This window comes from Bos javanicus, chromosome 9 (genome assembly GCF_032452875.1).
Source record: "Bos javanicus breed banteng chromosome 9, ARS-OSU_banteng_1.0, whole genome shotgun sequence".
Taxonomy (NCBI): Eukaryota; Metazoa; Chordata; class Mammalia; order Artiodactyla; family Bovidae; genus Bos; species Bos javanicus.
Genome location: NC_083876.1, coordinates 82,877,943 through 83,022,121, shown reverse-complemented (window position 1 = coordinate 83,022,121; position 144,179 = coordinate 82,877,943). Strand labels below are relative to the sequence as shown.

Here is a 144,179-nt window from a genome sequence, read left to right as displayed (position 1 = left end):
TCCATGGGGTTGGACATAGAGGTAGACATAACTGAGCATGCACATATACTAAAGAGCAGTGAATTTTGCACCTAAAAAGGGTAATTTTGTGGCATAAGCTCTATCTCAATTTAAAATATCCACACACAGGATTTATTATCATTAACCTACATAGGGTATTGAAATTTTCACCTGTGCTTTATTTTGTCTGCTGTTAATTTGATCATCAAAATTGTTGTTACAAACAGAAATGTTCAGAGCATTAATCTCATTTGTGTGCTGCAAAGTAGATCTAACACTCATAATTTCCTCATTTATCTTTGCTTCCTTCTGCATTAAAAATTTATCCATGTGTAAAATTAAAAGTACAAAAAACTGATTACAACATCACAACTGATAGGCACTTTGAATAGTTGATAATCTAGCAACAGTAAAAGGTTCAACAGTGATAGTCACCCATTAATGAGTGCATCACAGAAAGGGACTTCAGTTATTTACCATTCTCTTCATGTTGACTCTAATATCCTCTCCTTTTTTTGCTACTCAACCAAACACTTCTGGAAAGCCAGTGAGTGGAAATGATGTTTACCTAGTGATGAACTTTAAACTGCACCATTGTCAAACTTTGGATCTTTGATACTAATAGCAAGTGAGTATGAGACACTGGAGTTGAGAACTTGAGGACAAACCCTAGTGCAAACCCTAGGCTACTGAAATATTTACCTCTTAAAATAACCTCCTAAAAATAGTTAATTCTTTATTGTACTACTGCATTCACATTGCTGCTCTCTACCATTATTCAGCTCCTTTTTCAACTCTGATCAATACTTTCTTAAGGAGGTTACTGTGAACCCTAGAAAATCCTGATATCAAAGGGTATGTGGAAACTTTTAGTTCAGTGTTCTCGTTGAGGGTCAATGTCAAGAAAGTATTTTCTAAACAAAACACCAAAAGGCATGCAGAGCTACTCAGCCACTCTGCATTCCCTCAGGGTCTGGAACATCTCCATTCCTTCACTCTCAGTGGGGAAACTTGCTTGTAACATAACAGGAAACAGAAGACTCAATCAGACAGCCCAGCATGTTCCTCCCCATATTTATTCTAAATTGTTTTTTTGCACGTGTATTTATCTTTCTCTCCCCCTACCAACCTTTGTTCGTTAAAATACTCCTCCTAAGTGGTTTAAAAGGTTAATCTCTTATATTAGTGCTCTGGATCTCATCTTTCTCTCCATCCAGGGAAATACGCTCCATGCATTAGCATTTATTGTCCTGTACATTCAAATTCCATCTCCATATTAAATGTTCTCTCAGTTTGTAAATACAATTGCGTTCTTCATCTTAAGCAGAAACCTCCATGTGTGTTTCACTGCCCTCCTCCCTTTCCTCCATCCCATCATATCTCGTGGTTTATCAAGCCCCTTGAAAGAGTAGTTTACCCTCACTGTGTATTTATTAGTTCATGTCTCATTCACTAGCCACCTTAAGCAATTTGCTTTCCCCTGCAGCAATGGCAAAGAAACCATTTTTAGTAAAGACTTTTTAATTGCCAATTCCACGAGAGTATTTTTCTGTCTTTATCTTATTTAAACACTGTGACACTTGAAACTCTTGCTTCCCTTGTCTTCTCTTAACTACTTCCTCCTATTTTCCTTTAATTTATTTTGGCTGCTCATAACTGGTCTTCTAAAGGGCATGGACTATGTCTTCTTTGTCTTTCCATTACCAAGCTCCTGCCAGGTAGAGCAGACACACAAGTAATTGTCAAATGAATGAGTAAGTGCTCCTTCTCTGTGTCAGGGCTCTTTGACACTGGGGCACACCAGAACTTCACCCTTGGCCCTTTATCCACTCATTGTAGCCAATTAACTGGGTAATTACCTTCACTTTTCACATTCTGGCACTCCAGATTTGATACTTCCAAACAGACATGACTGAGGGACTGAACAACAGCAAAATCCAAACCTCCTTTAAACTCTATAGTGTTGACCTATCTGTCTTTCAGGTAACATCTCCTACATGGCCTGCAAGTACCACAGTTCAACATGGACAAAGCTTTCCTCATCTTCCTTTCCAAATCACTTCTTTAGATCTACATGAGCAAGCTCCGGGAAATAGTGAGGGACAGGGAAGCCTGGCGCGCTGCAGCCCACGGGGTCTTAAAGAGTCGGACACGACTAAGCAACTGAACAACAACAGATGTCTACATGAGTGGCTGTTAACAGCATGGATGCTGTGAGCAGACTGCTTCTGTTCTCAATTAGCTGATTTCTGAGTGGAGAGAGCTTTGATTCCTTTAGTTTTTCGAAAAGAAATATTCCTGAGACAGACAGTTTTCTTACTAATAGACTGTTTTTATAGCCCTCCAGTACTCTTGCCTGGAGAATCCCATGGATGGAGGAACCTGGTAGGCTGCAGTCCATGGGCTCGCTAAGAGTCAGACACGACTGAGCGACTTCACTTTCACTTTTCACTTTCATGCATTCGAGAAGGAAATGGCAACCCACTCCAGTGTTCTTGCCTGGAGAATCCCAGGGACGGGGGAGCCTCGTGGGCTGCCATCTGTGGGGTCGCACAGAGTCGGACACGACTGAAGTGACTTAGTAGCAGCAGCAGCAACATAGCATAACCTATATGGGTCTTGGGCTTCCCTTGTGGCTCAGCTGGTAAAGAATCTGCCTGCAATGTGGGAGACGTGGGTTCAATCCCTGGGTTGGGAAGATCCCCTGGAGAAGGGAAAGGCTACCAACTCCAGTATTCTGGCCTGGAGAATTCCATGGACTGTATAGCTCATGGACTCGCAAAGAGTTGGACACAACTGAGCAACTTGCACTTTCATATGGGTCTCTGAATCTTTTCTATGCTTTGCCAAAGTCTAAAACTTCATTTTGGATTATTCTGTTTGGGGATGGACCAGAGCCTGAAGATATCACTGGGAAAAGTGTGTGTGTGTGCGTGTGCACACACGTGCAAATGTGTGTGTACACCATTAGTGAAAAAAATTGAGAAAAAAAATTCCATTTTGCCACATATATAATAAAATGTAAAAGTAAGTATCTTTTAAAATATTTTTCTATTTATCTAGAGATACAGATAGATATTGAGCATTAAAAATTTTGACCTTATCAAGCACAAATGTAATGCTTATTCCAATCACATTGCTAGCTCCAGACAACTTGCTATGTAATTTCATCTTTTGAGTATATTTAACTACATGTCATCAGCCCATCTGCTTGTCTACAGTTTCCTCAGATACTGATTATAAATAATAACCACTTGTTTAATACTAATAACTCTAAAGATTTTACCACTTATGTAAGTAAAAAGCTAATTTGTTCATAATTTGTAGATTAAATATCCTCCTGTTATTTTTTCCCGAGGTGAACTCCTACTATCCCACTGTTCTTTTTTTAATATTATACTTCATTTTATTTTATTTATTTGGCTACACCAGGTCTTAGTTATGGCATGTGGATCTCTTTTTATGTCACGTGAACTGTTCATTGTTGCATGTAGGATCTAGTTCCCTGATGAGGGATTTAACCTGGGCCCCTTGCATTGGGAGTGCAGAGTCTTAGCCACTGGACCATCAGGGAAGTCCTATAGCTACTGTTCTTATCCATGTCCTTGTGATTTGGAGCTGCTCACGTCTCCTTCTTACCACAGCTAGGATGATCATTATTCTCCATCCCCAAGCCTATTAGTGCTCTTAAATACATACCCAGCCCACCCTCCCCCAACAGAGCCAAACTACACTGAAAGGTCATTATTTTTCTACCTCACTACTCTTATATTACCTCTGTTGGGCTTCCCTGGTGGCTCAGAGGTTAAAGCGTCTGCCTACAATGCGGGAGACGCGGGTTCAATCCCTTGGTACCCTGGAGAAGGAAATGGTAACCCACTCCAGTATTCTTGCCTGGAGAATCCCATGGACAGAGAAGCCTGGTAGGCTACAGTCCACGGGGTTGCAAAGAGTCGGACATGACTGAGCGACTTCACTTGCTCACTCACTCTTATATTGCTTTCCTTTTCTTCTACTGTTGTTAGTCAGCACACACACGCACACATCCTAAATCTCTTAGGATTCGTGTTTAGGATTTTAGGATTGTGTTTTTGCCGTTTTATTAAAAAAGACTCACAAATTCTCTTTGGGATTTGTGAATCCCAAACCTCATGTATGATATTGTAGTTTAACGAAATCTTTTATTCAAAATCAAATCTTAAGTGGTCAGGGATTTAAATGATATTCCTTTTGCAGAATCAGACAATTAAATTTATTTCTTTATAGTGTGCAGAAATTGAGAAAAATGCTACCTAACATCACTTTTTAAAATCATATAAGTTTCTCAGAAATCTATCATTCTTGATTTTGAGACACTAAGTTAGTAATACTGTCCAGAGTTAGTTTCATGTGTTATCTTTAGCTTAGCTAGCAATAAAAGAATCATATCTAGAAAGCTCACAAAAAAGTTACCTTGACATTTCTAATATTTTCTACTGAAGATGTGGCATGTATTACATTTGTGAACTTATATGTAATTTTACTGTTGAAAACTTTTCCCCTTAACCATAATAATTTAGTAAGGCCAAAGTTTAAAATAAACATGGTTTTTTATGACCTTTTTTTCTAATAAAGGATCACTTTACTGTGAAGAAAGAAAGAGAATGTGGTTCAGACATTTCAAAAGAAGTTGCTAGAAGTTACAAAGTAAGATCAATAAAATAAAAAAACATGAGTCAGAGGGCAATAGGATTAGAAAAAATAGTGATTTGACTCATGGAAATTAAGTGGAAATTAGATGGAAAGAATAAAATGGGAGAGAAAAAAAAATGTATGCATAATAGGCAATGAGGAGAAGAACAATGAAAAAATATAATTTTCAAAGCTTCTATTTCAATTCATCTCGAAAAAGGTTTTACAGGGGCATTATTCCAATGATTTCAAGTTTTCTGCTTTAGAATAATTGATATTATTTTGATGTTATTGCCCATCATGCATAATAATTTTTTTCTTTTTCATTTTATTCTTTCCATCTAATTTCCATAAGTTAATCACCACTTTTCTCTAATCTTCTTACCTTCTGGCCTACCTTCTTTTATTTATCTTAGCTTTAAAGTAAATTAAAATACAAAAATACAAGTGAGCTAAACATTTATCCACCAAAATGAATTTTTGTCATAACAAAAATTGGATAGACTTGAGAGGTAACCAGAAAACATATCTTACCTCTGTTAATTCGGGTATTAAATTCCTCCTACTTGATTATTTACATTATTCTGCTAATTAACACCTGTTTTCCCTAAATGACATTGTTTGACTTCCCAAGAAAGAATATGAAATTCAGTATTTATTTTAAAATAGAATTCTTTTATATTTCGTAGATTACATCAACCTCTTTAATGTATAAGTATTAAATAGTTGATTTTTTTTAATTTAGAAACATGTTTTCAAGGAAAGTATAGATTGCTTTTTAAAGTAGTCCTCCCAAATCTCTACTTACCTCAAGTCTCAGTAATATGTTTGATGTCTCTATTAACTTAGTGTCATTTGACTGTAGCATTTATGTGGTAGCAAATAAAAGCAAAGCCTTACAAATATCTTATTAAAGAGGCCATGGGAGTCAAACAGTTTTGGGTTCAAATATTGGGTCAACTCTTTCTAACTTGTAACAGAAGAATAATTTACTTAACTACTTGAGCTTCATTATCTTAGTCAACAAAATGGAATCATAATTTCTAGTTAAGAAAATTAAGGAGATTTTATTTTGTGATAAATAAAATTGTGAAAAGCAAAGGAGAAAAGGAAAGATATACCTATTTGAATGCAGAGTTCCAGAGAATAACAAGGAGAGATAAGAAAGCCTTCCTCAGCGATCAATGTAAAGAAATAGAGGAAAACTATGGAATGGGAAAGACTAGAGATCTCTTCAAGAAAATTAGAGATACCAAGGGAACATTTCATGCAAAGATGGGCTCAATAAAGGACAGAAATGGTATGGACCTAAGAGAAGCAGAAGATATTAAGAAGAGGTGGCAAGAATACACAGAAGAACTGTACAAAAAAGATCTTCATGACCCAGATAATCACGATGGTGTGATCACTCACCTAGAGCCAGACATCCTGGAATGTGAAGTCAGGTGGGCCTTAGGAAGCATCTCTATGAACAAAGCTAGTGGAGGTAATGGAATTCCAGTTAAGCTATTTCAAATCCTGAAAGATGATGCTGTGAAAGTGCTGCACTCAATATGCCAGCAAATTTGGAAAACTCAGCAGTGGCCACAGGACTGGAAAAGGTCAGTTTTCACTCCAATCCCAAAGAAAGGCAATGCCAAAGAATGCTCAGACTACCGCACAATTGCCCTCATCTCACACACTAGGAAAGTAATGCTCAAAATTCTCCAAGCCAGGCTTCAACAGTACGTGAACCATGAACTTCCAGATGTTCAAGCTGGTTTTAGAAAAGGCAGAGGAACCAGAGATCAAATTGCCAACATCCGCTGGATCATGGAACAAGCAAGAGAGTTCCAAAAAAGCATCTATTTCTGCTTTATTGACTATGCCAAAGCCTTTGACTGTGTGGATCACAATAAACTGTGGAAAATTCTGAAAGAGATGGGAATACCAGACCACCTGACTTTCCTCTTGAGAAACCTGTATGCAGGTCAGGAAGCAAGAGATAGAACTGGACATGGAACAACAGACTGGTTCCAAATAGGAAAAGGAGTACGTCAAGGCTGTATCTTGTCACACTGCTTATTTAACTTATATGCAGAGTACATCATGAGAAACGCTGGACTGGAGAAAGCACAAGCTGGAATCAAGATTTCCGGGAGAAATATCAATAACCTTAGATAGGCAGATGATACCACCCTTATGGCAGAAAGTGAAGAAGAACTAAAGACCCTCCTGATAAAAGTGAAAGAGGAGAGTGAAAAAGTTGGCTTTAAAGCTGAACATTCAGAAAACAAAGATCATGGCCTCTGGTCCCATCACTTCATGGGAAATAGATGGGGAAACAGTGGAAACAGTGGCTGACTTTATTTTTCTGGGCTCCAAAATCACTGCGGATGGTGGTTGCAGCCATGAAATTAAAAGACGCCTGCTCCTTGGAAGGAAAGTTATGACAAACCTAGATAGCATATTCAAAAGCATAGACATTACTTTGCCAACAAAGGTCTGTCTAGTCAAGGCTATGGTTTCTCCAGTAGTCATGTATGGATGTGAAAGTTGCACTATAAAGAAAGCTGAGTGCTGAAGAATTGATGCTTTTAAACTGTGGTGTTGGAGAAGACTCTTGAGAGTCCCTTGGACTGCAAGAAGATCCAACCAGTCCATCCTAAAGGAGGTCAGTCCTGGGTGTTCTTTGGAAGGACTGATGTTGAAGCTGAAACTCCAATACTTTACCCACCTGATGCGGAGAGCTGACTCATTTGAAAACACCCTTTTGCTGGGAAAGATTGAGGGCAGGAGGAGAAGGGGACGACAGAGGATGAGATGGTTGGATGGCATCACTGACACAATGGACATTGGTTTGCGTGGACTCCAGGAGCTGGTGATGGACAGGGAGGCCTGGCGTACTGTGGTTCATGGGGTCGCAAACAGTCAGACATGACTGAGCGACTGAACTGAACTGAACTAAACTATTTTGTGATATAACTCAAGTTGCAGCTCAGTGACCACGACAAGGCAGCGCCTATTAAACGGCCACTTCTATTATTATTACCAAATTATTTGAGGAAATCCAAGTATTTGTGAAGGAATTTGACTTTTTCCCAAACATTTTACTTCTTTATTTGGCTATTTCACTATCTAAACAATGAGATGCATTATAGACTCTTCTATATAAACAAATATTAACCCTGTGAAATTTCTTTGTGCCTAAAATAGTTTTGTGTTGCGTATTTCTTCTTGCAAAAAAATGTCACACTTTCAATTTTTCAAGTAGAAATTGTCAAATGGATCCTATCCATAAAAGAACTGTTTTTTGAAGCCAGTAAATACAAGGGAAGTTAGCAAAATTCCCCCCATTTCACCTCCTTTCCTATCGTTACTCAGCAACCAGCTAATATTTTTGAAAAATCTCCTTTGAATACTAAATTACCATGAGATTTGTGTCTGTTGCCAAAAGGAAAATCAAATATGCAAACACAATTTCCCTAAAGGACACAGTTGAAATCTAGTTAGTATATTCTCGTTGCCTTTAAGAGACTGATGTTCTGCTCTTTCTGTTTAGGAATACCATTATGTGCTGTTACTTAAGCATATAACTTCATAATAACATCCCTGAGACTGGGGTTGTAAATGGGAACATGTCATGGAGCCAACCCCTCCTCTTTAATACTTAATACGAGCCAGTCCTCCAGAAGCATTCCTTATTTGGTTTGAGAACACGCCACATAAAGTGTGATATGAATAAAGTACATTCTGGTTTGCCTAAGATGGATCTTGTTTAGATCTGTTCTAAGTCAGTTAGCACAGTTCATTATTTTAATACTTCTTTCCATCCTCAAAATTGACGTGCTTTGGACAATAAATTTCATAGTCATCCTAGATTTGAAAAATCGGGGGGTGGCCCAGAAGAGTCATGAAAATAATCAGAGCCATAGGAAATAAATTCTATGAAGAAATAACTAAAGGAATTCAGTTTATTTATTTGTTGAAGAAAAGAGAAAACAGGGAGATTACACTCTTCAAGGAGAAAACACAGAAGCAGTTACTCTAAGAAGAATCAGAAATCTGTTTCTTCTTTCCCACCCAGGGCTGCATAGAATTAAAATTCTCTCACTGGAGATATGCCATGTAGAAAGCAGAGGTTAGGAAGATGCTGCACACACTGAGTTGAATCCTAGTGAAGGTTACTTTTTCCTATTTTGGGTATTCTTTAAAGAACAAATAGAATATGAACATACTTTATGGTTTAGCAATTCGACTTTTAGTTACCTACTCCAGAGAAACTTTTGCATGTACACCAGGATGTAGATACCAGGCTGTAAACAGCTCCACTGTTTATAATAGGACCATACTAAAAATAATTTGCCTATCTATTGACAACAAAATTTATAAAATATGAAATATTCAAGCAATAAAATATACTGTACATAGACAAAAATTTATTTTCCATGACCCAATATGAATGTATCTCAAAAACACAATGTTGAACAAAAAGCTTAAGTTATAAAAGAATACATGTGGTATGGTTTCATTTACACAAAACTGAAAAAATAGGTGAAACAATTTTTTAGTATATGTGTCTTCAGAATCCTAAATCAAGGACTCAGCTCAAAAGTTAATTTGAAACTTATGAAACTACTGATATCTAATAACTTATGACTTGCAAAAATGACAAATATGGTTCAATCCTATAGTTTATTTTGGGAAATAAAAATATTAGTAGCAGCGGGGAAATAGACAAGAAGTGGAAGCCGACAACATATGGTACTTTTCAAACCAGCTATTACCGTGGATGACTAGAGCTTAGCCCCATCAGGGAACTCAGGGGAGCCAGAATTAACTTATTTTAGGGGCAAAGAAGTTAAGATATTTATACACCATTTCTTGTTAATTTTTATTGGAGAGCTGCTCCGGAGTTTGCAGAGATGCCAGACAGCACTGCTGACTACCTCCAACATCTCTAGTTTGATGGGAGCAGCTGAGACATATGCTACTAAAGGCATTGCCACTTGTACCGTACACTGGAATTGCTGCAGAGACCTTTTTCTTCTGGGCTCGACCACAACTGGTAGTCTTCCAAGGGACCCAATGAACGGGTTGAGGGGATATTCTCCTGAGGTATATATTCTCCAAAATCCAAAGAGGCATAACAAAGTCTGTGTCTTTTTCTTAGTTGTAGGAATTGCAAGGTGGCAGTTCCTTACTTCCAAGGGAGTATGCTGGCACATCTCAGACTACTGACTCTCAAAACACTCTATTGGCTCCCCAAGAAGCAAGGTCAGTTGATGGCTTCACTTACCCTGTATTCTAAATAAAATCTAGCCTGCTCACCCCATTGTCTTTTTATCCCTTCCTTAATACTCCGCCTCGGCTTCCCTGGTGGCTCAGTCAGTAAAGAGTCTGCCTGCAACGTGGGAGAACTGGGTTTGATCCCTGGGTCGGGAAGATCCCCTGGAGAAGGAAATGGCCACCCACTCCAGTATTCTTGCCTGGAGAATTCCATAGACAGAGGAATCTGGTGGGCTACAGTCCATGGGGTCACAAAGAGTCGGACATGACTGAGTGACTAAATTTCTTAATACTCTGCCAAGGCAATTTCAACATTCACATCATGCACTATGCACTATCTTCCCCCCTTCCTACTCCCCACCACCCCAGATTTGAAGGAGCCATTCCTAGAATGTATTAGGACTGACTTCAGGAGTCCTTGCTAAAGATGATATATACTGAAGTACAGGAGAGGGCCTTCAAATAAATAACCCAATATCTTATCCAGCTTATATTCCACTCCCTCATTTTCAGATATAGCCTGTCAATTTCTGCCTGTATGTTTTAGCCAGGCCCTGTAGCACATTTGATAAATGGTTTCCTCTCAGAGAAGAATAGTTCATTTCCTATCAGACTACATTGAGACTTAACCCTAGTAATTGCTAGGGAATATTAGTGGGATACTAGTAACCTCTGCCATACTATATGATGGTTATATATGTAGGAAATAAAACTATAAAGAGAAATGAGGAAATTATTATCACAAAATGAAAGTTTTCAATGTTCTTCAGTAGATATGAATGATTTAACTAGTTCTAAGAATGGTCTGGATTTGCACAGGTAGTTTTTACCTTGGCATCTCAAACTGCTGAAGCATTAGTATTATTAAAGACTAATTGAGACACATTACTGAATATCCAATTTACTAATGAACATATGCCAGCTAGGTGATCTGTGTAACCTAGCTAAGAAATAAAGCAAAATGACTTTTAAGCCCTTGCGTTTTAAACATAGACTTCACTGCTTATTCTTAAAGTCAGGACTTATTCTTAAGGTTTAATTTAGCACATATTCCTGAATTCTGAAAATATCAGTCTTAAAATCCATATTGTTGACAGTTCTTTCCTTCCATTACTCTCATAACCTTTATTACAAAGGGAAAAATTAATGAGTTATTTTTACCCAGGAGGTTTGCCTGTGTGAACTAATTGTTCTTTCTTTTAATGAAAATGTAACATTCCAGATGTATATTATGTTCTTGCAAGCAACCAAATTCTTAACAATAGTGATGATGAGAATGATGGCAATAATATTTGCATAGTGTTTATTATCTGCCCAGCATTGTTCCAAGCACTTTCCCATATATGATATCTCATTTGATTTCTTCATCAACCCAGTGAAGCAGGTTCATTTTTCTTCTCCTTTTACAAGTGAAGAAAGTGAGACAGAGTTTGAGAGCTTAAACAAGATTACATAGTTGAGGATAATGAACACAAGAAACACAAGTTGAATCAGCTGACACCAAAAAAAAAAGAGCAAAAAGGTACATAAAACCTAAGCACAGAAAGGCGGGAGAAGTGCTGACCTGAGAAAAAGGACTCATAGCCTTGAATAATGAGATGATTCTGTCTCTTGTCTTTGCTTCTCTTAGTGTGTCAGCTCTCTTCTCAGACTGTCCCCTTGAGGCTAGAACCTTTGATGCAGGTAGCTCTCAGCTTTAGTCTTAGAACTAGTATTCAAAGAGTTTTCCTTCTCCGGTTGGGAAAGAAATCTTAATGGACCAGCTTAGATCACGTGCCATTCCTTCAACAAGGGTCAATAAACTGTATCCTGTACCTAGTTTTCTGCTGTTGCTAAGTCACTTCAGTTGTGTCCGACTCTGTGTGACCCCATAGATGGCAGCCCACCAGGCTCCCCGTCCCTGGGATTCTCCAGGCAAGAACACTGGAGTGGGTTGCCATTTCCTTCTCCAATGCATGAAAGTGAAAAGTGAAAATGAAAAGTGAAAGTGAAGTCGCTCAGTGTGTCCGACTCTTAGCAACCCCATGGACTGCAGCCTACTAGGCACCTCCATCCATGGGATTTTCCAGGCAAGAGTACTGGAGTGGGGTGCCATTGTCTTCTCCAACCTAGTTTTCTAATAAAGCTTTATTGGAACCCAACCACACTCATTATCTTACACATTGCCCATGGTGTATCTGTGTCGCAAGTTTAGTGTTGGAACAGAAACCGGGTAGTCCACAAAGCCTAAAATATTTGCTATCTGGCCCTTTACAGAAAGTTTGCTGACCTCTGCCTTGAGGCAATCACTGTGGCTGCTTGATCGTAGGTCTTTATATTGTTGTCACTTCATTTCAACCATGTGTCTGGTTGTGACTACTTGTGACTGGTTTGCCCTCCAAAGTATCTTCAAAAAGTTTACAATATGATCCAGTCTAGAATCTGAAAACTTCATGTATACCAGAAAGGCAAGGAATCAGCAAAATATAAGTTTTATGCAATTGAAGAAAGAACTTATCATTAGTGAAAAGATCACAATTCCCTCTGTGCTCAGTTGCCTCAGTCGTGTCCGACTCTTTGAGACCCCATAGACTGTAGCCAGCCAGGCTCCTCTGTCCATGGGATTCTCTGGGCAAGAATACTGGAGTGGGTTGCCATTTCCTCCTTCAGGGGATCTTCCCAATCCAGAGATCGAACCCCCTTCTCCTATGTCTCCTGCACTGCAGGTAGATTCTTTACTGACTGAGCCACCTGGGAAACCCACTAAAAACTTCTAAATTTGTTTTATTCATATCTGGGTCAAAATTCTAGATGTCTATAAGGAGATTTTAATGTTAAACTTTTTCCTATTTTCATGCAAAGCAATATCCAAAAGTGCTTTTTGGGACCTGACAGAGATTGCCACAAGTAGATGAAGCAGAGTTGTTTTGTTACTAAGATACATGCAAAAGTCTTGTTTATCACATGCCAAGTGATGCAACTAAAGGCAAGAGAGGTGCCATACCCCTTAGTATAATGGCACAATATATAAAACTGTGACAGGCTCACGTGAACAACTGCCATCAAGGTATCAAACTTCAAATTTCAGAAGCTACTGCTTTAAACCAAAGGCGCCATGTGATTCTTTTGATAGAAAACAATGCAACCATAAGTTTAGTAAAAAGAAAAGTACCAGTATCAAAGCTTGTAGATTTGATTATCAGTGGCTTGTAAAGACATCTGAGAGACAACAGTAGAGACTTTAAGGCAATTCCATTTGTATGAAATCTCCAGAATAGGCCAATCCATAGCGATGCAAAGTTGAATGGGGATTACTAGAATATGAAGGAAGAGGGAAATTGAGACTGTTTAAGAATATGTAAAGAACCCACCTGCCAATGTAGAAGATGCAAGACATACAGGTTCAATCCCTGGGTCGGGAAAATCCCCTTGAGAAGAAAATGGCAACCCACTCTAGTATTCTTGCCCAGAGAATCCCATGGACAGAGGAGACTTGTGGGCTACAGTCCATGATGTTGCAAAGAGGTGGACATGACTGAGCATGCACTTGCACACACATGAGTATGTATGGGATCTTTTTTGGATCGATAAAAAGTTCTGGAATTAAGATTTTGGTGATAATTACACAACACAGTGAAAACATTATTATTCATCATGGATTGGGAATGTTCTGGTGAGTGTATCAGTGACATGAGGTTACCAAATAGTCAGCCCTTCAGGAAAGGGAGTGAGAATAAGGAGGATAGAAATAAGAGGAAGTATGTCTCTAATAATCCTTCATGTTTTAGGAACCTAGATGTATAGGCAAAAACAAATGAATGGAAACTTAAAAAATGGTTTTATAAGCGCCTTAGTTTGCTTGTGTGTCACACAAAGAGGCTGGAATACGCAGGACCAGGAGGATCTTGAAAATCTGCAGTTCTAAATACAGTAGCTTGAATTTTTAAATTCAGGGCAATATGGTAAGCTAACTATATTTAACTAATTAAATATTAAAGGCATTAATCTGGTGAAACAAATGATTTTTTCTTTTATTCTATGGATGAATTTCTAAATTGAATTATAGGATCAATTGCTACTCCACCTGGAACATACAGATGTAGTTAAACCACAGATTCTTTTTTTTTTTTTTCTGCTGAATTTAGTGGCCCTGCAGTGACTATGTCAGAGCTGGACATTTATTGAAAATTAAAGACTCTGGAAAATCAATCCTTACCTCAAAGTGGTAATAAATCACACTTTCTAAAAAGAGTGTTGCTGCATCCCAAAGAGATTTACTTAAGAACGCACTATCAGTACCTAACCTAATACTTCAAAAAGTTGGATACCTAAATGAAATTATTAAATGTATATTAGCCTTTCCATGATTAATATTATTTGCCTGAGAGGCTTGAAGGTGATGCACTCACATATTCACTACGGAAGGTAATGAGCAAATAGAGTATCGAAATTTACCATGTGCTCATTTCTGCTGTTATACAGCAGAAAATAGCATAAATGAACTCATGTCTTTATATTGAACTAAGGTGTGTGAAATGCTTCACCTCTTGATTTCAATAAGTTTCTTATTCTCTCGTTAGACATTAAACACCCAGGACATTTTCTTTTCTTTTTCATTTTCCACTTCTTTGCAATAGAATTTCCGTAACATACTTGTCTCTTTCAGAGAAGGCAATGGCAACCCACTCCAGTACTCTTGCCTGGAGAATCCCATGGATGGAGGAGCCTGGTAGGCTGCAGTCCATGAGGTTGCTAAGACTTGGACACGACTGAGCGACTTCACTTTCACTTTTCACCTTCATGCATTGGAGAAGGAAATGGCAACTCACTCCAGTGTTCTTGCTTGGAGAATCCCAGGGACAGAGGAGCCTGTTGGACTGCCGTCTATGGGGTCGCACAGAGTCGGACACGACTCATGCGACTTAGCAGCAGCAGCAGCAGCTTGTCTCTTTAACCATTGTTTTTTTATTACAAATTGTGATATGTGGGGGCTTCCCTGGTGATCCAGTGGTTGAGACTTCACCTTCCAGCGCAGGGGGTACAGGTTCCATCCCTGGTCTACATGCCTTGTGACTAAAAAAGCAAAACAAAAAACAGAAGCAACATTGTCACACATTCAATAAAGACAGAAAAAAACCAAATTGTGGTATTTGAAACATGTGAAATAAAGTGCATGACTACTCTAAAATGTAACTGAGTGAGGCAAAATCCATGTCTGTTATATAATTATTTTAGAAAACCAACTTCCGGAATCCTTATCCTTTGCTCCTTTAAAATGCCTTTACCTTAAACATGCTTTGAGGTTTTCTGCGTCCGCTTTTGTGGGTGCAGTCCCCTGACTTGGGATATCTGTGTCCCCTTATCTCCATCTCTTGTTTGCTGTCTCTCCCAGGCTCTGCTTCCAAGTTGTTGGTGACCTGATTGTCAGACCCAACTGTCCGGGTCCTTGGTTTTTCAGTCCTGTTCGGACCTTTTTGATTTCTGTTTCTAGTTGTCAGTCATTGCTCGGTTATAAGTAATTTAGTATCCTTATATTAAAAATAATATCTGTGCTGTAAATCTATTTTTCACATGTGTTTGTCTCCAACGACTACACCATAAACTCCTTGAGGGCAAGGATCATATATTTATGAAGTCCAAGTTGCCTAATCCAGTGCTGTCGACTTCAACAGTATTTGTATATTGATTTTCTGATATGAATTGGGGGAGGGATTTGAAAAAAATGAAACGGTTATTTTTCCTATCTACCACTGTAAAGTACAAATTAGAACTTTAGTGTATGGTGAAGCGAACAAAGTCTCTTCTAGATTTTTAGAAACCAAGTTTATGTCTGTTTTCCTTTAAAAAGCAGAGTTCACAATTCACATGACTTAAAGGGGCAATACAACAGTTCACTTGCTGTTTTTTGGGTATATCCTGCAAGCTCTTTTTTTTTGCGTGTGGTGGCATAGAGAGAATAGCACCTCACTCCATCTGGTTCATATTTATATTGATAAGTTGAAGTGGAAACGGCTAAGTCAGGTTCAGAAAACTCTTTCCCTCATCACAGCCTCTTCTGGCCTCCTTTTAAGGAAGGAAGCAGTAGAATTTTTGTTTCTTGCTTCATTCATCTCTTGGAGTTCCTGGAGCTACAGAATGACTGTGAAGCCTCTAGTTCTCTAAGTCTTAGCAGAGGGTGCAGACTCCTCCACTTGGTAGACCTCCAAAGGCAAATAATCTCATCATAGAGAATGTATATAACATCTGGACTACTGTTCTACATCTAGTTAGATACATTTTTTTTTTCCAGGCTGATATATATAATCTGCTTAGAGCTGTAATTTTTGCAAAGGATCTGTCCTAATGAGTGAAAATATTGATATTTACCAAACTGTGTCTAAACAGTTATCTTTTTTTTTTCCACTTTTAAAAAAATAATGCTTTTTCTTCTTCCCTCTCTGCCCTCCTTCCTTCTTACACAAGCTCTGCACTGTGATACTGTGTCTATGAACATATTATGTGGCAGACTGCTGCCTTTGTTTTAATTCATTTACTTTAAAAAATTGATGTACAATATTATGTTATAGATGTATAATACAGTGATTCACAATTTTAAAAGGTTATGCTCCATCTATAGTTATCATAAAAGATTGGCTATATTCCCCATGTTTTACAATAAATATATCCTTGTAGTCTCTTTTACATCTAATAGTTTGTCCATCTTAAACCTCTATCCCTGTATTACTTCTCCGTCTTTCTCCACCAGTGACTACTAGTGTGTCCTCTCTGTGAGTCTGCTTCTGTTTTGTAATATTCATTAGTTTGTTGTGGTCTTTAGATTCTACATGTAAGTGATACCATACAGAATTTGTATTTCTGGCTTATTTCACTGAGCCTAATGTCCTTTAAGTCCATCCATGTTGCTACAGTTTTTTATGGCTGAGTAGTATTTCGTTGTATTTATACGTCACATCTTCTTTATCCATTCATCAGTTGTTGGATACTTAGGTTGCCCCCATATCTTAGCCATTGTAAATAATGCTGCCATGAAAACTGGAGGGCATGTTTCTTTTCAAATTAGTGCTTTTGTGTTTTTCGACTAGATACCCAGGAGTGGAATTGCTGGGTCATATGGTAGCTCTATTTTTAGTTTTTTGAGAATCCTCTGTACTATTTTCCACAGTGGCTACACAAATTTACATTCACACAGACGGTGTATGAGGGTTCCCTTTTCTCCACAACCTCGCCAATCTTTGATATTTGCGCTCTTTTTGATGACAGCTGTTTGGACAGGTGTGAGGTGACACCTTGTTGTGATCTTGGTTTACAGTTGCCTGATTATTAGCCATGTTGAGCGTCTTTTCATGTGCCTGTTGATGATCTGCATTTCCTCTTTGGGAAAATGCCTATTTAGTCCTGCCCATTTTTTAATTGGCTTGTTTTCTTACTTTGGAATCAGGGCTTTAGCTTACATATATACCTTTGTAAGAACCGGGAATATTTTCCTCTGGGAGAAGGAAATAGTGATGTGTGTCACCCTAGTACTCCCAGCCCCCATGGCTTTCTGTGGATTTACTCTGTGGTACTAGGCTTACCAAGGAGCAGGTGTTTTATGGGAAGAAAAAAGGACACAGATTAAAAGGGTTTGCAAGTGCAGCATGGGCTATGTTTCAGCTCCACTGATGCCTCCAGCTCAGTGCTTCTGTGCAACATGTGAGCCGCACAACCATATGCTGGAGAAGACGTTCCTGAGTACAGTCCCTGGCTCTGTCATTTATCAGCTGTACGGCCTGAGGCAAATCAGTTAATGTTTCAGAAACTTTCATCCTTCTGTATAATGGAGATCATAATTATGTTGTGGAGGTGTGGAGAAGGTTAAGTAAGATGAGGTATGGTAGACACCCAGCACGGTACCTACCTCATAGTAGCTCAGAGCTCAATAAATGAGAAATTATTATTATTGTATATTGTTAGGAAAAAGTATCCAAAACTTAGAAGTAAGATGCAAGTTGACTGCATGTTGGGCAGACGGGAACAGTGTCCATCAGATGCATTCAAGAATTATTTTTCCTGCCTTGATTTATGTTACTGTTTGTCATTGATTAAGACCCTACCCTTAAAGTTATATATTAAATTTTGTAAATGTTTGGTGGTTAAAGATGCAATTGATTTCTGTGTGGTGGAACAGAGAAATCTAAAGGTCACAGTTTTATTGTTCAGTGGGAAATTAATCAATTTTGTATCTAACCTAGTGATCTAGCAATTTTTTAGTGTCTATAGACTTTGTTTCTTGAATTGTTTTTCAACCTTCTTTACCGTCCTGCTGGTTCCCTTATTAATTTGCAGCAGATTCATTCTGGAAAATTATACTTTGGCAATGTCCATAGTGCCTGCTTGGACAAGTATATTTCTTTAAAAAGTGGCTGGTTCCATTAATTAAAATATGAAGACGTGCCCTCCTTCTAACCTATTTCTGCATTTCCAGGGAGCCCTGAAAAGAATTAGAGATTTGGGGAAGGCCTACGGCATTTACTCAGATCCTGCTTTATCCTTTCTTTCCTCTTGAAGGCTAGTGGGGTTCCCCTCAGGTTTCTCCCTATGGTTCCCACCAATGCCTACCTTCTCTCTAGGATCCTGGCCTTTGTCCAGCTGGTGGTGGAGTAAAGGACTGTTGTCACACCAACTTTCTGCCTGCCGTTTTCTTCCCACCTCAGAAATAGGCACCCTAAACCGTTTCATGTTTAAAGTATTTATACTTAATATAGGGCTTTTTTAATAGGACTTCCCTGGTGGCTCAGACGGTAAAATTGTCTGCCTACAATGCAGGAGACCCGGGTTCGATCTCTGGGCCAGAAAGATCCCTCTGGAGAAGGAAATAACAACCCACTCCAGTACTCTTGCCTGGAAAATCCCATGGATGGACAGAGGAGCCTGGTAGGCTACAGTCCACAGGGTGGCAAAGAGTTGGACATGACTGAGCAACTTCACTTTCACTTTCGCTGGTGGCTCAGATGGTAAAGAATCTGCCTGCAATTTAGGAGGCCTGGGTTTGATCCCTGGGTTGGGAAGATTCTCTGGAGAAGGAGATGGCAACCCACTCCAGTATTCCGGCTTGGAGAATTCCATGAATAGACGAGCCTGGTGGGCTACAGTCCATGGGGTTGCAAAGAGTCAGACATAACTGAGCAATTAACACACATACTTAATATAAACACATATAATACAGTGTTTAGGAAAAATATGCAAAGGGTAGATTACAGTGCATTCAAATTCTTAAAAAGTGCTGTCAGGTTTGCCTCCTGGCCTCCCCCAACCCCCAACAACTGTCCTTCTCTCCCACCTCAATCTCCATTCTCCATTTAAGGATAAACGAGCCAGCTCTGCTTTCAGCTAACCTCTTTTCTTTTTCGCAAACGCTTTGAAAGTTCCCTTGGGAGTTTTAAATCATCCCTTCTACCTACTGCTGTTTTATTCCCAAGTGTTGCGTTATCAGGCTCTCTACCCTCCTGGAGAAAGGTGTTAATTAGCTTGCCATGCAAGTTATCCAGGCCCTAGGAGGATCTTTTTACCACTGAAGGAACTCTAAGCTGGTGTCTCTAACCTCAAGGTCTGGCCACCTAGCTTGGCTCTCTCCTTTCCATAGGAAAAGTCAGCTGAGGTCATTGCCTAACAGAAACCAGGCTGACCTGCTGAATAGAAGCTCTCAATTGAGAAATTCCAGGAAGACATGTGGATTTCACAACTCAGAGAGTGGGAAGGAATGTGTGAGGGAAGGGGCAAAGTTAATGCCTTTGGAAAAGGTATGCGTTTCATTGTCATCTTATACTTGGAGCATTTTAAAAATTAACCCTTTTGATTTTATACATTACAGAGAAATAAGCATGACAAAACTAGCTGTTGTTGACGATGCATTGAAAATGCAGTACTTCCCTATGACTGTGCGGGGGTGGGAAATGGAATTATTGGAATCTCCTGGAGATAGAAGATTTTTTACATATATCAAAAAGGAACATGGATTTTTTAAATAGTTGAGTAATGTTGTGGGATTTTTGAACAAAGCCTTGGTAGAGTTCAAATCCTTCTACTGCTCCAGATACTCAAAGAGATTTCAAGTAGCTTAACCTACAGTTTTCCAAGCCGGAAGAGAAGCTGCAATATGCAAATATTTTTAAGCTGTATTCAAATTCTCGCTGGAAGGTTTTTTTGTTTGTTTTTCCTTTTGTTATTTGTTTTTTAAGCTACACAATTGGCAGTAGTATGTGACACATTTAATTCAGTATATTCTGACAAGTAATAAACTAATCCTTATAATGGTTTCTAAACTACTTGGTTGAGATATGTTACATCAGTGAGTGTGTGAATACATACACAATATTATAAGAAAAGATTTACGATAACTCAATGACTAGTGAAAGATTGCTTCAGAAAACAGAAATCACCAGATCCCAGTAATAGCTTTCCCTGAGGGAGCTTTGAAAGAGTTTACATTTGAATTGGATCCTCAAACTCTAAATTTGAACTTATCACCCATCTGTGAAGATATATTGTAGTTATATAGAAGATGACACTACAGAAATGAAATTAAATGACAACAAATTAGTTTTGTCTTTTAAAAATTATTATCAGAATTATGTTACTCTGCTGAGCTAATTCTTGTTCTAATTCTTGCCCTAATTCAGCTGGTCATTATAGCATCAAGAATCTGATCCCAAATGGGTTTCATAAATAATCTCTTCTAATAAGTATCCTCAGTTATTGAAATGTAAAAAGAAATCTCACATAGACAACAAGGAAAAGGAGATGGAAATAACACAGCTTAATGATTGGTAAATTTTTTCATACTGCCTTCTTAAATCTATTTCCACTGCCAACAAGATAGGCATATTAAGGCATTAAAAGTTACCATTTTTCTATCACCTGAGGGCAAATTCACATTAAATACCAAGATATTTATGTTTTTTACAGACTCATTGATCAGTTAAGACTGCCACTTATGATTCATCTGTTCCAATTATTCCTAAGCATGAATTTTGTTACAGGAAATCATTACATAAAGTTCATTTTTTAAGAACTAATGGGGAATAACCTATTTAAATATGCTGGGATTTCAAATTCTGTAAATGATTTAATTATCAGAAAACAAATATTATATTAAATTGTCTTTAACTATGAGCTCAATGGATGTCTTTTAGCACGTGGTTCTGCCCTTTCCTTGCTGTGTTGACTAGACCTCTCTAGTCTGGTTCCTCACATATAAAAATGAGGACAACAACTGCAGTCATCTCATAAGAGTGGTGAGAGAACTAAATGAGATAATATGAATATGAAAACCCTGTGTTTGGCCCATAAGAAAGGGCTCCATAGATATTCTAATTATCACTGTTAAAAAGTTTAAATGATTGACAAAGTATGGATGAGACTTTAAAATATGTCTTTTAATCCATATCTGTCTCTCTTCCCAATTGCATTTTACCAAGGGTACAATGTAGCTAGCACTTTTATACTATATTTAAATTCATGCCAAAAATGCTGCTGCTGCTGCTAAGTCGCTTCAGTCGTGTCCGACTCTGTGCGACCCCATAGATGGTAGCCCACCAGGCTGCTCCACACCTGGGATTCTCCAGGCAAGAACACTGGAGTGGGTCGCCATTTCCTCCTCCAATGCATGAAAGTGAAAAGAGAAAGTGAAGTCGCTCAGTCGTGTCCGACTCTTTGCAACCCCATGGACTGCAGCCTACTAGGCTCTTCCATCCACGGGATTTTCCAGGCAAGAGTACTGGAGTGGGGTGCCATTGCCAAAAATAAGCCGTTACAAATTTTGTTTAGGGCCTTAAAAACGGTGCTTCCAACTGTTACTCAACTTCTTTATGAGGAGAGAGGAGAAAAGGAAATAATGTCTATTGAACAAATACATTGTTTTCGTTTCTTGCTAATGTTTCATCTCCAGAATGGGTAGTATTCCCTCTGGAAGAGCCAGTGGGAATAATGCCATCTGGAACCCACACAGCACGGGCAGCATGCAGAACTCAAGAAAGGTCTAGACTGCCAGCTTTCAGGGTCTTTGCATGCCCAAAGCACTCTCATTTTCCCGAAATTACCCTGAGAATATTGTGTAACAGCAATTTGAATACACTGACTCACTTCCACTGTGATTTAATGTCTACTTTGCTACCAAATTAGCCATATTTGGCCAGCTCTTCTGTCTTCACAATTTTCTTTGTGTTTATCCTTATGCTTAGCAACTAACCAAACACTGACTGGAATATCAATATTTAAAATGAAATGTATTAATAGCTTACTAATTGTTCCACTGAGAGACTGAGTTTGTAGGTTACATATTTGTACTTCTTTGTTTTACTTATGATATTCTGAAGGTGTGAAATGTTGACTTTCTCTCCAACTATTCGCAAGCTTTAAGCAAGTGAGTGCGTGTTCAGTAGTGTCTGAATCTTTGCGACCCTATGGACTGTAGCCCACAAGCTTTTCAACACTAGTAAAAAGGTATCCTTTAGTGTCTTTAGTTCACAGAAGATTGATATCTTAAGTGCTGGTGAATACAGACATGCTAAGACCACGAGGAAAATTTTAATGAAGAATCAAAAAGTCACAAATATGTAAACAGGACAACTGGTTTTCTTAAGGCAGTGACCAAAATTAAAGCCCCTGTCCTCTGCACCCCATCCCCAACAGTTTTCTTTTGAACAAACAGCCTGTGTTTCTGGGCCCAAAATGATGTTTTAAGTTGAAAAAATATTACTGACTTTTACTGGAAGCAAATTTAAAGCAAAAGGTTTTATTTTATGCCATTTAAAAATTATCAAAGCCATAAATTTATAGTCATAGAATTACCATTTTTTATTTTTGGTTTGTTTTACCTTGGAAAAGCTTGAAAATGTTTACTGTAAACTCATTTTACACATACTAAAAGTATTATAACATTCTTCCAAAAAAAAAAGGGATCGTGTGTCATTTCAGACATCACATTGGTCTAGACAAGGGAAAAGTATGAAATGTTTTTGCATGAGATCATGGCTCTGAGTAGTGCCTCTTGCACTAACCAGAGAACTTTTAGAGCTGGAAGGGGCTTTACAGGTCATTATTTTATTTCCTCAATTCACAGGTAAGAACCTGAGGCCCAGAGAGTAAATGACCTATGGAAGGTCTGGAGTTCATGTTCCAAGGTGTCTAATAGTAAGAGTTGTTCTGATGGTCTTTTGCAGACTGTTTAGAAAGGGCAGTTTCTATTATTCTTAACACAAGACCTCTAATACATGGAATTATACAACATCCTACTAGGGCCATCCTCCAAATACAATGATTAGGGAGGTCAGGAGAGCAAATGGGAATACATTTGGGATGTACTTGGATGTACAAATGGAAATACAATCAGGATGGAGAAAGGATTATCTATCCCTGAATTTTCAGCCAACACATTAGCCAAGGTAGTAAGACTTTGCAGGGCTCTTGTTGTTGTGCCATAAGGGGCGGCATGGTTGGGTATGAAAGTACAACATTGACCTCCTATCATGACACATACGGGCTTCCTTGGTGGCTCAGTGGTAAAGAATCTGCCTCCAAGGCATGAGACCCATGAGACGCTGGTTTGATCCCTGGATCGGGAAGATCTTCTGGAGAAGAAAATGGCAACCCACTCTAGTATTGTTGCCTGGAGAATCCCATGGACAGAGGATCCGGGCAGGTTACAGTCTATAGGGTCACAAAGAGTCAGACATGATGGAAGCGACTGAGCATGCACACATGCATAACACATACTCCCTACTTTACTGCCAGGATCATGTCTAAGGCCAGTGTGTCTCCCAGGTCATCTTACTGGTTGAGTCTAATTGTTTTCTATTCCCTTGATAGTGTATCTAGTATAGTTGACAAACCTCTGCTGGTTATAATAAATATAGTTTATCCAATCCACATTTTTATTGATGGTGGACCATCAGAATAATACCGGTTCTAATTCCTTTGCTATCTGGTTTCTAGCTTTGCTCTAGGGTTTGGTATAAATCCTTCACCTCTACCACGGTGACCTTAGTAGGGTCATTAGGAACTGAGGGTCAAGTTTGTTCAGAGTTCTGGGTCTATGTCACTAATGAGGAGGTAAAATTTTTAACAAGCTGAATAGGTAACGTTCCCAGTGGATATCTCCTAGTAGGTCTGCCCCTAGTCCATACCAATGCTCAAGAGACGGATGCTTATCTCTGGTTTGACTGTTAACAACAGTGGGTTACATTGTAGATTCCCATAATCATCTCAGGGTACCCTCCTTGCCAGGGATAATCTTTTAGTTCCACTAGGGTGGGAGCTGCTTTATATGGCTCAGCCGTGTAACCAATCCTGGGTAGTCCACCATACTTTGGCCAAACTATAGCAGGGGAGTTGGCATGGATCATTTCCTGACATGCCCGATATGGTTCAGGACAAAGGTACTTATGTTCTTCAGATAGCTGTTTTTGGCTGTGTAGGTCACCATAAGGCAAGACCTGGAAAGCATCAAATTTCAAAGTTAGGGGATCCATGCTCATGGTCACATTAATAATTAAGTTGACCTGATAAGGGCTGTCCCCAACAATCAGCATCTTGGTATATAGAATGACCAAGAAGGATATTAAGGTCTTTTCAAAGACAGCTTTGTAGGATTGGGTGCTGGACCATAGCCCATTGTTCTTTTTTGTTAGGGGATGGAGTCCCTTTGATTCTCCTGTAATGAGTCCAGCCTTTCTCTGCAGTGCGGGCAGCTGTTTCCTTCGTGAGCAGTACCTTATCAGGTCCTTCTCAGGCCAGTTTGAGTTTGTCTTCCTTCCAGGTTTTTCTCAGAACACGATCACCAGAATGATGAGGATGCATGGGAAATCCAAGGATGGAGCCTGAGCCAACCAACAGGCCCTGCAACTTAAGAGAAATCAGAGTAGAGGAGAGGCCAAGTATATGTTTCTCAGAAACTGGTCTTTAGTTTCCATGCTTGGCAGGTCAGCAATTTGACCCAAATATGGTAACCCGTACAGCATCTCATATGGGGATAATTCAGTATTCTTACGAGGGGCAGTTCTGATTCTGAGAAGAGTAATTGGGAGGCACTTGGTCCAAGGAAATTTGGTTTCTAACATTAATTATTTATTTATTTTTCTTCATCCCTACCTACATATACCTTCTGGCTTCTCTTAATTTTTCTAAACTTCTATATTTCCAATTGTCTAATTTCTGTAATTTCTTAGAAATATCTGGCCAAATATTAGTTACAAAATGGAATTTTAACATATTTTGGCCAAGAGGATCATCTAAATTCAATCCAGAGTATTTTCTTATTTGGTCTTTTTTAACCTACTCAGAAATTCAACCAGCCCTTCATCTTTTCCTTGCTGGATGTCAAAGGCCTTAGTAATATTTTGGGATTGGGGAACTGACTCTCTGATCCCTTTTATAATTAGGTCCCTGAGATCTCTCATATTACCCCTATGTTTAGGATTGTTATTATCTCATTGTGGCTTCTTGGTTAGGGAATTTCACTTCAGCTACTAAGGCATTTGAGCCAGCTGGGTATTCCCTTTTCCAATCGGCCGGCCATCACTGCCAGAAAACACAACACCTAAGATAGACATAAGCTCGGCCCATGTGAAAATTTGGGGGCCTAGAAGTTGATCTAGCTGGTCTGCAACCCCAGGTGGATCCTCTAATAGGGGCTTCAGTTCTTTCTTCAGTTCTTGAAACTTGGAGCTGGTAAGGGGGATGTCCACAAATCCAGTTCCCTTTCCTCCTAGGGGAACTTCTCGGAGGAAGTAGAGGGCCTGAGGTTTCTCTCTTTTTGGGGGGAAGGGTAAAATTTGAATGTCCATTTTACATTGTTTTATCTCCTTCCTCAATGGAGGAAGGGAGGGGAACAGTGCTGGAGATGGTGCTGAGGCCATGGTGGCCATCTCGGTTTCCCTCTCTTCTGTTCTTGTTTCCTCTTCTATCTGAGGCAGTTCAGGCTGTTCCTGGGCAGTTCAGGCTGTAGGCCTCCTGGGTTATAAGGATGAGGCAAACCCCACCAGGCTCCCCTGTCCCTGGGATTCTCCAGGCAAGAACACTGGAGTGGGTTGCCATTTCCTTCTCCAATGCATGAGAGTGAAAAAATAAAGTTCCATCTTTAAGGGGAATAGAACCATTGGCCCCTTTCTCCAACAAAGAACATAATCTATTTCTTCCTGGGCAACCAGACTCTTGTCATTAACAAATTCTATAGGCAATTGGAAGATCCAATCTTCATCTGACCCAAACTTAGGCCAAAATACTGATGGTTTCAACATAGGTTCTTGAGTCCAAATGAAACAGAAATACTTTACCATCTGTTGTTTCCCTTTCGTCCTAGGATTATCTCCCCTATGTTGGAGCATGTGTCCTAGGGGACCGTCTAGGGGAATCTCGTTGTTGGCCTTTTTCCCCTTGGAATCCTTCTTGCCTAAAGAAGAATTCTTACTACCCATCCCTATCATCTGATTCTTGGAGGAGGGTATGGCAACCCACTCCAGTATTCTTGCCTGGAGAATTCCACAGACAGAAGAGCCTGGTGGGCTACAGTCCATAGGTTGCAAAATCAGACACGACTGAAGCGAGTTAGCACGCACACATCTTCTCTGATTGTGTGCACTTGACTGGAGGCTCATCACCATCCCCACTCGCTCCCCCCCACCCTTCTTTCTTCAGAGGTTTCTTGCACTCTTTTCCAGTAGCTTCAATTCTGTCTCCAGCCGTTTCCCTTTCCCTCGTGGGAGAAATATCCCCAGAAGAGGTACTTCTTAGCTACTGGTAGGTGTGGGTAGTTCATTCGACCTCTCCAGGTGATGTGGATCCCCGAGGAGCTCCCCAATTGTTGGAAATCTAATCCCACTCATGCTGGGGAGAATGAGAAAAATACTCGACAACAGTCTGGCGGGCAATCACACTGAGCGGGAAGTCTGCTCCCCTCCGTGTTTATCCCTGACATGTTGCACCCTACTCTGGGAGATGGTGAGGGACCGGGAGTCCTGGCGTGCTGCAGTCCTTGGGACCCTGAAGACTCGCACAGGACTGGGGAACTGAACAACAACAACTTGGATTGATGGGAGCATGGCAGCACAATCCAGAGCGATTGGCTAATTCAAGTGAAGCAGCTGCCAAGTGAGGTGGCTGGGAACAAATGAAGCATCTGGGTGGGGGAGGGGCTTCCCTGGTGGCTCAGTTGGTAAAGAATCCGCTTGCAACGGGGGAACCTATCAACATGTGCAGCTTGGCTACAGGAACTTTCCTAATTGTTGTTCAGTCGCCCAGTCCTGTCCGACTCTCTGCAACCCCATGGATTGCAGCACACCAGGCATTTCGGTCCCTCACTATCTCTGGACATTTGCCCAAGGTCATGTCCATTGCATCGGTCATGCCTCCTCCTTTGATGCCCTCTTCTCCTTCTGCCCTCAATCCTTCCCAGGATCGGGGACTTTTCCAATGAGTTGTCTGTTCGCTTCAGATGACCAAAATACCAGAGTTTCAGCTTCAGCATCAGTCCTTCCAGTGACTATTCAGGGTTGATCTCCCTTAAGATTGACTGGTTTGATCTTTTTGCTGTCCAAGAGACTTTCAGTAGTCTGGTCCAGCACCACAGTTTGAAGGCATTCTGCCTTTAGGTTCTGCCTTCCTTATGGTCCAGGTCCAGCTCTCACAACCGAAAGTGACCACTGGGAAGACCACAGCCTTGACTAAATCGGACTTTGTGGGCAGGGTAATGTCTCTGCTTTTCCACACACTAAGTTTGTCATAGCTTTCCTGGCAAGAAGCAGTCCTATTCCGATTTCATGGCTACAGTCACAGTCTGCAGTGAGTCTGGAGCCCAAGAAGAGGCAATCTGTCACTATTTCCACCCTTTTCCCTTCTATTTGCCATGCAGTACAGGAACTTAAGACTACAAAATGGAGTGGGTTTCCTAGGAAGGAAGTTGATTATATTCTTTGATAGAAAAGACCACATGATTCCTATACTCACAGAAATAATTTCGAGTCTTTTGGAAAGGTCACTGGAAAATCTCCGAGTTTATGGGGAGTTTGCTTTCCTAACCTTTTTTTTTTTTTTTTCCGCTTTCCCCGGGTCCCCAGCCAACCGCGGAGCCGCTAGAAGAGGCAGCCTCCTTCTCCCGGCGCGACGGGTCGTGGCCGCAGCGAACCACCTCCCGCGGCCAGAGGCCCCGGCCTGGATCAGGCTCGGGCTCCTGGGCCGCGTGATGCAGCCCAAAAAAGGTGCAGCCTCGCACGTGTCCCCGCCGGCGCCCGGGACCCAATCGCCGCGTCCGCCTAGCGCTCGGGCCGCGTCCGCCGGTCGCAGGGACAGGGGGGACCCGGAGTCGCGCCGCCCGCCGCCGCCATGCGGTTCCGCTTCGGGGTGGTGGTGTCGCCCGCCGTGGCCGGGGCCGGGCCGGAACTGCTGGTCGTGGGGTCCCGGCCCGAGCTGGGGCGCTGGGAGCCGAGCGGGGCCGTGCGTCTGAGGCCGGCGGGCACGGCGGCGGGCGCGGGCGCGCTGGCGCTGCAGGAGCCGGGCCTGTGGCTCGGGGAGGTGGAGCTGGCGGCCGAGGAGGCGGCGCAGGACGGGGCGGAGCCGGGCCGCGTGGACACGTTCTGGTACAAGTTCCTGAAGCGCGAGCCGGGAGGAGAGCTCTCCTGGGAAGGTACGGGGGCTGCGGTGCCGCCCTTCCCCCGGGGGCCCCGGCCTCGGCCTGGGGCGGGTTCCACTGTCTCCGCCGCGGCTCCCCGGGCGCTCGGCCTGGGTCTCGGGCTTTGCCCGCCGCCCGGACTGCCCGGGCGCCCCGGGCTGACCTTGGTCTGGCCGCCCAGCTGTCGCCACCAGCCGGGCGTCCCGCTCCCGACCAGTTCTCCTGGTGGAGGCTGTGTTCCCGGTCTGCCGTCCGTTCGGTCTCTGCCCCTCCGGCCTCTTTCCCACACACCTGGGACCTGGTGTCTTGCCCCCGCTACCCCGGCGCTCGAGCCTCCGCCCGCCTGGCCCCCCGCGTCCTCTCTGAGGGCGTCCCCGGGCTCCCTGGGCCCCGCCGCTCCTGGGTTTTGCTCCTCAACTCCGCCGTGACTGTTTTTGTGCCCTCATTTTCCTGCCCCAATTCACTAAAATATGACCCACCCAGTAAAGCTAGCCTTTTCGCTAATCCTAAACGGCACCATGCTGCTTAGTGTATTTTGTTTCTCTTCTTTTCCATTTGAGACTGAACAAATGGCAAGATGTTGAGCGTTTTCTCTTTTCGAATTTTTTTTCAAAGCACGGAAATTGTGGCTTCCCTGATGTCCCAGAAGGTAAAGAATCCGCTTGCAGTGCGGGAGAACTGGATTCGATCCCTGGATCGGGAAGATCCCGTGGAGGCTGCTGCTGCTGCTGCTAAGTCGCTTCAGTCATATGTCCGACTCTGTGCGGCCCCATAGACGGCAGCCCACCAGGCTCCCCCGTCCCTGGGATTCTCCAGGCAAGATCACCAGAGTGGGTTGCCATTTCCTTCTCCAATGCATGAAAGTGAAAAGTGAAAGTGAAGTCGCTCAGTCATGTCCGACTCTCAGCGACCCCATGGACATGGGATTTTCCAGGCAAGAGTACTAGAGTTGGGTGCCATTGCCTTCTCCGTCCCCTGGAGGAGGGCATGGCAACCCACTCCAGTATTCGTGCCTGGAGAATCCCATGGACAGAGGAGCCTGGCGGGCTACAGCCCATGGGGTCACAAAGAGTTGGACACGACTGAGCGACTAAGCACAGCATAATTTGGCAGTGGAGATATGCTCCGATTTCTTAAAATACAAAACCAATACATGGTGGCTGGAAAAAAAAAAAAGGCAAAAACATGTAAAAAAATAAAAACTTGTTTGCTCCACTCACCCTAAGCCCATGTATTCCAATACATGACGTGTCTGTTTATCTCACACACAAGTTGTATATTATTCACCTTCTTGCCTCTTCTTGCTCTGCAACATGTTGTAAAATACTTTTCAGTGTTACTCCATGTAGATGTATTTCATTTTCTGTGTGGTAACGAAATATTCTGTATCTACCAGTGTGCATTTAGATTGCTTTCCATCTTTTTCTGTTATAAACACTAACAGCTTAATTGAAAGTCCTTGTATAAAGTTCTCTTTGAGCATTTGGGAATGTCCTTGTAGGGTAGATTCTGAGAAGTGAAACTGTTAGGTCAAAGAGTAGCCGTGTTTTACATTTCAGTAGTAGTAGTAGTGTTCGTTGCTCAGCTGTGCCCAACTCTTTGCAACCCCATAGACTGTAGCCTGCCAGGCTCCTCTGTCCGTGGAATTTTTCAGGCAAGAATACTGGAGTGGGTTGTCATTCTCTTCTCCAGGCCATCTGCCCCACCCAGGAACCCAACCCAGGTCTCCTGCATTGCAGGCAGATTCTTTACCATCTTTACCACCAGGGAATAAGGGCTGCCAAATTATTCCCTGAAAAAGTGATGCCACATGTAGACTCCCGCCCGTGTGTGAATGTAGACAGCCCTTTCTTTAAATGAAACGTACAGAGTAGGGGACTGGAGTGTGTGTGGTTCAGTGGTTGTCTAAAGCGGATGAAAGGTCCCTGGGGAAGTTTATATGAAAAAGTGGGCCATTTAGCCCATGCTGCTGCTGCTAAGTCACTTCAGTCGTGTCTGACTCTGTGCGACCCCATAGACGGCAGCCAACTAGGCTCCTCTGACCCTGGGATTCTCCAGGCAAGAACACTGGAGTGGGTTGCCATTTCCTTCTCCAATGCATGAAAGTGAAAAGTGAAAGTGAAGTCGCTCAGTTGTGTCCGACTCAGCGACCCCATGGGCTGCAGCCTACCAGGCTCCTCCGTCCATGGGATTTTCCAGGCAAGAGTACTGGAGTGCCCATAGTGATGTGGAAACAAAGAATCAGCAAAGAGCATGAGTGTTCTGTAATATGTTTATATGTTGTCCTTGTTCCTCTTTTTGCACCCTACTGAGTTTCATAGTCTGGTACCATTTATTGTCCTTTTCTGTTACCATGCCAGAATTGAAAGGTGCTCTCATTGATTACGCCCTTATTTATAGGATATTCTATTATTAATAGTATTGCATATTTTCATAATGAAGTAATATCTGATAATTTTAATAAAAATTAAGATGGTTAAAAACAAAGATCTTCCCTTTCCCCAGTCCTCCTCCTTTTCTATTTTTAGTTTTTCTGAATTCTCCTAAATTCAGATATTCTTCTGAATTTCTTAATGTATCCACTTGAATTTTTCTGTGTTTAGGTTTTCTGAGAGTTGCCACATGAATTATATGTTACACTTTAAAATTAGACAATGTCTACTGACAACAGCTACTATATACGTATAAAATTAATCATCTTACTTGCTGTGAAATATGAGAAGTTTAGCTCAGGTTCATTATCTCTCCCCTCCCTGCTGATTTTTATATTATTATTTTACATTATACTCATGTAGTTTACTGTTGATTTTCTATTATATAGAAATTTCTGTATTATGCTTCTTTTATATAGAAAGTTGCATGTGTGCATGCTAAGTCACTTCAGTCATGTCTGATACTTTTCAGCCCTATAAACTGTGGCCCCCTCCCCAGGCTCCTCTGTCCATGGGATTCTGCAGGCAAGAATACTGGAGGAGGTTGCCATGCCTTCCTCCAGGAGATCTTCCCAATCCAGGAATAGAACTTGTGTCTCTTATGTCTCTTGAATTGGCAGGCAGGTTCTTTACCACCAGCGCCACCTGGGGAGCCCATGTATATATAAAAGGTTGAGAAAAATAACACTTGCACATTCCTTTCCTTTTCTTTACTTTGGTTAATCATTGTTTCTATGTTAAGTCCTATAAAATTTGTATTTTGTTTTATAATTGTTACTATGCCATTTTGTTTTAGGCTGATAGGTTGATTGGAAGAATTGTAACTTAACAGACAGCATAATGAGAAGCAGCATAGCCAACATTTAAGAGCAGGGATTCTGGAGCCAGAATGTCTAGCTTCACCAACCAGTGTGTGACCTTGGGCAAGTCACGTCACTTTACTGTGCTATTGTTGAAAGGACCAAACTGGCTAATAAATCTAATAAAGCTTAGGATAGGACATATATTAAGTGTTAAATAAGTGTTACTTGTTGTTATTTTTACTATTATGATTGGGAAATAATTATTTCAGAACCAAGTAGTGTAATTATACTAATTAAAAAGTTTAGAAATACAATTCTGTGACATGAAACCTGTGTACTAGGAGGAAAAGTTCTCTTACACTATAAATCATGCTCAGATTTTATTTAAAATGATATCAGAGTTCATTTTACTTTATATTTGAGTGGCAATGTTCTTTTACACCTTGTTTAAACTTTCTAGTTACTTATTAAAAACAGGAACAGCACATTGATCCTCAAAATTTCCTAGTTTAAATGAACTATCTGATGAATGCAAATTCCTCATTTTTTGAAAACATTCTGTTCCTTGAGGATTTGGGGGTTTTGTTCTAATTTTCACTGCTGCTGCTGCTGCTAAGTCGCTTCAGTCATGTCCGACTCTGTGCAACCCCATAGACGGCAGCCCACCAGGCTCCCCTGTCCCTGGGATTCTCCAGGCAAGAACACTGGAGTGGGTTTCCTTCTCCAATGCATGAAAGTGAAAAGTGAAAGTGAAGTCACTCAGTTGTGTCCTACTCTTCGCCACCCCATGGACTGCAGCCTATCAGGCTCCTCCGTCCATGGGATTTTCCAATATTGATATATGTCTTTCTGAACATAGCTATCTGGGATTTATATTATTGTTGTTGCTTTTACTTGGACTCCTGTGTTAGTTGCATTGTTTAGGATTCCACATTTTCCACTTTCTTGAATATCTTAGTCCTTTCATTCAATCGCATCCTCAAATAATTTAAAGAAACAGTAACTGAGAGATAAACTACCTGAGTTCTTAGATGCCTGAAAAGGTCTTTATCTTGCTTTCACATGTGGTTAGTCATCTGGTAGAGTATTCTAGTCTCAAAATAATGTTTGCTTTGAAGGCACTGCCTCAGTACCTTCTAACACCAGATGTTAATAATTTTCATGTCAAAGTAAGCTCATTTCTTTGTTGGTACTTTTTTTTTTTTTTTTGCTCTTTGAAGCTTAAAAACTTTTCCTTACATTATTTTATCAGGTTGTATCTCGGTCTTTTGTTGTTGTTGTTCTTATGACTTGACAATTGGTTGCCTTTTTCAATTCCAGGAATTATTTTTTTTACTAATGGAAACTTTCTATTGTTTCTTTATTTCCCCCTCTCTGTTTTCTCTGTTCTTTCCTCTGACATGTATTACTCATATACTGTACCTTCTGCTTTTATGTGAGTATCTCTTAGCATTTCTTTTGTGTTTTCCATCTTTTGTTTGGATAGATTTCCCCGACTGTGTTTCCAGATCACTGTTTTGTTTTTAATACTACCCATCCCATTATTTACTTCTTATACTAGACTTAATATTTTTTTTTGACAATCATTTTTAGTCTCCCACATTTTTCTGTTAGTCTCTAATTTCTTTTTTTTCCAGAGCTGGTTTTTCTTCCGGTATGGATAATATTTAAATCTTTCTGAGGACATTAAATAGAATTGATTGAATTTGTTTTTGTCTTGCATTAACTTTTTGTCCCTTTCCTCATAGCAATATTTTTTTAATGCTAAAAGTTTTCCTCAAGTGTCCAGTAATCTTTAGGTGACCATTTATTTTTATGAATAAAGGTTATGTTGATTTGTAGAAGCAACTGTGCTGGATTCCTGCTGAAGTTGCTTATGTTTATCCAAAATCGCCTCTAAATGGAAGTATACTCATGGGATATCGTGTAATTTGGCAGATCTTGTGGAGGGGAAGGTTTCTTCACTTAGGGTTAATGGGTGAGAATCCAGAGGACTCCTGGTCCTTATCATTAACAAAGTAAAACAAAACAAAGCAAACAAAAATGTGACTGTAGGTAGAAATATTTCAGTCTATTCTATTCCTGAATGGTGCTCCCTTTTTCTTTTACCTTCTAGTCAGTTGGTGAGTGAGTGAGTGAAGTCGCTCAGTCGTGTCTGACTCTTTGCGACCCCATAGACTATAGCCTACCAGGCTCCTCCGTCCATGGGATTTTCCAGGCAAGAGTACTGGAGTGGGTTGCCATTTCCTTCTTCAAGTCAGTTGGTGAGTACATAGTTATCTCAAGATCTGTTCTGTTCAGATCTCTAGACCCTACACCTCTTCTCAGGTCCTTTCCAGGAAAACCATTCTGTCCTCTATTGAGAGCATAGTTATTTCATGTTAGGGATAAAGTAGGGTGGAAGGAGGCAGGTGGGAGACCATTCCTTCAACTTTCCCACGTTGGCATCTATTTGTTAAGTCTCTTCTTACAAGTCTTCTTTTTAAAAAATATTTATTTATTTATTGATGCCATTCCCCATGGCATATAGGATCATAGTTCTCTGACCAAGGATCAAACCCATGCCCCTGCAGTGGAAATCGAGGATTCTTAACCACTGAACCACCAGGGAAGTCCCACATGTCTTTCTTAACTACTTTTTTGTTCTTTCTTTTGACACCTGTTCCTTTCCTTATACATCTTTTATAGTTTAAAATTACATTAGTTATAGTGACTTGGACTCTGATTGTAAGCAGTAGAAGCAGTATGAACAGTAGGGAGGAAGATCTCCCCCCTCCAAAAAATGTGGACTGTTTGAGAAACAGTTTGGAATGCAATAGACTGCAGGTTGGGTTTCCCTGGTAGCTCAGCTGGTAAAGAATCAGCCTGCAGTGAAGGAGACCTGGGTTTGATTCCTTCGTTGGGAAGATCCCTTGGAGAATGGATAAGCTATCCACTCCAGTGTTCTTGGAGACTGGTGGCTCAGACAGTAGAGTCCACCTGCAATGTGGGAGACCTGGGTTCGATGCCTGGGTTGGGAAGATCCCCTGGAGGAAGGCATGGCAACAGGCTGCAAGTAACAGAAAACACAACAAGCAATTGCTGAGACAAATAAGGGTTAGTTTTTGTGCTATAAAAAGTTCATAGGTAGGTATGGTGATAATGGTTCATAGCTTGTGGATATCAGGTAAGGTGCCATTGTATTTTCTTAGCTTTTCCCTCAAGGCTATAGCTGCTATTCTAATCATCGCATCTGCATTCAGTAGAATATAAGGAAGGAGAGGGAAGAGTGGAAATGTCAGCCATAGGCATCCCCTTTCATCTAGAAAGCATTAACTTTGCTGGCATTCTCCCTACCCTTCAACACACATACAGGTATACCTTGCTTTATTCCACTTCACTTTATTGAGCTTTGCAGATGTTACATTTTTTTTTTTTTCTTACATTGAGGATTTGTGGCAACTTTGTGTTGAACAAGTCTATTGGTGCCATTTATAAACAACATTTGCTCACTTAATGTCTCTGTGTCACATTTTGGTAATTCTTGGAATACTTCAAACTTTTTCATTATTATTATTATATTTTTTATCCTTCTGGGAAAGATTCACCATCCTAGATGCCATTCAGAACATTTGTGATTCATGGAAAGAGGTCAAAATATCAATATTAATAGAAGTTTGGGAGAAGTTGATTCCAGCCTTCATGGATGACTTTGAGGGGTTCAAGACTTGGAAGAAGTATTAGCAGATGTGGTGGAAATAGCAAGAGGACTCAAATTAGAAGTGGAGCCTGAAGATGTGACTCAGTTGCTTCAATCTCGTGGTAAGGCTTTCCGCATGAGGAGTTGTTTCTTATGCATAAACAAAGAATGTGGTTTCTTGAAATAGAATCTACTCCTGGGAAGATGTCATGAAGACTGCTGAAATGACAAGAGGATATTTAGAATATTACATAAACTTAATTGATAAAGCAGGAGCAGAGCTTGAGAAGATTAGCTCCAGTTTTGAAAGAAGTCCTGTCATTGGTCAAAGGCTATCAAATAGCATTGTGTGCTTCAGAAATACTGTTCGTGAAAGGAAGAGTCAATATGACGTGGCAAAATTTTACTGTTGTCTTTTTAAAAAGAAATTGCTACAGCCACTCCAGCCTTTACCAGCCACCATCCTAACAGGTCAGTAGTCATCAGCATTGAGGCAAGACCCTCCATCAGCAACCAAAATTATGACTTGGTGAAGGTACAGATGATGGTCAGCATTTTTAGCAATAGAGTATGTTTAAACTAAGGTATTTAAATTAGTTTTTAAATTTGCCTTATTTTGATATTTGCTTTATTTTGATAGCCTGGAACTGAATTGGCAATGTCATTAAGGTATTCCTATAGTTCTTTTTCATATTTATAATTGAACAGAACTATTGTACTGGGCTACAACTACTGCAGAAGCCCTAACGAAAAAATCAGTCATTTCTCCAAAGAGCTCTGGTTTGTTTTATTGTAGAATGATATTAAAAACCACCCCTTCGTGGATCACAGCTTTATCATTGTGAAGGAGCTATGAGCCATTCCATGCAGGGCCATCCAAGATGGACGGGTCATAGCAAAGAATTCTGACAAAATGTGGGCCACTGGAGAAAGAAATGGTAACTCACTCCAGTATTCTTGCCTGAAGAACCCCATGTACAGTCTGAAAAGGCAAAAATATAAGACACTAGAGCCCCCCCCAGGTCAGAAGGTGTTCAATATGCTATTGGGGGAGGACAATTACTAATAGCTCCACTAAGAATGGAAGCGGCTGGGCCAAAGCAGGAATGATGTTCAGCTGTAGACGTGTCTGGTGGTGAAAGTAAAGTCCAATGTTGTAAAGAACAATATTGCATAGGAACCTGGAATGTTAGGTCCATGAATCAAGGAAAACTGGATGTGGTCAAGTAGGAGATGGCAAAAGTGAACATCAACATCTTAGGAATCAGTGAACTAAAATGGATGGGAATGGTGATTTTAATTCAAATGATCTACTACTGTGGCCAAGAATCCCTCAGAAGAAATGGAGTAGTCCTCACAGTCAAAAAAAGAGTAAGAAATACAGTGTGTGCTATGTGCTAAGTCATTTCAGTCATGTCCAACATTTTGCAACCCTATGGACTATAGCCTGCCAGGCTCTTCTGTCCTTGGGATTCTCCAGGCAATAATCCTGGTATTGGTTGCCATTTCCTCCTCCAGGGAACCTTCCTGACCAAGGATCAGAACCTGTGTCTCTTATGTATCCTGCATTGGCAAATGCGTTCTTTACTGCTAGTGCCACCTGGGAAGCCCAAGAAATGCAGTACTTGAGTGTACTCTCCAAAAATGACAGAATGATCTCAGTTCTTTTCCAAGGAAAACCATTCAACATCACCAGTAATCCAACTCTATACTCCAAGCACTTATGCTGAAGAGCTGAAGTTGACCTGTTCTATGAAGACCTACAGCACCTTCTAGAACTAACACCAGAAAAAGATGTCATTTCATCATAGGGGATTGGAATGCAAAAGAAGAAAGTCAAGGGATACCTGGAGTAACAGGCAAGTTTGGCCTTGGAATACAAAATGAAGCAGGGCAAAGGCTAATAGAGTTTTGTCAAGAGAACACACTGGTCATAGCAAACACCATTTTCTAATAACACAAGAGTCTACTCTACACATGGGCATGACCGGATGGTCAATATTGAAATCAGATTGATTACGTTCTTTGCAGCCAAAGATAGAAAAGCTCTATGCAGTCAACAAAAACAAGATCTGAAGCTGACTGTGGCACTCTGTCTACCAGATGTAATCCCTTGAATCTGTTTGTCACCTCCACTATATAATCATGAGGGATTTGATTTAGGTCATACCTGAATGGCCTAGTGGTATTCCCTACTTTCTTCAATTTAAGACTGAATTTTGCAATAAAGATTTCCAGTTGTTTCCATGTCCTGGCTATTATAAACAGTGCTGCAATGAACATGGGGGTACATGTGTCTCTTTCAATTATGGTTTCCTTGGTGTGTATGCCCAGCAGTGGGATTGCTGGGTCATATGGCAGTTCTATTTCCAGTTTTTTAAGGAATCTCCACACTTTTCTCCATAGTGGCTGCACTAGTTTGCATTCCCACCAACAGTGTAAGAAGGTTCCTTTTTCTCCACACCCTCTCCAACATTGTTTGTAGATTTTTGGATAGCAGCCATTCTGACTGACGTGAGATGGTACCTTATTGTGGTTTTGATTTGCATTTCTCTGATAATGAGTGATGTTGAACATCTTTTCATGTGTTTGTTAGCCATCTGTATGCCTTCTTTGGAGAAATGTCTGTTTAATTCTTTGGCCCATTTTTTGATTGGGTCATTTATTTTTCTGGAGTTGAGCTGCAGGAGTTGCTTGTATATTTTTGAGATTAATTCTTTGTCAGTTGCTTCATTTGCTATTATTTTCTCCCATTCTGAAACCTGTCTTTTCACTTTGCTTATAGTTTCCTTCACTGTGCAAAAGCTTTTAAGTTTAATTAGGTCCCATTTGTTTATTTTTTCTTTTATTTCCATTACTCTGGGAGGTGGGTCATAGAGGATCCTGCTGTGATTTATGTCGGAGAGTGTTTTGCCTATGTTCTTCTCTAGGAGTTTTATAGTTTCTGGTCTTATGTTTAGATCTTTAATCCATTTTGAGTTTATTTTTGTGTATGGTGTTAGAAAGTGTTCTAGTTTCATTCTTTCACAAGTGGTTGGCCAGTTTTCCCAGCACCACTTGTTAAAGAGATTGTCTTTATCCATCGTATATTCTTGCCTCCTTTGTCAAAGATAAGGTGTCCATAGGTGCATGGATGTATCTCTGGGCTTTCTGTTTTGTTCCGTTGATCTATATTTCTGTCTTTGTGCCAGTACCGTACTTTCTTGATGACTGTGGCTTTATAGTAGAGCATGAAGTCAGGCAGGTTGATTCCTCCAGTTCCATTCTTCTTTCTCAAGATTACTTTGGCTATTCAAGGTTTTTTGTGTTTCCATACAAATTTTGAAATTACTTGTTCTAGTTCTCTGAAAAATACTGTTGGTAGCTTGGTAGGGATTGCATTGAATCTATGGATTGCTTTGGGTAGTATACTCATTTTCACTATATTGATTCTTCCAGTCCATGAGCATGGTATATTTCTCCATCTATTTGTGTCCTCTTTGATTTCTTTCATCAGTGTTTTATAGTTTTGTATATATAGGTCTTTTGTTTCTTTACGTAGATATATTCCTAAGTATTTTATTCTTTTTGTCACAATGGTGAATGGAATTGTTTCCTTAATTTCTCTTTCTGTATTCTCATTGGTGGTGTATAGGAATGCAAGGAATTTCTGTGTGTTAATTTTATATCCTGCAACTTTACTATATTCATTGATTAGCTCTAGTAATTTTCTGGTGGAGTTTTAGGGTTTTCTGTGTAGAGGATCCTGTCATCTGCAAACAGTCAGAGTTTTACTTCTTCTTTTCCAATCTGGATTCCTTTTATTTCTTTTTCTGCTCTGATTACTGTGGCCAAAACTTCCAAAACTATGTTGAATAGTAGTGGTGAGAGTGGGCACCCTTGCCTTGTTCCTGACTTTAGTAGAAATGCTTTCAATTTTTCACCATTGAGGATAATGTTTGCTGTGGGTTTGTCATATATAGCTTTTATTGTTTTGAGGTATGTTCCTTCTATTCCTGCTTTCTGGGGGTTTTTTTTTTTATCATATATGTATGTTGAATTTTGTCAAAGGCTTTCTCTATATCGAGATAATCATATGGTTTTTATCTTTCAATTTGTTAATGGTGTATTACATTGATTGATTTGTGGATATTAAAGTATCCTTACATTCCTGGGATAAAGCCCACTTGGTCATGATGTATGATCTTTGTAATATGATGTTGGATTCTGTTAGCCTCCAATTAAAATAAATAAATTTAAAAACCCACAACATTGTAAATCAACTATGCTTGAGTAAAATGAATTAAAAAGAAAGAAAAAAAAGAGCTCCAGTCTCTTCTGCAGTAGATGTAGCCCAGTACAACAGTTCTGGTTTTGTTCACTTTTTTTTAACCATTCTAATAGGTGTGTCATGGTATCTCACTGTTTTAATTTGCAATGCTCTAAAAATAAATTATGTTGAGTATTTTTGTAAATACTTATTTGCCATCTGTATAACATCTTTAATTGCAAGTCTGCTCAGTTCTTTTCTCTGTTTTTTAGTTGGTTGTTTCCTTGTTAGTGATTTTTAAGAATTCTTTGTGTATTTCATATACAAATTCTTAAGAGATATGTTATCTGCAAACATTTCCTCCCTGTCTATAATTTGTCTTTTTATTCTCTTTGTAGTGTCTTTTACCATGAAAAATTTTAATTTTAATTCAGTCCAGTTTACCATTTTTTCCTTTCATGGGTTGTGCTTGTGGTTTTTGAATTAAAAAACTCTTCCCCAAATCCAAGGTTATCTAGATTTTCTCATACATTATCTTCTGGAAGTTTTATAATTTTGCACTTTATTTGCAGGTCTATAATCCATTTTGTGTTAATTTTTATGTATGGTATAAAGTCTGTATGTAGGTTTTTTTTTTTTTTCTTTCTTCTCTATATGAAAGTGAAAGTGAAGGTGTTCAGTCATGTCCGACTCTTTGCAACCCGGTGGACTGCAAATGAGTGTCTAGCTTTTCTAGCACCATTTGTTGAAAATACTATCCTGTCTTGTTTGAATTGCCTTAATCAAAAATAGGTTGACTGTATTTGTACAGATCTAGTTCTGGGCTCTTTATTTAGTTCCACTAATCTGTGTCTATTGTTGTACCATATCACACTGTGTGGATCACTGTAGCTTTATAGTAATCTTTAAATAGTGTAGCATGAGTCCCCCAAGTTTGTTCTTCAGTATTGTGTTGGCTTTTCTTGGTCTTTTGCCCTTTTATATGTATTTTAGAATCAATTTGTTGAATCTACAAAATGGCTTGCTGTAATTTTGTTAGGATTGCGTTGAATCTATAGATCAAGTTCAGAAGAATTGACATATTAACACTATTAAGTCTTTCAATCTGTGAACATGGAATACATTTCCATTTAATTAGGTCTTTGTGCAGACTTTCCTGGTAGTTCAGTGGTTAAAACTCCATGGTCCCAATGCAGGGGGCGTGGTTTTGATCCCTGGTTGGGGAACTAGATCCCGCACATGGCAACAAAGATCCCAAGTGCTGCAACTAAGACCAAGTGCAGCCAAATAAATAAATTAAAAACATGTAATTAGGTCTTTAATTTCTTTTACCAATGTTTTATAGTTTCCAAATACAGATCTTATACATGTTTCATTAGATTTATACTTTTTTTTAAAATGGGTGGTGATATTTTTAATGGTGTATTTTAAAACTTTTCAATTTTAAGTTTCAATTGTTCATTGATAGTATATAGAAAAAAATGACATTTGTATCTATTGATTTTTGTTTGGATGGTAGACATTGTAATTTTACATTGTTTTCAAGAAAGTTTGGAATTTTTCTTTGTAGCAGTTCTTTATTGATTAGCTTGTCCCTTTTGAGGTTTATCTTGAAGGTTTATAGGAGCATGGCACAGTAACTTTTACTGTAGAGCTAGTTTAGCCCCACTACTAAGCAATGATCCCTCTACATTTTCTCCTGGTTGCTTCATGTATTAAATAAGATCTTCTCACTCTATCTGATGGAAATGCAAATGTTTCCCAGCTCTCTGTGAGCTGTGCTAATTCTTTGGCTTACAATTTTTAGAAATTTTTTTTCTTATCATTTGTTATATGACTCTGTCAAATTCCAACTTATAGGCAGATAGGCATGAAACCAAAGAATCTAAGAGACCTTTATGAATATTTATGGACCTCTCCATATATCTTTCTCCTCTCTAGAATTAAGCCCTGCAAATTTTAGTCAGTTTAATCTCCTTATATTCGTATTTCTAATTCCTCAATCAGTGACACTGTTGGATGCTATTTGGGATTCCATCCCTGGGTCATGGTTCAGAAATTCTCTACAAGCAGAAATCCATGGCATTCATATTGTTCCCCTTGTCTTTTTTCCTTTTCTCAGAGATATCTGTCCTGTACTACCTTTTGTTCAACATCCAAAAAACGTTGTTCATATATTTTGCCATTTTTTAAGTTGTTGCTCTTAGAGGAAGAAGTCTCTGTAACTTGCCTGTAACAAGTCAAAGGTTGTTGCTGAGCCGTGAAAGACGCTGGGATTCTTGGCCTCCAGAGGAGAAGAATTCAATCCAGGGCCAGAGACGAGGCTTGATTGCTCAGAGTTTTTGTGTAGTAAAGTTTTATTAAAGTATAAAAGAGACAGACAGAGCTTCTGACATAGACATCAGAAGGGGGCAGAAAGAGTGCCCCTTCTGCTAGTCTTTAGCCATATGTCTGTTGCTGCTGCTACTGCTGCTAAGTCACTTCAGTCATGTCCGACTCTGTGCGACCCCATAGACGGCAGCCCGCCAGGCTTCCCCGTCCCTGGGATTCTCCAGGCAAGAACACTGGAGTGGGTTGCCATTTCCTTCTCCAATGCATGAAAGTGAAAAGTGAAAGTGATGTCACTCAGTCATGTCCAACTCTTAGCGACCCCATGGACTGCAGCCTATCAGGCTCCTCCATCCATGGGATTTTCCAGGCAAGAGTGCTGGAGTGGGGTGCCATTGCCTTATGTCTGTTAGAAAACTATTAATCAGATAAAAGAGACACCTCAAGGCTGAGGGAGTTTCACCAGGCCCCTCTCTCACAACATGCATTTTTGAGATAGGATGGCACAGGTGTGTCATCCCCCAGCCATGAAGCAATTGGTATGAATACTGGTTGTTGAGCTATTATCAGCTCAAGGTTTGAGAAAAGAAAAAAAGTTAGTCTTAGGAGGAATCATTTTGAAGAAAGACAAATTCCAAAGCAAATACATAATTTTGTTAACATTGCTTAAGAAAAACATTTCCATAAGAAAAACGCATTGGTTAGCTCAAGGTTGGAGAAAAGTTAAGTTCAGGTAGAACCAGGTGTCATCATGGCAACACAGAATTTTAAGAGAAACCTGCTTTTAATTTTTTATGGAGAAGGAAAAAAAATCTGGCACTTGTAGTTTGTTTCCTCCTGCTGCTTAAGGGAGAGAGAAAAATATCTGACACTTGCAGCCTATTTCCTCCGACTGGAGACCCCTGGCCTTCTTGCCTGTTACCCTCTCACACATCTCATTCCATTTTTAAAAGTTTGCTGTTAAAATTTTTTACAGCATATTATTAAAAATTTTGCAAAATGACAATTCCTTTTCTGTTTAATTTATTTCTAATATATTTGTGTATGGGTGTATATATGTATATATGTGTGTACACACACAGACACACACACACATTAGAATCTTCCCTATATCTTTCTTGTTAAAATAGGCTTTTTTATTTGGTACCATTTTCTTTCCTGCTGAAGATTCAGTTCAGTTCAGTTCAGTCAGTCAACCAGTCATGTCCGACTCTTTGCAACCCCATGAATTGCAGCACACCAGGCCTCCCTGTCCATCACCAACTCCCGGAGTTCACTCAGACTCACATCCATCGAGTCAGTGATGCTGTCCAGCCATCTCATCCTCTGTCATCCCCTTCTCCTCCTGCCCCGAATCCCTCCCAGCATCAGAGTCTTTTCCAATGAGTCAACTCTTCGCATCAGGTGGCCAAAATATTGCAGTTTCAGCTTCAACATCAGTCATTCCAATGAACACCCAGGACTGATCTCCTTTAGAATGGACTGGTTGGATCTCCTTGCAGTCCAAGGAACTCTCAAGAGTCTTCTCTAACACCACAGTTCAAAAGCATCAATTCTTCGGCACTCAGCTTTCCTCACAGTCCAGCTCTCACATCCATACATGACCACTGGAAAAACCATAGCCTTGACTAGATGGACCTTTTTTGGCAAAGTAATGTCTCTGCTTTTCAATATGCTATCTAGGTTGGTTGTAACTTTCCTTCCAAGGCATAAATGTCTTTTAATTTCATGGTTGCAATCACCATCTACAGTGATTCTGGAGCCTCCCAAAATAAAGTCTGACACTGTTTCCACTGTTTTCCCATCTATTTCCCATGAAGTGATGGGACCAGATGCCATGATCTTAGTTTTCTGAATGTTGAGCTTTAAGCCAACTTTTTCACTCTCTTCTTTCAACAAGAGGCTTTTGAGTTCCTCTTCACTTTCTGCCATAAGAATGGTGTCATCTGCATATCTGAGGTTATTGATATTTCTCCTGGCAATCTTGATTCTAGCTTGTGCTTCTTCCAGCTCAGCGTTTCTCATGATGTACTCTGCATATAAGTTAAATAAGCAGGGTGACAATATACAGCCTTGACGTACTCCTTTTCCTATTTGGAACCAGTCTGTTGTTCCATGTCCAGTTCTAACTGTTGCTTCCTGACCTGCATATAGGTTTCTCAAGAGGCAGGTCAGGAGGTCTGGTATGCCCATCTCTTTCAGAATTTTCCACAGTTTATTGTGATCCACACAGTGAAAGGCTTTGGCATAGTTAATAAAGCAGAAATACATGTTTTTCTGGAACTCTCTTGCTTTTTTGATGATCCAGCGGATGTTGGCAATTTGATCTCTGGCTCCTCTTCCTTTTCTAAGACCAGCTTGAGCATCTGGAAGTGCACAGTTCACGTATTGCTGAAGCCTGGATTGGAGAATTTTGAGCATTATTTTACTAGCATATGAGATGAGTGCAATTGTGCGGTAATTTGAGCATTCTTTGGTATTGTCTTTCTTTGGGATTGGGATGAAAACTGACCTTTTCCAGTGCTGTGGCCACTGCTGAGTTTTCCAAATTTGCTGGCATATTGAGTGCAGCACTTTCATAGCATCATCTTTCAGGATTTGAAATAGCTCAACTGGGATTCCATCACCTCCACTAGCTTTGTTCATAGTGATGCTTTCTAAGGCGCACTAGACTTCACATTCCAGGATGTCTGGCTCTAGGTGAGTGATCACACCATCGTGATTATCTGGGTCATGAAGATCTTTTTTGTACAGTTCTTCTGTGTATTCTTGCCACCTCTTCTTAATATCTTCTGCTTCTCTTAGGTCCATACCATTTCTGTCCTTTATCGAGCCCATCTTTGCATGAAATATTCCATTAGTATCTCTAATTTTCTTGAAGAGATCTCTAGTCTTTCCCATTCTGTTGTTTTCTTCTATTTCTTCGCATTAATCGCTGAGGAAGGCTTTCTTATCTCTCCTTGCTATTCTTTGGAACTCTGCATTCAGATGCTTATATCTTTCCTTTTCTCCTTTGCTTTTTGCTTCCCTTCTTTCCACAGCTATTTGTAAGGCCTCCTCAGACAGCCATTTTGCTTTTTTGCATTTCTTTTTCTTGGGGATGGTCTTGATCCCTGTCTCCTCTACAATGTCACGAACCTCATTCCATAGTTCATCAGGCACTCTATCTATCAGATCTAGGCCCTTAAATCTATTTCTCACTTCCACTGTATAATCATAAGGGATTTGATTTAGGTCATACCTGAATCGTCTAGTGGTGTTCCCTACTTTCTTCAGTTTAAGTCTGAATTTGGCAATAAGTAGTTCATGATCTGAGCCACAGTCAGCTCCCAGTCTTGTTTTTCCTGACTGTATAGAGCCTCTCCATCTTTGGCTGCAAAGAATATAATCAATCTGATTTTGGTGTTGCCCATCTGGTGATGTCCATTTGTAGAGTCTTCTCTTGTGTTGTTGGAAGAGGGTGTTTGCTCTGACCAGTGCGTTCTCTTGGCAAAACGCTATTAGCCTTTGCCCTGCTTCATTCCATACTCCAAGGCCAAATTTGCCTGTTACTCCACGTGTTTCTTGACTTCCTACTTTTGCATTCCAGTCCCCTATAATGAAAAGAACATCTTTTTTGGGTGTTAGTTCTAAAAGGTCTTGTAGGTCTTCATAGAACCATTCAATCTCAGCTTCTTCAGCATTACTGGTTGGGGCAAAGGCTTGGATTACCATGGTATTGAATGGTTTGCCTTGGAAACGAACAGATTACTAACTCTTTAATTATAAAATGGCATTTGTTTCCACTTAATTACTCTCTGGATTCGACATCCTAATCTTAGATTTTAATGATCATAAATTCAACATCAAGTTATCACTATTTTTTACTCCACTTTTATTGCTATGCAAAAACTAATTTGTCTTCATGTCATATTATTTTTTTTTTGGCCATAGCTGTGATTTGTTTAGAGTAGTATTGATATGTTAAAAGTTTTAATCCTTAAATAATTGATTATTATAATTTAGGAAGATTATACAAATAAACATGCAACTTTATGTTTTTACGATAATGTGTTTTTTTGCCAAGGCTGTCATAATAAACTCCTATTGACTGGATGGCATAAACTACAGAAATTTATCGTCTCACAGTTCTGGAGGCTAGAAGTCCAAAATTAAAGTGTGGGCAGGGTTTGTTTCTTCTGAGACTCATGAGGAAAGACTGTGTTCTAGGCCTCACCCGTTGACTTACAGATGGTTGTCTCCTCCCTGTGTCTTCACATCACCTTCTATGTGTCTCTCTGTCCAAATTTACCCTTTATGCAGATACCAGTCACACTGGAATAAAGTCCACCCCAGTGCCGTCATTCTAACTTTATTACCACTGCAAGGACTCCCCAAATAAGTTTACTCTAAAGAAATGGGCATTGAGTAAGGCTTTAGCAATAGAAATTTTGGGAGGCACAATTCAACCTATAACCAGTAGTAAGTCTTTTCCAATGTATATTTAATTTATCAAACTGTTCTCTACATTCTGTATTATTAAGGCAGGTTATCATTTGTCTTTGGGTAGAAAAAATCCTTCTCTATAGTTACTTCACTGTTATTGATATTCTAGATGAAAGCACCTATTTGGAAGGCAATAGGAAGGGAAATAATAGTACAGTAGGAAGAACAAATATTTGCAATAAGATAAACCCAGGTTAGACTGCAGATTCTGCCAGAATTATTGTATTACCTTACATGAATTACCTAATGCCAGGAGTTCATTTCTTCCCTTCTACAAAAGGGTAATTAACACACCAGGGCTATTGTGAGGACTAATTTATAAAGTATCTAGAAAAACATAGTAGCTTTAAGATAGTCAGCAGTTTCTAGCAACTGAATTATCTGTGCCTTTCCATTTTTACTAAGATGAAATTTCTTGATCTTAAAGACAGTTTGTGTTTATTGAGGCACCAGTTTTAAGTAATATTGGACTACTCCATACCCTGATCCCAAATGATACCTGTGTTGCCAGTGTATTCTAGACCATGCTGCAGCCTCTGAAAAATTACTTGCACCACCCATTTCTACTATGCTTCTGCTTTTACTGTGCTATGCCTTGGTGAGGACTGGGTTTGAGTGGAGGATAGATGGATACATACTGCATAAGAGGTATTATCCACATTCCTGTCCAATTTTGTGAATACAGTTCATTCACTCTTAATTGGATAAACTTTGAGTAGAAGAAAGTTCTCCTAAATATAACTTTGGTCCTTTGTTTCACCCATTAGGAGATGAGGGTCTTTCAAGAGCATAACTATGCTTACTGCACTCAAACTATCAAATAAATCATTAAAAAGGGAACATAAATTGAGGTACCTGGTAGAGCATTACATGAAATAGCTTAATGAGATAGTTATGAAAAACAAGTATAAATAAAACTTTGAAGAGTGACTCATGAAATGCTAAGAAACAAATATTCATTTCAGCAATAGTTTATTACTGTTGAATGAAAAATTCTACTCACTAAAAATTACAATAAATTTAAGTTTACTCTTTCTTAATCATCTGAAATCATCCTAGGAAACCTGAGTTTATGTTGAACCATAACATCACCAAATTAACTCTCCTCATTTTTTGATGGATAAAGTGGGACCTATAAAGTTTAAGTGGGTGACCTAAGCTCACACACTGCTAGCCTTGTGAGAAACACTAGGCTAGAACACAAGTGTCATGATTTAGCACTTTTCCTTCCTGACAGTATCACTTCTGCTAGGCAGGGCATGGAGATTTGATGAGTTAATTTTATTATTTTTGCATTTTTAAAATTGGAGTTTAGTTGCTTTACAATGTTGTGTTAGTTTCTGCTGTGCAACGTGAATCAGCTAGTTAGGTATACATATATGCCCTCTCTCTTGAGCCTCCCTCCCACCCGCACTGCCCCACCCCTCTAGATCACCACAGAGCACTGAGCTAATCTCTGTTACCTGTTTTACACATGGTAGTGTATACATGTCAGTGCTACTCTCTCAACTCGCCCCACTCTCTCCTTCCCGCACAAGTCTGTTCTCTACATCTCTGTCTCTATTCCTGACCTGAAAATAGTTTGATGAGTGAATTTTAATATCTTGCACATAAACTCTGAGCTCTGGGACTTCATAGGTGAGCAGGAGGTCATGCTGCCTGTGTAATACCCAGGCTATCTGCACGGTCACTAAGAAGGGATTTGATGGAGAAACAATGGAGAAGTCAGTTGGGACTTGATTTATTCCACATGGTTCTTTCTTTTGACACTCTCTTAATCTTCTTCCCACTTTCTTTTCCTTCAAAATATTTTTTTAATGTGTTGTTTCAGCTAAAATGACCCAAAGTTTTGAGAACAACAGAAATGATATTGAAATAAAAATAAACGGCATTTTTCTCCCTGTTCTTGGACCAAACCATGGTCTACCACATATCCACATATCCAAAATAAATTGTGCCAGACTAAAATAATCCAGGAATAGATGTTATTACACTTCCCTGATAGCTCAGTTGGTAAAGAATCTGCCTGCAATGCTGGAGACTCCTGTTTGATTTCCTGGGTTGGGAAGATCCACTGGAGAAGGGATAGGCTACCCACTCCAGTATTCTTGAGCTTCCCTTATGGCTCAGCTGGTAAAAAATCCACCTGCAATGTGGGACACCTGGGTTCAATCCCAGGGTTGGGAAGTTCCCCTGGAAAAGGGAAAGGCTACCCACTCCAGTATCCTGGCCTGGAGAATTCCATGGACTGTAGAGTCTGTGGGGGTCACAAAGAGTTGGACATACAGTTTCTCATTCCATCTCCCCCAGTACCTGACCCTCCATAATTTGCCAGAGAACTGAAATGAAAATGCTTGCTGTTTTTAGATGACTTATTCATGTCCTCTAGAAGCAGAATGGGGTTCTAATTTTAGTAAAAATTAAAGAAAATATCATTGCATCCTCACCCAGTGAGAAGGGAGAAATGCTCTGGAAATTTTTTTCCCTAAGAGGTGGCAGAACAACTAAAATCTGAAAGGTGCTCCTGTAGAAACAAAATGAGCTGGATAAAATATTAGTTTAAACCAGTATAACGTATTTTATGGTGGGGAATTTAGGGAAATGAAATGTATATGGTGGAGATTTTATACTCCAGTCAACATGTTTCTTTGTGTAAAGATAAAGCTCAGGAGTGTCTGGAAGATGAGAGTGAATGAGGAAAAGATTTATAAATTGTGATTTGTAGAAAGTCAGAGAATGGATAGCTTAATGAGATGAAAGAAGCCCAAGGAGATTTCAACTTTCTGTGAAAGAAACTGACTTGGCTGACAGGTCAAGTCTGAACAGCTGGGTGGGCCTCCGCTAGGCATGAGAGATAGCTGTGTCTTGGTTACCAGTGTTGGTGCCAGTGTTTCCATACCAGTTTTCACTTTCATGCATTGGAGAAGGAAATGGCAACCCACTCCAATGTTCTTGCCTGGAGAATCCCAGGGACGGGGGAGCCTGGTGGGCTGCCGTCTACGGGGTCGCACAGAGTGGGACATGACTGAAGCAACTTAGCAGCAGCAGCAGCAGCAAGCTAATGAAATTTTTCCATTATTCCAAGATGACCATCAATTTGAGTTTCTTTATTTTCTATTAAAAATTTTCTGTTTTCTGCTCTGATAGTGGGATCATGGGCCACGTGCAGCTGGCTGAGGTCGGTAGTACAGCCAGTATACAGTAGAGTGAGATACTTAACATTTTCAGTTTCATGACCTTCATTTTTTTAAATGTTAAATCATAATGTTACATTAACAAAGAGCTTTATCCAAAATTTTAGCTAATTAAAGAGAATCAGAGGAATGGTTACTTTGAAATCATTTCCTTTTTTCAGCTTACTTGTAAAAGGCTCTCTTCTATGAGAAATAATAGATTTGACCTGTTATTGACAAAATTTCTGTTGTAGTACAATCGACTTTCACTTAGCATAATGTTTTCAAAGGTTCATGCATATTGTAGCTTGTTCTAGATGTTATGTTTGTAGATTTATGCTTGTAATATAGCATTTACATTTATGTCTTTACTACATTTATGTCATATACTACTGTCTTTACTGACCACAATCGCTAAGAATCTATGAGTGTGAGAGTGTGGTGAGTGTGAGAGTCACTATCCAGAAAAAGAATAATTCAGAGTCCCATATGCATAAAATTATATTTGGGAGTTATACTGTTATTTCCGTGATCTTAGATTCAGAACTATTCTGTTGCTGCTGCTTAGTCACTTCAGTCATGCTGAGTCTGTGTGACACTATGGACTGTAGCCCGCCAGGCTCGTCTGTCCATGGGATTCTCCAGGCAAGAATACTGGAGTGGGTTGCCATGTCCTCCTCCATGGGATCTTCCCAACCCAGGGATTGAGCCCAGTTCTCCTGCATTGCAGGCAGGCTCTTTACCACCAAGCCATCAGGGAAGCCCTCAGAACTATACAGTATATCACTTATTAAATTCTGAGTTTGTGCAGATTCTGGGTGTTGTGCAGAACACATTGGTTTTAAGTGTTGCTTTAACACTTACTGATTCAGAATAATTATGAAGAAGAATTGAGTTAATATAGAGGAGCATTCTTTGTAAATTAAAGTGATAAATATTTTGTATTAAAAATATTAAGATTTTGTTATTGGCCTATTTATCTTTATTATTTTTTGGTTACATTTCCAATACTGTTTGTAATCAAGGAGTATCCCATAAAAATTTATTAAAAGTATTTTACCCCTGAGCTGTGTATGCTTTTTTTGCACAGACTTTTGTCTTTACTTAATTTGTTTAGAAATCTGAATCAGAAATTTTCACTTGATAATGTTATTTTTGATGGTGGTTGAAGAGGTTTTATTATTTCTCAGAGAGATGTACTTAGAATTCATTAGTGGATCAATCTAATTAGGTGTGAATAGAGAGACGTAATCCAAATCAAACTCAAAAAAGAAACTCTTCTAGGTAGTCTGCTATTGCAAAAGGGAAAGTGTCATGAAAATAAAAACGTATCAGTATCATTAAACCACCAATTTTATTATTATTTAAAACCTTACTTTGGTTTTAGCCTTTGAGAAAAAAATCTTTATTACTTTCCCTCCCTCAATTAGGCAAAAACTAAGAAATCAGAATCTGTATTGACTCGTTTATTCAATTCATTTAACAAAAAATTTTGAGGCTCAGTTATCCATCTGGAATTGCAATAGGTGCTGGGAAACATAGATGAAAAATTCACAGCCCTTGCGTTTGAGAGACATATTCTAGCTGAGAGAAAAAGACTTTTAATCAAGTAAGGACTGTGACAGAAATCTACAAATCTATATATGGTGTTATGGAGGAAGTTCATCCAGGTGGGAATTCAAGAAGGAGTTGGGAAAGTCTTTACAGAAGGGGTAGTATTTTGAACTTGGTATTTAAAGAATAATAAGTTCTTCCCTGCCCCCTTCTATCTGTAACTATGAAAATAAAAACTAGATCATTAAAAAAAAATTTGCCTGATGTGTATCCAATTGGAAATTGGTGTCCTGCCTTTATCCTCCTCAAGTGAGAGTCCTGGTTTTACTAAAGTGAGAAGGACAAAGCCCAAATCTGAGGGCTCAGAGGCATGTAAGCCATTCAACCTTTTGTAGAGGGGCTCCCTGTGTGTCCTGGGGTCAGGTGGGGTGAGCTGTAGGAAAGTAGGGTTTTGGTAAAGGAGGTGCTGCTGTAGGGGCAGCTGGTGAGGAGGGTGGTAATGGTGTCTGCAGGGGACCTGGGGGCATCTTCTGTGGGCTGATGAGGAGGGCCTTCTTTCTTGGGACTTAGAGGGCTTGGGTGGAAGCAGCCTTTCTTGCCGCATTGCTCATTTTGAACCTTCTCTGTTGGCATCTTTTTCTTCAAATATAACTCAAGTAACTCTCTGGCGAAGTTTCTAGATGCATCAGTGACCCCCACCCCAACCTTTTGGAGCATTGGAATCACCAGGGGAGCTGTTTAAAATACAGGTTTTGGGTCAAACACTGACTTAACAGAATCTCCAAAAATGATGCTTGGAAATCCATATGTTTTTAATTCAACCTTTTGGAGGATTGGAATCACCAGGGGAGCTGTTGGTTTTTCCAGTATTCATGTATGGATGTGAGAGCTGGGCTATAAAGAAAGCTGAACACTGAAGAACTGATGCTTTTGAACTGTGGTGTTGGAGAAGACTCTTGAGAGTCCCTTGGATTGCAAAGAGATCCAACCAGTCTATCCTAAAGGAAATCAGTCCTGAATATTCATTGGAAGGACTGATGCTGAAGCTGAAACTTCAATACTTTGGCCACCTGATGCAAAGAACTGACTCATTGGAAAAGACCCTGATGCTGGGAAAGATTGAATGCAAGAGGAGAAGAGGACAACAGAGGATGAGATGGTTGGATGGCATCACTGACTCAATGGACATGAGTTTGAGCAAGCTCCGGGAGTTGGTGATGGACAGGGAGGCCTGGCGTGCTGCATTCCATGGGGTTGCCAATAGTTGGACATGGCTGAGCAACTGAACTCACCTGAATAAATAAATATAATTTCTGAAAAAAAAAAATACAGATTTTGGGTCAATCACAGACTTAACAGAATCTCCAAAAATGATGCTTGGGAATCCATATTTTTAACAGTTTTGTTGAGATATAATTCACATATCATACAATTCACTCCTTTAAGTTGTATAATTCAGGGGTTTTCAATATATTCACAAAGTTGTGTAACCACCAACACCCATTCTCAAATATTTTCACTACTCCAAAAAGAAACCTTGTACTCATTATTAATCAGTTCCCATTCCACCCCACACCCCTGTCCTCTGGCAAACACTATTGTACTCTCAGTCTCTATGGATTTGCCTGTTCTGGGTATTGCATGTACATGGGACCATACAGTATGCAGCCCTGTGTAACCGACTTTCACTAAGCAAGATGTTTTCAAATGTTCCTGAATCCTGTAGCATGTCTCAGCTCATCTTGCTTTAATGACTGAATCATATTTCACTCTATGAATGTACGACATTTTGTTTATTCATTGCTCAACCCTTATGGACATATGGGTTATTCTAAGTTTTGAATAATGCTGCTATAAACATTTGTGTACAATTTTGTGGGGACCGATGTTTTTACTTCTTTTGGGTATATACCCAGAAGTTAGCTGCTGAATCATATGGGAACTCCATTGTTTAACTTCTGAGGAACTACCAAACTGTTTTCCAAAGTGACTGCAGCATTTTAAATTCCCACCAACAATGTTTCAGAGTTTCCGTTTCTCACTTGGTTGACAATGCTTGTTATTTTCTGTATTTTTTATTTTAGTCATCCCAGGGGTGTGAAGCGATGTTTCATTGTGGTTTTGATTTGCATTTCCCTAATGGCTGATGATGTTGAGTATCTTTTCCTATGCTTATTGGCCACGTGTCAATCAGAAGATACATGTGTGTTGTATATTCTTGGAGAAATTTCTATTCACATCTTTTCACTCATTTTTCATTGGGCTATTTGTCTTTCAGATGTTTAATCACTGAGAGTTTTTTTTTTTTTTAACCATCTCGGGTGACATTGATGTAGATATTTGGATGGAATAAAAACTATAGAATGGGCAGTGGGCATATTAAAGCATGAAATGCATGAACTGGTTTTGTATAGTGCTTCACTTTGTTGTAAACAAGTGGAGCAGTTTGGTTTAATGCTGATTTATTGGAATTATCTGTTAAATACATTTATCCTTTCTTGGCTAACCCTAATATTACCATATTCATCTTTCTGTGCACTACTGTTAGGTCTAAGTGCTCTTTGAGCTTCTTCCCTCAGATCACCTCTCATATTAAGTTACCTTCTTTCTTAGGAGGACCTCCTCCAATTCCATGATTATATAGCTCTAGCTCTAATCCCTCTTCTGGGTTTCAGGCTTATGTATTCCATTGTCTATGAGACTTTTTCATCTGGATGTCCTGCAAGTACTTTAAACTCAGGTTATTCAAACCTCAACTTATAATCAGCCTTTGCAAAGTTTCTTTTTCTGTTGTCATGGTTTGAAGACACTATAGCTTAGTCACTCGTGTGTAGAACATTCATACTTCTTAGACTGGAATGCCTGCATCATGAGTCTCTAGGGCATTTCCTAGGCCAAGATTTTGATTTAATAACTCTGAGATTGTCCAGGGAGTAAGAATTTTACAAGTGCTTTTGACAAGCTGCTGACTTGGAAGACCACTGTAAGAGATTCTTCAGGTGAAATATTTCAAACTGCACCTGCATCCTGTTTTATGTTCATCTTCCTGCCTCTGCAGTCAGTTTGGTTCCTTGGCATTTCAGTGACTTCTACAGGTCTAACTTCACTGCATCCTTTCTCTATTTATTCTTTCTTCCACGCTGCTGTCTTCCTAAAGCACAGATTCGATAATGTCCCATGTGTGACTGAGTATTCTTTGACGATTTCTTATTTCCTATAAAATGAGTCTAAACTTCTAGTATGACCTTTCAGTTTCCTCAAAATCTGGCAATTATTTATTTAAAAGAATTTACTTTGCCTGTACTTTCCTGCTATTTCCTAAGAACAATCTAACTTTCAGTCCACCTAGAGGCTTATTTTCTCGCAATATTTTATGCACCTCTTTATTAGTGCTGTATCCTTTTCTTGGATTTCTGTTAAAACTATAGCAGTCTCAGATCTGTAACAAACCATGCCACATTATTCCATTGGCTTTGGGGAAATAATATGAAAACCAGTTAGAGGTAACTTCTTTAAGGAAAAGGGAATGGCAAACCACTTCAGTATTCTTGCCTTGAGAATCCCAGGAACAGTATGAAAAGGCAAAAAGATGTGACACTGAAAGATGAACTCCTCAGGTCGGTAGGTGCCCAATATGCTACTGAAGAGCAGAAAAATAGCTCCAGAAGGAATGAAGAGGCTGAGCCAAAGCAAAAACAACACCCAATTGTGGATGTGTTTGGTGGTGAAAGTAAAGTCTGATGCTGTAAAGAACAATATTGCATAGGAACTGGGAATTTTAAGTCCATGAATCAAGGTAAATTGGGAGTGGTCAAACAGGAGATGGCAAGAGATATAAATATAGATTATTTAACCTCATTCAATAATTTATATTTTTTTATAAAATTATTAAGTACAACAAATGACTATATAATATAAAATTGTTAAATCTATCTAAAAAAGCCTTCTGATTCATGCATAACACACATACATGCATATACATACTTCTTTGGATTAGGAACGTAGGGGTTATCATCTTACTCCCTAAGGGGTGTCTGTCATGTTCCACTGATGGCATTTCTAGGCGAGCTATGAAAATAGCATGGTTTAGTGAACTCATATATCTTGGTCACCCTGCTTATTTAACGTATATGCAGAGTACATCATGTAAAATGCCAGGCTGGATAAATCACAAGCTGGAATCAAGATTGCCATGAAAAATAACAACCTCAAATATGCAGATGATACTATTTTAATGACAGGAAGTGAAGAGCCTCTTGATGAAGGTGAAAAGGAGAGTGAAAAAACTGCCTTAAAACTCAACATTCAAAAAACAAAGATCATGGCATCTAGTCCCATCACTTCATGGCAAATAGATGGGGAAAAAGTGGAAACAGTGGCAGATTTTATTTTCTTGGGCTCCAAAATCACTGCAGATGGTGACTGAAGCCATAAAATTAAAAAATGCTTGTTCCTTGAAGGAAAGCTATGGCAAACTTAGAGAGCATATTAAAAAGCAGAGATATCACTTTGTTGACAATGGTCTGTATAGTCAAAGCTGTAATTTTACCAGTAGTCATGTAAGGATATGAGAGTTGGACCATAAAGAAGGCTGAGCACTGAAGAATCAATGCTTTTGAACTGAGGTGCTAGAGAAGACTCTTGAGAGTCCCTTGGATAGCAAGGAGATCAAACTCATCAACCCTAAAGGAAATCAATCCTGAATATTCATTGGAAGATCTGATGCTGACACTGAAGCTCCAACACTTTGGCCACCTGATGTGAAGAGCTGACTCATTGGAAAAGTCCCTGATGCTGGGAAAGATTGAGGGCAAAAAGAGAAGAGGACAATAGAGGATAAGATGGTTGGATGGCATCACTTACTCAATGGACATGAGTTTGAGCAAACTCCATGAGCTAGTGAAAGACAGGGAAGCCTGGCATGCTGCCGTCCATGGGGTCGCAAAGAGTTGGACGTGACTTAGCAGCTGAACAACATGTTCATCATATATGCAATTAGTGCATATGCTGGTTCTGTTGCCCCTACTCAACTTGTAGGTTTAACATATGTGTAAGTAAGGCAGCAATGATGATTGATAATAGATACAATTTGCATTTATCTAGCTCTGGTAGCCCCACCCACATAGCTATAGTTTTGTGTATATGTAGATTAAGTAACCCTGCCATGTGATGAGGGAATAACCCTGCCATATCTGATGAGATATGGTATCCTTCCCTGAACACAGGCAGCTTCTATGAGTTTCTCTTGATAAAGTGCTGTATCCAGAACTAGGACTTAGAGTCATCACTCATACTTACAAACATTCCAAATACCTTTTCTTGGTCTACTTGTTTAATACATACTCATTTTTATTTCCCATTTATGAAACAAATATTTCAAGCCCTCTAGCCTTCTGTGAGGCAATGGCACCCCATTCCAGTACTTTTGCCTAGAAAATCCCATGGATGGAGGAGCCTGGTAGGCTGCAGTCCATGGGGTCACTAGAGTCGGACACGACTGAGCAACTTCACTTTCACTTTTCACTTTCATGCATTGGAGAAGGAAATGGCAACCCACTCCAGTGTTCTTGCCTGGAGAATCCCAGGGATGGGAAGTCTGGTGGGCTGCCATCTATGGGGTCGAACAGAGTCAGACACGACTGAAGCGACTTAGCAGCAGCAGCCTTCTGTGATAGATTTTCCTTTTATTTATTTAGCTGTGCTGGGTCTTAGTTGGGGCATGCAAACTCTTAGATGTGGCATATTGGGTTCTCTGACCAGGGATCAAACCCAGGTCCCCTGCATTGGGAGCGTTTTAGCCATGGGACCACCTGGGAAGTCCCTAACCTTTCTTTTTGATATTTAAGTAAAGTTGCTTGAATCCCCATCCCACATATTGAGGGATCTGACCTCTTTCCTCTGTATAACCGAGAACTACTTTTTCTCAGCATATTTGGAACAGTTGGGGGTATGGTAGTTGATTATTGTTTACCAATATCTACATCCTTTCCCTGTGGGAGATTGTTCTTTGCCCAAATGAAGATGTATACCTTTGTCATATGGCTTGCTTTAGTCAATGAAGTGTAAGAAGAAATGATGTATGTCATTTCCTGTTGCTTTGCCTTACTTTTTTCTCTCCGACAAGAGGTTACTATTGATATTCCAAACAATGGTTCCTCTTTCTGAAGGTCCCAGCACAGAGATGACGACAACATGAAGGAGAGTCCTTACTTAGCCAATCTATAATGAGCTCTAGCACAGGAGAGAAGTAAACCTTTGTTTTTCTATGCCACTGAAAACTTGGAGTTGTCAGTTATCACAGTGTGTGTAAGTGTGTGTGTGTGTGCTGTCAGTTCATTCATGTGTGACTGTTGCAACGCTATGGACTGTAGCCCACCAGGTTCCTCTATCCATAGGATTCTCCAAGCAAGAATACTGGAGTGTGTTGCCATGCCCTCCTCCTGGGGATCTTCCTGACCCAGGGATCAAACCTGAATCTCCTGCGGCTCCTGCATTGCAGGCAGATTCTTTACCCGGGAGCCACCAGGGAAACCCCAGTAGGGTTCTACTTTAATCTATATTTCTGAAATCCCTTGGAAATGTTTGAGAAGACCACATAATCTCTGAGTCTCACTTTTCTCCTCTGTGAAGTGCAGGTTTTGGACAAGGGTGGAGATAGAGGCTCTTTTTAGAAGGAACTGCGTGGTATCAGCAGCAGTGGAATGAGTGCCAGCAGCCCTGAGCCCTGGTGTTTGCTTTGCTGCTGGATAAATATAGGACTTTGTCAAGTCATGTAATCTGCTAGAACCTCAGACTCAGGAAAAGAGATACTCACATGTTTGTTGTCTGTCCCACTGGGTTTTTTTTTTTTTTTGAGAAATAATATATTTGAAAGTACTTTTAAAATTATTAAGCTCTATTGTTCTAGTTGAAAAGTGGTATGAAATTCTTGCATTCGAAGATTTTATTTCTATCTTAATTCCACTGGGTGGCAGTATTTCACTTGCACTCTACTATAATTTTACAGTTTGTATATTATCTCATAGAAAAGAATTTAATCACCATCTCATTTTCTCCCAATCTTATTTCCACCCTTCCCCATCCCATGCACTCCCTCCCAAAATAATTCTGAGAATCTGTTACCATTTGTTTAAAAGTGATTGACATAAATGTGAGGACAGTCACTAAAATTTAGCAATTTATCCAGAACTTTTGGAACCCTGGTTTGATCCCTGGGTTGAGAAGATCCCCTGGAGAAGGGGATGGCTACCCACTCCAGGATTCTCTCCTGGAGAATCTCATGGACAGAGGAGCCTGGCAAGCTACGGTCCATGGGGTTGAAAAGAGTTGGACACAACTGAAGGACAAACACTTTGCTTCTTTTGGGAAGAAGCCTTAGATAGCTTAACTTAGCTCTGCTACTGCTGCTGCTAGGTCGCTTCAGTCGTGTCCAACTCTGTTCGACCCCATAGATGGCAGCCCACCAGGCTCTCCCGTCCCTGGGATTCTCCAGGCAAGAATACTGGAGTGGGTTGCCATTTCCTTCTCCAATGCATGAAAGTGAAAAGTGAAAGGGAAGTTGCTCAGTCGTGGCCGACTCTTCGCGACCCCATGGACCGCAGCCTACCAGGCTCCTCCGTCCATGGGATTTTCCAGGCAAGAGTACTGGAGTGGGGTACCACTGCCTTCTCTGTAACTTAGCTCAGATGTAGTTAAATTACTTTGATGTCGGTAATTAAAATCAGTTAAAAATCACCTACAAATATCTTGCTGTTGGCTTCTTTTGTGAGTGCTTTAACAATTATTTTTTTCAGTAAAGTCATATAGACATTTTTGACTGATAATACCACTGATGCTAGTTTTATCCTATGTATCCTAAGATAATAAAGTTGTTATGCTGAATCCTTTGATGTCTATGACATATTTGTGAAACACAGTCAGGGTTCCGAATCAGTTTACCTTGTGTCAGAATTTCTTAGAAAATTAATTCTACAAGATCAGTTCAATAGGAAAAGTACAGTTGTAAAGCTTGATAAGTTATTCCTTGCTGACTTCTTTTGATATTAAGGCTTCCATATAAGGGATGGTTGGCTTCCCAGGTGGCTCAGTGATAAAAGAATCTGCCTGCCAGTGCTGGAGTCACAGGTTCCATCCCTGGGTCGGGAGATGCCCTGGAGAAGGGCATGGCTACCCACTCCAGTATTCTCACCTGGGAAATTCCATAGACAGAAGAGCCCTCCGGGTTACAGTCTGTGGGGTCGCAAAGGAGTCAGATATGACTTAGCAACTAAACAACAACAACAAAGTGATGGTTCAGGTCTACTTGAGTTGTCTTTCCATGTGGCATGAAAAAAAAAATCAAGATTCTTTAGTAACATAGTGGGTTGCTAGTTTCCACTTGGAAGGAGCCATCAGTGCAATTTCTAAACTGCCATTATTACTGCATTCTATATAAAAGAAAGTAACTCCTTTGAAAAGCTGTTTAAAAGTTGCTTGTAAAATGGTGTAAATAGAGAAATCTCTATTTTTAAATGGCTGACATTTGATAGAAAATTTAAATTTTAATTGTTTTATGTCAAATAAATTTTTCCTTTTTTAAGGAGGAAAAAAGTAATGATAGAAGGATAGATGTTTACAAATGAATTGATTTGTTAAAATGAATGTCGTTTCTTTCTCTTATGGTCATAATTATGAATCATATATCCTCTCTTCTTATGTACAGAATAGTGATAAGCTATTTGCACTGTGTGCATGAACACACACAATTTTTTTTTTTCCTGGAAGATGATCCATAGCTTTTTATTGATTCTCAAAAGAATTTATGACTCCAAAAAGTTAAAAATAAACTCTGGCATTTCATCATCATTACATATTTTAAAGTAGGTTTAAAAATTTTTTTAGAATTTTTACTTCATAAAATATCAATTCTCATGTATACAAATGGAAAAATGTAGGAACAGTGTATCTTAGTTTTGTGTATCAGTGACCAGTTTTGCAAACAGACCAGGAGTGGAAGAGACAGAAAGAAGAGTAATAGTTAAGTGTTCCTACTGAGTTGTTATTTTAGCTCAGATGGTAAAGAATCTGCCTGAAATGTAGGAGACCCGGGTTCGATTCCTGGGTCAGGAAAATCCCCTAGAGAAGGAAATGGCAACCCACTCTGGTATTCTTGCCTGGAGAATTCCATTGTCAGAGGAACCTGGTGTGCTACAGTCCATGGAGTCACAAAGACTCAGACATGACTGAGAGACCAACACTTTCACAGATTAGAAAGTGACTGAGTGGCTAATAGATTAGTTAGGTGGATTCACTGAAGTTGTACAACTGACCTAAAGTACTCTGATTGATAAACCAGTAGGAACATGAGGGTAAGTGCAACTGGCGTTTCACAAGTCACTTTATTCTAGGTCCTTTCCTGCTAAATCTCTTTATTAGTAATTTAGGAAGCATGCTTGTCACACTTGCTGATAAGAGAAAACTGGGAAAGAGTTGCTATTTCATTTGAGAGAAGCATTATTCAAAATTTTAAGTCCCTCAAATAGGAATAAACCAACAAAAAACTAATAAAAGTCAAACCTTATATATGCATTAATAAATTATTCTGTAAAAATAGAGACCTAGAGAACAATTCAAAGTGAAAAGATTTGGGAGTTTCAATTAGTTCTGATTTTAGGAAGAAGTTAGTATGGTTTGATAAGAGATTGGTCAGAATTTGTAAACCAGCTGAGGTGCTGGAAAGAAATCATTGGTCTTATCTTTGGAACATGTAGATCTGAACAAAGCTGTTAAAAAAATTTGAGCTTATTTTTGAGGTATACCTGTTTTGCATATCAGTGACCAGTTTTGCAAACAGACCAGGAGTGGAAGAGAAAGAAAGAAGAGTAATAGTTAAGTGTTCCTACTGAGTTGTTATTGAACAGCAACTGTGGTAGGTACTGTGTTAAATCCTTTAAATTAAATCACTTAATTGAATTTTCTCAGAACAACCCTATGAAGTAGATAGTACTACTCTCCCTTTTTCACAAATGAGAAAACAGAGGCACAGATTGCTTAAATGACTTATTACTGTTTACAAGTAGTGAATAGTATAACTTGGAATGCAGTCTGAGTTTGAACGTAGAGTCCATACACTATCATACTGCTATGATATCCTCCCATCCAGGGGAATAGTAATATGGAGCCGAGAGTAGAGAGTTTCAACAGAGTACACACTACCATTACAAGCTGGAGGTTGGTAAAGAAAAGCGAAAAATGAATCTGAAACGATGACTTCATTTAATGTTGCTTTTTTTCCCCTCAGTAAGCTGATGAGGGTAGATGACAAACTGTAGCCCCTGAAGAATGAATAGGGAAATGAGGATATTTATTGAGAACTGAGGCAGTTAGAAGGAAAATGAGGTTGTCAGAGGTGATGGTGGGGCAGAGACTAAAGGAAAACTAGAAGAGGAGGGATTTGGGGTGGTTTAAGAGTAGGAGATTCCCTGATAGCTCAGGGGTAAAGAACCTGCCTGCCAATGCAGGAGATGCAAGAGATACAGGTTGGAACCCTGGGTTGGGAAGATAACCTGGAGAAGGAAATGGCAACCTGCTCCAGTATTTTTGCCTGGAAAATTCCATGGATGGAGGAGTCTGGTGGGCCGCAGTCCATGGGGTCACAAAGAGTTGGACACGACTGAAAGCACACACTCATAAGGCCACTCATAGGAGAGTCTGTGTTATAGTGAAGAGGTTATATTAGCACAAGACAAACACAGTCAAGAACCAGACAGCCTATATTCTCTATTTGTTTAAGGGTGGGTTGTGGGCAATTTTCAAGTGTTTAAAATATATTAAAATGCTTTTAGTTTTATTGTCAACTTATTTAAAAATATTTTACAAATAAAAATTTAATGTATTAGATACTTTTGGATTAAATCAAGGAGAAACATGAGATACCAAAAGAAATTTGGTCTATCTTCTGAGATGATTTGCTGGAGAAAGATGATGTGTTCCAACCCATTATCATCACCCTCAGCAGCCTAATTAGCATTTGTTTTTCCCCATTTCCTCAGGATACCAGAAATCCTTATTTTCGCAGAATACCAGAAATCCTTATTTGTTTTGGTAGCAACGGGATCAGTCATTATTGCTCTAATCAGTGTGGTACTCTTACTCATCTTGGTTAATAATCGGTCTAAGGATGTCCATGTTGCCTAGTTCTAGCTAATGAGATGTAAGAGGTCTTTTGTAAAAGGCTCCCAGGAACGCTTTCAATTTTCTCATGAAAATGAACCAGGGGCTCTTCACTCTTTTTCATGACCAGTAGAGTGTCACCCTTTGAACAAGAGTTGACAGGCATGACAGCAAAGTCAATGTGTGAAGGATGGCAAAGCCGACATTTAGAAGGTACTTGGTATTTCACCAGTTCTGGCCTGCCTGGCTTTGCATCTTTTGTTACATGTGAGATCTATGTGTATTTATTGAAGTCACTGTTGGTTTTTCTGTTGCTTGCAGTCAGACATAAGATATAGAGAAGCAAAAATCTTCATCAACTATTTTTCATACATGTGTAGTTTATGCTTTGGTAAATTTTAAGAAAATCTCTCTAATTTATTTTAACAGCTTATAATGTCTCATTAAAAAGGTTTTAATCTGGCTTATCAATTTCAGAAACAATTTAGTGTTTAAAAACATTGGGCCACTCTATCCTTTATTTCAACTAGCTGTTTATTTCTAATTTCTTTTCAGTAACTAGAGCAGTGCTTATGTGATGTTTACATTAGCTGTATCTCCATCATATAAAAAATATTTTTGTCATGGAAGAAACTAATGCATGAAGCCACAGAGATGGTTTTCACATTGGACCTTGATCAGTTCAAGGGAATGTCTCATTAAACCATTTAGTCCACTTTCTAGAAAGCATTGACTTACTTTGGAACTACTGAAATGCCTGTGCACTGCGTGAACTGGGTCAGAACGAAGTTAAATGTAAAACAATGCTCAGTGTTTTTCAGAGTTCCTGGGATGAAGATGATTATTTTGAGTTCTTTGCATCTAAACATGGGACATTTGAGATATGGTTACTAGGGAAGGTATTGCCTTCTGCCTCAGTTTGTTTGACTTAAAGTACATAAAGATAAGGGCTTCCCAGGTGGCACCAGTGGTAAAGAACCCACCTGCCACTGCTGGAGACATAAGAGATGCAGGTCCCTTCCCTTGGTTGGGAAGATCCCCTGGAGGAGGGCATGGCAACTCACTCCAGTATTCTTGCCTGGAGAATCCTATGGACAGAGGAGCCTGACAGGCTACAGCCCATAGGGTCTCAAAGAGTCAGACATGACTGAAGTGACTTAGCACGCATGCACAAAAGATAGGTGACATGAGAGCTTTTGTCGTGGGCTTCAAGGTATGTCAAACAAAGTAGTGAAATTTGGTTGAAAGCATTTGCTTCATATAGTGAGTCTAATATTAATGTAGATGCTTAATTTTTATAGTGTAACTTGGATTTGTGTTCAGACAATGAAATGCAATGAAATTTCTAGTCAAGTCTAAGAGTGCTATGGAGAGAAAAATTGACCTGACAATTTAACAATAACAAAAGTCTAGACACTACTATAAAAATTGTTTAAATGGCAGGAGGAAAATCAACATTAAAAATTATTAGAGCAATCAGATAAAAATATATTAAATACATGAATAAACATCACTGCATGTGACATGGAAAGTAACTGCAGTATGTAGAAATATGTCCAATTATGCAGAGATGGAGCATTTTAATATTTGGATCTGCTTGTTTAATCCTTTGAGTCATGGCATAATTAGCTACCACAAGATCTGATCACTTCAAATCAGGTGGTCAAATCTTTTGGCTTCTCTCTAGATTAGCATCACATTGAATGAATTATTAATATTCAGTCTTGGTGCTTTGAGTCAAGCCTATTAAGAACAATCTAAGTTTCATATTTTCTCTAAAAATTATATAAAATGGAGAGCTTTGTTGTTGTAGTTAATTTTAAATGGAAGCATAATTGCCTAGTAATGCCATTTTGGGGATGTTTTTAAAGAGAATCTTCAATTTTTGAGATGCTTTCATTTTAAGATATGTGCATCCTTATGAATCATTAATTCATAGAAATCATCTGTAATAAAAAAGAAAGTCTGGCTTCCTAAATAATGGTTAGAAAACGTAATATTCTTTTTGGCTTTTCCAAGTCATGAAATCCGGTTGTTTTACACAGCTTGCTTTAGAATTTGGAAAGTATTATGGACCCTACAAGTCCCTATTTTGTTCTCACTCTACCCACTAAAATAGACATTTGTTCTTGTTAACTATCTCCTGCTTTAAATCATACTCATTGAAACATTATTGTGGCTAGTTAAGTATCTAAAGCATCCAGTGTTGTCATCTTTGTTATGTATCTAAAGCATCTGATATTGTCATCACAGTTTGTGATCCATCCTCTTTATCACAAAACATTTCTCACTAGATGTAGCTCACACAGATACTCCAAAATTCAGTCTTCTATATCCATGTGAAAAGTGAAAGTGAAAGTCTCTCAGTCATGTCTAACTCTTTGGGATCCCATGGACTATAGAGTCCTTGGAATTCTCCAGGCCAGAATACTGAGTGGGTAGCCTTTCCCTTCTCTAGGGGATCTTCCCAACCCAGGGATTGAACCCAGGTCTCCCACATTGCAGGTGGATTCTTCACCAGCTGAGCCACCAGGGAAACCCATGTATACACCACAAATCTATCATAGTTTCCTTTCCTAGTGAGCCAACTGCTCTTTGGAATACATCCCAACATCGCATTCCAGTCATAATGAATGGAAAATGTCCCTGGAGATTAAGCTTATTTGCAGTCCTTGAATAGTCTGCTTATGTATCAGTGTCTTCAGTTCAGTTTAGTTGTTCAGTCGTGTCTGACTCTTTGCCATCCCATGAATTGCAGCACGCCCGGCCTCCTTGTCCATCACCAACTCCCGGAGTTTACCCAAACTCATGTCCATTGAGTTGGTGATGCCATCCAGCCATCTCATCCTCTGTTGTCCACTTCTCCTCCTACCCACAATCCCTCCCAGCATCAGAGTCTTTTCCAATGAGTCAACTCTTCACATGAGGTGGCCAAAGTATTGGAGTTTCAGCTTCAACATCAGTCCTTCCAAAGAACACCCAGGACTGATCTCCTTCAGAATGGACTGGTTGGATCTCCTTGCAGTTCAGGGGACTCTCAAGAGTCTTCTCCAACACCACAGTTCAAAAGCATCAATTCTTAGGTGCTCAGCTTTCTTCACAGTCCAACTCTCACATTCATACGTGACCACTGGAAAAACCATAGGCTGACTAGATGGACCTTTGTTGGCAAAGTAATGTCTCTGCTTTTGAATATGCTATCTAGGTTGGTCATAACTTTCCTTCCAAGGAGTAAGCGTCTTTTAATTTCATGGCTGCAGTCACCATCTGCAGTGATTTTGGAGCCCCCCAAAATAAAGTCTGACATTGTTTCCACTGTTGCCCCATCTATTTCCCATGAAGTGATGGGACCAGATGCCATGATCTTAGTTTTCTGAATGTTGAGCTTTAAGCCAACTTTTTCACTGTTCTCTTTACTTTCATCAAAAGGCTTTTTAGTTCCTCTTCACTTTCTGCCATAAGGGTGGTGTCATTTGCATATCTGAAGTTATTGATATTTCTTCTGGCAATCTTAATTCCAGCTTGTGCTTCTTCCAGCCCAGCGTTTCTCATGATGTACTCTGCATAGAAGTTAAATAAGCAGGGTGACAATATACAGCCTTGACGTACTCCTTTTCCTATTTGGAACCAGTCTGTTGTTCCATGTCCAGTTCTAACTGTTGCTTCCTGACCTGCATATAGGTTTCTCAAGAGGCCGGTCAGGAGGTCTGGTATTCTCATCTCTTTCAGAATTTTCCACAGTTTATTGTGATCCACACAGTGTCTTAGGTAGTTTGAAAATTATTTTCATCATTTAGTTTAGTTTTGTTTCATTCACAAATTGCTTTGTGTAACTGTTGTCTAATCAACAATAATTTATTCATTGTGAGAATCGTGTTGTAAATTTCATTTGTCTACTTCATTTTACCCCAGGACTGGATGTACAACAATCTCTCAATAATCCTTGGATAGTCCATTAACTGAATTAAATTCTAGAATATTTCATATATGTGAATGCATTCATTTGCTTGAGCTGCTATAACAATATACCATTGACTGGGTAGATTACATGATAGAAATTTATTTTCTCACAGTTCTGAAAGTTAGAAGTCCCAGATCAGAGGGCCAGCAGATTTGGTTTCTGGAGAGGACTTTGCTCCTGTTTTGTAGATGGCTGCCTTCTTGGTGTGTCGTCACAGAGCCTGTCCTCAATGCCTGCATGGAGAGAGAGATTCTGGTTTCTCTTTCCCTTCTTAGAAGGGCACCAGTCCTTTTGGTTTAGGACTCCACCCTTATGTTCTCATTTAACCTGAATTCCCTAACAGCCATATAGCCAGAGAAATTCACTTTGGGGGTTAGAGTTTCAACATATAAATTTTGGGGGTACCTAATTTTGTTTGCAACGAAGAGATATTAAATTATTAGCAAATCTTTTAGGAAAAGAACTACTGAATTTTTTAATGCCCATAATCATTTTTTAAATTATATTTCTTCAACTTAGCTTGATCTAAACCTCAATTTAATCATGGAAAATTTCCCTCCTAATATTTTGCTCTGCATGGTTTGGCAGGTGTTAATTACGTTTTTCTTTAAATTCTTAGCTGGAACTGATCAAGGCTCTTTGGGGAGTTTTACCTAAAAGATCCCCTCTGGAGGCCTGGCAGAGAGTGAATCCAAGGCTAAGCTTTATTAATCACTCCTGCTGTTCCCGTTTTCTGCACACCTTAAGCTCAGCTTTGAGAGGACCAATGCATTACACCTGCCTAATAAACAACTGTCTAAGGATTTTTGTTGATTGTCTCATAGACTTTGAAGCATAAGTGAATGGTCTTAAGTCTGATTATTAACGAGAACAAATGAAGCCATACCTATTACGTACAAAGGTAGGAGCCCCCTGACTTGTGGTTCTGTCCAGTAACCATCTTAAGCTGAGTAGCTTATTTTGAAGGGTTAGACAAATTTACCTGTACAGATTTACAGAAAGGATGATGCTTAGATATCACATTTCAACTTACCATTGCCATAAAAATATCAATCACCAATAATAATCAGTTGTTTTTAACTTGAAAGACAGTCACACACACATACACACATTTGCATGCATGTGTGTGTGCACACACACACACACGCACATACAGAGGAGTCAGATGTTTGATTCATTATCATAATCATCCTGTCACATTTAGTGTTTTCCTTTCTGGTCCTCCAAATTCTAGCCTCCTTAACAATAATATTCTCATGTCTAATGTAGAAAAGCCTTATTATCTCAAAATCTAGTTCCTATTTTCATCATTGTGAAGTGTCTTTGTAGTCATTACTATAATTTTAAATCAAAACTTTTGGAGCTCTTTCCTGAATTTGTGGAATTGTTTGGTATTGGATTTTTCCTTGGAGTTATTTTAGCTTTAACTCGTGGCAAAGGACTTGAGTATATAAACCTCCTATTATTTTAATGCAATATTGTTATACAGGAAGTGAACTTTCATCTACATACCTACCTGAATTGGTATAGAACTTTCTTCCTGCCTGTAGATAGTCTTTGATTTCCTAACTTTCATTAGCCAGATATCATTTTTTTTGCCATTAGCATGAAGTGTTGTCTACTTGACACTTTGCATTTAAGATTTTTGCATAATCAAATGAGATAAAAATCCTGTAAATAATAATATTCTTTCATAATTTTGTATTATTTATTTTCCTATTAACTTTTCTTGTTTTCTCTCTTAAAATTTTATTTTGTGGTGTGTACACAGATTCTGAAAGAGACTGTATAACTCCTTAGGTTAGATATTAACTGTGGTCTTCCTCCTTATGATACATGTATGTATCCCTGTTCCTATAGATTGGGGAGGATGGAATGCTCTCTAACTGTGGAGAAGGGAAGATTTAAATCCGCTGGGTCTTCCTTACTTCTGCTTCCCTGCTTCTGCTCTGCTTAGCAGATATAGCTTCTTGTTGCCCTGCTTTATATTGCCCTGTTATACATCAAGTCAACATTGGCAAGAAATTAAGTTTTAAAATGAGTTTTCATTAATGAACTATCCTCTTTCTCTCTCCATGCAAGAAATTTGTGTGTGAATGTAGTAGGTTATATTGAAGGTCGGGGTGGCGGGGGGGTTGGTGACTAGAGAGGAATATTATAGAAGGACAAACAACTTCAAATTAGGTATTAAAACACTTGCCTTTACCTGCTCTCTGGTGGTCTCACGGCCAGTGTGTTTTGATTATCAACTTCACTTTACGTAGTCTGCTGGCTGCATCTTCCCACCTGTCTTCTCTTTCTCCATCTCCCCTTTCCTTCTCTTTCTCAATCTTCACATTTTGTTTTCCTATCCTTTCCTTGTTTGATTGCCCCCATGTCTTGTCTTCTGTGATGCAGTTTAGCTGTTTCCCACCACTACTCCTAAACTCAACTATTTTCAACCATTGCGTGCTGCAATTTATCAACGTGCTCAATTGGAACAAGATCCACTCTCTCAAAGAGGCAGTTGGTTGAACAAAAATATTTTTTTGCATTTTATTTTGTTTTGCTTTTGCCATTGGAATAGAATATCAAAATGCCAGAGCTGGTAATGATTACACCATGTTTGTACAACTTTATGCACCAATAAGTTCTGGAGTAGTAAGTAACAGATGGGCATGAGAGCGATCTGATTTGCGTGAATTACTAGCTAAAATTAGAGATTAATGTGTTAGGTTCAAATTGATGTTCATGTGCTAGAAATAAAAACTGCAAGGTAATTAAACTCTGAAGAGGATAGATTCAAATAAAACAACATATGCAAAATAATTAGAATTTTAAGTAGACTGCTATCGAATAAATTTTGCTTGTCCCGTATTTCAAACGTTCTGACTAAAAAATAAAGTCATTTTAACTTGAACTTTCAAACTTACGGAACTATTTAAAATAATGTGTTAGTCCAGAGTTTTAGACTTTTTGAGGTTTCTTACTTCCCTGGCTTTAACTGGAATGCCAGAAAGCTGTCTTCTTACTCCTTCACATTCGTCGCTTTATTTTAATTTTCGTGATTTGCCTCAATGAACAAATAACATTATGGCCAAGTCCGCGCAAAGGAAATAGGCATTTATTGTTAATTAAATGAATCCTTTTCTACTTTTCTGACAATAACACAAGTTAGTTTATCTTGCCTTAGTGAGTTGTTTGTATGTTTATTTAAAATTAATGCTAATAAGTGACTGACTGTGGGCGGCTCCAATGGAACAGAGAATTCACTCCTGCAGGCTCCCTCCCCATCCTACCCCTACCTTCAGAGAAGCCACAAAGTTACCTTTTAACCTGACAGCGTAGCCAACTGACACCTTCACGAGGTAGAAGAGACCTGGAAAAGTTAACTAAACCTCTAGGCATAAATGATCACAGTGCTAGTGAACAATGTGTTTATTAGGATGAGATGATTGGACGCCATCACCAGTGCAATGGACATGAACTTGGGCCAGCTCCAGATGTTGAAAGACAAGGAGGCCCGGTGTGCTGCAGTACATGGTTCTCAAAGAGTCTGACACAACTGGGTGACTGAACAGCTACACACTGTACTCTTAGGCCAGTCCTATGGAACAAAAAGTGGATTGGAAACCTAAAAATTCTCTAGTCTATTTGGAAAAAACAGGCAAACCAAGATTTATTTATTTTTGAATGAAACATTTTTTTGAAGTAATTTTATTTTATTCACATGCAGTTATAAGAAATAATACAAAAAGATTCAGAGTAACTTTTGCCTTCTCTCATTGGTAACATATTCACCACCAGGATCTTCCGTGTCCTCTTTACAGCCTCACCTGATTTCTACCTTCTCTAACCCTCCGACCCCTGGCAACCACTAAACTGTTCTCCATCTCTATACATTTTTTTTCAAGAATGTTATAAAAGTGGTATTATATAATATGTGGGATTGGCATTTTTTTTCACTCAGCATAATTTTTTGAGATTTACCCAGGTTATTGCATTATCAACAGGTCATTCCTTTTTTTTTTGGCTGAATGATGGTATGGACATACCAGAATTTGTTATTCACTTATTGAAACACATTTTCATTGCTTTTTGTGTGTTTTGGTTTTGGTTTTGTAGATTCCACATGTAAGTGAGATCATATAGTATTTGTCTTTCTCTGTCTTATTTCACTTTGCATAATCCTTTCCATCAATCCAGGTTGGATTGATACTTTGACCACCATATAATTTCCCTCGTTATCTCTAGTGCTTTTCTTTGTTTTCAGGTTCTAGTTTATATAATAATGTAACCACTTCTACTTTCTTTTAATTAACGCTTGCATGGTGTATCTTTTTCTATACTTTTACTTTTCACTTGCCTGTTTAATCTGAAGTGAGTTTTTCCTAGACAGCAAATAGCTGGTTCACTAAAAAAAAAAAAAAATCTACTCTGAAAATCTCTGTATTTTAATGTGTATTTAGACAGTTTATGTTTAATGAGATTATTGGTATATTAGGACTTAAGTTTGCTATTTTTTTTTTTCATTTGTTTATGGTAATTTTCTGGTTTTTTTTTTTTCTGCTTCCTTTCTCTGCCTTCTTATGGAAATATGGTTCATACTTAAACATTTTTTTGAATTCCATTTTGATTCACCTACATTATACAAACATAACTTGTCATAGATGACTGGTTTCATTATTTTGCCATATTAAATGAATTGGAGGAATCTTATTTCTTTGCCCTTCTCCATATAACTGCCTTAAATATCTCCAGCATACATGTAGGACATCAGAGAGCACTGTAATATTTGTTAGAAACTCAAGAGAAGAAAGAAAATCTACTGTATTTACCCATTTGCTTATCATGTTCTTCCTTTCTGATGTTAAACAACTTCCTTTCTATTTATAGAGATCTTCTGTTTAGGCACCCCCCCCCCCCCGCCACTTTTTTTTTTTTTTTGAGAAAACTACTGACATCAGTTCAGTTCAGTCACTCAGTCGTGTCCGGCTCTTTGCGACCCCATGAATTGCAGCATGCCAGGCCTCCCTGTCCATCACCAACTCCCGGAGTTCACTCAAACTCACGTCCATTGAGTCGGTGATGCCATCCAGCCATCTCATCCTCTGTCATCTCCTTCTCCTCCTGCCCCCAGTCCCTCCCAGCATCATAGTCTTTTCCAATGAGTCAACTCTTTGCATGAAGTGGCCAAAGTACTGGAGTTTGAGCTTTAGCATCAGTCCTTCCAAAGAAATCCCAGGGCTGATCTCCTTCAGAATGGACTGGTTGGATCTCCTTGCAGTCCAAGGGACTCTCAAGAGTCTTCTCCAGCACCACAGTTCAAAAGCAACAATTCTTCAGCACTCAGCTTTCTTCACAGTCAACTCTCACATCCAAACATGACTACTGGAAAAACCATAGCTTTGACTAGACAGAGTTGGCAAAGTAATGTCTCTGCTTTTGAATATACTGTCTAGGTTGGTCATAACTTTCCTTCCAAGGAGTAAGTGTCTTTTAATTTCATGGCTGCAATCACCATCTGTAGTGATTTTGGAGCCCCAAAATTCAAAGTCTGACACTGTTTCCACTGTTTCCCCATGTATTTCCCATGAAGTGATGGGGGACCAGATGCCATGATCTTCGTTTTCTGAATGTTGAGCTTTAAGCCAACCTTTTCACTCTCTTCTTTCACTTTCATCAAGAGGCTTTTTAGTTCCTCTTCACTTTCTGCCATAAGGGTGGTGTCATCTGCATATCTGAGGTTATTGATATTTCTCCCAGCAATCTTGATTCCAGCTTGTGCTTCTTCCAGCTCAGCGTTTCTCATGATGTACTCTGCATAGAAGTTAAATAAGTAGGGTGACAATATACAGCCTTGACGTACTCCTTTTCCTATTTGGAACCAGACTGTTCCATGTCCAGTTCTAACTGTTGCTTCCTGACCTGCATATAGGCTTCTCAAGAGGCAGATCAGGTGGTCTGGTATTCCCATCTCTTTCAGAATTTTCCACAGTTTATTGTGGTCCACACAGTCAAAGGCTTTGTCATAGTCAATAAAGCAGAAATAGATGCTTTTCTGGAACTCTCTTGCTTTTTCCATGACCCAGTGGGTGTTGGCAATTTGATCTCTAGTTCCTCTGCCTTTTCTAAAACCAGCTTGAATATCTCGAAGTTCGCGGTTCACGTATTGCTGAAGCCTGGCTTGGAGAATTTTGAGCATTACTTTCCTAGTGTGTGAGATGAGCAATTGTGAGGTAGTCTGAGCATTCTTTGGCATTGCCTTTCTTTGGGATTGGGATGAAAACTGACCTTTTCCAGTACTGTGGCCACTGCTGAATTTTCCAAATTTGCTGGCATATTGAGTGCAGCACTTTCACAGCATCATCTTTCAGGATTTGAAATAGCTCAACTGGAATTCCATCACCTCCACTAGCTTTGTTTGTAGTGATGCTTCCTAAGATCCACTTGACTTCACATTCCAGGATGTCTGGCCCTAGGTGAGTGATCACACCATCGTGATTATCTGGGTCATGAAGATCTTTTTGTACAGTTCTTCTGTGTATTCTTGCCACCTCATCTTAATATCTTCTGCTTCTGTTAGGTCCATACCATTTCTGTCCTTTATCGAGCCCATCTTTGCATGAAATATTCCATTGGTATCTCTAATTTTCTTGAAGAGTTCTCTAGTCTTTCCTATTCTGTTGTTTTCCTCTATTTCTTTGCATTGATCACTGAGGAAGGCTTTCTTATCTCTTCTTGCTATTCTTTGAAACTCTGAATTCAGATGCTTATGTCTTTCCTTTTCTCCTTTGCTTTTCACTTCTCTTCTTTTCACAGCTATTTGTAAGGCCTCCCCAGACAGCCATTTTGCTTTTTTGCATTTCTTTTCCATGAGAATGGTCTTGATCCCTGTCTCCTGTACAATGTCAAGAACCTCATTCCATAGTTCATCAGGCACTCTCTCTATCAGATCTAGGCCTTTAAATCTATTTCTCACTTCCACTGTATAATCATAAGGGATTTGATTTAGGTCATACCTGAATGGTCTAGTGGTTTTCCCTACTTTCTTCAGTTTAAGTCTGAATTTGGCTATAAGGAGTTCATGATCTGAGCCACAGTCAGCTCCCCGTCTTGTTTTTGCTGACTGTATAAAGCTTCTCCATCTTTGGCTGCAAAGAATGTAATCAATCTGATTTTGGTGTTGCCCATCTGGTCATGTCCACGTGTAGAGTCTTCTCTTGTGTTGTTGGAAGAGGGTGTTTGCTCTAACCAGTGCGTTCTCTTGGCAAAACTCTATTAGTCTTTGCCCTGCTTCATTCTGTATTCCAAGGCCAAATTTACCTGTTACTCCAGGTGTTTCTTGACTTCCTACTTTTGCATTCCAGTCCCCTATAATGAAACGGACATCTTTTTTGGGTGTTAGTTTTAAAAGGTCTCGTAGGTCTTCATAGAACTGTTCAACTTCAGCTTCTTCAGCGTTATTGGTTGAGCATAGACTTGGATTACTGTGACATTGAATGGTTTGCCTTGGAAATGAACAGAGATCATTCTGTCGTTTTTGAGATTGCATCCAAGTACTGCATTTCCTACTCTTTTGTTGACCATAATGGCTACTCCATTTCTTCTAAGGGATTCCTGCCCGCAGTAGTAGATATAATGGTCATCTGAGTTAAAGTCACCCACTACTGACATAAGAATGATTATTTCCCCAAATTGTTATTTTTCTCTGGCTACTTTCAAGACTTTTTCTTTGTGTTTAGTTTTCAAAAATTTAATTATGATATGTTGTGGCATGGATTTCTTTTTGTTTATTCTCTTTGGAGTTTGTGCAAGTTCTTGAACCTGTATGTTTATTGGCAAATTTGGAAAATATTTAGACATATTTAGATATCATTTTTCTCAAATATTTTCCCGCTTCAAATATTTTCATTTCTTCTTCAGATGCCATTTACAGGAATGTTACATCTTTTGTTATAGTCCTACAAGTCCCTAAGGCTCTATTTTTTTTTCCATCTGTGTTCTCTCTGTTGAATAATTTCTGTTCCATCTTATAGCTTGCTATTTCTTTTCTTTCTGACCTCCATTCTGCCCTTGAGCCCATCCTCTGAGGTTACTATTTCAACTGCTATATTTTTCAGTTCTAGAATTGCCATTTAGTTCCTATTTACATCTTCTATTTCCTTGATAAGACTTTGTGATTTTTCATTTCAAGTGTGTTCAATGGATTGTTGAAGCTTAAAGTCTTTGTCAGATAGTTCTAACGTGTCTGTCATCTTGAGTTTAACATCTTTTGAGCATTTTGTCCCATTCAGTTTGAGATCTTTGTGAGTCTTCATATAGTGAGTGACTTTCTATTGAAGCTGGGGCATTCTGAGTATTTTATAATGAGACTCTGCATCTGATCCACCTTCTAGTTCTCTGACATTGCTTCAGTAGGAGGGTGGAGGTACCACCTCATCACCCAGGTTCCCCATCCAGTTTGCATTGACAGCTGAAGGGATCAGATTCCTTGTTACTACTGAATGGGGTGGGAACTCCCACTCTCCACTACATTTTCACTGATATGATACTTCTCTGACTGCGATAGATGTGTCTTGTTACTTCTTTTAAAAGATGTGTTTGTAAAAATGAGTAATTAAAAACTCCAATTCTAGGAATGAAGAACTCTTAGGAAGTTCATGTTACATACATAATTTTTCTTGAACAGTGTAATTTATGTATATTTGAGTTCCTCAATAATTATATTTATTTAAGTTATAACATGTAAATTGTTGTCTTGTACTGATCAGCAGGAGCCATAGATATTATTCTTTCATTGCTAAAAAGTAATACCTTCTTTTTATAGCAAATCCAATGGATTAAAAATAATTTAGAGTAAAATAGTCCTTCCTTCCCAGTTACATTCTTTAGATATAATTACTGTTGCTAGTTAGACAGGCATCCATCCTGTCTTTAGTCTATGGTGTCAATTATACTCCCCCACCTCACTTACTCCTAGTTTTCCTCTACAGCTTCTCTTTCTATTCCTCCTTTCTAATCTTATCCTTCTCTCTCCAGCTTTAAAATGTTGAGATGCTTTCAAAATTGGTTCTAGAAGTCTTTTCTCCTCAATCACCATTGTTTTTCTTTGTAAGTCATCTATATCTTTGTCTCAGTTACCATTTATACTTAGATGACTTATGAACTTATTTTTCTACTTCAGATCTCGGGTCTGAGTGTCAAATCAGTAACTCCAGCTCTCTACTTGACAGCTCCTTTTGTATCTAAATAACACTCCAAGTCCCAAATGTGAAAACCAGACTGACCGTCTTTTCTTCCAACTCTGCCAGTTTTTACATCTCAGTGAATGGTATCACTATATATTGAGTTGTATTTGCCAGAAGCCTAGGAATCATTTCTGATTCTCTTTTTATCTTCATGTCCCATATCCAATTAATCATTAAATCCTGTGGCTTTTCCCTCCTGAATTGTCCCATTCCTTTCTGTTTCTATCTTCAGGCTTTTATCACCTCTTACGTGGGCTAACGCAGAAGTTTCCTAAGTGGACTTTCTGCTTCTAATCTCATTGTGTTTGAGTTAATTTTTTACTTTGTAACCAGAGAGATATTTTCACAATAAAAATTTGGTCATGTCAACTGCCTGATTAAAATAATTCATTTTTTAAAAATTGCTTTTATGGGAAATACCTAAATCCTTAACAAGATTTAGTACAATGCCTGTCATATAGTCAACGTTCAATAAGTATTTTTGGGAGAATGAATAGCTGAAGTGAGATAGTTTGTAGTATTTGCTATTAAAATAGTATTGTTACACACATGTATGTATCCATGTATCTTTCTTTACTTTTGTTATATTTCTGTTGGATATGTCTCTAGAATTAAGATTGCTAGCATAGTTTGGTTTTCTCTATTAAATATCAAGGTTAATAAGGCAATTGGTGTAGTACCTTGTAGCCATCAAGAGAAAAAGAAGAATCTAAGCCAGGAAGATCAATGATGATTTATTTATTAAAGGGGCCATCCTGTACCCTCTGTCTGGTAAGGGGAATTATGTTCGAAAGAACTGCCCAATGACTTAAGCATTTTAAAAAATAGATTATATGCTAAATAACCTTAGATAAAATATTTTGGAAGACAGAGCAAGGAATGAATGAATCGAATTTTCATATTCATAATAATTGTGACTTATTCCTATTTTACTTTGATTGTATGTTTTTCTTGGACTTCTCTGGTGGCTCAGATGGTAAAGAATACACCTGCAATACAGGAGACCTGGGTTCAATCTGTGGGTCGGAGATCCCCTGGAGAAGGGAATGGCAAACCACTCCAGTATTCTTGCCTGGAGAATTCCGTGGACAGAGGAGGCTGGTGGGCTATAGTCCATGGGGTTGCACAAAAGTGGACATGAGTGAGTGACTAATACTTTATATGTTTTTCTTATTAATGACAATATATGAAGATTAGGTAGTTTAAGGAAAGGATTGATTTGAAATGTGGTGGTCACATAAGAGATTATAAAAATAATGTAGAAATAACAATTTTCATAGAAATTGAGGGTCTGTTTACTAGTGTAGTGGATACTGGGCAGAATTGTGATGTAGGCAAATAATGTTATCAGAGGCATGTTGTCCTGTCTCTGCCTCTTTTGCTGCACTCCCTGGAGGGCAGAGGGTCTGTCTTGGTGCTTTTGTAGAGTAAGCAGTAGAAAACAGCCTGAAGCTATCAAGTGCCTAAAAGGTGGGGGATTAGGGGTACCAGGTTACTGATCACTCTGTACTTTGTTCTATGATCCTGGGCAAGCTGGTTAATCTCTGTGATGCTTAGTTTTCCCATCTGAACATAATACTAACTACTGATTTACATGCAAACTGGATTGGATATGGTCCTTTATTTTATTATTTATAAATGTATTTTTTTTTTAAAAATTAATCTGTTGTTTGAGCTGATACTGAAACACTTTATTACTGATTTTAGTCATGAATGTGGACGGAGTCATAAATTCTAGGGAGATAAAAATATGCATCATAGGGACATAAATGGCCTTAAGAGCCCTTATCATCAGCTTGAAAAATGAAAAGTAAAAGTGTTAGTCACTCAGTCGTGTCCGACTCTTTGTGACCCCATGGACTGTAGCCCACCAGGCTCCTCTGTCCATGGAATTCTCCAGGCAAGAATACTGGAGTGGTTTTCCATTTCCTTCTCCAGGGGATTTTCATGGTCCAGGGATTGAACCCAGGTCTCCTGCATTGCAGGCAGATTCTTTACCATCTGAGCCATCTGGGAAGCCCCTTTCAGCAGCTTATCAGGCTGCAGAGTGACTCATAGTGGGCTCTTAAGGCCCTGCGTGGTCCCATGAAATTCTGAGTTAATATGCTTTTGTAAATATCCATGTATCCATTGAGATCATAGTACTCTGAAGTTAACAAGTAATTCTTTACATATTTTTACTGTGTTCCCTCTTCAGTTCAGTCGCTCAGTGGTGTCTGACTCTTTGCGACCCCATGGACTGCAGCATGCCTAACTTCCCTGTCCATCACCAACTTAGTCTATTTTTGTTTATACTGAGATGTGTAGATTATGCAGCTTTGTATTTATTTTTGTCTTGCTATTAATTTTGCATCAGCAACTCTATGACTGTTGAAGCAAAGCATTGATGTAATTGCTTTGTTTGTCATTTCTTGTTCTAGGCAACGGGCCTCACCACGACCGTTGCTGTACTTACAATGAAAACAACTTGGTGGATGGTGTTTATTGTCTCCCAATAGGACACTGGATCGAGGCCACTGGGCACACCAATGAGATGAAACACACGACGGACTTCTATTTTAATATTGCAGGCCACCAAGCCATGCATTATTCAAGGTAAAAATAGTGCCATGTTTATAAGCATAGAAGTAGGACAAGGGTAGCATTAGGACAATGGAAGTGGTCACTGTTGAGAACTGCAGCCTCTCCCTCTGGAGGGTTATATAGGCCTGTGGTACTTTGAGGAGGTAAATTACAGTGAATTACTGTAAGAGCTCTTCTGGTTCTAGACATGAAGAATGCTTTTTATAGAATTTTTTTTACTAAATACATACTCTGGCATCAACATATTTTGACCAGACACTAGTTAACCAATTGTACTTATATAGTGTGTTAAAAATAAAAACTAGACTAAAAATAGCCTAAATCAGCATTTGTATCTTTTACACTACTGACCAGCAGTGAAACAAAAATTGATGTCTCTTTATAAAATATGATTCAAATAAATATGTGTGAAGATCTAGACATAAGACTAGATTGGATGCTTTGTTATTTATTAACAGATTTATTTTTATTTATTTGTCTAATTATTATACTAACAGTATGTATCATAATACAAATTCAACACTGAAGAGGATACTAAATGGAAAATAAGGTTTCCTTTCATTCCCACTCACCAGAAATAATTATTTTAAACTATTTTATTGCTAGTTTTTCTGAAACTTAAATCCAAGTCTTAAATAATATGCATATATTTTATTTATTAATATGTCAATTTAAAAATAGCTTTTGAAAGAAATAATACTAATGAACTTACTTACAAAACAGAAGAGACTCACTGACTTAGAAAACAAACTTATGGTTGCCAGGGGGAAGGATATGGGGAAGTGATAGGGAATTTGAGATGGACATGTACACACTGCCATATTTAAAAATGGATATCCAACAAGGACCTTTGTATAGAACACGGAACTCTGCTTAATGTTATGTGACAGGCTGGATGGGAGGGGAATTTGGGGGAGAATGGATACGTGTATATGTATGCCTTAGTCCCTTTGCTGTTCACCTGAAATTATCACAACATTGTTAATCGACTAGACTCCAATACAAAATAAAAAGTGAAAAAAATTAAAATATTTCAGAAAAATAGAAAAAAATAGCTTTTGACTCCCCGCTATTACATGAGACAAATTTAGCTCACTTATTTTTTCATCCCTCTTCCAACCCCTACCAGGCTCATTAAAAAAATTCTTTTGTTATTTAACATCATAAAAATTCTATTTCTTGACCCATAAATTTTTGACAGTGCCCCTTGACTTTCTAATGTGTGAGATCAGAGATTTATTGTCCCTATATTTTCCTCCACATCTACTTCCACCCATTAACTTCTGTTTTTCATTGTTTTTACATTTTCAAGGGTTATAGAAGTTAGATTTAATTTAGCAAATATAAATGAATCTTTTGTAGTTTGGTGATTTAAAATTTAAAACCAATATTCAACATTTAAAATTCTCTGTATGTATTATTTACTGTAGGACACACAGTGTTTGTACCATAGACAAAGATGCATTCTCATGTTCTTAAAAGTTGTATTGCTTTGAATGAGAGATATAACTAATATAAACAGGGTTGTAAGGGGTAGGAGAGACGGAGAAAACAACTTCATCATAGTGTTAGGAAATGAATATTCTTCTTGGACACACTTTTCTTATAAATTCATGTTAGATGTTGGCTTTGCTAATGGACTGGACGCACAGCAGGAGGAAAAGAGTTCTGTATGACTTGTGTTTTTATGGTCTGAGCAACTGGATAAATAAGATGAGGAAGATTTAGGAGAAGAACAATTTGGAGTAGGGACTGAGATGAAAATTTTATGTTAGACATATTGCCTTTGAAATGTAGGCTAGATTGCAGAAAAGAAATCCATGTGTTGTGTGGAGTTTGATCCTTCTCTCTTTCATTGTTTGTTTAAAAAGTAACTGCTAACCCTTAATTTTTCATAGTTATTACTTGAAAGAGTAGGTTGTTTATTAGTTCTGGAGTTTCAGGGATAGGTTGGAAATGGAGATATAAACTTGGGGTTATCAATATACAGGTGACATTCAAAGTGATCAGTCTAGTTGAGACCATGTAACAAATAAGTAAAATAAAGAGAAGGAACTGGCAACCCACTCCAGTACTCTTGCCTGGAGAATCCCATGGACTAGGAGCCTGGTGGCCGATGGAGTCACAAAGAGTCAGACATCGTTGAGCCAATAGATGACATGATGAAAATAAAGAAGTTACAAAGAAAAGAGTCCTCGGATTCACACAATTTAGGAATCAAGGAGAAAAAGATCAAAAGAAAAGAATGAGAAGGAACATCCGTTGAGATGTTCTGACACTTAATGAAGATGTGTTAATGGATTATTTTGCATTTTTGCTGAGCCACATTTTCTGAACCCTTTCATGTGTTGAGTCATGTCTTGGGCTCTAGGGATTTTTTTTTTCCTGCTATGGGATTATTTCTCCTCCTTCCTTATCTTTGTTCTGTCATTGAAGACACTCTTTATATGGATGTTAGACCGCATGGATTTATACTGTATTTTTGACTCTTTAAAAATATTTTTCAGCTTCTGGTTTTATTGCTTTACATTTTGGGAGACTTCATTGTTTCTCCAGCTTACCTCATTTTTTTTTTTTTTCCTCTTAATTTTGGTTCTTAATTTTGATGGGCTCTTCCTTGTTCTTTTATTCTCTTTTTGCATATTTGTTTGTTCTAGTTTATGAATGAGTACTTGCTTAAAATACTATGGAGAATTATTTTAAAGTTATCTTCTATTGCTGGAGTGATCTTATTTCCTCCCAAATCAGTTGTTCTCTATTCATTTTTGATCCTTTTCTCTTTCGTTGTTTGTTTAAAATGTAACTGCTAACCCTTAATTTTTCATAGTCATTATTTGAAAGAGTAAGTGGGCATGAATTTCATCTGCCATTACTAGCTTCTATACCTATGAGCGTGTTCACCCAGGCTGTGTGCATTTGGGCAGATCACATCTCAATGAGTGGAAGATAAGCCTGGATAATCAGCCTGGGCCCTCCTACCACCCCTCCCGGAATGAAGAGATGGGAGGATCTGTGTGGGGCACACCTGTCACTCTGAGAACTTCCCCCCACCCCCTGCCAAGTAAACATTACAATTTTTATAAAAAAATGTTGCAATGTTTAAAGAAGGTATTTCTTCAGTTTCACATATGGTATCATGTCTGTATATGGATTGAATATGAAACATAGTTCATGTACTCATTGTTTATGCAAGAAAGGTTACATTAAAAATTTTCTTCAAAGCAGTTTAGTTTCACTAAGTCTCTGTCCTACTGAATTTTCAGGTAATTAAACCTGTTATCTTCCTCAGGTATAAAAAGAAAAAATATATAATATATAAAATTATATAATAATATATGTACATAAAATAGATGATAGACACAAAATATAGAATATATATATTTACACATGGGGTATTATATATATATGTAGTATATGGAGAAGGCAATGGCACCCCACTCCAGTACTCTTGCCTGGAAAATCCCATGGATGGAGGAGCCGGGTTGGCTGCAGTCCATGGGGTCGCTAAGAGTCGGACACAACTGAGTGACTTCACTTTCACTTTTCACTTTCATGCATTGGAGGAGGAAATGGCAACCCACTCTGGTGTTCTTGCCTGGAGAATCCCAGGGACAGGGGAGCCTGGTGGGCTGCCATCTATGGGGTCACACAGAGTCGGACACGACTGACGCGACTTAGCAGTAGCAGCAGCAGTATATAATACACAGATACGATACCTACATACATATATAAGTGAGAAAAAATCTCATGCTCAGAATTTTGGGCCTAACAGCATTTCTTCTATTTATTTATTTCTGTAATAGAGATAACTGGGAACTTGTAAATAAATAGCAATTGTTCATAGTGGATCTGTTGGCATCTCTCTGATTTTAAGAAGTTCCATTAATCTCCAGTGTTTCTCACAGTTCAGTCTCAAAATTACCTACTTGAAAATCAATTGGGTGGTGTGATTTTTAAAAATAAAAGTCAATTGGGTGTTTTGTTTTTTAAAAATATAGATTGATGAGCCAAATCAATTCCTGGAATTTCTTTTCTAACCTCTTCATATGATTTTTTGAGACATAAAAATTTGAAAACTTCTGTGATTAGTTGAATAAAGACTAATTTAGAACTTAAAAGGGGAAGACTTTTATGCACTATCAGTTATTTCAGTCTAACTCCCCTTATAAATTTTAGCTACAATTCATCCTCACTTGAAACTGGACAAGATAAAAATTGAATTCAGTTTATGAGTTGAAAAGACAATAATAATATATTTCATTGTTAAATTGAAAACATCTAATAGCTATCTACTTACTGTACTCATTTGACATACAGTGCTAAAGTAATTTGTGGATTTGTTTTTGTTGCTGAAAGAGATGCATCCGTGATAGGTTATATGTTTGAGCATATGTAATAATAGAGATAGTCAAACTCACCTAATAATTTATAATCACAAATTATCAGCCTTTAGTTTGGATATGGGAATGGAATTTTTCCTAGTTTTATTTTTATGGTTGGGGTAAAAAAATTGTGAAGTCAGTACCCTTCATAATGATAAGACTGTCAAGATCTGAAGATTTAAAAAATATCTAATAATTAAATGTTCAGTTCAGTTCAGTTCAGTTGCTCAGTAATGTATGACTCTTTGCAACCCCATGGACTGCAGCAGACCAGGCATCCCTGTCCATCACCAACTCCTGGAGTTTACTCAAACACGTGTCCATCGAATCAGTGATGCCATCCAACCATCTCATCCTCTGTCATCCCCTCTCCTCCTGCCTTCAATCTTTCCTAGCATCAGGGTCTTTTCCAATAAGTCAGTTCTTTGCATCAGGTGGCCAAAGGATTGGAGTTTCAGCTTTAGCATCAGTTCTTCCAATGAACACCCAGGACTGATTTCCTTTAGAATTGAATGGTTTGATCTCCTTGCAGTCCAAGGGACTCGCCAAGAGTTTTCTCCAACACCACACTTCAAAAGCATCAATTCTTTGGTGCTCGGCTTTCTTTAGTCCAAATCTCACATCCATCCATGACCACTGGAAAAACCATAGTCTTGACTAGATGGACCTTTGCTGGCAAAATAATGTCTCTGCTTTTTAATATGTGTCTAGGTTGGTCATAACTTTCCTTCCAAGGAGTAAGTGTCTTTTAATTTCATGGCTGCAGTCACCATCTGCAGTGATTTTGGAGCCCAGAAAAATAAAGTCAGCCACTGTTTCCACTGTTTTCCCATCTATCTGCCATGAAGTGATGGGACCGGATGCCATGATCTTCATTTTCTGAATGTTGGGCTTTAAGCCAACTTTTAAAATCTCCTCTTTCACTTTCATCAAGAGGCTCTTTAGTTCTTCACTTTCTGCCATAAGAATGGTGTCATCTGCATATCTGAGGTTATTGATATTTCTTCTGGCAATCTTGATTCCAGCTTGTGCTTCTTCCAGCCCAGCGTTTCTCATGATGTACTCTGCATAGAAGTTAAATAAGCAGGGTGACAATATACAGCCTTGATGTACTCCTTTTCCTATTTAGAACCAGTCTGTTGTTCCATGTCCAGTTTTAACTGTTGCTTCCTAACCTGCATACAGGATTCTCAAGAGGCAGGTCAGGTGGTCTGGTATTCCCAACCAAAATTCTGGTTTCAGAATTTTCCACAGTTTATTGTGATCCACACCGTCAAAGGTACCTTCAGATAAATGCTAAATAATGCTTCCCAGGTGGTGCAGTGGTAAAGAATCCCACTGCCAATGCAGGAGACACAAGAAATGTGGATTCAAACCCTGGGTTGGGTAGATCTCCTGGAGGAGGACATGGCATCCCAATGCAGTATTCTTGCCTGGAAAATTCCATGGACAGAGAAGCCTGGTGGGCTACAGTCCATGGGATTGCAAAGAGTCGGACATGACTGAGTGAGCACACACACAAACAATTGATAAAAAATATGACTATATTACTACTTCTTGATTTTAGTTTTTGGTATTATCTATTGCTTTCACACCACGAAAAATGAAACTGTTGCTCTTTTTTCTTCCTGTTCCTCCACAAACCTCAGTGACATCCTTCTCTTGTTCAATCCACCCAATATAGTTGTACCATCACCCTAATGAGATCAGTATCCACGTTTATTCGTATGCCTGTGTAAATGCTATTTAACACCCCTAACTGTTCACACATATCTAAGTCTTCTGTGAAGAATGTATTCCTTCCAGGTTTGCTATTGAGTATTGAAGCCATTGTGGCTCCTGATCCTTTAGGTTTGAACTGTGTTTTTCCCCTCTGGAGAAGCTGTCAGAATCTTCATTTTCAGTATTGTGAAATTTAGTGATGGAATGTCTAGATGTGGCCATTGTTTTATGCATTTTGCTAAGCTCTCAGTGAGTAGATTTCCTAATTCTGTAAATTCTGAAATTCCAATTTAGGTAAACTACTTAAATTATTTTTTGATGATTGATTTCCCTTTCTGAACCTTCTATTATTCAGATACTAGAATCCTAGTCTGAGTCTTATATTTTGCTTATCTTTGGGTATTTTTTTTTTTTTTTCTGTTCTAGCAGATTTTCTTAACTTACTTAATCATCCATCACTACTATTTAGTTTTTTATTTCTGCTATCATCTTTTTGTTTTCCAGAAACTCTTCATTTAATTATCTGTGTTGCCCATTTCAGAGACTTGTTTAACCTTCCACAGAGAACACATTTCCACTCTTTATCAGGAGCAATGAGGCAAAGTGTCCCAGCTGAAGAGAGTGGGAAAATGAATCTGAGGGTCTGGCTGTGTCCTAAATAGACTTTCCAGTTCTGTGCTTTTCACTTACATCTGGAAGTATCTGGAAATCCAGTTTCTGAGCCTGTTGGGGATTCTGTAGTTCAATTCCAGTTGGTTCTCAGCTTTCTTCACTCTTGGCCTTAGAATTTGTTTTTCCTCAGTCTGTTAAATTATTCAGTCATCAACAATTGCTTTCCAGTTTCCACAGTTCTGTTGTCTTTCCTCATGTTATCTCTTTCTTGGGGTTTTATGTGTTTAATTTCCCACAGACTTTCTTTATTCTTGTTGTAAAGGGATTTGGTGAAAGTCAAGTTAGATGTGTGAAATCAATTTTTCTGCAATAAAATTAAAGTTAAATAAAGTATTCAAAATGTTTGAGATAAACTTGGTAAAGAGTAGCTCAATAAATATTAAGTACATTCTTCATTTCTAATATTTAGTTTGTATTTTGTCCTCCAACCTAAGATTCTGCCATGCCAGAATGAGATTTTAGAAATCGGTATGCACTTCCATATTCATATATTTGGTACCAAACTACATCTTCCTCATCAATAGATTTTTTTAATGCAAAAGAATGAATGTTTGCATTAAAGACACAGATAACTAACCTAATGAGACTTTAGTGGGAAGGGACTGTGCTGTCTGTATCTTGAAAAGGCTTATTGCCAATTAAATGCATTTCAAGAGCCATAAATTAGACTTTATGAGTCACACTTTAAACTCTTATAAAAATGTTATAGTTTAGAAAATGTGTTATAAAAGCACACTTATATTTTGTAGCCTTTTTGGTTTATAAAGAAAAGATATTGGGTAATTTTCAAAACTCAAAATTATTTTATACACTGTAGAATAATAATTTCACACATTTTGGATACTGTTTTATCTAGCACATTTTCCAAATGAATGGCATTAATTACCTTGGAGAAAGAGTGAGGAATTTGGTGCCAGCCTAGCTCTCTCATTTACTGCAGGGCAACCTTGGGAAAATCCTATAACAGTTCTGAATTTCAGTCTTCTGATTTGCAAAGTGAGCTAGTTGAACGTGATGAATGCCAAAGGCAGTTCTAGAGATAATCAAGGATTACAGTTAAAGACAAAAGCATTATGCAACATTTTGCTGATACATTATATTGGCCTAATGGTGACTGTACCCCATATCAGCTTCTTTGGCTTCAGATGGAGCCACCAAATGCCTGTAATCTTGTGCTGCTTCTATATGACACTTTACTTCATTTTTATAATCCCAGGACCTACATTCATTCCCACTGTACAGAAATATTTGGAAATATACAGCTTTATAGTCAGTGTACAATTAATCCTTAATAAGTATGTAAATACTTATTCAGTTAAGTTCAGTCAGTTGTGTATGACTCTTTGCAGACCCATGGACTGCAGCACACCAGGCTTCCCTCTCCATCACCAACTCCCGGAGCTTGCTCAAACTCATGTCCATTGAGTTGGTGAGGCCATCCAACCATCTCATCCTCTGTCGTCCCCTTCTCCTCTGGCCTTCAATCTTTCCCAGCATCAAGGTCTTTTCCAATGAGTCAGTTCTTCGCATCAGGTGGCCAAAGTATTGGAGTTTCAGCTTCAGCATCAGTCCTTCTAATAAATATTCAGGACTGATTTCCTTTAGTTGCTCAATGGTGTCCAACTCTTTGATTTCCTCTAGGATTGACTGGTTGGATCTCTTTGCAGTCCAAGGGACTCTCAAGAGTCTTCTCCAACACCACAGTTCTAAAGCATCAATTCTTTGGCACTCAGTTTCTTTATGGTTCAACTCTCACATCCATACATAACTACTAGAAAAACCATAGCTTTGACTGGATGGACGTTTGTTGGCAAAGTAATTTTTCTGCTTTTTTATATGCTATTTAGGTTGCTCCTTCTTCCAAGGAGTAAGTGTCTTTTAATTTCATGGCTGCAGTCATCATCTGTAGTGATTTTGGAGCCCAAGAAAATAAAGTGTGTCACTGTTTCCATTGTTTCCCCATCTATTTGCCATGAAGTGATGGGACCATATACCATGATCTTTGTATTTTGAATGATGAGTTTTAAGCCAACTTTTTCACTCTCCTCTTTCACTTTCATCAAGAGGCTCTTTAGTTCTTCTTCACCTTCTGCCATAAGGGTGGTATCATCTGCATATCTGAGATTGTTGATATTTTTCCTGGAAATCTTGATTCCAGCTTGTGCTTTATCCAGTCATAATGATATTTTTACATTGCTCATATTTATAATCAAATTTTGACAAGGAATCTCTCTTGGAGTAAATGGGGAGTAGTCACTAAATTCTATGTGCTACAGAATTTAATTACATTGTACTGCTTTTGTAGTTCACAATCAACACATTTCTGGCCAAAGGAAGAATGTAATTCAATTGATATTTGCATTTGATTGAATGATTTGAAATTTTTCTAAACATAAAAGCCAAGATTATAATTGATCATCATACTAGGGATAGAGAAGCAACATAATCTTCCTTCTTATTGAGTTCTTCTGATTGGGCAATGAATCCATTAATTTGCCCACAAAGGTCTGTATAGTCAAAGCTACAGTTTTTCTAGTAGTCATATGCAGATGTGAGGGTTGGATCATAAAGAAGGCTGAGCATCAAAGAATTGGTGCCTTTGAACTGTGGTGCTAGAGAAGATTCTTGAGAGTCCCTTGTACTGCAAGGAGATCAAACCAGTCAATCCTAAAAGGAAATCAACCCAGAATATTCATTGGAAGAACTGATGCTGAAGCTCCAATTCTTTGTCCACCTGATGCAAACTTCCAACTCATTGGAAAAGACCCTGATGCTGGGAAAGATTGAAGGCAAAATGAAAAGAGAGCTGCAGAGGATGCATCTGATAGATAGCATCACCGGCTCAGTAAACCTGAATTTGAGCAAACTCAGGGAGGTAGTTAAGGACAGGGAAGCCTAGCATACTACAGTCCATGGGGTTGCAAAGAGTTGGACACAACTTAGGGACTAAACATGGAGAAGGCAATGGCACCCCTCTCTAGTATTCTTGCCTGAAAAATCCCATGGATGGAGGAGCCTGGTATGCTGCAGTCCATGGGGTCGCATAGAGTCGGACATGACTGAAGTGACTTAGCAGTAGCAGCAGTAGTGACTGAACAACAATAACAGCAACAATTTAATTGTGTGAGATTTCTTTAAAGAGTTCCTTTTCCCTATATAAATAATTCTGTTTGTATTTTATAAGGTCAAATTGACGGATGTCCTGTTTTTCTAATGATTGAAATACATATTTTTATTTATAAAAATTTTAAATATATTAAAATAGATTATATATCTCATGTTATATAGATTATTATATTGGATGATTTATTTTCAGTATCATATAAAAAATAAGTGATAAATATTAGCACCCTAAAGGTAATATGAACTAATTGTAAACCTTCCCCTTAATTCTTTTTTTTTAGGAGTCATTTAAAATGTGTCTGCTAGTTTATGGAGAAGTCAGTTTCTGCTGATAGTGCTGTTGTGGCTTAAGTACAAGTATAAAAGGAAGCAGCTGGATTCTGTGCTGCCTTTTTTTATTGTCAGCAACATTGTTATTTAAATTATGATTGAAATGTCTTGTTCAGGAGACTGAGAGAGAAACTTGATTAAAAGAGAGAACTTGATTTTCAGATCTCAGGGTATGTCTATAGGAATGGTAGTAAGAAAAAAGGACTATTCTATCATATAAGTTAAGCAATTTGGATTCCTAAGTCATTATGTGGGGAAAATATGACAATTTTGCTATAAAAGACAGCAGAGAATCAAGGAAATATAGGGTAGGAGAGGGTCATATGTAAAATGGGTGCTATTACAGAATGCTTGGGTGTTAAAGACAATGATGCCATAAAGTGGAAAAAATTAATGATTTAGAGAAGAAAGGGAAGAATCATGGGGCAAAATATTTTTTGTAAACAAGAGTGATCTGAATATGTGAGAGCAAAGAGTTCATCCGTGGTCTCGGAGGAAGCAGATAATGGGTATGTGTGTAGGTAGGTCAGTGAAGTAGTGAGGGCATGTGGACTGCTTCTCTTTTCTCCATGAGATAGGAACCAAGGTCATCAGATCAGAGTGAGAAGAGACAGGACTTTTAGGTTTGAGTGAGCAGTATAAGGGCTTCCCAGATGGTGCAGTGGTAAAGAATCCCCTTGCCAGTGCAGGAGGTGCAGAAGTCGAAAGTTGGATCCCTGGGTTGGGAAGATCCCCTGGAGGAGGAAATGGCAACCCACTCCAGTATTCTTGCCTGAAAAATTCCATGGACAGAGAAGCCTGGCTGGCTACAGGTTACAGTCCATGGGGTTGCAAAGAGTTGGACACGACTGTGCAGGCATACACTCACGAGCTGGGTAACTAATGGAATGTAAATGTACTGACTCATGAATTTTAATTTTTGCGAGACTCACCCAATTCCAATATTACAGTGGCTATGACAAGCAAAGAAGTTATTCCCTCATTTAAAATGAGTACAGAAGACAGAATATTTTTGATAGTTTTCTGTGTGACTCTACCCAGATCAGAAAGAAGTCTAAGTAATTATGCTGACCATTATGGAAGGCCCACTTCTAGAAGAACAGTGGTCCTACTTATCTTGGAGTCAGTGAACACACTGGGGAATGCTCTTTCCTGTTTTCAGAGGGTTGGTATATGTATATTACTTTGCCGGTCATTGATTGCAATCATTTAAATAGATTGAAAATGACTAGTTTCTTAGATCATAGTCTCATCTTTGGCTGAACAGAATGCAAAATTATGAAACCCATGGAGAAGGGAATCAATGAAGAAAGAATAGTGAAAATGCGTATGTTACATACTAAATAAGATAATCAGTTTTGCTGTTGAATATTTCTACATCATAAAAGCCCTGTTATGACTTGTACATTCAAAGATTTTTTTTGAAAAGTAAGATCTTTATTTTCATGCTTTGATAAGTTGTGAATTGCCTTTCTTGTCCTTCTTTCTCAAAGTTCTTTACATTTTTTGCTTTGAAGATCCTGTAGACTTATTGTTCCTGATAAATAAATCAATGGTGATTAAATATTAATTTAGTTGATTAGCATATGTAAATACTAAGTGTTTCACCAAGTAGTTGATAAATACTCTGGAAAAAAACACTGGATGTAGCAACACACACACACACAGACCCTAATAACACCTACTTGTTCAGGCTCTCGTTTTATAATGAAAGGATTGTTTTCTGTCCACAGGCTACAGGAAGTGTTTAACAGGAATGCTGCGGCCTTACTCTCAGATTTAGGCTAATGAAAGCAGGGAGTAGGTTTTAGAGGATGTACAGAGGATTCTACTGGGCAAGTAAAACCGCAATAATGCTTTATGTGCTCAGTTGTGCCCGACTCTTTGCAGCCCCATGGACTGTCGCCTGCTAGGCTCCTCTGCCCACAGAATTTTCCAGACAAGAATAATGGAGTGGGGTGCCATTTCCTCCATCAGGATATCTTTCCAACCCAAGGATCGAACACACATCTCTTTTGTCTCCTGCATTGGCAGATGGGTTCTTTACCACTACACCACCTGGGAAGCCCATAGAATGACAATAGGAAAGGAATTTATTCCTCCTCCATAAGAGTCTGAAAAATCTTTCTGGAAGTTACATAGGGAAAAGTATCTAAACCTAGAAACAAATATTTCTGAACACTGCAGGAAAATGAAGATTCAAAATTGTATGAAAGCCCCTAATACATGGCAAGATTAACATGACATTAATTTAATTAAAAATCAAAACCATTTTTGGATTTGAATTTAGATGGCTTTTTATTACTTTAACTTAGAAAAGGCAAAGTAGATTTTCCTAGTATTTAGCTTTTTGAAATAGAAATAGCCTTATAAGGCATGTCATCCCATAGTTGATCTTTTATTGCTTAATTATGAAATGAATTTTAATGAAAACAACATAGCTTCCATCTGGAATTCAGTGAACTATGCCATTACAGAATAAGTTGAGTTTTAAATGAATAGGAAAGGCATCTTCTAAGATTAGACATAAAGTGAAAATGAAAGTGAAAGTCGCTCAGTCGTGTCCAACTCTTTGCGACCCCATGGATTCCATACAGTCCATGGAATTCTCCAGGCCAGAATACTGGAGTGGGAAGTCTTTCCCTTTTCCAGGGGATCTTCCCAACCCAGTGACCGAACCCAGGTCTCCTGCATTGCAGGGGGATTCTTTACCAACTGAACTATCAGGGAAGCCTTTAGTTGTAAGGAACAACTAACTCTGACTGAAGCTGTCTCAGAGGTCTAGTAATTGCAAGGAGAAGAAGAAATAATGAGTCTAGGAGCAAAAACCATCTTTTGTGTTGTAAGTGGTGAATCCAAACTACAGATCTTCATTAAAAATAAGAAGCCCATATATTAAAAAAAAATGCTATAGAGTAGTTCAGCACAGGTCATTTAATGGAGCATATCTATAAATAAAACACAAAATAAAGAGAAGGTGAAGCATGACTGCATGCCTAGACAGATGCAGACAGTATTTACTATCCAATTTTGGCTTAACATATTTTTTTCTTGTTGACCAATTTCTTTAGCTTATTTAAAGATGTTTGTCTCAGGCTGCCCTCTTGCTAATGCAAATAGATTTTCTGGGACAACTGAAATATTAATAGCAAATGTAGCATGCACATAAAGGTAGCTAGCGTGCTAAGACAAATTAAGGAAACGAAGTTTAACCCAGAAGTTGAAAGACCAAACATAGACTTATGATATACTAAACTGATGGGAGTTTGATACCTACAGTTTAGGACAAGGTTAAAGAGCAGTCCCCAGAGAGGCATCATCACCTGAGTGATCTTATGTCTGAGTTCAGCAGACTCTGGGAACAGACATTGTAAATCTGCTGTTTTAAGAGCTAAATGTCCGTCATTTGATGAGAGCATGAAATTGGTCCTTAAAATGAACTTGAAAACTTCACAAAAGGCCGCTTCGTGTTTCTAAAATTCTAATTCAAATCTGCCCTGTAGCAGCTTCAGATCCCAACTGACCATACAGATTGTTACAAAATGCTACTTAAATTGAAAGTTAGGTCTCAGATTACGGATCAGGTGATTAAGAGAAACTAGCACAGAAGGAGAAGGAGCTAATGGAAGAAAAGAAATAAAGAATGTAAAAGAAAAAAAGCACAGAACACTGAAAAAAAATTTCTAGCATTTCCTAAAAAATTGACTAATAAATGTAAGATTCAGATTATTTTACCTGTAGAAGTACAATATTCAGTTGCTCCCATTTTTATCTATATGGTTGGGCAAATTTTATGTTGCCACCCTATCAAAGGAGTGGAGAACAAGGGTATTTTGAGACTTTAAATACTGTGCATGGCATCCTGCAGATAGAACATAGTCACACTGGATCAGGAAATTATCCCATCCAGCTTCATATGGCTCCTTTGGCAGCAGGACTGTACCTGTGTCAACTGTTTTCCATGATGATGACGCTGTGTCATCATGTTGACATATCTGGGTGTAGATCAGGCCCCTTCTCTGATGCCACCTACCCTTTTCTGGTAATGAGAGTAAAGACTCTATTTCGTTCACTGTTGTATTCCCAGTTGTGGTGCCTCCATGTTATAACCCGTGTAAAAGTTAGTTAACGATGAATCCTATAAGAAGCTTATATACTCCTTCAGTGAAGGATATATGCTTGAATTCAGCATCACATCTGTTCACTGCTTTTAAAACAATGCCTTGCACATAACTGATAGTTATAGGTGTAGAGGATCAATGCATATATCAGAGTGTCAATTGATCACAAAGCATAGAGGGGAATTTTTAGATCAAGGTAATTGAATGCTTCATGTTCACTGTGCAGAAAAAGAACAGAGCAGGTCTAAAATAGCTTATTCTTTGAAAGACATGCTTGCAAGGTTGGCTCTCTTGCTAGTCTCTGGGAATCTAACTAGTAAACACTGCCCCCCCCCCGCCCCCCGGCCCTGCCACCGCAAGACTTATAAAAAAAAAATTCCCTAAAAAATAATGGTGGCTCACTACATCCAAACTGCAAAAAGATATGTTTATACTTAACACCTGCCTTCCTTCTGGGAATCTAGAGTTTTGGTACATATTAGGCAGGGCTTCCCAGGTGGCACTAGTGGTAAAGAGCCTGCCTGCCCACACAGGAAATATAAGAGATGTGGGTTTGATCCCTGGCTGGGGAAGATCACCTGGAGAAGGACATGGCAACCCACTCCAGTTTTCTTGCTTGGAAAATCCCACGGACAGAGGAGCCTAGTGGGCAACAGTTCATGGGGTCGCCAAGAGTTGGACACAACTGAAGTGACTTAGCATGCACACAGGCAGAGGATACATCCTACATCTCAGCCTCCAGTAAAATCCACTGATGGTGTCTCTAATGAGCTGCCCTGGTAGAAAATTCTACCTATTGATTTTAACAACTTGTTGCTGGAGGAATTGAGCATGCCCATGCAATTATGCTGTGTGTTTTGGGGGACTCTTGGAAGCTTGCACCTGGTTTCATCCATCCTTCTCTATGTACCTTTTGCGGATTTTGCTTTGTATCTTTTTACTGTAATAAAATCTCAGCACAAGTACAACTATGTGCTGAGTCCTGTGAGATCATCTGGTAATCACCAAACCTGGAGTGATCTTGAGGAGCCCTGACATACTCATTTTATGGTATTCAGCCTAGGTAATGTGTTTAGCCAGTCCTGGCCAGGATTGCAGGGTCTCAGAAGGCCCATCACCACCAACCAGCAGAAGTGCAGGTAGCCTTTCAGTCTTAGACTGTTATCTGGTCATCCCCATGTGAATTCAAGGTACATCATACTTAATCTGTGTGAGTGGCCTTTTTTCTCCATCATATTTTAATGTATTCATGAAAAGCATATGCTCTGAGTTGAACTGCCAGGTATTGAATTCCAATTTTACCACCTTCTAAGCAGTAGAGCTTTGTTACTTAACTGCTGTGCATCATCTGTAAGATAACAGTAAGCTAAAACCTTAATAGGCTGTTGCCAGGATTAAAGGAGATAAAACATTAACACACTTAGTAAGTGCCTGCTGCTGCTAAGTCGCTTCAGTCGTGTCCGACTCTGTGCGGCCCCATAGATGGCAGCCCACCAGGCTCCCCCGTCCCTGGGATTCTCCAGGCAAGAACACTGGAGTGGGTTGCCATTTCCTTCTCCATTAAGTGCCTAATACACGCTTAATTATTTTCGAAACTGGCACTACGAACAAGCAACAACTTTGTCTTCCAGAATTTAGTAGGAAAATTCTCCCGGATAAAAGTTTGGGCAGATCAGTAATTTCCTTGGTCACTTATAGACAATAAAAACTCTATATTTATTTGAGCCTAAAATACAATCTTAATTTTCTACTCAGAAGTTTGTCTCCTTTGAAAAAGTCAGATCTTTCAGTTAATATAAAATGAAATCTTTTAATATTCTTGCCTTGAATTCAATCTTGCCTGCTATTAAAATCTTGTTCCTTAATTTTTGCAAATTAGAATCTAATGATAAATTAATAGTAAAAAGATAAATTTTTGTCTATCCACTTAATTTGCTGCTGCTGCTGCTAAGTCGCTTCAGTCGTGTCCAACTCTGTGCGACCCCAGATGGCAGCCCACCAGGCTCCCCCGTCCCTGGGATTCTCCAGGCAAGAACACTGGAGTGGGTTGACATTTCCTTCTCCAATGCATGAAAGTGAAAAGTGAAAGTGATGTCGCTCAATCGTATCCAACTCTCCTTGACCCCATGGACTGCAGCCTACCAGGCTCCTCAGTCCATGGGATTTTCCAGGCAAGAGTACTGGAGTGGGGTGCCATTGCCTTTTCCGTCCACTTATTTTACTCATTTCCAAACTAGTGTTTTTACCTTGCCTTTTATATTTAACATGTAGTTAGATTTATATTTTGTGTCAGTGGAAAAGTAGTTTTCCATTAATAGGTAAATATAGCGTGTTAATACTTAGTGTTATAAGATGCTCAGTTTTAATTATACCATTTTAAGTTTCCCGTTTTTAATGCTTTCTAAATATTTCCTGTTATTCTTTCTTTTCTAAATGATCTTCTTTCAGATAATTAGAAGATATACAGACTGTTTCTTGTCTTCCTTTAGGTTATGTTTTGAATGTGAACATACTGTTACTTCAAATTCAATTTAATCAATTGAAAGCACCCAACAGGCCTCCTCTTGAATGACTGTAGATATCATTACATAGATAGATAAAGAACCCACTCTCTCGGCTACAATCTCAGTTCTTAGTATTAATGGGTTTTTTTCTCCCTGTCCTTTACAATTATTTATTTTTAATATTGTACGGCTTTATTTTTTAGGTGATAGCACATTGTTTTGTCATTATAATCAACTCTTTAGATTTAATTACATATTTAAATAAATTGCTTGATGATCATGTCTTTCATATAGGGGCATTATCTCCTCTGAGTCTTTTTAAAATCATCCCTGGGTTAGTTAAATTAAGTTACAGGGTAGTTTTTCAAGAAGGATTCATGGGAGTTTTTTCTTAAATCTTTTACATATTTAATATGTCTTTATATTATCTTTCTGAGAAGGCAATGGCACCCCACTTCAGTACTCTTGCCTGGAGAATCCCATGGGTGGAGGAGCCTGGTAGGCTGCAGTCCATGGGGTCGCTAAGAGTCAGACACGACTGAGCGACTTCACTTCCACTTTTCTTTTTCATGCATTGGAGAAGGAAATGGCAACCCACTCCAGTGTTCTTGCCTGGAGAATCCTAGGGACGGGGGAGCCTGGTGGGCTGCCATCTATGGGGCCGCACAGAGTTGGACACGACTGAAGTGACTTAGCAGCAGCAGCATATTATCTTTATACATAGATGGCATAGAGTTTTTAATTATTTTCAAATAGATTTAGATATTGTTTTTAGTCTCCTGACTTGATTATCACTATGGAAAATTTTGAAGCCAGGCTTATGTTTGGGGGATCAATGAGGATTGGTAAGATTAATTTTATTTATTTATTTATGGTCATGCTGCACAGCTTGTGGGATCATAGTTCTCTGACTGGGGATTGAACCTGAGCCTGCGGCAATGAGTGTGTGGAGTCCTAACAACTAGACCATCTGGAAATTCCTGTTTGTAAAATTTAACGTACTTACCTTTGACTCTTTGGAACTGCCATCTTTAGGGTCAGAAGAAGTTCAAATGGTGGTTATCTTTATAATGACTAGAAAGGAGCTCGAGGAGAGTCTTCTAGGGCCTGGTAGAAATTCTGTTTCTGATTTTGGGTCCTGGCTATATGAATATTATTTATAAAAAAATCATTGAGCAGTACACTTACGTGTATTTTTAGTGTATATTACGTTTTGGTGGAAAGTTTTTTAAAGTTCATGTACTGAGTATTGCTGCTGCTGCTGCTAAGTCACTTCAGTCGTCTCCAACTCTGTGAGACCCCAGAGACCGCAACCCACCAGGCTCCCCCATCCCTGGGATTCTCCGGGCAAGAACACTGGAGTGGGTTGCCATGTCCTTCTCCAAAGGATGAAAGTGAAAAGTGTAAGTGAAAAGTGAAAGTGAAGTCACTCAGACATGTCTGACTCTTTGAAACCCTATGGACTGCAGCCCACCAGGCTCCTCCATCCATGGGATTTGCTTAGAAAACTTGATAGGGTGCAAACTCCTAACGTGTTACAAATATTAACAACCAAAACATCTTGTTGCAGCATATCCTTTCAGTAAAGGAAGGGAAGGAAATTAAATTCCCATTAGAAGCAAACAGAAAGGGATGGTAAAGTACAGGCAAAGAAAAACGAATTTCTTTTTTTTAATTTTTTATTTATTTATTTTTTTAACTTTTATTTTATTTTTAAACTTTACAGTATTGTATTAGTTTTGCCAAACATCGAAACGAATCCGCCACAGGTATACCCGAGTTCCCCATCCTGAACCCTCCTCCCTCCTCCCTCCCCTACCCTCCCTCTGGGTCGTCCCAGTGCACCAGCCCCAAGCATCGAGTACCATGCATGGAACCTGGACTGGCGACTCGTTTCATACATGATATTATACATGTTTCAATGCTATTCTCCCAAATCTCCCCACCCTCTCCCTCTCCCACAGAGTCCATAAGACTGATCTATACATTGGTGTCTCTTTTGCTGTCTCGTACACAGGGTTATTGTTACCATCTTTCTAAATTCCATATATATGCGTTAGTATACTGTATTGGTGTTTTTCTTTCTGGCTTACTTCACTCTGTATAATAGGTTCCAGTTTTATCCATCTCATTAGAGCTGATTCAAATGTATTCTTTTTAATGGCTGAGTAATACTCCATTGTGTATATGTACCATAGCTTTCTTATCCATTCATCTGCTGATGGGCATCTAGGTTGCTTCCATGTCCTGGCTATTATAAACAGTGCTGCGATGAACATTGGGGTACACGTGTCTCTTTCCCTTCTTGTTTCCTCAGTGTGTATGCCCAGCAGTGGGATTGCTGGATCATAAGGCAGTTCTATTTCCAGTTTTTTAAGGAATCTCCACACTGTTCTCCATAGTGGCTGTACTAGTTTGCATTCCCACCAACAGTGTAAGAGAGTTCCCTTTTCTCCACACCCTCTCCAGCATTCATTGTTTGTAGACTTTTGGATCGCAGCTATTCTGACTGGCGTGAAATGGTACCTCATAGTGGTTTTGATTTGCATTTCTCTGATAATGAGTGATGCTGAGCATCTTTTCATGTGTTTGTTAGCCCTCTGTATGTCTTCTTTGGAGAAATGTCTGTTTAGTTCTTTGGCCCATTTTTTGCTTGGGTCATTTATTTTTCTGGAGTTGAGCTGTAGGAGTTGCTTGTATATTTTTGAGATTAGTTGTTTGTCAGTTGCTTCATTTGCTATTATTTTCTCCCATTCTGAAGGCTGCCTTTTCACCTTGCTAATAGTTTCCTTTGTTGTGCATTAGCTTTTAAGTTTAATTAGGTCCCATTTGTTTATTTTTGCTTTTATTTCCAATATTCTGGGAGGTGGGTCATAGAGGATCCTGCTGTGATGTATGTCGGAGAGTGTTTTGCCTATGTTGTCCTCTAGGAGTTTTATAGTTTCTGGTCTTACGTTTAGATCTTTAATCCATTTTGAGTTTATTTTTGTGTAAGGTGTTAGAAAGTGTTCTAGTTTCATTCTTTTACAAGTGGTTGACCAGTTTTCCCAGCACACTTGTTAAAGAGATTGTCTTTAATCCATTGTATATTATTGCCTCTTTTGTCAAAGATAAGGTGTCCATATGTGCGTGGATTTATCTCTGGGCTTTCTATTTTGTTCCATTGATCAATATTTCTGTCTTTGTGCCAGTACCATACTGTCTTGATAACTGTGGCTTTGTAATAGAGTCTGAAGTCAGGTAGGTTGATTCCTCCAGTTCCATTCTTCTTTCTCAAGATAGCTTTGGCTATTCGAGGTTTTTTGTATTTCCATACAAATCGTGAAATTATTTGTTCTAGCTCTGTGAAGAATACCATTGGTAGCTTGATAGGGATTGCATTGAATCTATAAATTGCTTTGGGTAGTATACTCATTTTCACTATATTGATTCTTCCAATCCATGAACATGGTATATTTCTCCATCTATTAGTGTCCTCTTTGATTTCTTTCACCAGTGTTTTATAGTTTTCTATATATAGGTCTTTAGTTTCTTTAGGTAGATAAATTCCTAAGTATTTTATTCTTTCCGTTGCAATGGTGAATGGAATTGTTTCCTTAATTTCTCTTTCAGTTTTCTCATTATTAGTGTATAGGAATGCAAGGGATTTCTGTGTGTTGATTTTATATCCTGCAACTTTACTATAATCATTGATTAGTTCTAGTAATTTTCTGGTGGAGTCTTTAGGGTTTTCTATGTAAAGGATCATGTCATCTGCAAACAGTGAGAGTTTTACTTCTTCTTTTCCCATTTGGATTCCTTTTATTTCTTTTTCTGCTCTGATTGCTGTGGCCAAAACTTCCAAAACTATGTTGAATAGTAATGGTGAAAGTGGGCACCCTTGTCTTGTTCCTGACTTTAGAGGAAATGCTTTCAATTTTTCACCATTGAGGATAATGTTTGCTGTGGGTTTGTAATATATAGCTTTTATTATGTTGAGGTATGTTCTTTCTATTCCTGCTTTCTGGAGAGTTCTTATCATAAATGGATGTTGAATTTTGTCAAAGGCTTTCTCTGCATCTATTGAGATAATCATATGGTTTTTGTTTTTCAATTTGTTAATGTGGTGTATAACATTGATTGATTTGCGGATATTGAAGAATCCTTGCATGCCTGGGATAAAGCCCACTTGGTCATGGTGTATGATCTTTTTAATGTGTTGTTGGATTCTGATTGCTAGAATTTTGTTAAGGATTTTTGCATCTATGTTCATCAGTGATATTGGCCTGTAGTTTTCTTTTTTTGTGGGATCTTGGTCAGGTTTTGGTATTAGGGTGATGGTGGCCTCATAGAATGAGTTTGGAAGTTTACCTTCCTCTTCAATTTTCTGGAAGAGTTTGAGCAGGATAGGTGTTAGCTCTTCTCTAAATTTTTGGTAGAATTCAGCTGTGAAGCCCTCTGGACCTGGGCTTTTGTTTGCTGGAAGATTTTTGATTACAGTTTCAATGGGTCTGTTAAGATTTTCTATTTCTTCCTGGTCCAGTTTTGGAAAGTTGTACTTTTCTAAGAATTTGTCCATTTCTTCCACGTTGTCCATTTTATTGGCATATAATTGTTGATAGTAGTCTCTTATGATCCTTTGTATTTCTGTGTTGTCTGTTGTGATCTCTCCGTTTTCATTTCTAATTTTATTGATTTGATTTTTCTCCCTTTGTTTCTTGATGAGTCTGGCTAATGGTTTGTCAATTTTATTTATCCTTTCAAAGAACCAGCTTTTGGCTTTGTTGATTTTTGCTATGGTCTCTTTTGTTTCTTTTGCATTTATTTCTGCCCTAATTTTTAAGATTTCTTTCCTTCTACTAACCCTGGGGTTCTTCATTTCTTCCTTTTCTAGTTGCTTTAGGTGTAGGTTTAGGTTATTTATTTGACTTTTTTCTTGTTTCTTGAGGTGTGCCTGTATTGCTATGAACTTTCCCCTTAGGACTGCTTTTACCGTGTCCCCCAGGTTTTGGGTTGTTGTGTTTTCATTTTCATTCGTTTCTATGCAAATTTTGATTTCTTTTTTGATTTCTTCTGTGATTTGTTGGTTATTCAGCAGCGTGTTGTTCAGCCTCCATATGTTGGAATTTTCAATAGTTTTTCTCCTGTAATTGAGATCTAATCTTACTGCATTGTGGTCAGAAAAGATGCTTGGAATGATTTCTATTTTTTTGAATTTACCAAGGCTAGATTTATGGCCCAGGATGTGATCTATCCTGGAGAAGGTTCCATGTGCGCTTGAGAAAAAGGTAAAATTCATTGTTTTGGGATGAAATATCCTATAGATGTCAATTAGGTCTAACTGGTCTATTGTATCGTTTAACGTTTGTGTTTCCTTGTTAATTTTCTGTTTAGTTGATCTATCCATAGGTGTGAGTGGGGTATTAAAGTCTCCCACTATTATTGTGTTATTGTTAATTTCTCCTTTCATACTTGTTAGCATTTGTCTTACATACTGCGGTGCTCCCGTGTTGGGTGCATATATATTTATAATTGTTATATCTTCTTCTTGGATTGATCCTTTGATCATTATGTAGTGACCATCTTTGTCTCTTTTCACAGCCTTTGTTTTAAAGTCTATTTTATCTGATATAAGTATTGCTACTCCTGCTTTCTTTTGGTCCCTATTTGCATGGAAAATCTTTTTCCAGCCCTTCACTTTCAGTCTGTATGTGTCCCCTGTTTTGAGGTGGGTCTCCTGTAGACAACATATGTAGGGGTCTTGTTTTTGTATCCATTCAGCCAGTCTTTGTCTTTTGGTTGGGGCATTCAACCCATTTACATTTAAGGTAATTACTGATAAGTATGATCCCGTTGCCATTTACTTTATTGTTTTGGGTTTGAGTTTATACAGTTTTTGTGTTTCCTATCTAGAGAATATCCTTTAGTATGTGTTGGAGAGCTGGTTTGGTGGTGCTGAATTCTCTCAGCTTTTGCTTGTCTGAGAAGCTTTTGATTTTTCCTTCATATTTGAATGAGATCCTTGCTGGGTACAATAATCTGGGCTGTAGGTTATTTTCTTTCATCACTTTAAGTATGTCTTGCCATTCCCTCCTGGCTTGAAGAGTTTCTATTGAAAGATCAGCTGTTATCCTAATGGGAATTCCCTTGTGTGTTATTTGTTGTTTTTCCCTTGCTGCTTTTAATATTTGTTCTTTGTGTTTGATCTTTGTTAATTTGATTAATATGTGTCTTGGGGTGTTTTGCCTTGGGTTTATCCTGTTTGGGACTCTCTGGGTTTCTTGGACTTGGGTGATTATTTCCTTCCCCATTTTAGGGAAGTTTTCAACTATTATCTCCTCAAGTATTTTCTCATGGTCTTTCTTTTTGTCTTCTTCTTCTGGGACCCCTATGATTCAAATGTTGTAGCGTTTAATATTGTCCTGGAGGTCTCTGAGATTGTCCTCATTTCTTTTAATTTGTTTTTCTTTTATCATCTCTGATTCATTTATTTCTACCATTCTATCTTCTAATTCACTAATCCTATCTTCTGCCTCTGTTATTCTACTATTTGTTGCCTCCAGAGTGTTTTTAATTTCATTTATTGCATTATTCATTTTATATTGACTCTCTTTTATTTCTTCTAGGTCCTTGTTAAACCTTTCTTGCATCTTCTCAGTCTTTGTCTCCAAGCAATTTATCTGTGATTCCATTTTGATTTCAAGATTTTGGATCAATTTCACAATCATTATTCGGAATTCTTTATCAGGTAGATTCCCTATCTCTTCCTCTTTTGTTTGGTTTGGTGGGCTTTTATCCTGTTCCTTTGTCTGCTGGGTATTCCTCTGTCTCTTCATCTTGTTTAAATTGCTGAGTTTGGGGTGTCTTTTCTGTATTCTGGCAGTTTGTGGAGTTCTCTTTATTGTGGCATTTCCTCGCTCTGTGTGGGTTTGTACAGGTGGCTTGTCAAGGTTTCTTGGTTAGGGAAGCTTGTGTCGGTGTTCTGGTGAGTGGAGCTGTATTTCTTCTCTCTCCTTTCGAAGACTTGGGTTGCTTTTCTGGGTGCCTGATGTCCTCTGCCGGCTTTCAGAAGTTGTTTTGTGGAATTTACTCGGTGTTTAAATGTTCTTTTGATGAATTTGTGGGGGAGAAAGTGTTCTCCCCGTCCTACTCCTCCGCCATCTTAGCTCCTCCCTCTCAACAAATTTCTTTAAATACCATTAACTGGTTTTCAGTGCTGCCGCTAAGTCACTTCAGTTGTGTCCAACTATGTGCGACCCCATGGATGGCAGCCCACCAGGCTCCCACATCCCTGGGATTCTCCAGGCAAGAACACTGGAGTGGGTTGCCATTTCCTTCTCCAATGCATGTAAGTGAAAAGTGATTTTCAGTAGATCCACCTAAATTGTGTTTTAGATCTTTGGTACTGTACTTATTTTACTTGTTGATGTTCATCTCAAGAATGCAGTGAGGCCAAAAGATTATATTTGTAAAAGTGCTTTTTGATGTTCATTAAAACAGGATGGAAAAGCCAAAGTAATAGGAGTATAGCCTTTTTATTGATCATAAAAGGAAAAAACAAAGCCTCTTATATTTGAAGCATCACTGGTCCTAGTCAGAAAATAGAATTACTTAGTGTTTCAATAAAATGGAGGGACCATACTCTTTTTATGAACAGTTAGTATCATGCCAGTTACCTGCTTTTAATATCAATGAAAAGAGGATGGATGGAATTTTCACATACGTAATGTGTGTTGGAAACAATAAAACATATCCCAACCTTTTCTGCAGATCTCCTTTGGCCTATTTAATAAAGTAACAGAATCCTAAGTTATGAATTTTTTTACGCACTTGAGTAACTGAGAGGTCTCAATGCAGGTAGGCAAGTCACTGGGGCCGAGAGCCTAGCTCAGTCCTCCTAATCACTGCCACACTCCCTCTCCTCTTTTGGTTATTTTATATTCATGACCATTAGTCCTTCTTCCCTTATGTAAATATAAAAATATACCATTCAATTCCTGATTCTGTTTGCTGAATAGAGAAGGCAATTCATTAATACATCACTCAATATTTCTGGTTGCAGAAATGCTATGCATTGCTAAGTGGAGGAAAAGCCTCTCAGGAAAGCTTCCTTTACAATGATAGAAACAGGTGTTCTCTTTTAGTTGTCAAGTCAGCTCCCTTCTGAGAATCTCAGATAAGTGGTCCAAATTACATCTAAGAGGAAAATTCACCAAAGCATAATTACTTTTCATCAGGGTGCCATGAATAATGAAAAGAAGAGAGCACTGGAAGTATATTGTAGTCTACTTAATCACCATCATTTTAAAAAGCTGATGTAGAATTCCTTACTTCAAGACAAAATTGTGTGGCTTGGGTGGTAAATTAGGCATATTTTCTAAACACTAAATTATATTTCTTCTAATTCACATTTGGCTAAGAAAAGCTGACTAGTCTTTGTAGTAACGGAATATAAGTGATAAGGTTTGCAGCTGCAATTTCAAACAGTGCATTTTTGTCTATTCTTCAATAGCTTCCTGTGTTTCTATTCATACTGAATGAATTCCTTTCTTTATCTTTCTTGGTAAGATACATTTCAACAGGGTTGCTATCTGTGCAGGATGCAGTCAGATTCCTTATATCACCTGGCTCTCCATTCCCCTCCTCCCTTACCCCCCACTCAAAAGCTCAGCTAATGGAGAGCAATAGATTATTCATATGGGTAGAAATAGTAAAGCTTTGCCCAGTGATAAACAATTATTTAGCACAGTGGATGAGAAATTCTGGTCATCAGAATTTTACCTAGCACTTATCTGCATTTAAGAGAATTTCTAAAGCCAAATAACTTCAGTGGAGGCATAATGGGAAATCTGAGACCAATAAAACAATTTTTGACTAAGAGCTCAACCATTAATCAGCTATGGGAAAGTTGCATAAACTTTGCTGTTTATTCCTCTATAAAATTAGGATAATTACACACATATATATAAAGAAACAAATAGCATAACAAAAGCATTTTTCTAGGAAAGCATTTTTCTAGGATTGTTCTTGATTAATCATAGTAATTATAAAGGGAATCTAATATTTTGGGAAGGATGAGTAGACTTTTGGGAAAATGATGGGAAAACATGTTCTTCCTACGTAGCACCTTTAAAGAGGGTCAAGGACTTCGGGTCACCTTCTGTTTTTCCAACTGCTTTCCATTTTTTCCTCATCAGCAGTTCTTCTTCTGTGATCTTTGCTGTTTATCTTCCAGACCATATAATTGAGAACCTCCATATCCAGTCTCTCTTTGCCTCCAACATTGATGGCTCTTTTTTTCTGTCTCTCTCCAGCCAACTGGGTTGATGGAATAGACATGCCTATTCATAGAATACAATTTGTCTCGGTTGAGTTACTATGGAGAAGAGCTGTAGGCTTTGCTGTATATTAAACATCTTAGATGGGCATTGGCAAAGGGTCGGACAGTATATATTTTAGGCTGTGTGGGCCATATGGTTTCTGTTGCAGCTACTCAACTCTTTTGTTGTAGTGTGAAAGTAGATACAGGAATATGTAAACAAATGAGAATGGCAGTGTTCCCTGAAAACTTTATTTACAAAAACAGATGGTCGGCTGGATTTAGCCCACGGGCCATAGTTTTCTGGATCTCTAAGACATGGAGATGAATCACAGGATACTCATGTTTAAAGGGACATGGCAGTCATGTAGTCCAGCTTTCTCCAAAGTGTGATCCGTAGAAAGCTGTCCCCCTGCAACCAAAGGGTAACTGGTCACATATATTTTGAAATGCTACATGATGAACCTCCTTCTTAAAGGTTCATCAATGCACTAGCAATACTCAGGACCCTGACTCTTTTTGGGGGGTGTAATATTAGTAGTAGAAATGGTAACTAATGCTTTAACAGTGATTACTACATGGCCAGAACTATTGTAAATGTTTTTTACATATATTATTTCATTTAATTTCAAAACTCTATGAAGTATGTAGTATTTTTTTTAAATTACTTACTTATTTGACTGCACTAGATCTTCTTATTTTGTTTTAGTTGCAGCATGTGGTATCTAGTTCCCTGACCGGGGATCAAACCCAGGTCCCCTGCATTGGGAGATCGGAGTCTTAGCCACTGGACCACCAGCGAATACTAACAATGTAGTATTGTTAATGCCACTTTATATTTGATGAAGCTGAGGCACTGAAAGTTTACTTAATCTGCCCGAGGTAGCATAATCAATGGTGTCCCGATTCAAATTTAGGCGGCTTGGCTCCATGGTCTGTGCTTTCAGCCACCTTTCCACCTCCGTGTAATGCCTTGACATTTCTGGAAAATAGTGTGAGCTGAGAAAGCACGTCTTTCTTCCAGTTCTCTCAGTTAACACATTGGAAAAGCAACATCTAGAGAGATTCAGGTGACTTTGCAAAGGTCAGAAGTATAATTAATGACTGAAACCAGTCTACAAGTCAATTCAGTCAGTAACTGGTACTTAAAGAAATGCTTAAATTAATCGTTTATAAAAACAGAAATCCTTTTAAAAATGAATAATCATCTCTAATTTCCCCTTTTTAATTCAGATTTTTATAATGAGCTTCATTTCAATGGGGGTAAATAAAGACTTTGATTTTTAAAAAGTAGAATTATTTTCACTTTAAAAATTCTGATAGGCAATCTCCTCTCAAGAGAAAGATGATGAATATTCATCTCTAACTCGGACCTCTTTTCTGGCTCTGAGTCCTTGATTCTCAAGCCTCAATGTATGGTAGAATCACTCGGGGTACTTGGGCAAAACAATGCTGGGCCCCACCTTACAGCTTCAGAAACTACGTTTTAACTGAGGAGCTGGTGTAGGTATTTCAAAAGCTATCCCCAGGAGATTCTCATGTGGAGCTGGGTTGTGAATCACATTTGTTATTGTCTGCTAAATTTGTCCAGCTGCATTAACAGCTTATATTTAAAATACTACATGGCATGAAATGAAACTTATGGCTATGGTCCATGGGTTATAATTAATAAAAATGTGACCACATTCCAAGCATGAGTGGAACTTTATTATTGCAGATAAATTGTACTGGTGGCTATAATATTTAATCAGTTTTATGTGAGTGGGACTTTTGGATTGACACGCATAGCTGCAGAACCAGACTACTCAAGAAACTCAGGGATTCTGGTAGGTTGCCAGGAGTCTGTGTGGCTCAAACAGAGGCTGATCTTGACTTTTTTTAAAAAAATGAAGTATAGTTGATTTACAATATTGTGGTAGTTTCAGGTGTACAGCAAAGTGATTCAGTTATTTTTTTCTGATTATTTTCCATTATAGGTTATTACATGTTTCTGAATATAACACCCTTTGCTATACAGTAAATTCTTATTGCCTATCTACTTTCTATTAATGCCATCCTCCTAATTTGTCCCTCCTCTTTTTAATTTGATGTGACTCTTTAATACCTGGGACTTAAGGTGGAAGAAACATATTTTAAAGGATTAGGTTTTTGCCACCATTCTCTATCTACTTACAGATATTAAAATAATTTATAATAGAAGAATTTAGAGAATAAATTATGTGTAGTAAAATAATTTAGGTAGAAATTGACCATCTATGAGAGGAAATGGGATAGAAATTATTCGTGAGTTGAGATGGTCTAATTACTACTATTGAACACTAAGTTTGTCTTTAACTTTTCTGGTAGTTAATGCAAAACAAGGAAATGTGCTGGGTGAAATAGCTTTATATTATGGCTAAAAACAACTTCTGCATTTGTCTGCAGAGAAAACTGTTATTTTTAAACTAATTTCAATCAGTAATTTAACACTTATATCCTTGGGATAACGCAATTAAAGTATCTTCACTACAGTTTCCCAAGTCATAGAAATGCTATTCAATTGGTGATAGCTGTAAGAACCGTCACGCAGTCAAATGAACCAAGTAAAGACATTTGTTCAGTCATTCATTCACTCATTCATTTATTCAATCACCTGTTTGCTTTTAATTGCTAACATTATGATGGATACAATGTTATATTCTGGAAATACAGTGATCAATAAGATGTCATTCTTGTTCTCAAGCGGCTCATAGTGCAGTGGGGAAAATGCTCAGAGAAACCAAAATTTTGAGTGGGAGAGGTCAGAGCCTGAAATAAAGGTGTGTGTGTGTTGTGCTGTGCTGTGCTTAGTCTATCAGTTGTGTTCAACTCTTTGCAGCCCCATGGACTGTAGCTTGCCAGGTTCCTCTGTCTGTGAGAATACTCCAGGCAAGCATACAGGAGTGGGTTGCCATGCCCTCCTCCAGGGGATCTTCCCAACCCAGGTATCCCGCAGTGCATGAAGATCCTTTTCTGTCTGAGCTACTACGGAAGCCCAAGATTACTGGCATGGGTAGCCTATCCCTTCTCCAGGGGATCTTCCCGACCCAGGAATTGAACTGGGATCTCCAGCATTGCAGGTGGATTCTTTACTAGCTGAGCTATCAGGGAAACCCCGTGTGTATGTTATGGGAACACAAAGAAGGAGGACCTAAGTGAGATTGTGAGGGACCAGGGTAGACTGAATAGGTTTAATCAGATGCATGAGTAGTGAAAATGAATCCCAAGAGGAAGAGCGCAGGATAAGTGGCAGAGAAGGGAGCGTGCACACTGCCTCAGGAGAATTACTACTATCTCCCCTAAATGGAGAGTGGAGTTCATATGGGGAATCAGGATGAGAGACGTGTGCAGGGGTCAGATTCCCAAGGGTCAGGCTGAAGACTTGAGACTTCATATGAAAGTGATGGGTAGTCACCTTAGTATTTTAGGCAGTAAAGTCACGTGATCAGATTTGTGTTTTAGAAAGATCACTTTAGCTACAGTGTGGAAAGGAGACAGACTGGGAGGTTATTTTAGTCTATTAGTGTAATTCACTTATAGAGTATTGAGGATCTGAAGGAAAGCAATGGGAATGGAGAACAGAGGACCGATGCTACAGCTTCAGGAGCTTGACTTATATGACTGAGATAATGGCCTGTAGGGAGGGGAAGTGGAAAGAAGGAAGAAAAGTTCCCTGGCTTAGGTGACTGGGTGACTTGTGGCACAATTCATGGGTCTCTAGAGCAACCAGGAGGATCAGGTTTATGGATCAGGAGCAAAGAGTAGAAGATGGTGGAGATGAGTTCAGGTGATACTTATGGGAATATGAGTTGAGAATTCCAATAGAGCCTTGAGGTCTGAGCTGCAGGCAATATATTTGAAATTTACCAGCATGTAGATGGCAGTTATAGATGGAAACGTATGTTAGTGAAATAAGAGTATATAAATCAAAGAGAGACCAGAGTCTGAAATGCTGAGAAATGCACTTACAAGGCTTCTAGAGGACACAGTTTATGAAGGAAGCAGAAGCATAAGCAAGAATAAACTAGGCGTTTGTGGGATAATGGAAGTGATCAATAGGATATGTGTAACTTGGGATAATGTAATCAGGATGTAATTTGGTAATTTGCTAGGTGTAATAGGGAGGTAATTTGAGACAGAGATAGAAAGTGTTCATTAAACTGTGAAATGTCGACTGTGCCAGATGGGACTTGACAGGTGTTGGGTCCCTGGCTGCTGGACTGATTTCTCTTAGTAGGAGCCTGTAGATGATTTATATTATTCAAGAGACAGAGATTTAGATACCAGTTATGTTTCAAAAGTTTGAAATCTGAACATTCCTCCACACACTTAAACCCAGTTGCGAATACAGAATAAGTTTCCTGAAAACTCTTGAAAACATCTAAACACAGCACAAGGTTGGGGTGATGATGTCCTTGGCCATGAAACATGGAAGAGGCAATTTTAGCTTAAACAGTGTAAGGCCAGTTTTCCCCAATGAAGCACTTAAATGAATGGAAGTTCAATATGCTCAGTGGAATGGATGACCCGAAATAAAACTGTATTGAGAAGGTCTTGCCAGAATGAATTAACTGCATATAAGAGCACCACATAACTGAATGCAATCTCGTGATGACTAGGTTGTTTGAAATTTCACCAATTTAAATGTGGCAGTTTTAGTTTGGGTATTGTTTGTATTTAATTCTCTTTGTGAATTGTATTAGAATACATGTCTGACTGTTTATTTAAGACCACTTGGCATATCTGTGGATTTTTTCCCACATATTTATGGATTCTCAGGATGTGTGGGTAACTTTAAAGAAACAGTAGTCTTTTTGATTCAACCTCCTTAAGCAGGTTAATTGACTGTCATGACTGTGTTTTGGACATCATGAAATATATTTGCCCCGAATGCAGGCAGAATGAAAGAAGCAAAATTCACAGGGGTTTTCTAGGTCCCAGTATTAACAATATTTATAGGTACAAAGCAGAGTTATTACTTTGATAACAAAGGTCTGTCTAGTCAAAGCTATGGTTTTTCCAGTAGTCATGTATGGATGTGAGAGCTGGGCTATAAACGAAGCTGAGCGTGGAAGAATTGATGCTTTTGAATCAATTCAAAAGTTGATTTGGTGTTGGAGAAGACTCTTGAGAGTCCCTTGGACAGCAAGGAGATACAACCAGTCCATCCTAAAGGAAATCAGTCCTGAATATTCATTGGAAGGACTGATACTGAAGCTGAAACTCCAATACTTTGGCCACCTGATGCGAAGAACTGACTCATTGCTGCTACTGCTAAGTCGCTTCAGTTGTGTCCGACTCTGTGCGACACCATAGACGGCAGCCCACCAGGCTCTGCCATCCCTGGGATTCTCCAGGCAAAAACACTGGAGTGGGTTGCCATTGCCTTCTCCAATGCATGAAAGTGAAAAGTGAAAAGGAAGTCGCTCAGTCGTGTCCAACTCTGTGCGACCACATGGACTGCAGCCCACCAGGCTCCTCTGTCCATGGGATTTTCCAGGCAAGAGTACTGGAGTGGGGTGCCATTGCCTTCTCCGAATTGACTCATTAGAAAAGTCCTAATGCTGGGAAAGATTGAAGGTAGGAGGAGAAGGGGACATCAGAGGATGAGATGGTTGGATGGCATCACTGACTCAATCAATGGATATGAGTTTGAGTAAACTGCGGGAGTTGGTGATGGACAGGGAGGCCTGGCATGCTGCAGTCCATGGGGTCGCAAAAAGTTGGACATGACTGAGCGACTGAAATGAACTGAACTGAACTGATAGCTACAAATCTCTCTCTTCTGTAGTTGCCATCCAAACTACTTACATCTCAAGTGGGAGAGGTGGTGTTTAATGTTCATCTTTCTGCAACCTTATCTAACTTCTGACACCCCTCACTGTGAAAGTGAAAGTCGCTCAGTTGTGTCAGACTCTTTTCAACCCCACGAACTATACAGTCCATGGAATTCTCCAGGCCAGAATTCTGGAGTGGGTAGCCTTTCCTTTTCCAGGGGATCTTCCCAACCCGGGAATCAAACCCGTGTCTCCCGTATTGTAGCTGAATTCTTTACCAGCTGAGCCAGAAGGGAAGCCCAAGAATACTGGAGTGACTAGCTATTCCTTCTCCAGCGGATCTTCCCGACCCAGAAGTTGAACTGGGGTCTCCTGCATTGCAGGTGGATTCTTTACCAACTGAGCTATCAGGGAAGCTCACCCCTGACAATAACACTGCTAATTGTACCAGAGCTCTCAACCGTTTAAACTCCTAGGTGTTCCACAAATTTCAAGTCTTGTGTGTATCATTCCCAGTTTTCAGCATCCACATGTAAAAATACTCAAGTTTTATTTTAAAAAGATAACACAAAGGGGAATTTTTCATTCTATCAAGAGGCCAATAAGCATTGTAAATAAGAAGAAAAGAGGAATGTTTTAGAACCAAGGGAGCTTATTATGTAAATATAACCATTTGGCTTTCTACAGATTTTTCAGTGAGAAATCAAGAAAGAGGGCTAAAGAGATTTAATTTTTTTTTCTGTAATTAGTAGAATTTTTTAAAATAGCAAGCCTCTCTGCTCAGGGATTAGGTCTGTAGTATTAGTATCAACAATAGAGATAAAAGGCTTGTCTTTCTGTTTCTACTTGCAAGAGAACCTTATTTTGTTTCCTTCTCAGTACACCTGAACATTATGAATTGTATTGATCAATTGTGATGTATGGGGCTACCCTAGTGGCTCAGTGGTAAAGAATCCACCTGCCAAAGTGGGAGACTCAGGTCTCCTTGCTACTCAAGTGTGTTCCAAGAGTCAGCAGCACTGATACTATTAGAAGGGAGCTTGTGAAAATGCAGAATCTCAGGCTCTAACCTAGATTTATTGAGTCACTATCTGCATCTTCTCACAACCCCAGATGATTCCTCTGTATATTAATATTTAAGAAACGCTGGTCTAGATGAATAATAACCATACAAATACCCTGAATGAAGAAAATTATAAAGAAAGCACCTGCTATGGCTCAAAGTACCTAATGGAAACCTTTTCACAATAGAACTTCCTTTTATTTCAATCAAATGATTAATGGCACTGATGAGGAATTAACATCAGAAAGAAAAACAATCATGATTTTTTTTCATTTTCCAGCCTTTTTGTATTCTAGCTGAAATAAAGACCTTCAGGTACAAAGAATAAAATTTTTAAAAGTAACTCCTTAGAGAACTGATTAAATAAATCAAATCAGTTTCATTGTGTACCACTTTGTCTGCAGTGGCTTCCCTGGTGGCTCAGATGGTAAAGAATCTGCCTGCAATGTGGGAGACCTGGGTTCAATCCTTAGGTCTGGAAGATCCCCTGGAGAAGGGAATGGCAACACACTCCAGTATTCTTGCCTGGAAAATCCCCTGGACTGAGGAGCCTGGTGGGCTGCAGTCCATAGGGTTGCAAAGAGCTGGACACGAGTGAAGTGACTTAGCACGTGTGCACACACGGAAGCTTAGAGCCATTTTAGAATCTCTCCCTTTCTTCAGTCCTTTCATCTAATTAATGTGCAAATGCTGTTGGTTCCACTGCTAAAGTACATCTTGAATCAATCCACTTCTCAATCTGTGCTACTAACTCTATTCCAAGCCATCACTATTCAAAAGGTCTTTCCTCTTTCTCATAGCAGCCACACTCACCTTTTAAAAACTATAAAACAAGTCCATGTGACTTCTAGACTTAAAAATCATTCATTGACATTTCACTGCTTTTATATTCTTGTACAGATTCCTTAGTGGATCAGTGAGGCCTGGCATGGTCTTTTCCATCTGTCTCATGCCACACTTCTTCCTTATTCCTTTCACACCAGTATCGGTTCCTAAAGTATATACCTTCTTTCTCACCATTAAGCATGGTATCTCTTGCTTGTTTTTCTACATCATGTCTCAGTTTTAATGTCATCTTTTCAAGGGAACCCTTGTACATTGTTGATAGGAATGTAAATTGGCATAGCCTGTATGGAAAACTGTATGGAGGTTCCTAAAAATTTAAAACTATAGTTACCATACAATCCAGGAACCTACTCCTAGGCATGTGTGTGTGTGCGCTTAGTCGCTCAGTTGTGTCTGACTCTTTGCAACCCTATGGACTTAGCCCTCCAGGCTTCTCTGTCCATGGGATTTTTCAGGCAAGAATACTGGCTAGAGTGGGTTGCCATTTCCTCCTTCAGGGGACCTTCACGACCCAGAGACTGAACTCACGTCTCCTGTATCTCCTACATTGCAGTGGGATTCTTTACCCAGTGAGCCATATACATCCAGACAAAAGCATAAGTCAAAAAGATATATGAACCTCTGTGTTCATAGCAGCATATTCACAGTAGCCAGGACATGGAAACAATGCAAATGTCCACTGACAGATGAATGGACAAAGAAGATGCGGCACATATACACACTGGAATACACTCAGCTATAAAAAGGAACGAAATAATGCCATTTGCAGCGGTATGGATGGACCTAGAGGTATCATGGGCTTCTCCGCATGGCTCATGGGTAAGGAATCCACCTGCAGTGCAGGAGCTGTGGATTTGATCCCTGCTTTGAGAAGATCCCCTGGAGACTCACTCCATTTTTCTTGCCTGAGACATCCCATGGACAGAGCCTGGAGGGCTATAGTCCATAGGGCTGGACCGAAGCGACTAAGCAGGAGCATGGGCTTGTAGAGTCATCATACTAAGTGAAGTGCGTCGGAAAGAGAAAGACAAATACTATATGACACCACTTATACGTGGAATCTAAACTGTGACACAAATGAACTTATCTGGAAACAGAAACAGACACAGATACAGAGAATAGACGTGTGGTTGCCAAGGGGAGGGGGAGGAGGAGAGGGGTGGCGAGTGAGTTTGGAGTTAGCACATGCAAACTAGTATATCTAGAATGGATAAACAACAAGGTCCTACTGCACCGCATAAGAAACTATATTCAATATTCTATGATAAACCATAATGGAAAAGAATATAAAACAGAATGCATGGATATGTTATAACTGAATCACAGTTATAAACTGTGCAGCAAAAATTTACACAACATTGTGAACCAACTATACTTCAATTACAAAAAATGAATAATGTCACCTTTTCAGGAATGACCTTCCTGATTGTCTTATGTAAATTCTAGTTCCTCTGTGGTTCTCTATTTAAGCTCCCTTTTTATGTACTCTACAGCACAGTTCTGTTCAGTCACTCAGTCATGTCTGACTCTTTGTGACCCCAAGGACTGTAGCACACCAGGCTTCCCTGTCCGTCACCAACTCCAGGAGCTTGCTCAAACTCAGTGTCCATCGAGTCGGTGATGCCATCCAACCATCTCATCCTCTGTCGTCCCCTTCTTCTGCCTTCAGTCTTTCCCAACATCAAGGTATTTTCCAGTGAGTCAGTTCTTCACATCAGGTGGCCAAAGTATTGGAGCTTCAGCTTCAGCATCAGTCCTGCCAATGAATATTCAGTACTGATTTCCTTTAGAATTGAATAGTTTGATCCAAGAGTCTTCTCCAACACCACAGTTCAAAAGCATCAATTCTTCGGTGCTCAGCTTTCTTTATGGTCCAACTCTCACATGCATGCATGACTACTGGTAAACCCACAGCTTTGATTAGATGGACTTTGTTGGCAAAATAATGTCTCTGCTTTTTAATATGCTGTCTAGGTTTGTCATCGCTTTTCTTCCAAGGAGCAAGTGTCTTTTAATTTCATGGCTGCCATCACCATCTGCAGTAATTTTGGAGCCCAAGAAAATAAAGCCTGTCACTGTTTGCTTCATTTCCCCATCTATTTGCCGTGAAGTGATGGGACCAGATGCCATGATTTGTTTTTGAATGTTGAGTTTTGAGCCAACTTTTTCATTCTCCTGTTTCACTTTCGACAAGAGGCTCTTTATTTCCTTTTTGCTTTCTTCCATAAGGGTGGTGTCATTTGCATATCTGAGGTTGTGTGATGTGATGGTGTGTGGTATGAGGTTGTGTGGTGTGAGTGTGATTACTCACCTAAAGCCGAACATCCTGGAGTCTGAAGGCATCAAGTGAGCCTTAGGAAGCATCACTACGAACAAAGCTAGTGGAGGTGATGGAATTCCAGCTGAGCTATTTCAAGTTCTAAAACATGATATTGTTAAAGTGTTGCACTCAATATGCTAGCAAATTTGGAAAACTCGGCAGTGGCCACAGGAATAGAAAGGGTCAGTTTTCATTCCAATCCCAAAGAAAGGCAGTGCCAAAGAATATTCAAACTACCACACAATTGCACTTATCTCACACGCTAGCAAAGTAATGCTCAAAATTCTCGAAGCCAGGCTTCAACAGTACGTGAACCATGAATTTGCAGATGTTCAAGCTGGATTTAGAAAAGGCAGAGGAACCAGAGATCAAATTGCTAACATCCATTAAATCATTGAAAAAGCAAGAGAATTCCAGAAAAACATCTATTTCTGCTTTATTGACTATGCCAAAGCCTTTGACTGTGTGGATCACAATAAGCTGTGGAAAATTCTTTAAGAGATGGGAATGCCAGACCACCTGACCGGCCTGCTGAGAAATCTGTATGCAGGTCAAGAAGCAACATTTAGAACTGGACATGGAACAATGGACTGGTTCCAAATTGGGAAAGGAGTACATCAGTGCTGTGTTTCATCAGCCTGCTTACTTAACCTATATGCAGAGTACATCATGCGAAATACCAGGCTGGATGAAGCGCAGGCTGGAATCAAGATTGCTGGGAGCAATATAAAAATCATCAATAGCACAATCCAAATTAATTTATAAATTCTATACATTTTGAATATTTATTTAGTTATTGCCTGTTTTCCTCAAAGAATATAGGCTCAAATAAGGGCATAACTTGACTGTTGGCTCACCATTCATGGTTCAGTACCTGGCAAAAAGCAGACATCATTACATTTTTACTGAATAGACAAGATGACTTTAAAATAAATACAAAATTCACATGCTTAATATTTTATTACTTCCTTGATCTTCTGTGGTACCTAATTCATTATGGAAGTGATTAATTTTGAACAAATCCTCTCAAGTTCATTAGTGAAGAAATATTAAACATGACATTTTACTCTTTCAAGGAATGCTCAGCACTGGAAACAAAATTAACATGCCAGTAGGATATTTTAATAGAACATTTGTTGAAATTTGCATCAACGTAACCAACTGAGGCTGCTTTATTTGTCTAGTTATTTGTCTCAGTTTGTGGTACCTTGTGATTGACTAAGAAAGTGAAGTGTGCTGCTGCTGCTGCTAAGTCACTTCAATCGTGTCTGACTCTGTGCGACCCCATAGATGGCAGCCCACCAGGCTCCCCCGTCCCTGGGATTCTCCAGGCAAGAACACTGGAGTGGGTTGCCATTTCCTTCTCCAATGCATGATAGTGAAAAGTGAAAGTGAAGTCGCTCAGTCGTGTCAAACTCTTAGCGACCCCATGGACTGCAGCCCAACAGGCTCTTCCGTCCATGGGATTTTCCAGGCAAGAATACTGGAGTGGGTTGCCATTGCCTTCTCCACAATATGGCATATAAACCTATATTTCAGGGCAACACATATGCAAAAATAAGAAGGCCAAACTCTCTGGGATCTAAGAATCTGAAGAAGTTATGAATCTGAGAGACTGTGCTCTTATACATTTCAGGTAATTCTCCATTGTCATTCATTCTCTGAAAGCCAAGCAGAGGGTCCCAAGATTCTTCTGTATTTATCAAAACTAAATACCTCAGGCCTTTAGAACTGAGTCATTATATTAAGAAAAAAGACAAAAGCACAGTCAGGGGCCTGATGGTCTCTTCTGCCATGTTGTAAGTGCTCAAGTGATGGACTGAAGGACCCGAATAAAGGAGGGAGGGTGGGCAGTATTGTGTGTAAGAGAATAATTTGGCACCATAACCAAATGTTAGTTGTATTTGTAGAATTCTGAACATCAGGATGAAAGTTGAAAAATATCTATTAAAATACTTAACTTTATGTGCACCTGATATATGGATATTTGAAGAGTCTGGTTAATTGCATATATTTTACCTTTGAATTTTAGACCCTGTATTCATTTCCTGGGGCTGCCAACAACAAAGTGCCACCAACCAGAGGGCTTGGATGCCAAACATATATTGTCTAACAGTTCTGGAGACTAAAAGTATGGGATCAATGTGTCTATAAGATTGATTTGCTCTGGAGGGCTGTAGATCGAAACCTCATTCTATCTTCACATCATCTTCTCTCCATACATGTATGTGACCAAACTTTCTCTTCTTATGACAACATTCCTATTGAATTAGCCTTCTCTCGTGGCTTCACTTTAACTTGATTACCTCTTGTAGAGAACCTATCTCCAAATACCATTACACTTTAAGGTGCACAGGGTTAAGGACTTCAACATAGGAATGTGGGAGAAATGTGATTCAACCCATAACAGACCTTCACAATTAATTTACTTATATGGCATTTTATGATATAGAAAATAAAAGAACATATGTAAAAAATATTTGCTTCATGTGGCTAAAAACTCCATTGCACATCCAAAAAGTCTAAGAGACTAACTGCACAAAATTCACATATGCTCTCTATACTCTGCAGTCTATGACCCATAAGCAATAATAAAATTATTTTTTATTGAAGAAGTTAATTAGCATCACTCACTAAATTAGAATTTGTCTTTAAGCAGTTATTCAGCCTTGACTGAAATCTGTTACAAGCACCCTTTTGGGGTAGAAATTTGACATTAATAACTTAACACCTGACACCAGAGAACAAATTTTCAGTGGAAGGAGCTATACATGCTAATGAAGCTTGGAGCTTACTGGAGGTTGATTTTAATGTTTCTCTTGCTTTCTCACTAATGAGATCTAAATTATAGGACTGATAGACTTTTTCTTCACCCATTATTTAAAAGCCAGATCACATTTTAATTTCACATCAGATTGCCCACAAAATATTAAATAAGGTAAATGTAGCACAATTATCCATCTTAGGGAATGTGTTCATTTTTCTTTTTGCTCCTAAATTCTTAAGCTGGATTTTGTGAAGAACCTCAGCAAAATCTGTTTTCTCTGTCTTTGAAATGGTTCCGTGGCTGTATGGCTAAGAATAGGGTGCCACAATTCAAGAGCTGTATCTCTTAGTGTGATGAGAAATAAACAAAAGCTTATGTTCCTACATTGATGTCACCATTCCTGTAGTTTTCCTAATTTTTTCTTTCCTGTGGACAAAAAATAATGCTAATTTTCACCTTTAGGAAAAGGTTATTCTGCCATTTCTTATGGCCATTAAGGATGGAATTTGCGATGTGGAGCCTATAAAACTGTCTCCTTTCTTGATATTTCTCTTGTCTTTTGCACCCTCCCCCTCCCCTTCTCTCAATACCCTGTGATGTTTTGTGCAAAGTGCTTGGGTGCTCATTTTGCCCATTGTACTCCTTATTGCCAGTGAGGGCTCCTTTGATGGACAGCTGAGATGGCAAGTGAATTCTGATTCATATGCTTCAGTAGCTGTTGTACCACAGGTCCCAGACTGACAAGGGAAGCACATGGTGTAGTATTGTGATGTAATTACTGGAACCACAAATCTAGATTCACTCAAATGAAGGCAATTGCTTTTGATTTGCAATCCAAGAAAGGAAGGTTCCAGAATGTCAGCCATCCATGTCTTTCCCTTGGTCTTTAACCAAGTTGTGATATTACTAGGGTGGATTTTATTTAAATTCAACCGTGTTGAATCATGGTGGCAATAGTCGAAACTGAAGTGAGTAGTTTTTTTCAATAATGGTACATCCTTGGAACTCCCCTGGTGGTCCAGGGCTGAGACTGTCCTCCCATTGCCAGGGGCCTGGATCCAAACTCTGCTCAGGAAACTAGATCCCACATGCCTCACAAAGGGTTTGCATGTCACAACTAAAGATCTTGCATGTCCCAACAACAAAAAAATAGATCCCACGTGCTGCAACTAGAGATCCTGCATTCCACATACTCTCTCACAACCGAGAGTTCCCATTACTCACTGTCTGTCCAGGAATCATTTGTCATCTTGAAACTAGTGTTGGAGAAAGTAAGAGCTTCACTTTACTGGTCCATGTGTAGAGCTAAACAAGTCCATGTCCTCTGGTCTCCATGATCTTTATTGCTACCAAAAGGTATTGAGATTTATATACTCAGCTCCTCCTGAACATTTATTGGGATCTTCGGAGAAAGCAATGGCACCCCACTCCAGTACTCTTGCCTGGAAAATCCCATGGGCGGAGGAGCCTGGTAGGCTGCAGTCCATGGGGTCACTAAGAGTCGGACGTGACTCAGCGACTTAACTTTCACTTTTCACTTTCATGCATTGGAGAAGGAAATGGCAACCCACTCCAGTGTTCTTGCCTGGAGAATCCCAGGGACGGAGGAGCCTGGTGGGCTGCTGTCTATGGGGTCACACAGAGTTGGACACGACTAAAGTAACTTAGCTTAGCTTAGCTTAGCTCTAGCTAATGGTTCTGGAATCTAGCTGCATGTATTATGCATGTAATATGGTTAATTTCTAAAAAAATAAGATAAAAATCAATTCACAGAATCTGAGACCTCACTTTGGAGCCACTTTGTGAGTATCTCTGGGATAGATCCTGGTAATAGTTTTTATAAAAGCACCACATGTGTCTTGAATGCAAAGCCACATCTGGGTTGACTGTCAATATCCATTTGGTACAGTGCTTTCTCTTTGACCTTTCCAAATAATCTATAGTGAAGATGCCAGAAATCTCTGATGTTATTCATGATTGATAGTGAGTTATTCATAAAATAGTTCTCTGGAAGTTTTATGATGTCATTTACAATATAAGTGCAAGCTATGATTTTTATTCTGTTATTGAGTCTTTGAAGTTTGGTATATCTTGCCATTAAAACTACCTTACAGAAGATTTTTTATTCCCTAAATCCCATATTTCAACAAATTGCTTCTCACCTTTAAAAAAAAAATCCTAATTTTATCATCTAAAGTATCTTTGACACCAAAAGGAGATTAAAACTGAGATGAGTAAAAATTGATTTTTAATGGTGTCAAATCATTCTCTTTTGAGTGGAGAAGTAAAAGTTTAATTACTATTTAGAAAGGACACACACGACTAGAGATGTATCACCTCCTATAAGAGACAACAAGCTGAAACAAGATGCATATCAAGGGCACATTAGCTGTCTGATTAAGCATATTCTGTGGTTCTGTGTGTTTCCAACAAGCCCAGTATTTTGTCTCCATATCCCATAGAATGGTTCTGTATAATTTACTTTACAACTTCAATTCTCTCTCCTTCAATATGCTGCTTGTTTTCAGAATTTATCTTTAGTTACCCACCTCCTAAGTTCAGGACATCTTACTTTAGAAAATCAGGAGTTATTTTATATTAATTTCTTAAATCTGTACTCTGACTCCTAGCATTTTTAGAGGACAAATTAATTATGCTATGTGAAAGTTGGAAATATCTGATATAGAAACTGGTGTTATTCATGTGTATCTGTCGGTGTGTATTGCAAGGGCTTATTTTCATTAGAAACTTGATGTGGGAAATATGTATGTTAAGGTTCCAACTTTGGGCCTCTTTATCTTTGATTTATTCTGAGTTTCTTAAGGTTACTGGTTAGTTTAAATACATTTGAAGACCAGGACTGAATGAGATGATAAAATAATGCTCTTTTTAAGCAACACAGTATGATCTATATAGTGAGTCTGGTTTAGGATTCTGATTTCTTATTTCATAGGCTCAAATGTCCTGATTTACCCTTTGTATATCTCTATGAACTCTTTGGTATTTATGCAATTGTTGCATGCTAGCCACTTTTTTTTGGTATTTATTTCCTAGTGAATACTAAATGCTCCTACTCAAAGAGTACAGTATTTAACAGAACTCCAGGTAACATTAGGAATTTAGCTTGGCTGTCATGAATATTCATTCTAATATGTAATTAGTTCACTTCAAGATTCTGCCAGTAACAGTACATGATTGTTCAGAAGGCTGTATTACTGAGCTGTCCACTTGCTTCTTTTCCAGTTGAGTGTACATATGTATGCTCAGTTAAACCCCAAAGAATAGGTATGGCGGCCCAACACTATTACCTGCTTTGGCACCCAGCAGATTGCTGCGGGAGGAGTCTTTATGAGATACTTTGAAAGAAAGGAGGGAATGTCCAGATAGAGGAAGGTTCCAACTCTCATTACAACAGCCAGAGAGAAGAGGCAGTGACCCATAGGTGTGACATTTCCATTCCTGCAAAGACTGACTACTCAACTCACACAGTCCTGGTCAAGCATAGCTCTGGGTACGCTAAATGTGTCCCTGCTGGTGGTCTTTCTCTCAGCCCATTGGGCCCAATGGAGTGTCTGAGAATTCTTTGGAGTCAGTGATAAAGTAAAAAAACCTCTGCATCCTATGCCCCTCTTCACATGGGGTTCCCTGGTGGCTCAGACTGTAAAGAATCTGCCTGCAGTGCATGAGACCTGGGTTCGATCCCTGGGATTGGAAATTCCTCTGGAGAAGGGTGACAGAAGCAAGGTCTGATGCTGTAAAAAGCAATATTGCATAGGAACCTGGAATGTTAGGTCCATGAATCAAGGCAAATTGAAAGTGGTCAAACAGGAGATGGCAAGAGTGAACATCGACATTCTAGGAATCAGTGAACTAAGATGGACTGGAATGGGTGAATTTAACTCAGATGACCATTCTATCTACTACTGTGGTCAGGAATCCCTTAGAAGAAATGGAGTAGCCATCATAGTCAACAAAAGAGTCCAAAATGCAGTTCTTGGATGCAATCTCAAAAACGACAGAATGATCTCTGTTCATTTCCAAGGCAAACCATTCAATATCACAGTAATCCAAGTCTATGCCCCGACCAGTAACGCTGAAAGGCTGAAGTTGAATGGTTCTATGAAGACCTAGAAAACCCTCCAGAACTAACACCCAAAAAAGATGTCCTTTTTATTATAGGGGACTGGAATGCAAAAGTAGGAAGTCAAGAAATACTTAAAGTAACAGGAAAATTTGGCCTTGGAGTACAGAATGAAGCAGGGCAAAGGCTAATAGAGTTTTGCCAAGAGAATGCACTGGTCAGAGCAAACACCCTCTTCTGATAACACAAGAGAAGACTTTACACATGGATATCACCAGATGGGCAACACCGAAATCAGATTGATTATATTCTTTGCAGCCAAAGATGGAGAAGCTCTATACAGTCAGCAAAAACAAGGCCAGGAGCTGACTGTGGCTCAGATCATGAACTCCTTATAGCCAAATTCAGACTGAAATTGAAGAAAGTGGGGAAAACCACTAGACCATTCAGGTATGACCTAAATCAAATCCCTTATGACTATACAATGGAAGAGAGAAATAGATTTAAGAGTCTAGATCTGATAGAGTGCCTGATGAATTATGGGCAGAGGTTTGTGACATTGTACAGGAGACAGGGATCAAGATCATCGTCAAGAAAAAGAAATGCAAAAAAGCAAAATGGCTGTCTGAGGAGGCCTTACGAATAGCTGTGAAAAGAAGAGAAGCAAAAAGCAAAGGAGAAGAGGAACGATATAAGCATTCGAATGCAGAGTTCCAAAAAATAGCAAGGAGAGATAAGAAAGCCTTCCTCAGTGATCAATGCAAAGAAATAGAGGAAGACAATAGAATGGGAAAGACTAGAGATCTCTTCAGGAAAATTAGAGATACCAAGGGAACATTTCATGCAAAGATGGGCTCAATAAAGGACAGAAATGGTATGGACCTAACAGAGCAGAAGATATTAAGAAGAGGTGGCAAGAATACACAGAAGAATTATACAAAAAAGGTTTTCATGACCCAGATAATCACGATGGTGTGATCACTCACCTAGAGCCAGACATCTTGGAATGTGAAGTCAAGTCGTCATCACTACACAAGTAGTCATCACTACGAACAAAGCTAGTGGAGGTGACGAGATTCCAGTTGAACTATTTCAAATCCTGAAAGATGATGCTGTGAAAGTGCTGCACTCAATATGCCAACAAATTTGGAAAACTCAGCAGTGGCCACAAGACTGAAAAAGGTCAGTTTTCATTCCAATCCCAAAGAAAGCCAATGCCAAAGAATGCTCAAACTACCGCACAATTGCACTCATCTCACCCACTAGTAAAGTAATGCTCAAAATTCTCCAAGCCAGGCTTCAGCAATACATTAACCATGAACTTCCAGATGTTCAAGCTGGTTTTAGAAAAGGCAGAGGAGCCAGAGATGAAATTGCCAACATCTGCTGGATCATTGAAAAAACAAGAGAGTTCCAGAAAAACATCTATTTCTGCTTTATTGATTATGCCAAAGCCTTTGACAGTGTAGATCACAATAAACTGGATAATTCTGAAAGAGATGGGAATACCAGACTATCTGACCTACCTCTTGAAAAACCTGTATGCAGGTCAGGAAGCAACAGTTAGAACTGGACATGGAACAACAAACTGGTTCCAAATAGGAAAAGGAGTCCATCAAGGCTGTATATTGTCACCCTGCTTATTTAACTTCTATGCAGAGTACATCATGAGAAACACTGGGCTGGAAGAAGCACAAGCTGGAATCAAGATTGCCTGGAGAAATATCAGTAACCTCAGATATGCAGATGACACCACCGTTATGGCAGAAAGTGAAGAACTAAAGAGCCTCTTGATGAAAGTGAAAGAAGAGAGTGAAAAGGTTGGCTTAAAGTTCAACATTCAGAAAACGAAGATCATGGCATCCGGTCCCATCAGTTCATGGCAAATAGATGGGGAAACAGTGGAAACAGTGGCTGACTTTATTTTGGGGGGCTCTAAAATCACTGCGGATGGTGATTGCAGCCATGAAATTAAAAGACGCTTACTCCTTGGAAGGAAAGTTATGACCAACCTAAACAGCATATTCGAAGGCAATGGCACCCCACTCCAGTACTCTTACCTGGAAAATCCCATGGACAGAGGAGCCTGGTAGGCGGCAGTCCATGGAGTCGCACAGAGTCGGACACGACTGAGCGACTTCACTTTCACTTTTCACTTTTCACTTTCATGCATTGGAGAAGGAAATGGCAACCCACTCCAGTGTTCTTGCCTGGAGAATCCCAGGGACAGGGAAGCCTGGTGGGCTGCTGTCTATGGGGTCACACAGAGTCGGACACGACTAAAGTGACTTAGCAGACAGCATATTAAAAAGCAGAGAGATTACTTTGTCAACAAAGGTCTGTCTAGTTAAGGCTATGGTTTCTCCAGTAGTCATGTATGGATGTGAGAGTTGGACTATAAAGAGGGCTGGGCACAGAAGAATTGATACTTTTGAACTGTGGTGTTGGAGAAGACTCTTGAGAGTCCCTTGGACTGCAAGGAGATCCAACCAGTCCATCCTAAGGGAAATTGGTCCTGGGTGTTTATTGGAAGGACTGATTTAAAGTTGAAACTGCAGTATTTTGGCCACCTGATGTGAAGAGCTGACTCATTTGAAAAGAACCTGATGTTGGGAAAGATTGAAGGCAAGAGGAGAAGGGAACGGCAGAGGATGAGATGGTTAGATGGCATCACTGACTCAGTGGACATGAGTTTGAGTGAACTCCGGGAGTTGGTGATGGACAGGGAGGCCTGTCGCGCTGCGTTTCATGGGGTCGCAAAGAGTCAGACACGACTGAACGACTGAACTGAACTGAACTGAACTGGAGAAGGGAATGGCTACCCACTCCAGTATTCTTGCCTGGAAAATTCCATGGACAGAAGAGGCTAGTGGGCTATAGTCCACGGGTTGCAAAGAGTTCGACATGACTGAGCAACTAACATTTTCACTTTTCCCCTCTTCAGGGCACCATGAAGTCTTTTCTGGGTTTCCAATGTTTCTCTTTGTTTAAAATTTTATCCTTTTATTTTTTCCATAATAATCTTCAATATCCACAAGGAAATTCCTGCCCCCAGACGGCATCAGATTCCACAGGTTAATTGTTTAGTCCTATAAGACACCTGCCATGCCCTCAACCTGCCCTCAGAGGTCAGTTGCAAGCCCAGGTTTGTTACCTGTGTTTCTGACTGACTGGCTACACACTAGGGATTCCCCATACCCCTCCTTAGACTTGCATTTGATTAATTTTCTACAGCAGGTCACAGAACTCAAAGAAACACTTTACTTACTAGATCACCAGTTCATTATAAAAGGATGTAACTCAGGAACAGTCAGATATCAGAGATGCCTAGGGGAAGGCATGGGAAAGGAGCAGAGCTTCCATGTCCTCTGCTCTCCCATTATCCTGTATTCACCAACCTGGAGGCTCCCCAAACTTTGCTGTTCGAGGTTTTATGGAGGCTTCATTTCATAGGCCTCGTTAATGAAATCACTGGCCAAAGATGACTGATTCAATCTCCAGTCCCTCTCCCTTCCCAGGAGATCAGGGGGTGGGATGAAAATTCCAACCTTCTAATCACAAGGTTGGTAACCCTGGCAACCAGTCCCACCCTTAGCTGCATTTCAAAAATTACCTCATTAAGAAAAGACACCTTTATGGCTGTCATCACTTAGGAAATTTCAATGGATTTAGGAACTCTGTGTCAGATATGGGGATGAAGAACAAATATATATTTCTTATAATAAATCACAGCATCACAGCATGTCTACTTATTTGTTGCTATTGTTTTTATAATGTCCTCTAATAAAATTTTATAGTTTTTTCTGGATTAAAGACATTCCTAGGTATTTTATAATTTTGTCATTATTTTTGAATAAGACTTCCCCTCCTCCTCCCAATCTATTTCTACCTGGTTATTAGTAGCACAGAGGATGGTTATTTGATTTTTGTGTATTTTCCTTCATCCAGATAATTTAATCTTAATACTTTTAATATTGTTCATAGCTCTTATAGTTGAATCTTTTTTGACAGAGAGATATTTCTTCTTCTACATTATAGCTTTAGATGAAGCATATAGAATAATGTTGAATACTAATGGAAATAATCCTTACTTTGATTTTATTTAAAAGAAGATTGTTATTAGTTTCTCTTAATCTCATACTATTTGAAATTTTTATACAGAGCTTTAAACAGGAATGATTACTGAATTCTAGCACATATTTTCCAGAATTTATGATATAGTCATAGGAATTTTGCCCTTAATTTGTTAGTACTTTGAAATATGTTGATGGATTTCCTAATATTGAACCACATATACATTCATGGAATAAGTATACCATGGTGGACTTATTTTAATATATTGCTAGATTTGATTTCCTGATGCCTATACCCTGACCTTCTAGTTAATTGAATTATTTGTTTCCCTCAAAACACCACCACCAGTATTTTTGTCTTTTAATAATAATATTGGTTCTCATGTTCTTAATACAGCTTTTCCTGTGCCCAGTGTTAAAGGTTAATTGCATTTTAATACTGCGTGTTTTATGCAGCTGCTATAACACCAAAAATAGTTATAGTTGACTCCATGTATTCTTCTTAGGATTCTACCAAATATCTGGCTGGGTAGCTGCCCTCGCCAAGTGGAACACGTAACCATCAAACTGAAGCATGAACTAGGGGTTACAGCTGTAATGAATTTCCAGACGGAATGGGATATTGTACAGAATTCCTCAGGCTGTAACCGCTACCCAGAACCCATGACACCAGACACTATGATTAAGCTGTATAAGGAGGAAGGCTTGGCCTACATCTGGATGCCCACACCAGATATGAGCACTGAAGGTGAGTGTCCGAGGGAGCTTGTTGGATGTATTTCAGAGAAGCCCCTGTTGGTTTTTGCCTGTCTGTCTGTCTGCCTATCTACCTACCTACCTGTCTATAACTGAAAACCTATATGTGAATGATAGATATGGAAAAATATAAGGTTTGGGGGTTAATATATTATATATATATGTATATGGTATAGATAAGATATATATATCTTTTGACACCTTGGCTAAGATTCTGTTTCACATTGGTTCTTTTAATTTATTTATTCATCAAACATATTTATTGTGTATCTACTATGTGTGTGGGGCCCTAGGCTGGTGGCTGGGCATTCAAAGGTGAAGAAAAGCAGGCACAGCTCCTGTCCTCATGAAGCTACAGTCCAATAGGAAAGATAAGCAGTAATCAAATGGCTGCAAATAGAAATGTAAAGCTCTGGTCAGTTTTCTGATTAGAAAGTTACATAGCTGCTGCAATGAGAGCACGCACAGGCAAATCAGACCTAGGAAGAAGGGCCAGGGAGGGTCTTCTTGGGTGTGCTTGAGCTGAGATCCAAAGTGGGAGTTGGGCACAAGTGAGGTGGGCAGAGGCTTCCAGACAGAGGGAGTAGCTTGGAAAGAGTCCTCCTTGCAGGAGAGCACATAGTGTTGTAGGAACTGAAAGATGAGCAGTGTGGCTGCCAGTCTGGGAAGCAGGGAATAGAGTCCTGCACGACTTGGGACACAAAGAAAACTTGAGACTCTATCCTTATGCAGTGAGAAGCAGTTGAAAGGGAGGGCGGCTGAGAGATGCCAAGATAACCTTTCTCCCCGCCACCCCCCAAAAGTGCCCTTTGATTGCAGTTTGGAGTACGTGGGGCTGGGCCCACAGCGGGTCTGGGGAGGCCAGTTAGGAGTTACTGCAGCAGTTACGGTGAGAGGTAAGGAGAGAGAACCGCAGCTCGGGGCAGGGTGGGGCTAGTGATGCTTCCATTTACTGCACAAACACCGGCTGAGCCTGTCTCCTGAAGAGGGAGTTAGGGTGTGACCCGGGTGCTGCCAAGAATCAGAGACAAATAAGGAACGGTTTGATCTCGTGGTAAGAGGCAGTAAGGCAAGTTCAAAGCTAATTAAAGTGCAAAGAAGAAGGTAATGAGGATGAGTCACGCGGGCTAGGAGGCTTATGGTGAGGGAGGAGAATTTCTGCAGAGAAGCAGAGGGAGGCCATGTGAGTGTCCTGGGATTTGAGGTGGGTGTGGTAGGTCAACGTAGAGGGAGAAAGGGCATGCCGGGTGGGAGAAACAACCAAGGCACAGAGGCGTGAGGTTTTAGAGGAATAATCTGTATTTCAGCCTGGTTGGGGAATAGGGTTCTTGAAGGAAAGGAGTGGAGATCTCTGAATCCAAGGGAACAAGCTACTCGAATAATATCAATCAGAGGCCAGCAGAGGGCAGCAGAGAGCTATGGACTAGCGCAGAATGAGGGCGTTACAGTTCAGTTCAGTCTGCGACCCCATGGACTGCAGCACGCCAGGCCTCCCTGTCCATTACCCACTCCGGAAGCTTGCTCAAACGCATGTCCATCGAGTCGGTGATGCCATCCAACCATCTCATCCTCTGTCGTCCCCTTCTCCTCCTGTCTTCAACCTTTTCCAGCATCAGGGTCTTTTCCAATGAGTCAGCTCTTCGCATCAGGTGGCCAAAGTATTGGAGTTTCAGCTTCAGCATCAGTCCTTCTGAGGGCATTTGGTGAACTGCTGTTCTGGAGGAAAGAAGGAAGACAGTGATGCCCAGCAAGAGAAAGTTTCTATCATCAGTCGTCTTCCCCGCAAAATGCATTATGTATCAAACTCTGGTTTGAACAATTTCGAACGTTAACTCATTTAATTCTCATGACAAGAGTCCAGGCGGGTGTTATCTCCATTTTGCTGAGAAAGAGAATGAGGGACACAAAAGTTAAGTAACCTGGCTGGTGTCATACCGGAGAGACACAGCCTGGATTTCAGCACACGCAGTCAGACTCAGAATACTGCGCTTGCCACCGTGCAATGAAGCTTCTCTACATGCTCATATGGACTCTTCATGCACTTTATACAGACCACCACCCACATTTTTAACCTGCCATGTTCATCATCAGCTGGATTTAGACAAAAACATGAGTTTCTTGGTCTTCCCTGGTGGCTCAAAAGGTAAAGGATCCACCTCTAATGTGGGAGACCTGGGTTCGATTCTTTGGTTGGGAAGATTCCTTGGAGAAGGGGACGGCTACCCACTCCAGTATTCTGGCCTGGAGAATTCCATGGACTGAGGATCCTGGCAGGCTACAGTCCACGGAGTTGCAAAGAGTCGGACACAACAGAGCAACCTTCACTTTCACTTCGTGAGTTTTTAGGGAGATAGCTTGTCTCCCCAGTCAATACTCCAAGATGTAGGTGGGGACCGGGGGACTCTGACAGTCTTAGGACCTTGGCCATCTTGACTCTTTATGAATATTTATGGTCCTGCTGGCCAGGCCAGGCCCCTCAGTGGGTCTGTCTGAACTGAACTATCATTGGGGATGAGGAATTATTTTTCTTTCTGAAGGTTTGGTTGGTTGGTTACTCTTCTTGGTAATGAATGCTGATCCAAAGAAGCTTGATTTAGCTTCTAGAGCTCCATCTTTTTTCAAGGAATTAAAAAAACCCGAAACATTATTTGCACAGAAAAGCACGGTGAGCCTGGGTCGTATTCGCCCTGTCCAGTTTGCTTCTCTGGCTTCAAAACTGAGAAGGTTGCTAGGATAGTGTGCCCATGGCTTCCAGGGAGGGTTTTGATTTTCACTTCTTTGGCTGTGATCTTCTAGCTTTGTTATCCCATTGGAATAGGATGTGAGACTAGGCTCAGAGAAGCTGAGATAAATATGGCCTGCCCTACCCCATGCACTGATTACCCCAAAACCCTGCTAACTGGTAGGCAATTTGCTTGATAGTTTGGGAATATGCAGAAGCCTGAGGGAAAATGCTACCCCCAAGGAACCACTGTATTTGTGTTAAAATCTCCTGGGGGTCATGGATCACCAGGACCCACGCATACAGTGGACTGTCTTTCACACTGAGGCAGTTTAGAAACAAGAGAAATGGCAGCAAAGTGAAAGCTCCCACTTGAAAAAGGCCAAAACCCAAGAGTAAAGAGTTTCTTTGGTTCAGCAAAACCTGGAGGAGTAATCAAAGGGTTAACAACCACTCCTGAATTACAGAGGAATTTTTGACCAATAGATCAATCTCCATGGCTCACAACATTAGCACAATGAACACATAGATTAATTCAGCTGAATATTTTTAGAACTCTAGAGAAAGATCCATCTGGAAGTGTTTTGAGCCACAGCATAACGCTGTCAGATAAAGTCTGAGAAGGAAGACAGTTTGTTAGGCCTGACTGTCACCACTGGTTGTCACAGACCTGTTATAATCAATTGTGCCATCGATTCTCACTCTTGTACTTTTTGTCATGCAGAAGGGTTGGGATTGTTTAGGTTTTTGTTCTCTTCTTTAAAAAAAAAAATTTTTTTTTTTTGGTTTGTGTCTTTCACCTGAGAAACGAAAAGCTCCCACATGTAGCACTCACCTGAACACATAAAATCTGTTCACTAGAAGTAAGTTATCCTTCACACAGGAAGTACTCAGACTGTGTTTTGACCTCTGTCAGCACAGTGCCATTTATAACAAACGGTCTAGCCTGCCTCCCAAATGGGTTAATATGCTCTCCAGAGTCCTTGGCCACCCCTTTGTTGCCATGGTCTGAGTGTTCTCTGACTCAACACACTAAATGCAGTGTTGCCGTGAGGCAAAGACACTGACCTTGGAGCCACGGCACCTGGGCTTGAGCCTCATCACCCTGGAGCAGCTGTGTGATACGGGCAGACTTGGGAAATGGGGAGTAATAATATCTGCCTTACAGGATTATAGCAGTAGAATAAGATAATTGATATGGAAGAGCTTTGAAAATTCCAAAGTTGGGGCCATATTATCAGTGCCAGTTCTTCCGTTTCTATTAAAGGGTGTTATAGATAACAGGGACCTTATCTATATTAAAGAAAAGAAGATGCACTCAAATAAAATTGTAATATATTCAGCATTAATCTGCCTCTGGATTAAGATAGGAAAGACACGTGTGTGTGTGTTGGAAAGGCTGAAACTTGTGCCAGGAACAATTTCTTTCAGGGTCAGCCTTAGGTCAACCTCAGATATCTTCAGGGACCCCGAAAAGCCATTCCAGAGTTGGATTAACTTGGAGGAGATGTGGACCAGAAATTAGATAAGAAGGGTCTTGGACTGTCTCAGATCAAATCAGTATTAATGGTTTTGTTTTAGTTAAAGTCACGTATTCAGTGAATGTTTATTGAGCATCTATGGGGAGTCAAGGCCTGTTTTAAATTCCAAAGTGAAATCACGGAAGGTGGAGTGTTTTGCTGGACCTGCACTGGCTTTAAAATTTTCAACCTACTTGCCAACATTTAAAATTTGGAATATTTTACATTAAAAAAAAGAATCAGTGGTTCTCTCTTGCTTTGGGGGTATTGTTATTTTTAAAAATGGAAGCACTTTATTGAATTAAATTCCATCTGGAGGCTAAACATACGAAACATTCAAGTTAGGGGCTCTGGTTGACGCTGGCTTTATTGTGTGAGCCCAGATCCTGGGCACCCTCGTGTGATTCCTTGGTGGGTTATGTATAAGAAATGGAATATTTCCTGCCATATCAGTAAACAAGGATGTCAAGTCATCAGTGATTCCAGCCCTCTGATGTGAGCTTGTGAGGTCAAAGGGCACTGAGGAAGAAGAATACCCATAATCCAGAGCACTCAGACTGCAGTCAGTCCCTATGGTTGAGCCCATAGGAGCTCAGGATGTGAAGAGCACAGGATACTGGCCCCAGAATAGCTCAGATGTATATGAAAGGAATGGTTCCAGTGAGCTCAGACTCTTGCATTTTCCCCTACATAGAAAAGATACATTCCTTAACTGGGGACATCTGGTTTCCTTTACTTAACAATAATGTTTTGATGTTCAAACTCCCTGCCCTTTGTTGTAAAACTTCGATATAACCTGGCAAATCCCCTCACCTCCTTGGAGCAGTTCTCTCAGGGTGACTTGAGATGCTGTCTCCTGGGCTTGAAGTCCTAAAACTTCCCATCAAATAAAACACAACTCCCAACTTTTAGGTTGTGATTATTTTTTCAAGATGACGTGTATTTGCTCAGGCTCCCTAGAATCGGTTTTCAAGCAAGAAGACAAGCACTTGTAGGGCACAGACAGCCATCTGGGTAGGGACAGAGATGCTGAGTCCCAGGGAGGGTGTCACTGTCCCATTGGGGTGACAGCTGCAGCATGACTAGGGAAGTGGGGGACAGGGGCTCACTGGGGCTTCACATTGACTGCATGGGGGCCAGCAAGCCAACCATGGACCAGCTAGGTTAGGGAAGACAGTAGTACAGAGGTTAAAAGCAGAGACTTCAGAATTTGGACGGCCGGGTTGGAGTGGCCGTTAAGGAATAACCTTGCACAAATTTCTGATATGACTGAGGGTGACATCAGTGCCAGGCTCACATTTGTTTAGAGGCGGCTGTAAAGGAGCCATTGCACACAGAGCTTAGAACAGTGCTGAGCAGATAGAAAGAGCTCAGTACATGTTCACTGTCATCAATCAAAGTGAAGTGAAATGAAAGTCATTCAGTTGTGTCCAACTCTTTGCGACCCCATGAACTGTAGCCCACCAGGTTCCTTTGCCCATGAAATTCTCCAAGCAAGAATACTGGAGTGGGTAGCCCTTCCCTTCTCCTGGGAATCTTTCCAACCCAGGAACTGAGTCTCCCGCATTACAGGCTGATTATTTACCATCTGAGCCACCAATCAAAGCAGAGTCAAAATAAAGGAGGGCTCCAGCTGAGGCCAGGCTGAGATGGGTGGGCATCCTAGATAGGCTGGTGCCCCTTTTTATTCTTTCTTCATGTTATTTAAATAAGTGTTCAGCAGTTCTTAAGTGGGACGGCTGAGTGATTCTAGAAGACCTCTAGTGGGTGAGACCTGTGTTTAAACTGGGAGCCTTCTGGAGTTTCCGAGTGGCAGCTGACATTTACATTCCAGGATTATGTGTCTGAGCTCACTGAACCTTAAACTAACACAAATCCTTTCTCAACTTCTAAAATACCTGTTGAAGAATCTTTTACAGATAAAAAGGAAAGGGGGAAATACTAGGTCATTTTGGCCACTTGGTGTAGATCCTTCCTTGGGGTACTTCTGGCCAGAGAGAAGGTCAAGGGAGGGGATTCTGATGAGTCCATGTAGACCTGGCCAGGGCAGGCTGGTCCTGATGCTACAGAAGCTGAGCATTAACTCTGGGTCTCTGACTCCAGCAGCTCCTCCTGCCAATGGCCACTGTGGTCTACTTGTGTATTGGGCATTTACTGAAAACTCCCATTAAAAATGTTTCTGTTAATTCCCTGGCAATGAACATGGAAACTGGAGAGGCAACTGTAATGGGGAACTTGAGAAGTGATGCCAGCTGTGCCAGGAGCAGAAAGAGCCCAAGCTTCCTGGATCCATCACTGGAAGTTCCCTTCCTGACCAACAATCCTTAAACTTCTAACAACCCACCCCCCCGCACCCCCCTCCTCCATGGAAGAGAAGTTCTGCATTGGAACAGGCCTCCCAGTTACCAGCAGGGTCGCTCACACAGACCTTGGAGGTTTTGCCTCATCTGATTTTCCAAGTCAAATAGTGGACCAAATACACAGCCCTCTCCGAGACACCCAGCAGGACCGCTCTCTGATGCATGTGGAGTCTCACAGCTTGTTTCATCGCCGGTGTTTCTTCGCTGCCTCTAGGAGAGTGCTGTGAGTAACCCACTGTAAGGCAGGCGCCCAAGCTCTGTCCTCAGAGCACCCTGAACCAAGCACAGAGGCACAGATCAATTAAAGCTTATGGCACAGTTTGGACTCAGAAGTCAAGCAAGGCCTAGGGGCTAGTGTGACTTCAATTCAGATGCCCTCAGGGACTAGGCAGGGAACATGAAAGTGTGGCAACAGGCACTGGGGAGAGATGGAGCTGCAGGAACTGTGAAGTGTGCTCTGCTTAAATCACTCCTGTTAAAACTATCTCTAAACTGCCATGTGGGGCCTTTCAATTCCTTAGTCAGAGGGAGTAACAGAACGCCAGGAGCTACTAAAATCCTTTTTGGCTTCCATATAGATGTCTGACTTTGATACCATAGCAGGGTGGGCCTAAAGCTAAGGCCCCTCCTGTCACAGTAGAGTGGTCACTGGGAAGGTCTTCAGGCCACAGGGGGGGTTTTGGTAACTCTCTCCTTCTAAGGTGCTAATGCCTGATTGCAGTGTGTTGTGTTGGCCCCTTCAAGGCACTTGCATTTAAAAAAAAAGGACATCTAAGGAAAGTTTAAACTTACCTAAGCAGCTTCATGGGAGAATTCTAGGCCTCAGTGAGGGAAGGGCATTTCCCACCTCTGCAGTGATCCAGTGGGATGGTAAGCGTGAAGGCTGGACAGGCCTTCTCTGTGGCCCTCGAAAGATCCCCCGCTGGGCTGTGGTGTCTCCGTGTGGGTGAGGACAGAGAGCCGCTGGAGGATGTGAGGTCATAGCACATAGTTTTCACCCAAGTCTCTGTATAGTTTCCCTCTTCCACCCATTCTTGAAGTAATTTACAATGACCATCCTCCACCTTCCAAAAATAATCCACCAGATTCATTTTGCTCTGAGAAGCTGAGAGCAGAAGAAACTCTAGGCAACTAAGAGTTTGCTGGCTTTAGGGGGCTCTCTGTGCCTAGGATGATAGAGAGGGCGTGGGTCCAGCAGGCCTCAGCAGAGCATTGTATATCCTGTTTCAGTGTGCTGAGGGGAAGACACTGGACATCCAATCATCAGGACAGGAGCCACAGGGCAGCAACACCTATAATCATAATTGCCTAGTAAAGGGAAACTGAATCAGTGTTAATACACACTGTGATCTGATGGCGGTGGTAGTTTAGACACGAAGTCGTGTCCGACTCTTTGTGACCCCATGGACTGTAGCCCACCAGGCTCCTCTGTCCATGGGAATTGCCAGGCAAGAATGCTAGAATGGGTTGTCATTCCCTTCTCCAAGGGATCTTCCTGACCCAGGGATCGAAGCCAGGTCTCCTGTGTTGCAGGCGGATTCTTTACTGCTGAGCTACCAGGGAAGCCCCAATGCACACTGTTATCTTGAGGGGATACATAAATGCCTGGCTACCCCTCGTGTATCAATTAACAAGTTAGCCGTTCCCCTGGACAAATCAAAATTGGCTTTTGTCTGATGAGGCAGATGGACTCCTTTAACCAAAAGGGACTAATTCTGCTTGCATTTACCTGGAAGATCCTATTGGATTAAAGGAAATTCAAGTGATAGGACCTGTGAGCTTCTCTTTAAAATCCTTTAAACCTCTGCCCAGACCCCTCTGATAGACGAAAGGACCCATGCTTCTGAGGCTAGGCTCTAGTGAACTTCCCTTTGAAGGGAGGTTTGCACGGATGCAGGCTCACTCAAAAGAGCAGCAAAATCCAGTGACAATTCAGATCTGACTTATTGCCTCCCGGCTGCTCTTTCCACTTTATGATGAGCAGGTTCTGCTATCATCTCACCTTTTCCTTCTACACAAAGGAGGGAAGCAAGCTCCGCCATGCCCGCCTCTCCCGCCGAAACGCCGCGATTTCTGGGGTGCGCCGCAGGAGTGACTACTAGGGGCGGCCGGGGTGGTTCCGGTCTCACCGGTCTGTGCTGTGCTCTCTCAACGCAGGCCGCGTCCAGATGCTGCCGCAGGCGGTGTGCCTCCTGCACGCGCTGCTGGAGAAGGGACACACGGTGTACGTGCACTGCAACGCCGGCGTGGGGCGCTCCACCGCCGCCGTGTGCGGCTGGCTGCAGTACGTGCTGGGCTGGAGCCGCAGGAAAGTGCAGTATTTCCTCGTGGCCAAGAGACCGGCGGTGTACATTGACGAAGAAGCCCTGGCCCGCGCAGAAGAAGACTTTTATCAGAAATTCGGGAAGATTCGATCTTCCGTGTGCGGTGTGTAGGGTGATGATGGATCCGCCTCCCTCCTTCCGAGTTTCCTTAGGAAGCCTGGAGTGATGCTAGTTATTGACCTAAAAGCCAAGATTCTTCCTCGACTGGAAAGACGGGTCCTGCCACCCCTACTCCCCCCACCCCCCAATCCCGACCCGCCTTCTTTAGTCTGGGGCTGACTTTGGGCTCTGCTTTGGTTGAACTGGATGTTCTTTGAAATATTTTGCAAAGGGTGCTGTGACTGATCCTGAGAAAAATCCAGGAGCAGTTGGGCTGTGCAGCGCGCTTCCAGCATCAGACGGAAAGGGAACGGGCTCAGGTCTGTGCCGGCGGGCAGATGGCACCTGCTGCACGGTCAGTGCTTTGCTGTCCTGTGGACGCACCACTGCTTTGGCTTGTTGCCTTGTGACTCGGCAGGCGGAAGAAAAGTTCGGGAGTTACCTAGATGTTACACACACACACACACACACACACCCCTTTTCTGCTGAACTGAAATGGAATTATAAAGTAAGAATTGGTCAGTTGGCCAAAGAAGAGAATAGAGTGGGTGAGAGCCTGGACTATGATAAAGGGAGAGCCCCATATGGCCCAAAACGATGACTTTCTAGCTTTTTTTTTTTTTTTTTTTTGCATCCTACTTTAGAGTTGTTAGAACGTGTTCCAAAGCCTCACCTTCCTTCTGTATGCACAACCCAGTGTGATGACCTCAGTAACCTTACTATCTTTATGTGTTTTAGCTGAGGCTCTGTGCGCAGAGCTAGGGTGCCCGCGTCTCAAGGCTGGTCAGGGATGAGCTGGAGTTTATCACTCAGGTTATTTGACTCAGTGTTGTGAAAAGCACAACACCTGTGGTGTTGCCAGCACACTTTGGTGAGTTCAGTCTCTCCCAGTGGAAGGTCAATTTGTCTGCAGCAGTTTCTACAGTGAGAAATGGAGCAGTGTTCTAACAGTCACCATAGAATTCAGGAAAGTTAGTTATCCTAATTTAAACCACAGTGGGCTATCTCTAGGCTGGAGTGGCCTGAGCCATACGTCGCTCACAAGAGGAGCTGTGTTCCCAGAAGAGCCCCAAGTGCCAAAGCCCATAGTTAATTGTTTCACAGATTAGGGGTGATCCTGGTTTACCCTCAGTTTAATGCAAAACAGTTACTGTACCTCCAGACAGTGCAATTCACTATCTGGGGCTCTATAAGAAATTCAAAGATTAATAAGATTTTGCCTTCAAAAAGCTCATAGCCTAGAAGCATCCCTGTGTTCAATCAGGTGCACTGCAGGGTTGAACTGGCAATGATTGGCTGGTATGGGAAAGGGAAATAATTTTTATTGGGTGCCTCTTATGTGCTGGATGCTTTATGTGATCTTCATGGTACCCCATGTGGAAGGTTTTTATTATCTCTGTTATAGAGATGAGGAAACTAAGATTCACAGAGATGAAATCAACTGTCCTCAGTCATGTGGTGAATAAATAGATGAAATATGATAAGAGTTGTTTGACTCAGAGCCGTACTTTTTTCTGTTAACCTACAATGCTTATTTATTTTTCTGCTCCTTCTTTTCTTCCATAAATATTTATTGATAGTTGTGAGAGAGTCTGTTTTAGGAAGTATGGGAGCTAGAAGGACAAAAGGTGAGTTCCAGTGGAATGCAGAGGAGGGAGAGGTGTCCTGTAACTGGGACTCAGAGGAAATGGTGTTTCATTTGAGCAGAGAAGGCTAGACAGGACAAATGTATCCTGTGATTTTCAGAGTAAAATTTATAAGCTAAGATTATATAATGTGAAGACCATCTCTCTTGTTAAAAACAAGTAAAAATAACTACTGTGTTCAAGTAATCCATTTATAGTCAAAACGTGTTTGGTAAAATTTAATCTTAAAAATGGAATATTTCTAATTATATAAATGTGTGTGTGTGTGTGTGTATGTGAATTTCTTTAATGTCTAGGAAGTCCAGCTATGTAACTTCCACTATAGAAAGACATTTTTTTGGGTAGATTTTTCCCTGTTTTGTTTTGATAGACAAAATCAGTTTAGGGCTATTAAAAAATGTTTTGGAACAACTTCCCATCCTCGATGAATGGGATGTCCAATGTATTTAAAAATCACCTGGAACTTTTGCTAAATAAAAGCATTAAAAATGACTTCTGTGTACAGGATTTTTAAAATGTTTCTAACTTAGTCTGAAATCTCAAGGAACAAACTGTTTCCTTATTTGAAAAAGAGTCAGTTGGCTGAGCTAAATTGTTTCTTCCTTATCACTCACTTTCTCATTAGCTGATCAAAATGGGCAGTTACAGGACAAAAGAAAGTCATAGGTGAGGACACCACAAAGACGTGAAGATGGAAAGCTCAAGGGTGTGTCAGAGAAAATCAAAGTGATGTTGTTCCATCAGCTGCTTGTCACTGGCATTAACAAAACTTTTCAGTCACACATTTTTCAAAGAAAATCATAACATCTCACCCAGGGTAAAGAAGTGTCCAAATAAATTTATTTTCTCTTAGACTCGAAACATTTTCCTTTAATTATTTTGTGTGCTAATGTTAGGAAAAATTAAAAAAAGAAACACACTCTTTTGATTAACATTAAGGTACGGGTGAAAACTATTTGGTTTGACCATTTTAAGAAAAAATGTGGTTAAAATTTTGGAAACTATAGGAAGTAATGAAGGGGGGAAAAATTGAGGATGAGCTCACTAGGAAATGAGAAATTGCCATACATGAAAAAATACTGAATAACTAAACAGAGTCAGTTTGATCAGAAGTTAGAACTGAAAATATCTTTGGAGATAATGTAGTTTGATTCTTTTATTTTACAGAGGATCGAACTCAGAGACCTCAAATGACTCTTCCTGCAGCAAAAAAAAAAAAAAAAAAGAATTGAGGATGGGTGGAAAGGGATGAGCTAGGGAGATAGGTCAGATTTATTGCCATGTTGATGGGTTGCAGGGGAGTTTCATGGGAGTGAGAGCAGACAGTGTTGTTAGTGGGGAAGAATTGGTGGGAGGATTAATGGAACCTGGAGTAAGTTCAAGAGAAATGGCTAAAATGAGAAAAAGCAAAGAACAGCAACATTTCCAAAAGAAGAAAAAGCAGGTGTTTCCTTTTATAACGATGCTACTGGGGAGATTGAGAAGGAAGATGTGAATGTAGAAACGGGGGGTAGGGGTAGGATCAAGTATCCATCTACTTCTCTATGGGACCAGATCACAATAGGAAAAAGGATCAGCTTGCTGTAGCGTGTTGACCAAATAGAGGGGTGGGATGCACAGTGGCTTATTACCTGCTGGGAAAAAAGAGAAAATCTGAGAGGAGATAGATTAAGAATAAAAAGAGAAGGACGGGTGAAACTACCTCTCAAAACAACCAAAATAATGGCAATAATAGAACAGCAGTGACAACTTGGCTCCTTCCTTCCCCAAACCCTTACTCCAGAAGTCTTCCCCAGTCCAGTTAATATAATAAGCTTGCAGAGTCTCAGGTTCAGACCTCAATGGAATTGTCATTCTTGCTTTTTGTTTTCTTTTTTTTCCTATTCCAGGTTTCCATTTCTATTGATCTGATTGCTGAGAAACCTTGGTGGCATTAAGTCATTTTTTGCCCCATTCTTCCTTTCAAACCTCACATTTAATCCATCAGGAAAATCTGTTACCTCTCCTTTCGAAATATCTATATAGCCTGACTATGTTTTACCTCCTCCCTCAAACAACCCTAGGTAAACCCACCATGAAGTAGACTGGACTTCAGAAACAGCCTCCTACCTGATCTCCCTGCCCGTGTCTCACCTTGCCTCTCCTCCTGCCCTTACCATGCTCATAAGTGGCCGGGGCAATCCTATAAAATGTATGTCAGATCATACCACTCCCATGCTCACAACCTCCAGTGTCTTGCCTTGTCGCTCAGAATAAAAGGACCTCCACAACCTGGTCCCCTGTTATGTCTCTGACCTCCTACTGCTTTCTGCCTCACTCTGCTCTACCCACATTGGCTGTCATGCTCCTTGATTATTCCGTGTAGACTCCTGCGTCAGGGCACTTGCACTTACTCTTCTCTCTGCCCGGAGTGGTCTTTTTCCTTGTATGTGCAGGGCTCACTCCCATCCCTTCTCTAGCAATGCCTCTCTGCACCACCCTACTGAAATCACCACACCCAGTCCCAGCCTCCCACTCCTCATTCTCTGCTTCATTTTTCTTCATGGAACATATTACTGGCTGGTATATCACATCATTTGCTTATTTGTTTTATTGTCTGCGTCCTCTTTACTACAAATGTGAAAATCATAAAGGCCAAATTTGTATTCGTTTTGTTTGGAGGAGGAAATGGCAACCCACTCCAGTACTCTTGCCTGGAAAATCCCATGGATGGAGGAGCCTGGTAGGTTATAGTCCATGGGGTCTAAAAGAGTCAGACATGACTGAGTGACTTCACATTAATCACAACATAGTGTTTGGTGATGTACTGACAGTGCCTGTTTTGGAGCTTGGTGTGGTTTGATGGGTTAAGGGCAAGAGTAGCTAGTAACTACTGAAAGCATACGGGGTCCATGTAAGTCTAAGTGCTTTACATATATCAGTATATTTCATCTTCCCAGCAAATCCTATAAGGTAAATATTATTACTATCCCCATTTTACAGATAAGAAATCTAGAGTCACAGAGAAAATGTGAACTTACTCTAAGGCAAGCAGGACAGTTTCACTCCTGGTTTGGTGGTGCCCCTGCTCAGTTGCCAAGTCATGTCTGACTCTTTGCAACCCCACGGACTGTAGCCCTCTAGGCTCGTCAGTCCATGGGACTTCCCAGGCAAGAATACTGGAGTGGGTTGCCATTTCCTTTTCCAGGGGGTCTTCCTGACCCAGCAATTGGGTCTCCTTCAGTGGCAGGAGGATTCTTTACCACTGAGCCACCAAGGAAGACCCTTGGACCAAGTTTTTTTTTTTTTAAACAAAAACACCAAAAACATTTTGTATTTTATTCAAAACCCTAACATAAAACACATTCAGAACTTGCTTTGGTTGAATAATTAGCTATTTTTAATTATGTAAGATTATTCATAGTTTGGTAAAAATGTGCTTGTGTATTTCATATCATTAGTCTTCTACTGAGCAACTCTTGTTGTTGTTCAGCTGCTCAGTCATGTCCGACTCTTTGCGATCGAACGGACTGCAGCATACCAACCTTCCCTGTCCTTCACCATTTCCTGGAGTTTGCCCAAACTCATGTCCATTGAGTCGGTGAGGCCATCCAACCATCTCATCTTCTGTCATCCCCTTCTCCTTCTGCCTGCAGTCTTTCCCAGCACCAGGATCTTTTCTAGTGAGTCAACTCTTCGCATCAGATGGCCAAAGTATTGGAGCTTCAGTTTCAGCATCAGTGCTTCCAATGAATATTCAGGACCGATTTCCTTTAGAATTGACTGGTTTGATCTCCTTGCAGTCCAAAATTCTCAAGAGTCTTTTCCAACACCACAGTTCAAAGTATCAATCCTTTGGCGCTCAGCCTTCGTTATGGTCCAAGTCTCACATCCATACATGACTACTGGAAAAACCATATCAACTCTTATCACCTTCTAAAGATGTCTTATTAGTTTTTCTTGCCTTTTTTCCCTTTGATTTCTTAGCATTTAGTGTCAACATAAAATATGTGGTTAGTTTACATTATAGTAGGCATAGAATAGTTAAACAGTTAGGCTCCTGTAACTAGAAGAAACTCCAGTACTTTGGCCACCTCATGTGAAGAGTTGGCTCATTGGAAAAGACTCTGATGCTGGGAGGGATTGGGGGCAGAAGGAGAAGGGGAAGACAGAGGATGAAATGGCTGGATGGCATCACTGACTCGATGGACGTGAGTCTCAGTGAACTCCGGGAGTTGGTGATGGACAGGGAGGCCTGGCGTGCTGCCATTCATGGGGTCGCAAAGAGTCAGACACGACTGAGCAACTGAACTGAACTGAACTGAACTGAACTAGAAGATATGATAGAGTACCTAAGAATCTGTCCAATGGGGAAAATCTTTAAACTCAAATACGATTGGGAAGTTATCATTTGCCTCAAAGGACAGAAACCAAAGAACAAAACCCAGAGACAGCTGAAGAAATATTTGGAGGCAGACAGAAAATGTGGGGCCACTCAAATAACAGGCAGGATGAATTCCTATACTATAGTCATATCAGGCATTAGAGCAACATCACTAAAGGAAATGCTACTTAGCATTCAGTGAGTAAGACTGTTGTCATTTAAAACCTGAACTGTAAATGATTAGTATTAAATGGCCTGGTATGTATTACAAAAAAGAAATTCAGAACAAACTGGACAGTGAAAGAATAAAGAGCTGAACCAAGCACGGCACAGAACAGGTAATTGTCATGGTCACACTTATCAAGGCTTTCATCAATTCCTAGTGAGAGAAAACCCAAAACTCATTGAATAAAATTTAGTTCGATAGAATATATTCTTCATTCAATAGAGATCCCTATTGTTGCTTTCTTAAAGCTAAATGACAAATCCAAAGATGGATTCATGGTCCAGACAATTGCAGTGAAGATTCTGTACCCATTGTGGGTGAACAAGATAAGCATACCCCATTTCTTACAGAATGATGTTCAAACAAAACTTTTGTCTGCCCAGCATCTCACATGTTTCAGGGGCTTAGACCATTTCTGTTTATTGTGATTACTGATATATTTGGACATATTTCTATGGTTTAGTTTTTATTTCCCAATAATTTTCTGCTTTTCTATGCCTTATTTTCTCCTTTCTTGCTTTTAGTTTTGAATTTATTTCCTGTTCTTTAAAGGAAAGCACATTAACATTGACCTACAGCCACTGGTCTTTATCCCTCCTTCCTGTTGACATTATCACAATTATAATTATGAATTGTTTTTTACTTTCTTTTTCTCCTTTTTGTATTTCTGTTTTTCAGTTGTTAGGGAGGGCAAAACAAATGTTGATGAGGACACATTCTTCACTGCCAGACTTACAGGTACTACCCCATCTGATTTTCTTCCTATTTCTCTCAACTTCCATTATATGTAAGAATTTTAAGCCCAGTGAGTTTCAAGGTTCCAATGAGCACATTACAGCCCATCTCCCTGCAGTATCACATCTCCTTGTTAGGTGTTTTGAGCCACAGTTTTGTTCCTTTAGGTCATCCATCAATGCACTTCCAGAAACAAGTGCTGAACGATCTCATCTGATGGTCATCCTTCTTACTTTTCTACTCATTGTTGCAGGTGGATTTCTATCCTCAAATTTTATGTTGTAATTTCCATTCAGATGTCAGGAGGGATAGCAGGTTTGCCATGTTAAATTAGAATTTTCTCAGTCATCATCTATACCGCTGCTGCTGCTGCTGCTGCTAAGTTGCTTCAGTCATGTCCGACTCTGTGCGACCCCGTAGATGGCAGCCCACCAGGCTCCTCCGTCCCTGAGATTCTCCAGGCAAGAACACTGGAGTGGGTTGCCATTTCCTTCTCCAATGCATGAAAGTGGAAAGTGAAAGGGAAGTCGCTCGGTTGTGTCCGACTCTTAGCGACCCCATGGACAGCAGCCTAGCAGGCTCCTCTGTCCATGGGAGTTTCCAGGCAAGAGTACTGGAGTGGGGTGCCAGTGCCTTCTCCGTCATCTATATTAGTGACACCCAAACCTCAATCCTCAAGCTCTTTCTTGAGTCCTAGGCCCATATATCAAATTTTTTTCTGAACATTTTTATTTGGACATCTCCCAGGATAGCTATCAAATTCAACATGACATAAAATGAAGTTTTCTTTCTTTTACTGAGCTTCCCATATTTTCTCCTTTGGGCAGACAGTGGCCACATCTTTCTCCCAGTTGCTCAAGTCAGAAACTGAGTGTCGTCTTTGCCACTTTGCTCCCATTCACCAGCCCTCTAATGATTCAACAAGTTCTTTCAATTATTTCTTTCAACTTCCTAAATATCTCTTAAGTGTTTCCACTTCCAACTATCTTCTCTGACATGCTTATTAAAACATTCTGACTTATATTCCTACGGTTATTCTTACCCCTTTCCAGACAATTCTTTGTATGGCTACCAGAGAAACTTTTCTAAAGTTCAAATATGATCCTGTCTCTTTCTTGCTCAGGATTTCTCAATGGCTCCTCATTGTTCTAGGGAAAAGGTTAAAAAGTTCTTATTGTGAAATGGAGGGCTTCCCTGGTGGCTCAGTTGGTAAAGAACCCACCTGCCAGTGTAGGAAACACAAAAGACACGGGTTTGATCCCTGTATTGAGAAGATGCCCTAGAGGAGGAAATGGCAACTCATTCCAGTATTCTTGCCTGGAAAATCCCATGGAGAGAGGAGCCTGGTGGGCTACAGGCTGTGGGGTTGCAAAGGGTCAGACATGACAGAGCACTCACTCACACACATACAAAGCTTCTTATGATCCAGATCATGCCTTTCCTTCTTTCTTGTAACTTCTGTAACTATCTTTCAAGAGTACACAGTGAATTAAATGTTCTATGACTTTTTCTTACCCTCTGGCTTTTGCACATACTCTTTCCTCTGCCTGGAACCCTCTACCTTCCATCTACGCCTGGCCTGTTCTTTGTTCTCCAAGGTCACCTTCTCGGAGGTGTCTTCATTGGTGCTTAAAGTAGTCCTCTCCATTATTTTCATAGGACCCATGTTTGATGTTCTTCAAGCACTTACCCCAGTGGACCATAACATATTTAGGTAAGAATTGCAAATAGTGTTTAGCAACATAGGCTTTTGCACATTCTTAGATATTAATTTAGCTAAATACTTCTTTAGCACTGGTGCTCGGGTCTAATGTACATTTTAACCTAAGAGAAATGTGAAGAAAACATGTCATAATAACTTTGTTTCATGTAAGTTAATGATTGGGTAATTTATTGAAAACTACTATAAGAGGCTTGCTTTTTTTGTTTAATATCCATTTCTGTATATACCACTAGTATTTAATGATATTCAGTTCAGTTCAGTTCAGTCACTCAGTCGTGTCCAACTCTTTGCGACCCCATGAAACAGCATAGCAGGCCTCCCTCTCCATCACCAACTCCCGGAGTTTACCCAAACTCATGTGCATCGAGTCGGTGATGCCATCCAGCCATCTCATCCTCTGTCATCCCCTTCTCTTCCTGCCC

At 39.7% G+C, this 144,179-nt stretch overlaps 1 protein-coding gene across 1 annotated transcript; it reads left to right on the top strand.

The window, feature by feature from the left end:
• The first annotated feature begins 27,995 nt into the window (after positions 1 to 27,995).
• On the top strand, positions 27,996 to 137,202 carry EPM2A (EPM2A glucan phosphatase, laforin). Its single transcript, XM_061428228.1, has 4 exons — positions 27,996 to 28,573; positions 78,024 to 78,198; positions 125,790 to 126,031; positions 134,799 to 137,202. The coding sequence occupies exons 1-4, from the start codon at positions 28,273 to 28,275 to the stop codon at positions 135,074 to 135,076; spliced, it is 996 nt and encodes a 331-aa protein (XP_061284212.1). The 5' UTR covers positions 27,996 to 28,272; the 3' UTR covers positions 135,077 to 137,202.
• Positions 137,203 to 144,179: the final 6,977 nt, after the last annotated feature.

What these genes read in the sequence shown, in the direction of transcription:
- EPM2A (XM_061428228.1), top strand. Translation starts at nt 28,273, where the DNA reads ATGCGGTTCCGCTTCGGGGTGGTGGTGTCGCCCGCCGTGGCCGGGGCC. An exon ending in AGGAGAGCTCTCCTGGGAAG is followed by an intron (nt 28,574 to 78,023) that starts GTACGGGGGCTG and finishes TTCTTGTTCTAG; the next exon opens with GCAACGGGCCTCACCACGAC. An exon ending in CAAGCCATGCATTATTCAAG is followed by an intron (nt 78,199 to 125,789) that starts GTAAAAATAGTG and finishes TATTCTTCTTAG; the next exon opens with GATTCTACCAAATATCTGGC.